At 42.0% G+C, this 144089-nt stretch overlaps 4 protein-coding genes and 4 long non-coding RNA genes across 12 annotated transcripts; 4 read left to right on the plus strand and 4 right to left on the minus strand.

The window, feature by feature from the left end:
* The first annotated feature begins 4349 nt into the window (after positions 1-4349).
* SP9 (Sp9 transcription factor) lies at positions 4350-8904 on the plus strand. 2 transcript variants are annotated; one of them, XM_043525289.1, is made up of 2 exons: positions 4350-4615; positions 6804-8904. In XM_043525289.1, the coding sequence occupies exon 2, from the start codon at positions 6837-6839 to the stop codon at positions 8154-8156; it is 1320 nt and encodes a 439-aa protein (XP_043381224.1). In that variant the 5' UTR covers positions 4350-4615; positions 6804-6836; the 3' UTR covers positions 8157-8904. The 2 variants fall into 2 exon arrangements, with proteins under 2 accessions (XP_043381224.1, XP_037769179.1); XM_037913251.2 differs by lacking the exon at positions 4350-4615 and adding an exon at positions 5812-6001.
* Positions 8905-12061: 3157 nt separating this feature from the next.
* LOC122462381 lies at positions 12062-14839 on the plus strand. The gene is made up of 2 exons (XR_006284889.1): positions 12062-12182; positions 13292-14839. It is a non-coding gene; the product is annotated as an uncharacterized LOC122462381 (long non-coding RNA).
* A 197-nt stretch (positions 14840-15036) lies between these two features.
* LOC119567432 lies at positions 15037-17111 on the plus strand. Its single transcript, XR_005227461.2, has 2 exons — positions 15037-15384; positions 15670-17111. It is a non-coding gene; the product is annotated as an uncharacterized LOC119567432 (long non-coding RNA).
* CIR1 (corepressor interacting with RBPJ, CIR1) lies at positions 16935-60147 on the minus strand. 2 transcript variants are annotated; one of them, XM_037913253.2, is made up of 10 exons: positions 60003-60147; positions 53226-53320; positions 52504-52577; positions 49629-49639; positions 49470-49525; positions 48771-48819; positions 48463-48580; positions 21819-21925; positions 20198-20283; positions 16935-18489 (listed from the first exon to the last, which is right to left on the minus strand). In XM_037913253.2, exons 1-10 carry the CDS (start codon positions 60072-60074, stop codon positions 17805-17807), a joined length of 1353 nt encoding a protein of 450 aa, XP_037769181.1. In that variant the 5' UTR covers positions 60075-60147; the 3' UTR covers positions 16935-17804. The 2 variants fall into 2 exon arrangements, with proteins under 2 accessions (XP_037769181.1, XP_037769180.1); XM_037913252.2 differs by having other exon boundaries at positions 49629-49642.
* A 2-nt stretch (positions 60148-60149) lies between these two features.
* On the plus strand, positions 60150-71255 carry SCRN3 (secernin 3). The gene is made up of 8 exons (XM_037913254.2): positions 60150-60234; positions 60753-60924; positions 61812-61993; positions 62872-63071; positions 63849-64061; positions 67676-67838; positions 68213-68393; positions 70802-71255. Exons 2-8 carry the CDS (start codon positions 60754-60756, stop codon positions 70955-70957), a joined length of 1266 nt encoding a protein of 421 aa, XP_037769182.1. The 5' UTR covers positions 60150-60234; position 60753; the 3' UTR covers positions 70958-71255.
* Positions 71256-77877: 6622 nt separating this feature from the next.
* GPR155 (G protein-coupled receptor 155) lies at positions 77878-122752 on the minus strand. Of its 3 annotated transcripts, none has more exons than XM_007060528.4 (16): positions 122201-122752; positions 112961-113472; positions 101474-101873; positions 98427-98592; positions 96301-96456; positions 94372-94455; positions 92356-92476; positions 90042-90126; positions 89865-89955; positions 87897-88110; positions 86950-87057; positions 85219-85352; positions 83228-83323; positions 82540-82604; positions 81624-81761; positions 77878-78321 (listed from the first exon to the last, which is right to left on the minus strand). In XM_007060528.4, exons 2-16 carry the CDS (start codon positions 113424-113426, stop codon positions 78099-78101), a joined length of 2547 nt encoding a protein of 848 aa, XP_007060590.2. In that variant the 5' UTR covers positions 113427-113472; positions 122201-122752; the 3' UTR covers positions 77878-78098. The 3 variants fall into 3 exon arrangements, with proteins under 3 accessions (XP_007060590.2, XP_037767882.1, XP_043381222.1); XM_037911954.2 differs by having other exon boundaries at positions 77878-78374; XM_043525287.1 differs by having other exon boundaries at positions 118059-122709.
* LOC122462380 lies at positions 110475-111910 on the minus strand. Its single transcript, XR_006284888.1, has 2 exons — positions 111864-111910; positions 110475-110557 (listed from the first exon to the last, which is right to left on the minus strand). It is a non-coding gene; the product is annotated as an uncharacterized LOC122462380 (long non-coding RNA).
* Positions 122753-124587: 1835 nt separating the features above from the next.
* Positions 124588-132023, minus strand: LOC119567422. The gene is made up of 2 exons (XR_005227436.1): positions 127711-132023; positions 124588-125320 (listed from the first exon to the last, which is right to left on the minus strand). It is a non-coding gene; the product is annotated as an uncharacterized LOC119567422 (long non-coding RNA).
* Positions 132024-144089: the final 12066 nt, after the last annotated feature.

The raw sequence follows: 144089 nt of genomic DNA on the forward strand, positions 1-144089 counted from the left end.
CTTCCTTCACGAGATTGGGTTTCAGCTTCTTTGCCGTTTTATAACTTTAATGGCTAATGGGTCTGTGTCCCCGATGTAATTAAAAGGCTACAAAGCTACTCAAACACTTCGTTAAACAAACATGTAACCCAGTGCTTTTCTCGTTGCATTGCCTCTACACAGCAGATTAGGGGATTGTTTAGGAAACAGTCTCTTTGTTTCCTTCTTTCAGGTACAAGGTGAATTAATCCGTTTGGAACCCAGCAAATCTCTTCCGCCCCCTTTCCTCCCCCCGAATTCTTCTAGCCTACGTCTCTTTAACAATAAAGAGAAAAACAGACAATGCTCGAATACCTCTCAAGACGAACGAATCGAGCCTGTCTCTTTGCATGTAAGTTTTCTAAATAAATAGCTTTTCTTGTTTAAAGCTGTGATGGATGGACTCACAGGGCCAGGTTGGTCTCTGGAACAGTACAATGGATGTAAGAAGGTTTTTTCTTCGCCATATAAATCATTCACATTGTTTAAGGTACATTGATCAATCTAATGGCTTGTAATAGGCTCCTAATTGCCACTAGGAAAGTACTGCAAGCTTGCATTTGAACGTGAAATGGTTCATGATCTGAGCTGAAATTCACCTTAAGCTTGAGATCCAATAATTATAGCACAATGAACGGCTCTCCGTCTTTCCTAGTCCTAATACCAGGACAAGGGGAAAGGAGAAGAGGGGAACATAGAGATGGGAGAGAATCAGTGTATTTTTCCTGATTGAAATCAGCAATTCATTAATGGGCAAAACCTACAGTAGGATTTATTGGTTACAGCTAGTTTTCTTAGTCACAAACCAACATACTGAGTCATACCTTGCAATAGATGTTGATAAAAAACTAGGCCAATATCAGAAGTACTGTACAGGAAAAGAGAGATTTAAAAAAAATAATCTTCCCTTTTCAGGTGCACCGTTTGAGCAAACGTGTCTAATGTCGCGTTTATCTTATACAATGCAAATGCTTACCCTCACATCTAATAAGCCCTACTAAAGGAAGGAGCGGAAGTTAGGCAATCTGAAAGTAATGATACCGCTGGTATTTTGGCTTGTATATCTAGAAAGCAAAACTAATAAACATGGCCAATGTTTCTCTACTTAAAACGCTACCAAATTTCCGAAGAGATCAGAGCTTCTTCTTTAACCGACGTATATGCAAAAGGTAGCTTTAGGCTCTGTAAATATGGGTCCAATCGTTTGCTAATTCAATTCCCTTTACTTAGAAACCCATTAATTTTAATACAGATAGCTCTAAAAACGCTAGCATTGGCTGAGTTTCAAACCTGCTGCGGTTTGATCTTGTCATGTCTAATCTATATACCATAACAGTGTTGTAAGGAATGTGAACCAAGATGATAAAATCCTCATAAAATGTTCCTGAGGCTTTTCCTATCGATGCAGTAAACAAATCTATGAAGCTTGTTGAATAATCTTCCAATAATTGTAGTAATTAAAATCATCATACAGTCTACAGTCACCTTCCTTCCTTTGACACTGCAGTCTTCCCTTTAATTGTTAACGTGTCTTCGTTTGAGATAAATAGAACAAGGGGGGTTTAAAATATATGGGTCAAATAAATTTAGCGGAAGAAAATTAGTTTTATAGGCAAATGTTTGGAGAGCACTTAAGAGACAAGGATTTTTTCAATATATCCTGCAGATTTCACAACTGCGAGGAAATGTATCTCCCTGGTACCTCTAAATAGTGGCACCTTAAAGCTAGAGGAAAGATTAAAGCCTCGTCCATCAATTGCTCCATCTTTGGGTCTTTATTTATATGGGTAAGGGCGGGAGTGGGAGGGAGTGAGTTATGTAACAAATATAAAATGAAAGCTCAAGTACAAACTGTTGGAGAGTTCCATAATTTTCACTTAATTTCCATGATCTATTTGATCCCTGTGCTCATTCCCTTTTTATGAACTACAAAAGATTTTCTTCTAATCAAAAGCTGCACTTCATCTTTGCCCACAAATGAAAAACTCTACAGAGGAAATAATTCAGGGACTCAACAGGCACCATGGGCTGTATTTTAACACTCTCTCTATATAGCCTCCCCCTTTTTAATATAATGCAAAGAATGCATAGAATAGTGGGGAAGCCTTTTCTTAACTAAAGTTATTAATTTATCACCTGGTCCCCCTCGGCGCTGTTCTCATAATCCATAGTGGAGTCTGTATCATGTAAATGAAAAGCATAATTGAGAGAGAGAGAGAGAGAGAGAGAGAGAGAGATGTTCATATGGAAACCCTGATGCTAAAAGAATGGCAGGATGCAATTATTTGTATAAGCGATGGGCATTTTTGCGGGTTTCCCCCACACGTTTCTTGTTTGGCAGAGAATCTGATTGCTTCTCCTGAACTTGGAAAGGTTTACACCTCCCTCCCTCCCCCCGTGTAGCATCCGTGTGTAAATTCTGTGTCCGTCCTAGGATTCCCGGGAAATAGTACAGCAACCTCACATTTAACTGCTGTTAAATCGATGTATTTGGAAAATATTTGGCAATTCTTTTCCAGAGCCCCGTTTGAACAGAAGAACCATTTCGTCTGACGCTCTTGAATGTGAACCCATGAGCCTTCCAATCAGCTTTAATGAACGAATTGTTTCCCAGCTTTACCTCCTGAAGACAGCAACTTTAGTAGTTGCACGGATCAAAAGATCCATGTTAAAGGGAAGGTGGGAAACAATATTTGTTCAAAGGAAGTGAACCTGTTTCATTTAATTAGACCATTCTTCTTTATTAGTACTCACACTGAGACTTAAAAAAGATTTATGTTGATTTAGCCATAGTGTATTTATGATGTAAATATATTCCGAGATGAAAACGTCACGGATCAATTGTAAAGGACCCGGATACATAATTTAAAAAAATCAGTTTCAGTTTATATGAGGTTCTCACCCCACTTTCGCTTCCTAGTCAGATTTGTTTATGCAGAATCGACATTTAATAGTGCTAATTGCACTCCAGTTAAATTGCCCTGATTGCAGAAAGGGAAGCAATTTTCGTGCTCTCTGTCTGGGTTTGGAAGAAATTGTTTTATATTCACCTCTTTATAAAGAAGTGGAGATAAGGCACCGAGCCTTTGCACAAATTGCACTTATGGGCTGACTGGCAGCATTCAGGCGCTATAATAGAGCATTATTTGGCCGTTTTGAATAATGTAAAGCGTTTGCTGAAAGCTATTCTCTTGAAAATTGCTCTAACTTTTAAAAGGGTGGTGATTCACTCCAAACCAGGCCTTTGTTACATTGTCATTATCCCCCCAAATGTTTTAACAGTCAGCTCAACACTTTAGCATAACACATTGATCTTTGTTTAAAAACTAGATTTTTGGTGTTTGTTTGAAAAAAATCTGTCAGAAAATTCTTGACCCCCTAAAGATTTTTAGGAGCGTTTTCTATTTCGCTGCATATTCGTTTATTTCTTTAAATGTGTGCCTTCTTTTAGTAGATTTCAGTTACTTTTGTTATTATCAAATTGATTAATACTATATGTAACACCCCTACCCATGTGTGTTTAAAAACAGAAAAAAAATGTGATTGGATTTGGAAACAGACAATGTGAAAAGGCCAGTAGTAAGTAGGTGCCTTTATCCTCTGGGTTAAATGGCTGGGTTTTGAACATCACAATTTTTAACTCCCTTTGCAGATTATTTTATTCATTACTTTGTCAGCTTTCCGGGGGGGGGGGGGGGGAGCCTCACCAGTTCTCCTCCCTGTGCTGCCTCGGGGTTGGTCAGAAACGCCTCGCTGCCACTGAACAATCACCCCTATTAGTAAATCAACGGCAGATCCTCTAAACAAACAGGAGCGCTGGCTCCCCCCTGTAGGAAAGAGTCACCTGTTGGGCGATTGCTCCCGGGTGCCCCTGTCGGACTCCTAGTCTTTCCTGTGCTCTAGGCTCCCCCCCCGCCCAATCCCTTTTCAATCGCCTCCATCCGAGGAGCACTTCAGCCCTCCTGGGTAAAACTGCCGTTTATGATCTGCTCCAGGCAGACCTCTTGGAGAAAGGGATTGCAATTCACTCGCTGGCCCCCTGTGTTCAGCGTAAGTCAATGTGCAAAGTATTAGGGGCAGAACAGTATTTCCCCTGACTTTCACCATTTTAAATATTCACAGCGTCGAAAAGGCAAACACCCTTTGAAAATAGCCTTAAATGTTTAAATGAAAGAAAATCTCCACTGACACCCCTGCCCGTTGTGGTATAGTTATTGCAGACTGGGTCTTACTTACAATGTACAACAACGTGCTATCCTGTCTCGTTGGAACATTTAAAAATGAAATAAAGACAAGAGAAAAAGAACCTTAATCCATGGTTTTCTCCACCTCGTCCTTTAACAATGTGTATTTTTGCATCTAGTGCTGGGGTTTATGCTGGATTCCTGAAGCGGATTTGAGGAAAAGGAGAATATTTACTGCAATCCAGAACAAGTAGCTAGGGTTGCCTGAATGCACTCAGATTTCTGGTTCAGAACTGTAACTAGCTGCACCCGTGAAGAGAGAGAAAGAGGACACCGTCATAATCTCAGCTCTACAGATACAATCGCAATATTTAAAAAGTTGTCCGTCTACTGACTTTCGCGACACCGTGCGGGTGAGTTCAATGCAATTACTTAAGAAGCTTCTAATAATTACAATCAAAGGGACTAGCCTGCAATACATTTAGGAGCCAAGGTTTGGACTTACATTTCGCACATGCAGAGAGCAGGTAAAGTCTCTGTCGCTCACTGGGCGTGTGGAGTGTGTAGAGTGCAGAGGCCACAGGCGAGTGCTGGGGAGGCTTATTCCAGCGGCGCCCTAGCGCAGCTAGGAGGAAGCACGCTCGCTGCCATTAGCAAGCACAGTGGTTTTTCATGGCTTTCTGTAAGGCTTGAAAAACGTGCTCCAGGTTGCAGACTTGACATTCAAAGTCTTTAACCAGGGATTGTTATTTAAGATAAATCCCTTCCTCTCCAGCAAAAAATATCGCTCCTCGGGCTCCTTTGGGCAGTTATGAGAATATAAAAAGAAAGATACAGTACGTGTCGGTTTAATATCCTGTTTTGGGGGGATATGTAACTAAAAAGCCTCTTCATATTTTTCCCAAAGAAACTAGCAAATATATTATGCATCAACATGACGAATCACTTAGTACTTTGACAAAAATATAGAGGAGTAAAATACACTTTGGAATGTGGTTACTGCTCTAGCACAGAAATGTTTATAATCACTTTTGGGCACGTATGATGTGCATTGACTGTGCCCCACCTGCCCAATTTGTCTGATGGACCAGATTCTAGAATGGCAACGAAAGGAAGGGCCTGTTGAGCAAATAAACCTTCTTTTTACAAGAAACAGAAATACATATTTCCTGGATCCAGCTAGTATGTTGGATTGGGTAAGTAATTATGGAGAATATATAATACAGTCGAATAATTTTAATCTACGGTTAAACTGACAAAATTCAAAGTGAATGTTGACATTCAGCTCCTGCCCTTTGTGGCTTCCCCCCCTTTTCCCACAGACCGTTAGTTACGGAGGAAGTGTCAGCCCTAACTTTGAATTTCCTAGCTTTTGTTGGTTTATGTCACAACCTTAAGGATATTTAAACCCAGGGTTGTTGTTTTTTTAAAGTTAATTACAGTATAATTTCTTTAGTCCAAAGCACTGAGTTTTATCCCTGTGCCTTTGACTGGCACGCGCCCTGAGCCCTGGTTCTTGCACCTCCAAGTGTCTGATTGGCTGCAGGGCAGCTCCTGCCTGCTCTTTCTGCGCCCTCATTGGGTGAGAGACCCAGCCAGCGGTACTTCAAAGCAGGCGCTCCCCACACTTAGGCTGAGTTTAGCCCTCCAGAGCCAGGAGTGTACTTAGTGCAACTGGAATAAAGCGGGGAGCTAGGAGGAAATTGAGCAACCTCTCCGGGCTGAGCGCAAAGCAGAGCCCCCCCATTCGATCCCATCACCCAGCCAAGGGACGTGCTATGGCTACGTCTATACTTGGGGTAAGTCAGAGAAACATCTTTATTCCAACGGCACGTTTTTCGTTGTGGTTTCTCGGGGGCAGGTTTGTTACCCTGACAAAAAACTGTTGCTGTTGTATCGCAGTTTCTCGTTATATAAATGACGATGTGCTGCAATTGAAGGGCAAACTCGATTAATGTTTCGGGGGCGTTCGGGACTGATTTCCAGTCGTACCATTCACTTGCAAGACGACTTTAGTATCAAGTTTATTTTATTCTGAAAGAAATGAAGCTTTAAAAAAACAAAACTCGAGGCGGGTTATGCCAAATTGGAATGGATTTTCTCGAACCAGCCTGGTGCGTGATGCTTGCACCAAAGCCATGTAGCAATGTAATTATGTTTATGTTTCTGCTGGCTCTAAAGCCATAACCCTTGTGGCTTTAGAGCACGTCGTTTTTTCGTTTCCCTGGGGATTTTTGCCTTTACAATCGCACGTTGAAAGAGGAAAGCATTGCCATAAAGAGTCTCAAACCGCCACAAAACTCTTAAGAAATTACGTCTGTGCCATTTTAGAACATCACTGTCGGTCGTCCCCATTATGACTATGGAGAAGTGTATCATTAAATGAATTTGGTTTGTAGCGTTTATTCAAGCACTGTAGGTCCCTGAAAACAAGATAGACATTGCATCAAGTTGGGCAGGGTGGCGTTTTCATCCAAAACGAAAGGCTACTTTTGCAGTGTTACTTTTCGGGCAGAGAGTATTTAGCCACGTTGCTGTGTTTGCGTGTGCGCCTCTCCTGGGCTCTCCAACGCTCACGGGCTTGCTTTGTGTCTCCCTTAGGAAGAGCCAAGATTTGGAACAACTCCCCTGGCCATGCTGGCTGCGACCTGCAATAAGATCGGGAACACCAGCCCTCTGACCACTTTACCCGAGTCCAGCGCCTTCGCCAAGGGAGGCTTTCACCCCTGGAAACGCTCCACCTCCAGCTGTAACTTGGGCTCCAGTCTCTCGGGCTTCACGGTGGCCACTAGCCGGGGCTCCAGCGGGCTGGCCAGCGGCACGGGCACCGCCAACAGTGCCTTCTGCCTGGCCTCCACCTCGCCTACTTCCTCGGCCTTCAGCAGCGACTACAGCGGCCTCTTCTCCAACTCGGCAGCTGCGGGCGTGTCCCCGCAGGAGCCCGGCGGCCAGTCGGCCTTCATCTCCAAAGTGCACAGCTCAGCGGCCGAGAGCCTGTACCCGCGGGTGGGCATGGCGCACCCCTACGAATCGTGGTACAAGTCAGGCTTCCACTCCACCCTGGCAGCGGGAGAGGTGGCCAACGGGGCGGCCTCTTCGTGGTGGGACGTGCACACCAACCCGGGCTCCTGGCTGGAGGTGCAGAACCCCGCCGGGGGGCTCCAGAGCTCGCTGCACTCGGGCGCCCCCCAGGCCTCGCTGCACTCCCAGCTGGGCACCTACAACCCCGACTTCAGCTCGCTCACCCACTCCGCCTTCAGCTCCACGGGCCTGGGCTCCACGGCCGCCTCGCATCTGCTCTCCACCAGCCAGCACCTGCTGACCCAGGAGGGCTTCAAGCCCGTGCTGCCCTCCTACACAGACTCCAGCGCCGCGGTGGCCGCAGCCAGCGCCATGATCACGGGCGCCGCGGCCGCCGCGGCCGGGGGAGGCTCAGCCCGCTCCGCCCGCAGGTACTCGGGCCGGGCCACCTGCGACTGCCCCAACTGCCAGGAGGCGGAGAGGCTGGGGCCGGCCGGGGCGAGCCTGCGGCGCAAGGGGCTGCACAGCTGCCACATCCCGGGCTGCGGCAAGGTCTACGGCAAGACCTCGCACCTGAAGGCGCATCTGCGCTGGCACACGGGCGAGCGGCCCTTCGTCTGCAACTGGCTCTTCTGCGGCAAGCGCTTCACGCGCTCGGACGAGCTGCAGCGGCACCTGCGGACTCACACGGGCGAGAAGCGCTTCGCCTGCCCCGTGTGCAACAAGCGCTTCATGCGCAGCGACCACCTGAGCAAACACATTAAAACGCACAACGGGGGCGGCGGGGGCAAAAAGGGCAGCGACAGCGACACGGACGCCAGCAACCTGGAGACCCCCCGCTCTGAGTCCCCCGACCTCATCCTGCACGAGGGGGTGACCGCTGCCCGGGGAGGCGGTGGCAAGGAATCCACCGCGGGGCCAAACGACTCGTAGGGGGCCCGGACGGAACAGCCGCCCTCGTCCCCTGCAAAGCCCAGGCCGGGGAGAGGCGAAGGAGCCGCCCCCCAAACTGCGCTCAGACTGCAGGAGCGACTGGACTAAAGCGCAGGGTCCAGGGCCAAGCCCCAGAGACACAGCCCAACCCTCAGCCCCGCAGGACACTGACACAGCTTCCTGATGCAGAGCAATAGCGAGACCCAAGCCCGCACAGACTGAGCAGTGCGAAACCAACGGGACCGAAAACCGCCCTTGGTGTGGATTACTAGTCTCTAGCTACAGCAGGTCCTGCCTGACGAAATCTAGTTACAATGACACTTTTTTTGTTTGTTTTTTTAAAAAAGGAAAGCATCCTAAAAGAGGCTTAAGGTGAGAAATTAAAGTGGAAGTCTGAGACAGTTCCTCTGTATTCCATAAACATCTGTATAAATAGAGTTCAAAAAAGATTGTGTTATCTTATTTTTCTTGTAAGCGTTGATCCTGATAGGGGGTTTATTTTTGTCTCTCTTTTTTGTCTTTTTTGGTGAATTCCTGAAATTCAGGAAGTTTTTTTTTAAAAAAATTTCTGATGCACTTTGTGGAAGTCGGTATATATGTAAAAGCTATTTAAAATGTTGAGTTAACATTTCACTCAAACACACGTAAGTTAAGGTCATTTAAAGAAATTAAATGCGTTTATCTGTATGAAAAAAATCTTGACTTAATATTTTCATTTTGGTATTATTAAAGGATTCTGAACAATATACTTACGTTTTTTGTTCTTTTTTCTCAGCCCCTATACAGAGCAGCTTTTACGGCAAATCCTCTTTTTTCCTCTCCCAATGCTAGTACAGTAATACAAGCGAATGGGATTTAAAAACAAGAAATGCATTTGACGCCAAGGGTCCAAATTAATCAAGTATCTTAAGGCAAATTTCAATCGGGTTATGTCCTATAACTGTGTTTCCTCATTCAAAAGCTCATTCCCCCGCCCCTCAAGATCTGACCCCAAATAAAAAATGTTTAAAACCTATCCAAATTTGGAAACGCATTTTATGAAAATGCCCCCAAATAGATTTAACGTAAACTGTTCAAAGAAACTGTTTTTAAAAAAGTCTTTAGCCTCACAAGGCTTCCTAGGTTGGGAGATGATCTCAGGGGAATAAACCGCTAGAGTCACTACTCCGGAAAAGACATTTCATGCCTAAATGAAAATCTTGTTAAATGTTATTAATTTTGACTTAGAGCACATAGCAGCCCCCTGTGCCTTGTATTCCCTTATTAGGGATTCATGTCTTATCAAATATCTAATTAATCTCCTAGACATCATTTGTTCTGGCCAACTTTATCTCAGCTGGTCCACGGGGACAACTCCGAATATTCTCGGTGACAAAGCTCCCTTGAAGATCCTTTTAATTGTCTAAATTAACTGCACCAAATTTGCATGTCAAACGGTAAAGGGCAACCTGAGATAAAATGTAAACGTTTTAAAAGCCCCAAACTAAGCACTTGATTTGATAACTAGGCTTTTTAATGTTATGGAAGACAACTGCTCCTTTCCTTTTCAAAGACAGTTGATCTATGCAAATAGTGAATTGGAAATGCTTATGTCCCCATGCAGTCAAATGGTCCTTGCATGTTATTTGAATATCAGTGGCTCTGCTATTGAAAAGGTTCAAGGATGCTCTCTGACTTCTTTGTGATTACTCAGTGCAGCGTCTTATTCTGAAGAAAAAAAACCTCAGGAATAATTAAAGGCTGGGCTAAGGCCTGGGAACACATTTGGGACAGGAATCTCATTTAGACAGGCTCTTTCAAAATAAGGCACAGTTAAATTGACCAGAAGGCAATTATTGAAATGAAAATTATTTTCACTCCCTTTGTCTCCTGACCACCAACTTAACAGCCACAGTATTTTTTTTTTAAAAAAAAAAGGTTAAATGAGATAATTGCGCTATTTAAAAAGAAAAAAAGTTAATTTTGTGCAGAGTGGAGGAATAACATTTTAAGCCAGTACAAGCTAGAGAATGCAAATAAAATCAGAAAAAGGATTGTGCTGTCAGTCACAAATCAAAGATTTTGAAATAAAAAATTCAGCTGTGACTATTAATAGAAGGTATTTCACTTTCCCCAACCCTGTCACAAGACACTAACAGAGCGTGTGCCTAAATCGTTTGTTTTAAATGCACACAAGTGTGGCTCCGCGGCGATGCTGCGGGACTGCCAAAAGGAATCTTAGCAAGAGTGCAGTTTCAAAACCATCTTCTGAGTTCATTTTTTTCTCGGCCTAAATTATTCAAAAGCATCGATTATCTCCACTCTCTTTTCTCCTTTCCTGATCTATTTTTGTCTTTCTTATCCCCCTTTTTAAACTTAGACCGCTCTGTAAGATGAAGGGAAATCCTCTTGCTTTTCCACACCACTCTTTCCCCGGAGTGCCTAGAGGATCTGTATTAGATGTATTTTATTCCAGGGCAGGCGGGGAGAGAGACAATAGGAGTTGGCGAGGATGACACTGGCGGGCAGATGTAAAATAAACAGTGCGCTTGCTGAGCTGCAGGACATGACTCCCCTCCTTGTCAGTTGTTGGGGTTTCCGAGGAATGCATTCTCACTGGGTGTTGGGCAGAAGTCAGCTTTGTTTTCAATCCATAATAAAACAGATCAAAGGAAGCCATCCAGGTCCAGTTTCTGCCAGGCCAGGGTTACAATTCTCAGCTCAATGATCAAGGACCTCTTTGCATTGCCTTTGCCCCTTGGGGTCAGAAAACGTCCATCATTTACAGACTCCCCAGAAATGAAGAAGGGAGCAACTCTGGGCCGCAGAGCCGGTTCGTTTAACCAAGAAAATAGAAAGCATGTAACCTTTTAAAAAATAAATGGCACCATTCTTTAGTACTTGTTGGTGATAATTATATGGTCTGGGGACTACAGAACTTTTGTACGACAGGATAAAGAACAGACAGTGTGAGAACCGAAAAATAATTCTGATTCACTCTTTTCAATTACAGTTAAATGGCATTTCTACAGTGGGAGCCTGCAAACCCGGGGGCAAAACATAACCTTGGGACATAGAGAAACGTTTTTTTACATGTGTCACCCTCTAATGGGAAGGGAGCCAGAGAAGTCGAAAGAGGATTTAGATTTTTTTTTCACCCTTCGTTGCTGTTTCTCTGCAGTTGTGGCCCCGTTCAAACGCGACTTTTATGACTACTAGTAATTTACATTTTGCCTGCATGGTTACTTCCAACCAGTACACGTTGTGGGACTTAGCTTCCATACTCGACCCTGTAGCTAACCCCATTAAACAAGATTTACAGACGACGAAAGACAAAATATCAGAGGAATCTATTGGTAAATGTCGCTCTACTCCTGATTCACCGGAGATGTGGCTCCTGCCCCCTAGGGTGTATTATAGTCCTTTAAATAATAATAATATAAGTAGTAAAGGTAGCATGAATATGTTTGTTTAAGGAGATAATATAGAACTCCATCTTTGTGTATGAACAGTTATTTTTTAACCTTTGTTTAAAATTTTCAATTGAGAGGGAAACTTTATTTATTGAAGCTCTAATTTATTTGCAGCCATTAGTTGATTTAAGAAGATTTTCTGCCACACTCCCAAAATGCAGATGAAGGAAATCTTACAGAAATCCCGCCCATTTGGGTAATTGGTACACTAAGTGTTTATTTTAAGTGAGAATAATTTAGCTACAAATTTTCTTAAGGAATAACATTCTTAACACATTAACAACAAAAAAAGGAAAACTGATTTGCTTTTATGTTTGACAGTCGGTCTTGATGCCTTTGAGGAACGCTTATAACTGTGGCTCTTTGGCGCCATCTAGAGCTTCAGGAGCACAGGGCGGCACTTGCTTCGCTCCCTACGGCATAAGCTCCGAACCGCTAAGACTTTTGTGCTGGTGCAAGAAAGATCCCTGCTCATTTCGTTTGGCAGAAGGAATCAGCCCCTCGCTACGTGGCGTGGGGGTGGGCCTGGCTGGAGTCAGTGTTTTACCTGGGCAAGGCTGGAAATGTTGGACAGGTAAAGCTAAAACAAGAGACCCTCCGCCGACTGGCAGAGCCTTGGATTTCAAATGTATTCGAACTCCCTACAAGGCAGATGGAGGTACCGCAGCAATCCTCCTGGCCCTCCATTCCCGAGAGCAAGGGTGAACCACCCCCAGCCGCGGGCACAGGACCCTCAAGCCACACGCAGAGCCTTTAGCAGCCGGGGGGAAGTTAGTGTTCAAGTTAGTACTAGAAACTATTGTTTCATGAGCAAACTTACCAGACCGGGGGGGGGGGGGGGGGGGAATCGAGCCAGGCTGGAGAGATCACCCACCTGAAGAAGGGACCTGGCTCGGGTCTGGGCCACCGCTCCCTTGCCCTTCCACCCCTGAGCTGGCCCGGCGCCCAGGCTAGGCAACCAACCGGCTAGGGAACACAACGGAGCCGCTTGCTCTGATCTGTAGCGGTCCCTAATTCAGTGCAATCACTTTGTGGGCAGGAGCGGCCCTTTCCAATTTGTTCTATCCTCAAGCCCAAACGTGTATGGTTTTTAAAAGTCCACCTAATGTCCGGGTTTGGGTCTTAATCCCCAATGGGATCTGCACCTCGGTGCCACTCCGCCTTTGACTCGTGTGCAGAGCTAGGCTGGAGTTAGTATTTGGGAACTCGGTCATCCGTGACCATGCGAGGAGTAAAATAATATGTTTCTCAGTAGAATGCAGCTACCTTTGCACGGGGTAATGCGGCTGAATTTGTGTTGGTGTTTTAATACAAATCCCCAGCCCTGCCTGTTTCAGAGATGTGCTAATTACTACTTGGATAGCAGGGCGCAAAGTCCTTGTCCATTTCCTAGTACAAAGTAGGTTGCTAGAAAATTTGAAATTGCCTTTCAGCCTAAAGCTGCCTTACCTGAATGTCATAATTACAGTAATTATGTACATCCAAATTACATGCTAATTAAATTAGAATCAAATCGTTCTAAATCGAAATCAAATGAGGTAGCGAGAATTAATCAATGACAACATAAATAGAGAGCTTCCTTCAGGGATATTTATTGTAACGATCCAAGCAGGAATTTGATCTGAGTCACCTGTTTATTTACTTTCAAATTAGTAATTTATTTTCGTTCGCCACAAATTTCAGCGATCAGTTTTCCAAGCGCCAAGAGCTACAGGGAAAATGGAGCAGCGTGAAAAATATGATCCAGATGTCGGTACTCCGAGTTCCTCGAACACCAACAATGCTAACTCGATCGTCATCTTAAAATTACAAGAAAAATCGACCCATATTTGGAGAGTGCGGAGCAGCACCCTTGCACTTGCGGTTACTTCACCGGGGCAAGGGCCAGGGCTTCATTTTGACCATAATGTGCACTTCTGGCTAATGGGAGCACAATGGAAAACGCCCTGTTTTCCTGCTGATCACTGTCATTCCACACCTAATTAACACGTTTCCATGACAAGTTAAGCCTCTCCATTGTTACAGCACAAACAGGAGGAGACTTGCCGAAATTAAAGCGGAAGCCGCCTTTCACCTGTGGAATCCGCCTCCCCGTGAGCAGCTGGGGAGCTGAAAACAGGCCGGGCCACTCACCTGTTCGCTACGCCCTGCATGTGGGGCTACGCAGCCAGAATGAGGGCGCGCCACAACCCCCCCGGGCTAACTCCCCTCCCAGGAGCAAAGACTGTCCAGGGGCTTCAACCTTGGGGGCGGGTTTCTGCCCCCCGGCCCAGCAGCCCTAGGAGCCGGGGGTGGGGAGCTGGAGGGGAGCTGCAGCCCTGCGAGCTGACAGGACTGCAGCCTGGGGGCCTATGAGGAGGAGACTAATATTCTCTTCGTGGGGCACTTTATTCCCCAACACCTTGGCTTGGCTCGGCTCCCGCGGGAAGCACAGAGGTGGCCCGAGAAGCTCCAGCCTTGGCCGAGGCCGTTCCCAGCAGCACAGGGCCATGAGAGCACGGCCCCTTGTCCTGGGGGCCGGGCGCGGGGCTGAGGTCTGACACCCCTCCGCCCCCAGTCTCTGGAGCGGCGGCCCCTCCTCTGGCAGCACTGGGGCTGCCCCGCAGGGTCACAGCGGCCCGGGCTCCCACGAGGCAGCGGGCTCCCGCTCCGGCTGATGACAAAGGGGCTCCTGCCTGACCACTGCAGCTCCCATTAACACCGCGCCCTCTGGGGACCTTCCACTGCACGGTGCCCTGCTGCCTGGCCTCGCTGCAAGCAGAGGGGTCCCCTCCCCGCACGAACTCGCCTGTTTACAGCAACGCCTTGCGGCCCCGAACTTCCCACAACTTTCCCTGAGGCGGGGCAAGGCGCGGTCTGCTCGCATCCTGCAGGGTCGGGCCCCGTCTAGCACCCCACCCCAGGGCGGGGCGGGGACTCCCAGACATGACGGGCCCCAGCCCACACCCCTCCCCGGTGGGGGGGCTGCAGAACTCGGGGCGGGGAGCCAGCGGGAGACTCGGCCTTTGGCCCAGCAGCGCCAGTGCCACAGGCATTGTTCATTCCCCCTCCTCCATGCGGTCCGCTCTCGAGCGGGCGATGACCTCGGGGCTGGCGAGTCCCCAGGCCCCCTGCTCCCAGCACGGAGCCGAGTTACTCCCAGCCCAGAGTTCACGTAGCGAGAGCGCCTCCGCAGCCTGCAGAGCCCCTGCCTCGCAGGGGAGCTGCCTTTAACGTTGCGGGTTAAGCAAATCCGCTGCCGGTTTGTGCACGAGTGGCTCCCGAGGGCTGGGGACTTACCGACCAGCCATTCATCCTGCGCCCGGCGTCAGGGTTAATCCCGTCCCGCTGCAAACGGGAGACGACGTCCCCGGCCATTCGTGAGCCAACAGCACCTCCTCCCGGAGCTAACTCGCTAGTGTCAAATGGCGCCGTTTCCACCATCCCCTGCGCGCGCAGTAGCCGTGGGGCGACGCTTCCCGGGGCGCGCAGGCCGGCTCGGCGGCCTCGGGCGGGCTGCGCGGAAGAGCCAGTGCGCGGCGTCAGGGGCCCTCGGGCGCTGCGTGTGTCTGGGGCGGGAGTAGAAGGTGCCGTGGACGCCAAGGGCCGGCGCACCAGCGCGCTCCCTCCCTCTGAGCAGGAACAATGAAGGTCTCCTCCTGCCCCGCAGGGGTTGGAGGCCAAGCTCAAGCTGCTCCCTCGAGGCTTTTGACAACAGGCCGCTCTGGAATCCTGGCCCCTTTGCGCTAGGTTTGAGGCACCCTGGCTGCCCTCCTTTAAAAGCTCTATAGCCTCAGGTAAGCAAATCAGGCCCTTCTCAAGAGCAGCCTTGCCAAACAGGGAGCTGGGGCTGCTCCCAGCCCCTCCCTTGGGTTGTCAGTTTGAACTGAGCTAAAGAAAATGTTAAGGGCAACAAGGCTCTTCGCCTGACCCAGTGTGAATCCTTTCCCAAAGCTGCCTCTGGTGCTGCTGAAGGCAGAAGAGCAGGTAACTAACAAAAATACCGGATTTATCAGCCTGCCCTATGTTGCCTCTTACCCAGATATTTCCAAGATTACATTGCTTATTTCTGTCTTTTCCAGGTTGCAGACACGGAACAGCCAGCCAGCAGAACAGATACACACCACTTAACCACAGACTAATACCTGCTCCTTGCAGGCACAAAGGCAGTGTCAGATGCTCCGGATACACTTTACGAACTGCCTGCAAACAGAAATCAAACACACACAGCATACACAAATGCCTACTACAAACAGAGGGGCTCAGCCCTTCCTCCTTCCGTCTGCACCAGAAAGTTAGTAGCTGTATTACAGACAAGCTGCAAGGCTGGCAAGCCACTAGTGCAGATCCAAGGCCCTGTGTCTGTCATGTGCAACAAAATACACTGCACATTCATGGAGAGACAGACTGAGCTCTTCAGAGAGAAGAGCATCACATCCTGCTGGTTGTTATTCCTTGTGCCCTTTCAAACTGGGTTCAAAACACACAGTTTAAAATGAATCCATGGGATACCAAAACAGGCCATTTCCCCAACTACCCAAACATTGGAGAGAGCAACCCTGGCTTCTACCTTGTATCCAGGCTGCTGTGTGTTTTTTTCCAGACTGGTGCTCAGTGTTTTACAGACCTTTTGAAACAAAGTAAATGCCACTTGGTAGCAAAGGTGCCTGATTCTGTTGGTGCCTCACCCCCAATATTTAGGTGGATATGCCTGAGAGTACTTTGTTAATATTCTGTGAGTCAAATGGAATGTGCTTTAAAAGGTTACATCTTACCATTGGGCAGTCGGAGTGAGTCCCAACAGTTTGGTTTATTTGTTAAAGATTCCCCCCAAGTTTATCAAATTTGCCTCTTGTCCCTTTTAAATGACAGCTTTTACAAGCAAATACTATGGATCAATTTAGGGCCCAATCCTTCCAAGTGCTGAGTGCCCTCAATTCCCATTTATATCAGCACTGCCAAGGGCCTAAGGGGCAAACTGGTGCAAGTATTTAAAGAAGAAAAGCCTGACATGTTTGAAAGGGTGAAAACTTTCAAACGTGTTTAAAAGGTCAAATCATTTCTACAGCATTTTAACTCCATATGATATTTAAAAACTTTTGCCTGGCCGTTTTAAGATGTGCAGGTGGGACAGAACTACAAAGAACTACAACCCTCCATTTGTAGTGAAGAGGGGAAAAACTTGCTTGCCTGAGCCTGATTGCACCATTTTACTGCTAACTCAACCATTTTCCATGTTCTTAAAAACCGTAAAGACATTCTCTTCGCAGCAGAAAAGCATGTGGTTTTCCTGCCTGTGCCTTTGAAATGACTTAGGGACTCTGGAAAATTAGGCGATTCATACTGCTTATAGAAAGTAACAGTTTATTAAGGTAGTTCATCCTCATGACATATGGGGGGGAGGGGGGAGAAATCCCACAACTGTTAAGTAAACTGCTGCATGACAACACAAGAATGAGCATTTGCCTTAACTTTCTGTTGCACGCAATGAGATACCTTGGAAACAGCTGAAAGGGTGAATATTCTTTTCATGTCTTGAGAAATTCTTGAACAATAACTCAACACTGTACTAGCATCTACCAACAGGGGTTAAAGATGTTTAGATAGCCCTGATTAAGTTAGATACTGCAGGAGGTCAAAAAATTTTGGCTATACACTTATGTGGAAATATGTCTGTCTGTTGTTTTAACTGGTGAAATTGCCCTCTTATGTGAAACCTCTGAAAAAGTTTCAGTACAAAAATAATCTAGTCTGAAGTCTGAAGCAGTGATTTTTGTCCTGAATTATGTCAAATAATGTTTGGCATCGTTATACAAATCCTGGGACTCTTCCAAAATTACCCCCTGCCCCTCCAAAAGTGTTACATCTCAGAAGCAAGAAGAAATAATACTCTACAGAATGTTAACACATCATGTACTGGTATTTTAAAAATATTTCTGAACAAAGGAAGTATAATTTACAAAAAGTCTAGGGCTTGTTACACAAATACAAGAAACATTCACCAACAAAAATATATCTACAAAAATACCATAATATTTATATCTAACTTACAAATATCCCCAAATCATTAATGGATTTGATGCTGTTTTGTAGGACATGACAATTTACAAGAATTGGAAAATGAAAAGTAACTTCTTAAAAAGAAAGCAATGCCTGACTGAGCCCTGGTTAAAGGTACTCAACCAAAAGGAAGATGTGTTTGCACCAGTCACCCACCCTATCTATATTTTCTCTCTCTGCTTCTACTTCTGCTGTTTCTGCCTCTTTCCTTATGGTCCACTTTACTGCACCTTTCTCCACCGCTCTCTCTACATTTTTTCTCTCTGTACGCATCTGTGCTGTGGCTTCTGGTTTCATTTTTCCTGTGCCGCTCTTCACTGGGGCTTCGACTTGGTCGTCTTCTTATCTGCCTTTGCTTGTAATTGCTGTGACTTGTGCAAGAGCTTCTCCCGCTCCTCTCATCCTTGCTTTGGCTTCTGCTATCCCTCTCATTTCTTTCAGTTTCTCTCTTGGACTTTCTTTCACTCTCACAGGAGCTCCATTTGTTCTTCTCCCCAGAACTATCTTGCTTTAAAAGTCTACACTTCTCCCTATCTTTGGCCTTGTTACCGTGACTACTGGAGGGTTCTTCATAAAGTTTTTCCTTCTTAGTCTTTGTCTTCCCTTCTGAATCACTGCTGTTAGCCCCTGAAAACTTGTCTTTTTTTCTTTTCTTAGAATACATCTTCTTTTGTATGGCTTTGCTGTCAGTCTCACTATCACTGCTGCTTACTGAAGTCTCACTGGAGGAGGAGGAAGAGGAGCTGATCTTATGTTTCTTGTGTTTACGTTTGCTTTTCTTCTTTTGCTGCTTTTTCTTCTTTCTGTCTTTCTTCTTTTTCTTCTCCAGACGATCCAATTTCCTTTTATTTTGAAAATAAAAAAGATCAATCAAGCATTTAAAGATAGGTAAAATGTAGCACCACTGCCTTCTTGTGCAGTCAATACTTAAGACGATAGTACGCAGTAAACACGCAACATTTTTTTACGAAGCGTGTTGAACTTTTGGGTTTAATAAAGTATTTTTAAATTTCTGATCTCAAACTAAACTGAAGTATTTAAAATGTAGCTCCCATTTAGCCATCCCTCAGAACTACAAAGAAGTAATTTTTAATGGACCACATTTAGGAAGGTGAGGGTAAGAAATGTGAACCTGGGCCTTACAACTGGTAGTGCAACCAGTTGATGTTTTTGAGCTGGCTCTGTTGGTTTGACTCTGTAATATAACAAGGAAAATTTTCAAAGGCACAAATAGCAGTTAGGTGCTCAACTCCCAATGGCCCTTAGTGGAAGGTAGGAGCCTATCTGCTACATGTGCCTTTCAGAATCTCCCCCCGATGTTAACAGCTTTCTGGAGAACTCTATCATCTATTCAGTCATAAACAGAGGTGTAAAATGTCTAGTCAACAGTACACTGTTCTATCAGGCAAGCAAACACATTCATTTTCATTTCAACTGCTTTTGCCCAGTTTTGTAATTTTAAGCCCTTGGTCACTCTTATTTTGTTAATTCTTATCAATGAGTCAGCCACTACATTTGACATGCTACCTAGACTGCCTTCATTGGATTTAAAACAAATTAAGAAGCTTAAAATCACTGAGGACCTAAACACTTAGCTAAACTGAAGCATTTAAAAATATACAGTAATTTAAACAGTGTGTTTGGGACATTAGAAATCCAAACAAAATTATTAAAGGTTAAATTACTGAAACCACATGCATATATATATATAGATATATATATATATAGTGTGTGTGTGTGTGTAATATATATATTACACACACACACAATTATCCTTCATAAATAGTGTAAACTGTTTTCCTTCTTTGAAGTTAATTACACTTTTGGACCCCACAATGCTCACAGAGTGCTCTTTTAACTTTTCTTTAAGTTATTATATTTAAATAAATAAGAGTGATGTCTGTGTGGTCTATCAGCCAGTGATTCAAAATTGGTTAGTAAGGATACACAAAATTAGAGAAGAAATGTAAAACCTCCTTTTCCCTTCAGCATATGAAAGCAACAAGGCAGCAGCAGAGAAAAAACAAACTTTGTTCGGAAACCACAAAAATATCCTGCACTCCCTCTGCTGGCTAATCCTAATCCTAGGGCTATGGTAAACTGTAACACCACTGCTGATACACAGAAGAAAGGTTAAGTTTAGCTCCCTTAGGAACAAAGGAAGTACGTCAAGCTTTGCCAAGTGCAAAATCAATAAGGAAAGAAATGTAATTTTCAATCTTGGAAGAGGGCATGGTAAACAATGGAGTGTAAAATATTTTAAAATAGCAATTGACATTGTCCTCTGTGAGCCGATGCATATACAAAGTTAGTGTGTGTGTCACAGCATTCAAAGTTAAATATGAAGTGAAAATAAAGCCATTAAAACTGCATTACAATTGGATTACAAAATGATGAATAAGCATGCTGCATAATACGAAGTCTGGTAGTCAAGTGTAGATTAATTTAAATTGATTTTTTTTCAGTAGATGGAAAACTGTAGTTAAAAGCTATTGGCTATATATTGCTAAACTCATAGGAATAAGTGCCATGCAACTGCGATAAAATTACCTCAGAAGTTTCTGTTTTTGTTTAGTTGACAGCGATTTTAAAAATTCAACTTCTGGGTCATCTTCTCCTTCACTTGCAACAAATTCCTATAAAGAGAAAAAGTAATAAGATACCATATCCTTAAATAAAAATAAGGTGGCATTTCAAATTCATGATTCCTGTATTAAAATATTATGAACATTAAAAGGTGTGTGAGAATTTGATTTTATGTATATGAACACACACACATACACCCCTATATAGCAACCTTGAGAAAATAAGCAGTTAGCTTGCTACAAAGAGGGAATCTATACTGGGTTTAAAAGGAGTTGGGTGCCAGAGTACAGGAACCATATAGCACCATAATGTGAACACTATAATGTTTCCACAGGCTAAGTCATTTAGGGAAAGCTTTCCTGAGTTCTGTCTAGTGTAAGAGATGGAAGCATTGGTTGGTGGATGGGAAACTGCAAGTCCCACTGAACCACAAAGAAATTTAGGCAAATCACTTAACCTTTTTCTACATGAGCTTACTTATTGAAAAATGGGTGTTATACCCATCCACCTCACAAGTGTGCCATAATGCTTAAATTATTGTCTGTAAAGTGCTATACAAATACAATGTGTTGCAACTGTATTTTCTACCCACAACAACAAAACAGTACTAAAAATCAGGTCAGATTTAAATTTAGGAATTCTTAAGACCCCCTTCCTTTCAAATTACATGCATCTGTAACACCCAATTTCTTACTCTTCACATTTTTAATTTTAACTCATGAGCAATAACAGGGCAGAAACTAGGACATAAGTTCTCCATATGCGACTTTTCTAAAAAACTGGTGAGAACTTTGCAACACATTTAACACTAATCTCATAAACTAGATTGTCTCCTGAGTACATAATTTCCTGTAAAGGCAAAGAGTGCTGCTTATGTGAATAAAAAGGGACATAAGCAGTTGTCTGTTTACTCAGGCTTTTTAGGAAGGGTTGCAAGGTACGGTCCCGTCCCTGATTCGCAAGTCATCCCGCCCCCCCGTACTTGGTTGCCTAGTAGTTCAGTTATCTTGCTATATGACTGAGGTGGCTTTATGGTGGGCTTGCTATTTTGGATAGTGTATATAAATTATGTATTTCACATTTTTGTTAAGGCACCTACAAGTCTGAAATAGGCACTATGTGAAAGTCTAAAGAAGTACAATTACATATTTAAAGTCTTGTAAATAAAAATTATATAATAAAAATAAATTAACATAAAAAGCTTTAAATAGAGACAGTTATTTTTTGCATGCTTTCCTCTGGTTTCATCCAAAGCCAGTTCAGGGGTAAGCCTGCAGGCAGCAAGTATCACATCAGATGTATGTTGCAGGAGCCCCAATCATCCCTTCTGGGACATATTCAGTTTCTAGTCATCCAGAAGAGACACTTAATTTATTAAACTGTGGCCTTAAAAAAATCATTTCAGATTTGTCACTTTGGCTAAAACTAAGCAGCAAAACACAATATATTTCAAGGTACTTTCCACTGCTAGATCTATCCAGCTTTCCTATGGATATGCATATTGGAAAAATGTTAAGTCGCAATTCACAAGCAATCACATTTAGATTTACAGACATTTTCAGCTTACTGATAAAAAGATCATTACCTGTGATGGATCATTTGCAGTCAAGTTTCTCCCCAGTACATTTTGTTTCAGTGCAAACCCACTGTTTCTCATCTCCGCTATTAGCTCTGAGGGGTGCATTGATGGCCCTGTTCACAAAAATCACAGTTTGAATGTATCATTTATATCTCTACCTTTTTTGGACTCCACAGTAGGAATTCAGTTGAAATTTTGTTAAGTAAAATCACAGCTAAATCAACTCAATAATCTTCTGCTGAGCAAATAATCAGATACGATTTTTTAAAACAGCAGTCTGGAGATTCAGAATAGAAAATAATTGCATTTTTCTTTAAGTGCAAGGGGATTCTCTTCTTATGTAACTTTGTCATGTTGAAAACAATATATTTAGGTATTGTCTGGTTGTATGCTTTTGACTGTAGTACAAAAAAATATAGGAAGCCTAGAACAGACATATTAACTTAAAGACTTTTTAATACTTCCTCTCTCCAAAAGCAATAAGAAACCACACTTTTAAGAGAATATTATAGCATTTTTCATAATCATACTATACACATTTTAAAACTTTCCCATACATTTTTATGATTTTGTAATTGGACTTCTCTGAAATGATTTTTAAAGAACGAATTATATACCAAAGACTGTTTTTCTTCTAAAATATAATTGAGACCAGAGGTACATAATATGCATGTACTGATCACCTTGTTTACATTTTCTTTCAGTTTTGTTTTTTTGTTTTAAATACTGACTGAGGAGAGACGGGAAACATCAACATGAGTTCTAACTCCTCAACATTTCTGTACATGCTTGTCACTGTACAGATCAGAGCCATGGTGAGTACGCAATACCAAAAAGGCTATGTACATCTGCAAACAAAACATGTAACTATTGCCTGTGAAAGAGCTGTTATGATTTATTAGGTAAAAGATAGATTAATCATACTGATATAAGCCATTCACCAGAAATTCAACATACGTAGCATCTCAGTATGCCATCAAACCTTAAAGAAACTTACTAATATTGTAATAGATTTTAATTACACAACCTGTAATGCCACATTAATAATTGGATGCAAAGGGGAAAGATTTTACTCTTCAATTTTGTCTGAAACGGTGTCTATGCTGGATACCTTTTGACTGGCATTTTCAGAGAGATGTAATAACTGAAATGGCAGACATACTCTGCAGCATAATTAGGTGCCAGTGAGATAAACAGGCCAGCAGATAATGACCTCAGAGCCAGCCCTAGGAGGGGTAGGTGTGAGCAGACCAGAGAGAGCATAATCTGGTCAAGATTCTGAAGGGATTTATAGGTCAAGAGCAGCACCTTGAGTCTGATTCTGAATGCGACAGGCAGAGAGAGTGTAACCGAGTCAGAACTGCTGCTGTAACCTTGCTCTGCTTATCCATATCTGCTCCTGATGCATAATCTTGGTACCTGCTTACACTAGATGGAAACCTAGCAACAGAATTTGGTACCAGCTGAAGTTTTAATGATGCATACAGGGAAACAAACAAAAAGGGCATTACAGTAGCCTAAACAGGGCAAAACAATGACCTCAGAATGGGTGAGAGAAAGGCACACACACTAGCGCAACAGACATGAAAAGGCAGATGGCAGATTTCACCATAGCAGAGAAGTCAAAATGTTTAATCAGACCAAAGCCCAGAAGGACACTTCTAAGCTAGCAAACATGAAATGTGGCTATGGAAGAGATACACCAACTGACAGAATAAAATAGTAATTCTAGAACTCCTGCCCTCTTCAGAATCTCACAGCATTTTACACACATTAATTAATTAAAACAAGTTATCCCCAGTCAGCAGATAGGAGAAAGCGGGGGGGAGGGAGAGAGAATAAATGCATGCGCTAATTTGTTTTTTATTATATAAAAAAGTCTGAAAGATTCTTAAGATTTTTTCCTTGTTTTCCTTCTTTTGCTGTAAAAATATCAGCAATTTCAAATCTTTGTCTTTCCTATTTTTGCTGGAGAACTAATGAGCTAGAGTGGGAGCTCTCTGAGCCCTCCATTCATGGGCTACATAGGGTATTCAGCCTTTTGCAAAGAGATCTCTTCTCCCAATTGCTCACCTGGTATTTGAAGTTAAATAGGTGTTAAGGGAAAAAAGAAAAAAGGCAAAAAAAAAATCCAGTTTTGAACAATCTGACTAAATCACTGTATTTCTCTTGGTACTTGTGATATCATGATTTTGTTAGTTACCTAGCCATCCATAAAGCAGCCTGCTATAGCTCTGTTTTTGTTGGCTCAGCTGCTGTAAAGTGGCCAAATAACTGGTTTATCTGACCCCACCAAGGAATATCCTCTTAAGGGGCTTTTCTGGCAGCACTGACCTGGTGGCATGATGCCTGTGGCACAGGGGCATGTCAGAGATGGGGGGCAGGGGAATGTGGCTGAGCTCAAAGCACTCCAACTATTCTCTAGACTGGCAGAGTGGCCCATAGGAGGTTGTTCAAAATTGCCATTAATCAGAGCAGCCTTTGGGGGGTAGCTGTCTTAGGCTACAGGTATGCTCAGGATCTGAGAGGTGCAACAGAGAATTACAGCCCCCTTTCCCTCTCATCTCCTTGATCTCTTTGTTTAGGCTGTGCCTTCTAAGAGGTACCCCTGAGGGACCTCTGCACCACTGAACATGTGCAGAATTCACGTCTGGTGCAAAAAAAATTTTTCAAGCAAAATATACATTCTGCCCAAGAAGTGCTGAAGTTCTACCTTTCACCCACCACAGGCCGCTGTGGCCCCAGAACAGCCAGCAGCCAGCTGCATTCATCACAGCACCCTGCCCGCAGAGCCAGCTTAGGACAGAGAGTGGGGCACACAGGGCTGCTGGGGTTCAGAAGGGCTAGTGGCGGGGAAACAAATGGGGAGTGCACTCATGAGCTAGTGGGGTGACAGCATTGAGCCAGGGGCTGAATGGGAGGGGTGCTGAAGGGCCACATGGGGGTGGGGTGGGGTGCAGGGACATGGGCAGATGTGCCTGACTGAATGGGAGAGGCTCAGGATGTGGGGAGGCTCACCAACTACCTAATAATTCCTCCCTTCCCCTGCAAAAAATCCTGTTCCATACTTTTCCCACTCACACCCAGCAATCCTCCAGGTTCACTCCCACAATCCTTTCCTCTCCCTCAGGTTCTCCATTACCCCCAACTCCCACAAGCCTTTGCACTGCTTCTGAGGAGTGCAGGAAATATGTTTCTGTATTGTAGTTCAAATGAATTACTCAAAGTTCTGTATTAATATGCCTAGTAAGGAATCTATTTGTCAAAAACACATTACTTGCACCTTTTTTTTACTTTACTTGCACTGTTACAGACATACTTGCTGACAGGTATTTTGAAATAAATTACCAAAATAATTGAAACTGGTGTGATTATATTGTGTTATTCTGACAAATAAAATAGGCAGAATTTTATAGAGTTTTTCAAATTTTGTGTGCAGAATTTTGAATTTTTTGGTGCAGAATTCCCCAAGGAGTAAAGAGGTACAGTTCAGAACTGGGGCCAGAGTCTTCCAGGATTAAACTTGTTTAGTTTTAAAAGATCTCTCTGGCCTTCTTTGCATATAATAATTTTTAAAAAATTACACTGTTTTCTTCTTCTGTCTAGTTGGCAGCCGGTATCAAGTGGAGTGCCCCAAGGGTCGGTCCTGGGGCCGGTTTTGTTCAATATCTTCATAAATGATCTGGAGGATGCTGTGGATTGCACCCTCAGCAAGTTTGCAGATGACACTAAACTGGGAGGAGAGGTAGATACGCTGGAGGGTAGGGATAGGATACAGAGGGACCTAGACAAATTAGAGGATTGGGCCAAAAGAAATCTGATGAGGCTCAACAAGGACAAGTGCAGAGTCCTGCACTTAGGACGGAAGAATCCAATGCACCGCTACAGACTAGGGACCGAACGGCTCGGCAGCAGTTCTGCAGAAAAGGACCTAGGGGTTACAGTGGACGAGAAGCTGGATATGAGTCAACAGTGTGCCCTTGTTGCCAAGAAGGCCAATGGCATTTGGGGATGTATAAGTAGGGGCACTGCCAGCAGATCGAGGGACATGATCTTCCCCCTCTATTCGACACTGGTGAGGCCTCATCTGGAGTACTGTGTCCAGTTTTGGGCCCCACGCTACAAGAAGGATGTGGAAAAATTGGAAAGAGTCCAGCGGAGGGCAACAAAAATGATTAGGGGACTGGAACACGAGTTATGAGGAGAGGCTGAGGGAACTGGGGATGTTTAGTCTACGGAAGAGAAGAATGAGGGGGGATTTGATAGCTTCTTTCAACTACCTGAAAGAGGGTTCCAAAGAGGATGGCTCTAGACTGTTCTCAGTTGTAGCAGATGACAGAACAAGGAGTAATGGTCTCAAGTTGCAGTGGGGGAGATTTAGATTGGATATTAGGAAAAACTTTTTCACTAGGAGGGTGGTGAAACACTGGAATGCGTTACCTAGGGAGGTGGTGGAATCTCCTTCCTTAGAAGTTTTTAAGGTCAGGCTTGACAAAGCCCTGGCTGGGATGATTTAATTGGGGATCGGTCCTGCTTTGAGCAGGGGGTTGGACTAGATGACCTCCTGAAGTCCCTTCCAACCCTGATATTCTATGATTCTTCTTTGCATAAAAAGCTTATGGGAATATATCCTTATACTGATTTTTGTACAAAGCTCCAATTGACTTTGGTTGGAATTTAAGGCCAGAGTTGTTACTTGAGTGACTGCTCAGAATCAGATAAACCCAAAAGTGTATTTAAACATCTCTGTTCTCTAAGATCATAAGAAAACTAACAGTATTCAGCAAGTTATTAACTTTGCTGGGAAAAATAAGAACCCGTGGAAGGTAAACTGAAAAGAAAATGAATTAGACTAGTATGAGATTCTACTTTTTTTAAAAGAAACTATGGAGCCATGCTCATAGCTCCACCAATCTGTAATACTTTAGATTGGAATCAGGATCTACTATAATTATCAGCGCTTAAAGGAGGTAAGCAACATTAGATCTATAGGTATGTTACACTGAAGTTATATCAAAGGTGCCTACAATATATGGAAAGGTTCCCTTTTTTAGTCTGTGTAAATTGAAACATATAAAATAAACATAATCCTTATTTTGCGATTCTACATAATTCTGGTTAGTGAAACTAGTTTGACCTGAAATTGACAGGTTTGCTCTGAAGACAAAGGAGAATTTTCTGCAAACTTTGAAGAAAACTGGTCAAACTAGTTATAAGTCTGTAAAAAATTATTCATTTGGAATTCTGACAAGTGTAACTGTGTTCTAGATTCCATTAGCTCAGAAATGTCTGGTTAGTACCCCTTGAAATTTCCCATATATTTAAATCTACTGCAAACTTGTGCTCAGGCTACATTTGAAGAAACTGCTCTGAAATTACAAAAACATCACTAATGATGGTTATATTTCTGATGAAAGGTTATGGCATGTGTATGACAGATAGCGTGAAACAGGATGCCGGATGTTATGACCCTGGATGGAAATGCAGAACTATTTTGCTGATTTTGCTTGTAGCTAGATGAGGTGAATTTCATTAGAATCAACTAAGGAAGAAAAAAAAGCTGAGATTCTTTAAAATGATAGAGCTAAGAGGAGGACAGGAAATCTTGTAGGGGGAAGCCCTAGGGATAAAACAGTGAAAAGAAGTTTGAGTGAGGGTTACTGGAAAACTGTAAATAGACTCCTGCCTTGAAGTTTTCTTACACACGTTACATTTCTAAAATTGCAAAATAAAAGCACACCCCAGGAACAGGAGTAAATTCTCAACAAGCCCCTGCTGTGCAAGTGTACTGTGTTGTGGGGGGACAGTGTAGGAACCTCACCCATTCACAGTATGTTACCTAATAATGGCTGGTTGCAGTGTGTGTAAGAATCCTCACTGTAGTTGCCAGATAATGGAGAGATTTTTCTGTCTTAAAAAGATAGAGGCCAATGATTTTTGGATCTGTAGACTTGGTTCTAGTTCAGGTGTTGGTGGTGTATTTATTTAGTAATTGTAGCTGTGAGAACCAAAGACTAATTAAGTGGAGCTTGTCAGGCTTTTGGGTTGACTGGCAGGTATCCAGCCAGGTCCTCAAAGATTCTGGACACAGGTTGCTAACTGAAAGAAATGTGATTCAGTATCAGTTTTATAAATTTTATTAAAACACAAAAATAAAATGTAACCAAAACTAAACTATTATGAATAATATTAAATGAACTAGGATATATGTTTGCACAGTGCCAAGCACAATGGAGTCCTGGTCCATAACTAGGGTTCATGGTAGCTACAGTAATACATAAAAAAATAATAAAGCAATACAACTATCAAATCAATATCAAAATCAACAAACTGGCCTCAATATTGGACTGCAGTTAAATCATCCATCCTTACAAATTCTAAGACAGAGTCCGAGAAGGTGGCTGTTTGGTTATAAATCTCAACTAAAGAATCTAACCAATGTCTATCAGGTTTATAATTTGAGTGGTTAAGAAGCTTAATACTGAAAGCAAATTGTTCTCTAGCGTCTGGAACAGTCAGAGTCAATTAAAAAGCTTCCTCCTTAGATTTTAAATTTCTGTGTGCTGGCTCACCCTTTCTGCCCTTCTCCCCTCCACTCCTGCCTGGAGATATTAGAATACAGACTTTAACAACACACTCTTGATAAGGAAAAGTTTGAAACTACCAGAAGTTACAGGTGACAATCGCAAGTCTCAGGATTTTTAAACATCAACCACACTCTAATGACTAATTTAATGAGACAAAAGTTAGGGCTGTTGCCAGACACCTTCCCCAGGTGGACTTTATGGGCTATCTGACTCTCTGAAAAAGAGCCGAATCTACAGTTAAGTAGCCAAGCAGTGATATTTTGCTAGCACAGTGCTTCTCGCTAGCAGACCTTCTTTGGGTGCAGGGAGACTGATCAAAGGCCGGAGTGGCCTCTTTGTTGGTGCTTGTGACTTCATCTCATCAAAGTCACTGGCCTTATAGGATCTGCGACGTCACTCTTATCCCTCAAGTAGCTTGTTGACCTGAAAGACTAGGGGTGTCAGCTTTACCCTTGATTCTTATGGTTGGCAAGCTTTGCTCACTCCTCCTTGCAACATCTTCCCCCAAGGACTTTGGACAAGTCCAGTGTAAAAGCTATTTTGAAGCCCTGCAACTTGATCCAATTACATTTGAATTTGGCCATCCTTAGTGATAATCAACTTGGAAAAGTTCCACTTAAATCAGCAATTTAAAATATATTTGATGTTTGCAAACCAGAGACTGACATCAGCAACTCCTCAAACTATATCAAAAATCTGGATACAAATGACCACTTTGGAGGAAGTTGGCATGGAAGTTGGGTGAAAAGGTCCTGTGTGTCACCAGTTTATGGAAAGTTAGACATAAAAATCCTATAAAAAGAGCTGATTGCTAAGACCCTTTTTCAATAGTCACTCAACGTTCATCTATCAGCAAAATTGAAAATAATATCTAACAATGATCTGTTTCATCATTGCCATTTTTTATTCTTCTTAAAACAAAGCAATTACAGTACCTCAACTATTATTGAACTGGGCAAACAGCTTGTTTTCTGGAATCTACATCTTAACAGAGATAAGTTACATAAAAACTTTTGAAGACACCCATTTAAGAAATAAAAATTGTAAATTTCTATAAAGGTCTGTATTGCCATAAAAGCGATTGTCCTCATATAGCAAGCAGGTCATTGCAGAACGGTACCAGACTTTTTTCCTCTATATGATGACAATTGGCTAAACAGTTCTGCTTTATGCATAATTAAAATTACATTATGGAGTCACACAGAAGAAGCTCCATAGTTTAAGACGCATCCAGAGATCCAACACAAGACCCTTATTTTCATGGTCCTAATAACTGCAAGGAGAAACTATTTCTAGCTAAGTCTCCTGTGATGTGTCAGAGTAACCCTCCCATGGAAAGGGCGAGGTAAAGGGTTACTGAGTGCAGGGGAACGTAGGTTGTGAGCATGTCCTAAGATGGGGTCCAAAGCTACACTGACCCCGATAGCTCTGCTTTGCTCTCTGCCCCCTCCAGCCTACCTTAGAATACCTCCATGGTTGCTCAGCCGGCCTAACTGGTGAGTCATGGAGGCAGGCCAGCAGCATCAAAGAATGGAAATAGCTGGGCGAACTTGACAGTTCTATCAGCTTTTCTTTGTAGGGCTCAAGCAGCCGGTTATGGCAAATAAGAGAAATAACTCAAACATTTTAAAATAAAACATACAGTGTGGCCTACATCTGAGCTGTCATGTGAATGAATGTGTGAAGTTTGGGGCAACTGTGATAAAGCTAGTGCAGCCTGAAAACATTTCAGGTGCAATTTCAAAATGGGCTTATTTCTGAAATGTTTCTTCTGCTAAAGTTACTATTTGAGAAAAAAAATACAGACAATTCAGTTGGCCCAGAAAAGGTTAGAGTATTAAATGTGGAAACTGAAATCATTTAATAAAGTGTGAAATGAGAGATTTTAGTCCCATTTAATTCAGTTAAATTGATCTCAATTAAATATCAGGAGAAATCTGAATGCTCTGTTATGGTTGCACTCAGATTGTACTTCAATCTGATGATCTCTATTAAACAACAAAGGTAAAAAAAAAAATCCTATATTTCACTTGCTACAGGTCTAAATGACAAGTTCTCTCATTCCCCATTTAGGCTTCTCCCCTTCCATACACAAGAAGACTGGAAGTTACGTCTGAAACTATTTCCTTTTAGGTCCTGTCCACACTATGGCTGAAGTCACACAGCCAACAACTATATTTAGTACATAGTAGTTGCTTTCATGGTTTCCACTAACAAATGTGGGCAGGGATTTCTTTTTTATTAGAATAATGCTGGCTAAAGTGTAGGCCTACATTTAAGTGGTCTAAAGCATGGTTTTCAAATTCTCCCCAATGGTGGTGGAAAATTAAATAAAATATAGCGGTTGCTAGAATAGTCCAAACTGTAGCATGGACAAAATCAATCTTCTGGTCACTAGTGACTACCAAAACAGCACTTTGTTATTTCTCCTATCTGCTCCTGATGCACTGTCTTGATAATACCTGCTTAGTTTACTGACAAAAGCTTTCATTTCTGCCAGCACTGCAGAAGACCAAGCTGAATTGTTCTGCTACATGCAATCAATTAAGTTACCAACTAAGTTTTGATTCTAGACTACCTATTGAAAGTGTTGAGGTAAGAGGCAGTGAAAGCATAACTCATTCCCATCAGAGGCAGGGGCAGAATACAGTAACTGATTTTCAGACATCATGTTATGCTTGCATAGTAGTGGCATTTACTGAATCTTGTTTTGATTCAGAACAGACAATTTGATAGGGAAGTCACTGATCATAGGCTAGCAGGTGTCATTTTTACAGTCACTTTTCTAACATTAGCCACATTTTAGTGCACCCTAGTTGTTTGCATATAATGCAGGTTTTACCAAAGCACAGATTGTTTAGATTAGACCATGAAATTCAGATCCAAACCCTTCCTCAAGTTTGGGAGTGGAAGTTGTACAGATCCAGAGTGCCGAACTAGAAACAGACTAGTGTGGCAATGCTGACTTCACACAGGTGAAGGGAGCTGGAATGGGGGTTCTGGTTTGGGACAGTTTCTAGTTTAAATGTGTGTTCTTTTTACTCTAAAAGGAACAACCCTAAGATCCATCATTATAGAGCCTCCACAGATATATGCTGATGGATCTACGAGATGGTATCGTTTGAATAATGCATTATTTTTGGAATAACGTTTGGCAAAAAGCAAACTGTCTACTCTCTCCTATCCAAAGAGGACCTGAGATTACATGCTACTGTAATATTTCCAAAATTGTATTTTTCAGATGGAATAAACCTACAGCACTGTTCTACTTTGCTTCCTATGCAGCAGTCATTCTAAGAACATGCTCTTATATTTCACCGAGGGAAACTGATAACTATCATCAATCAAGCTTTAGACCTGGTCCCTCTAGCAACTTCTAAAGAAAAGACAAGGGATTTACTGGATTACCTATTCAATGGAAACTCTGCAACCTATGTTTACAAACCAGACAATCCTACTGGTCAAAAACTACATAGTGAAGCGGAGTCCCTGGACTGGATTGCAATGGGAAGAAGTCTTTAGTTGTGCAGGTCCCCAGGATGAGCTGATCATATTATTTTCAGATCTGAAGTCACAAAGTCTTGCTGTTCTGGGTGACTTAATTGACTATAAGAAAAGGAGTACTTGTGGCACCTTAGAGACTAACAAATTGATTTGAGCATAAGCTTTCATGAGCTACAGCTCACTTCTTTGGATGCAACTGTAGCTCACGAAAGCTTATGCTCAAATAAATTTGTTAGACTCTAAGGTGCCACAAGTACTCCTTTTCTTTTTGCAGATAGAGACTAACATGGCTGCTACTCTGAAACCTTAATCGACTATGAAGACAAGCTCTTCTAGATTGACTCAAGAGCTCTTAACAACCAAGGGCTATCTCTTTGGTGGGCTTTCACTGAATATACCTAGTTGGCCCCACAGTGGATTTATTTTGGAGTTTGAATTAGAGATCCAGAACACTGCTTCCTATGGTTGGCGGTCAGGGCTCACAGTTTGAGGTGGAAGACCTGTTTTAATTGGTCTGTCCTTGGAGATGAAAGAAAATTAGCTAGATTTTAAAATTCTTGGAGGAAGTATACTGTAAAAACCAATGAATTATTCTACCCAACAGGTTTTTGGAACACACTTTTTCAGTCTCTACCATTAAATACACTCAAATGTCCCCCTCCCTTTGTGTCACTGGAGAAAGAAGAAAGTTGAGCACCAGTGGTGGAAATCAGAAACTGAGCTTGATCACAGGACAGAATTTTTGAATTTAGTCATGGCTGTGATTGAGAAAAAAGCAGAGCTCTTTTTCACTCCACCACAAGGACAATGAAGTCCCAGTCAGCGGAAACATTCCATGTCAAGACAACCTAATGTATCTCGGCTACTTCCACTAATACAGAGTTGAGCATTTCTCACTCAACTTTTCTACTACTTCACAGAGAAGACTGATTGAGTTCAGATGAGACATGCACTTTGATGGAGTAATTTTCATACCCACTGTGGGGGAAAATAGTAAGTGCAACATCTTCTATCCTTGACTTTAAATTAGTTTTATCCTTTGCAGTCCTGAAAGTGCTTCATGAACTTCAGATTAGGGCCTCTATTTGGGTCAGTGTCTCTCATGGGTGGTTAAACGGAGTGGGATGATACTGACACTATTATTGGTGGAGCTAGTCAGTGCTTCTTTGGGGGAGAGCAGAATGGCAAAATTTCTTCAATAAGCAGTTATTAAGGGGCTATTGTTTAAGAAACTGTCTCTTGATGCAGATAATCTTGACAATAATTGCCCTGTCTCACCTTCCTTTTTTGGGGAAAATTACTGTGAAGGTTTTGGCCAAACAGATTTGCCAATACCTGGAGTATTCTGATACCATGGAATCCTTTCAAAGTGGTTTCAGATGTGGCTAAGTTACGGAGGCAACTCTGAGGATTTTCCTCCTGGCAATAGACAAAGATGAAATATCTGTGGAGATTGTGGAGTCAGGTAGAGACAAGTCAATGGGACATATATTTTTAACTCACTTTTGAAAATCCCATCCTCTATTCCAGGGGTGGGCAAATGATTTGGCCTGATGGCCACATCTGGGTATGGAAGTTGTATGGCGGGCCATGAATGCTCATGAAATTGGGGGTTGGGGTGTGGGAGGGGGTGCGGACTCTGGCTAGGGGTGCGGGCTCTGGGGTGGAACCAGAAATGAGGAGTTCAGGGTGCAGGAGGGGGCTCCGGGCTGAGGCAGGGGTGCGGGTGGGGGGGTGAGGGCTCCAGCTGGGGGTGCAGGAGGGTGGGATGAGGGGTTCAGAGAGCAGGAGGGGGATCAGAGCTAGGGCAGAAGGGTCGGGGCACTGGAAGGGGTCAGGAGTGTAGGCTCTGGGCAGCGCTTACCTCAAGCAGCTCCGGGAAGCAGCAGCATGTCCCCCCTATGGCTCCTACGTGGAGGTGTGGCCAGGAGGCTCTGCGAGTTGCCCCATCTGCAGGCGCTGCCCCTGCAGCTCCCATTGGCTGTGGTTGCCGGCCAATGAGAGCTGCGGGGGCGGTGCTTGGGGAGGGGGCAGTGTGTGGAGCCCCCTGGCTGTCCCTATACGTAGGAGCCGAAGGAGGGACATGCTGCTGCTGCCATGAGCAGCGCGGAGCCACGACACATGTGGAGTGGAGCAAGCCCTGGACCCTGCTCCCCGGCAGGAGCTCGAGGGCCGGATTTAAATGTCTGAAGGGCTGCATCTAGCCCCCGGGCCGTAGTTTGCCCACCACTGCTCTATTCCCTTCTCTCAGAGAAGGCCCAGATAATACACTGGGCAATTGTTCCTCTGTCCCAAGCATTCTCTTGCATGGGGTGCTGAAGATTCTAGCCTGTTAGGTTTCCTGTTCAATGTACAAGTAAAATCACTCCTATAGCAAGAAGGTTTGGGCTGCAATGACACCAAACTGCTAATTACACTCAGTCCCTCTTTTTAATATCAGACCTCAACAGGGCAGTGGCTCAGCTCTCTCAGCGTATGTCTGAGATTGGGTCCTTGATGAGGCTCAATTCACAGAAGAGGGTGGCTGACAGGAGGAAACATCCAGGAGATGACAGAGTTGATTTCTTGAAAGAGAGGGGATTTGCTCACCTTTTGTCATAAAGACACAAACTGGGTGGGTGAAGCCCCGTTGGATCTCTGACTGCTTTTATAAGGCCAGGTAACAGTTTGGTCAGAAGTGCTAATTGTCATCTACTTTCTGAGACAGTTTTTTCCATTCTGATGCAGACCTTGCCATGATGATCCGTGTGTATGTCATCTCTAGAATCGATTATTTATCAACAAAGCTTCCCTTAACTCTTTCTCTCAGATTTCATCCAATATGGAACGTGGCTGCCCACTTAGTGGTGCTTCTCACTGGCTTCAAATTTGCTTCTGGATGCAATTGACAGCAATGGTTTGGTTGTTTTCAAACTGTGATCAGTGTAACGCCAGTTATCCGGGGTGAGGGGACACCTGACAAATGAAACATTAACAGAACCAAGCAGTAGAGAACTGTTGGGCTTGGGGAGAGAGGATATTTGCTATCTTACAAAACAGTAACCAAGATAATGAGGAGGTTAAACCAGTGGTCTGCATGGCTTGGGTTGGAGTCCTGGTTACCTGAGTGACTACCCATCCTTACATTATATTATGGCAACTGAGATCAGCTGAGGCACTTGAGCTAACAATCCCCTTGATTTAAAGACTAAAGGCTAAAGACGTGGTATTTTCAATGAGGGAACCTCTACACTGCTCACTTCTCCCCCAGGTTGGTTTGACAAGAGTACAAGGCCAATATAATCAGCCGTGCTTTTACCAAACACTATATTTGGGAGGACATTCAAGGTTTCTCTTTTTTGAGGGGCAAGGAAATGGTCTTATTGACATAAAGTTCTGTTATTGTATTTAACAATAAACATGCCTTCAGTGAATTCACCCATGCTTTTATAAAAGCAAAGTATATTTAATACCCATAAACCATAATATTGAGAATTTTGAAGCATGAATTTGGGATTAATCTAAAATCTGATTGGTGCCCAGGCTAAGTGAAAATTTTGGTGGGATCCTACTGTTTACAATCAAAGTGCTCTCAGCTGCAGATCTTTAAGGAGGGTTTTATTTGCTATGCATTTTCTGATGGTACCTAAATACAGATGACTATTTACACGAATTTTCGTGATAGTCACATTAAACAACTTTTTCTTAATAAAACGCTATCCTAGATTAAGTAGAGCACAGAATTAAGTTCTGCTTTCCTATTGCATGCTAACTGATTTTTATCTGGTAGGAAACAAAAATTGGGTATTAAAAGCACCGTGTTGTTCACTGCTTTCTGGAGCACTCAGTTTCACTTCTCTAATGATGCTTCTACATTTTTTGAAGAAATTGAGCCAGTCGTGATTCTTCCTACTATCTCTAACCATTTTCATTCCAAAACTTATTATTACCCTATCGCAGGTGTGTGAAGGCACCCATTTTTTCCAATGAAATTAAATGCTAATTTATATTACATGCCATGACCACAGCCTTGGAGTCATCCAAATATGAAACTAACTCTGGTGTTTTATTATAACCTCTTGTTCCTCTAAAAGTAAATTCCATTACCGAATTTATATGGCATATTTTAAATCTGTGTGTACCACTTTCTGTAAGTGACATTTTGGAATGAACAAATATTAAAACATTATGAAATAGTTCCAGGATTGTGAACAGACCACTGATGTATTCAGAAATTAAAAGCTGCTGTTTGAACTCCATAAAGCATCAAAAGAACAAATAATTGACAGATGCTGGTAGCTAATTAGAAAAATAAGGGTTGTATAAAATCAAGCAAACTTTTGGCGGCTAGCTGTACTTTTGTGTATAATTATTAAATACAAATACATATACACACAGAATACCAATTTGTAATCACAACTCATATATATTATATTGCATATAATTTTTACCTTATCTTGATTATGAACCTTAGAAGTTATGCTTGTATCAGTAAAAAACATTCTAAACCAGACTAGCCTGAAGAAGCATTTTGATTGCCTAATTTAACTTTGTAAAGGAGTAGTAAATCTTATAGTTGGTCTCTGTAAACCTCACAGCTGGAACATTCTAACACTACCTAGCAGTTTCCAGTGATCAAAGTAAGTTACTTTATATATCAAACTAAGAATTTCATAATGGAAATAATGCAACATCAGGGGGTGCAGTTACCATGAAATAATTACACTCCTGGGAGATTACAGATAAGGCTGTACCCCAGGGGTGTGATTATCCCATGATAACCACATCCACTGAAATTGCCTTATTGCAAAAATAATCTCTATTCACTGGTGAAATATTATTCAATAGGTGATTTTTTTTTAAGTTTTTTTTTTTTTTTAATCTTGAATCACCAACTGAGTATGTACAATGGTCTGTATACAAAGAAAAATAAAATGAAACTAACTCAGTACTGGGTTATTGTTTTCTTGTGTGCTGCAATGTAGCCCTACATTTTGGATCTTGAGAAACAGCTGTCTCCCCTCACAGAACAGGACTCTGATTAGCAGTAGACATGTGCTTTAATCTGTATAGGCCCAATCCTGCAGCAATTCCACATGTGAAATCCTCACTCAAGTCAATGGGAAGTCCGTACATGGAGCAGATACGGTATCCAGTCCGAAAGAGCAATGCAAGTCTGTTTGTATGTAAAGAGCAAGATAAGTCCAATAAGTGGTATGTTCCTTAACATACCACTACCAAAGGCCCAAATGCTTTTTTGTTAACTATTAAAACAATTTCAGTTTTTGCAAGAGCGATAGTTATTGTTGTTGAATTGCAACTTAATACGTCACACTTGCATAGTGCTTTTTAAGTACAAAATGTTTTCCAAACATTATTGAATCAGTCCTCACAACACCACTATGAGCTAGATAAATAGGATCCCAGTTCTATATCGATGGGGAAACTGAAGCAAAGATTTTAAATGACTTGACCACACAGTCATAATCTCCTTTTCATTCACTTGCAACTCGAAAATTCTCTTTGAGGCTGAAAATAGTCTCAGCCTAGAGGAGAAGCTTTTTGGGGTTTCACTGTGAAGGGGCAGCTGGGGTGGAGGACTGGGGATGAGATGTGAAATTCCCTTTCACCTATTTTGGGGATGGGGCAGAGGAAACAATTAAAAAAAAAAAAAAAAAGGAAAAGTTAACACTGTACAAAATACCTAAAACGAAAACCAGAAATTTCTCATGAGCCTGTTTAGACATAAGAATATAAGAATGGCCATACAGGGTCAGACCAATGGTCCATCTAGCTCAATGTCCTGTCTTCTGACAGTGGCCGGCACCGGACGCTTCAGAGGGAATGAACAGAACATGGCAATTATCGAGTGATCCATCCCACCACACAGTCCCACCTAAACTAATTAATGGTAAAACCATTTTGTTGCGTGCTCAACAAAAAGCAACATTCTAGAAAAGTTATTTATACACACACACACACAAAATTCAGTACAGGCAATTAAAAGTTACATGCACTGTCCTTAAACATCTAAAGAACAAAGTGAGTAGGATTTTAAAAAGAAACTTCTAGCAGCAGACTACCCTAAAACTGTCAACAAGACATCAGAAATATCTGAAATGTGAGAAATTATGCTTGACAGCAGATCATCATGAAGTATAGCATTTATAGTTCTGCTCATCTCCTTGCCTCAGTCTCTTCAACAAGATCCACCCAGCACCGCCTGAATGAAAACTTTTGCAGTATTTAAATTGTAAATAAATAATTTTGACTTTCAGTGAGATTTAGGAGCACTAGACACTTTTCAAAATTTTACCCTTAGACTTTATCAGACATAGAACTAACATTTCAAAGAACATGATATTTGAAACAAAAACAGACAGTCCTCCATTAAAGCTGAGGGGCATCTTAACATGATAGTCTAGTCATCAAATATTCCTCTCTACTTGGTTTCCCAATAAGGACAAACCTTTGAGCAAGTGCAGTGTTCAAAATTTCTCTTAAATAAGGCAAGCACCATCACTATGTCCATCCAGTAAAAAGTTTGGTAGTGATATATTGCTACCACTTTATTTGACACAGTTGTTCTGGAGAGGAAATATTTGTCCTGTGTTTAAGAGCCCTTATACTTTGCAGAACTTTAAAGACTTTAGGACTAGGTTATAACAGGATTGATTTCATACACAGCAACATGATTATCACATGGTTGCTAATCATGTGGTTGTAGTATATTTCAACCCTTCTTCTGAGCAGGCTGTAAACAGATTAACACCACTGATCTACTTGATAGACAGGACAAGGCAGGGCATCGCTTATCTTCCCATGAACCCAAGGTACGTCTACATTTGAGGTGGGAGGTGCATTTCCCAGCTCATGTAGATTTACACGATCTAGCTCTGCTCAAACTGGTGGAGAGGGGACTTAAACTGGGAGTCTCCTGCCTCCCATGTGAGTGCTAACCCACCAGGCTACAGAGTCACTCTAGTATTTTCTCTCTTTGGCCCAATGATTCTTTCATTATTTATTCAGAGTGGAAGAGCTTCAACATGGGGCCAGAGACCAAGCATGACAGTAACTCTAGCCGGTGGTTAGAGCACTCAGCTGGGAGGCAGGGGACACAGAATCCACTTTGCCTGCTCCAAATACTTATTTTATGTTTTTAATTATTTACCCAGAGGGGAACAGCTTCAACAGAAGAGACTGAGAACTGAGTAAGGGTCTCAAGTTGCAGTGGGGGAGGTTTAGGTTGGATATTAGGAAAAACTTTTTCACTAGGAGGGTGGTGAAGCACTGGAATGCGTTACCTAGGGTGGTGGTGGAATCTCCTTCCTTTGAGATTTTTAAGGTCAGGCTTGACAAAGCCTTGGCTGGGATAATTTAGTTGGGGATTGGTCCTGCTTTGAGCAGGGGGTTGGACTAGATGACCTCCTGAGGTCCCTTCCAACCCTGATATTCTATGATCTTATACAGTGGCTAGGACACTGACCCAAGAGGTGGCATATCCTCATTCAAAACCCTTCTCTCCTTCAGATGGAGGGCAAACTTGCACCAAGAGTCTCCCCATTCCAAGTGGCACCTTAGAGACTAACAAATTTATTTGAGCATAAGCTTTCGTGAGCTACAGCCCACTTCATCGGATGCATTCAGTGGAAAATACAGTGGGAAGATTTATATACACATATATAAATATAAATGTGTATATAAATCTCCCCACTGTATTTTCCACTGAATGCATCCGATGAAGTGAGCTGTAGCTCACGAAAGCATATGCTCAAATAAATTTTTTAGTCTCTAAGGTGCCCAAGTCCTCCTTTTCTTTTTGCGGATACAGACTAACATGGCTGCTACTCTGAAACCCATTCCAAGTGCGTACCCTAACCACTGAGCTAAAAGTTATGAAAGAGGTCCTCCGCCTCTTCCTTCCCTGGCATTTTGTATAAGCTTCTCTGTAGGATCCAATCAGATAGACAAGGGCTGAGCACATTTACTGGATCAGGAATTGCAGGCACATTAGGAAAAGCAATGCGTATCTTCCCCTGGTTCACGCATCACTCTGAATCTTAGGCGCCTGGCATGGGGCTGCAGTGTGCACGCTCAGAGGCAGATGCACAGGCACTTAGGGAACTTTTACTGCAAAAATTTGGGCACCAGGTGAGTTTGCAGAATTTGAAGGTAGGTAAGTGGAGGCTTTGCGAATCCCAGCGGGGCCTGATTCTGCGATTTAGGAGCCTAAAGCAGCAGTTAGGTGTTTAAGTCCTTCTGTGAATCTAGTCCCTCGTGTCTAGAACAGTGGTCCGCACATGCAGCTCTCTCTGTGTTATTTGGGCTGCTTCCACACAATCAATTTTATATATACACACACACACACACCCTGTATGGCGCTGAGGATGTCACATGGGCCGCAGCTGTGTGCTGACTGGGCCGCAAGCAGCCCATGTGTTGAGAACAACTGGTCTAGAACTTTACAAAATCTCGGTATTAACACTCCCCACCCCCAAAATCCCATCCCACATCACAATTCTCATTTAGGGCTGGGGTTAACAGCCAAAACAAATGGAAGTGCTTTGGATTATTTGTGTTTTATATGGATTTCTGCCAGCTTTCTAAAATTATACAGAGAGAACATTTATTTGCTGTGTACTGAAAAGTCACAAGCACTTGGGTTTTTAACTAATGCTCTCTTCATTAATTTTTCAGATATTATAAAGAAAGTAGTGACAGGAAGTATTGAGCACCTGCATTTGGGGGAAGAAAGAGGAGTCAAAGATGACACCGAAATTACGTGCCTGGGCAGCAGGAAAGACAGTACAATTGTCAACAGATGGGCAAGGACTAGCAGAGGAAAAAAAGTAAGCAAACCAATGGGGAAAAACAGCAACTGTCATGGATTCCAGTTTAGCCCATGTACGTACACTAGTAATTAACCATTTAGAGTCTGTATTAAAGCTACAGAGCATATAACTAGTGATATCAAATACAAAGACTCAAGAATTCAAGAATCAGGAAATTCATTGATGGTCACTCATCGCAACTAACTTAAGCGCCATTTGCATATGTAGGTGTAAAGCATTCCTTCTCTATTATGGACAAGGAAAGCCCAGAATGCAGTAGAAACCAGGTGTATTCATCTGTGGATGGGAGATGGACAAATGTTTGGGGCACAGGGAAAAATGCAGGGAATCAATCAGGGGATCTGCAACCTGTGTGTTGCAAATAATTAGGGCTGTCGATTAATCGCAGTTTTAATCACACTGTTAAACAATAGAATACCAATTGAAATTTATTAAATATTTTGGATGTTTTTTCTACATTTTCATATATATTGTATTCTGTGTTGTAATTGAAATCAAAGTGTATGTTATTTTTGATTAAATATTTGCGCTGTAAAAATGACAAATAAAAGAAATAGTATTTTTCAATTCACCTCATACAAGTACTGTAGTGCAATCTCTGTTGTGAAAGTGCAACTTACAAATGTAGATTTTTTTTGGTTACCTAACTGCACTCAAAAACAAAACAATGTAAAACTTCAGAGCCTACAAATCCACCCAGTCCTACTTCTTGTTCAGCCAATTGTGAAGACAAACAAGTTTGTTTACATTTACGGGAGATAATGCTGCCCACTTCTTATTAACAATGTCACCAGAAAGCGAGAACAGGTATTTGCATGCCAGATATGTTAAACATTCATATGCTCCCCTTCATGCTTAGGCCACCATTCCAAAGGACCTGCTTCCTTGTTGTAGCATGTGCAGATACAGGAAGCAATCCATGATAAAATTATCTGGGCCAAAACTGGAAGGCCTTTCATCTTATCTGCAATGGCTAGACACAGCTGACTAAATATTCGAAAAGTCCTTTCTATGTAAAAGGCTAATTCATGCCTACCATCCAGACAGTAGAGTCTCTGTCCCTCCCTGTTAGCATGTGGTTTTGGATAGATCACCGGTAGGAAGATACCCTGATTACCAGGAAATTGCAAGACCACCTTTGGCAGGAAGGCCAGGTGTGGTCACAGTTGAAACTTGTCCTTGAAGGAGACCGTGTAAGGTGGCTCCAAAGTAAGGGCTCAAATCTCTGAGATCCTTCTGGCAGAAGTAATGGCCACTAAGAAGGCCACTTTCCATGACAGGTAGAGCAGTGAGCACATTGCCAGCAGTTCAAATGGTGATCCTGTTAGACTTGCAAGCAGCAAGCTGAGGTCACAATGAGGGAGTGGCTGAGTACCTGGGGGTATAATCGCTCCAAGGCCCTTAAGAAAATGACCACAGATTGATTTTGAGAAGACAGACCGGCTGCTCACCCATGAGTGAAAAGCCGAGACTGGACCCTAATAGATGAAACTGTTAGCTGTTTCAAGTGTACTAAATAATCTAGAATGAAAGGTAGCATTGACTGTGTAGGCAAAACCCCTTTCTGTGCAGACCAGATTGAGAATACTTTGCCAGGAAAGTGGCTCTAGTGGATGGTTTTCTGCTCCCTAACAGCACCTCGCGAACAGGCCTGGAGCATGCTAGTTGTGCAAGGTTCAGCCATGGAGTTTCCAAGTTGTTAGTGAAAGGGACTCTAGATTCAGATGACACAGGCAGCTGTAGTCCTGGGAGATCAGTTCTGGAAACAGAGACAGGCAGATTGGCGGTTCCACCGAGAGGTCCAGGAAGGTGGTGAACCAGTGCTGACAGGGCCAGACCAGGCCAATCAGGTTAAGAGGCAACCCATCCCTTCTGACCTTCAGCAGTACCTTGTGTATGAAGGGAAAGGGAGGGAATGCAAAGAAGAGATGGCCCATCCAAGGGAGGAGAAAGACATCTGCGAGCGAGCCCAGGCTGTGACCGAGGCAGGAGCAGAACTGAAGACACTCCTTGTTGTGCTTCGTCACAAACAGATCTATCTGGGGAGTCCCCCACTTCTGGAAAATGCCTTTCACAACATCTGGATGGATGGACCATTCATGGTGGTTGGAGAAGGATCTGCTAGATGATCTGTTAGCTTGTTCTTCAACCCTGGGAGATAGGAGGCTTCGAGGTGGAGTGAGTGGGCTTTGCAGAATTCCCACAGTCAAAGAGCTTCCTGGCATAGGAGAGAGGAGTGCGTGCCACCCTGCCTGTTTATATAAAACATTGCTGTTGTGTTGTCTGTAAGGACTGATACACACTTGCCCTGCAAGTGGGGTTGAAACATCTGGCAGGCTAGGCATAATGATCTGATTTTCCTCATGTTGATATGTTGAGGGAGCTCTTCTGGAGACCGGAGGACCTGAGGGACCCCAAGTGAGTCCCCCATCCCATCGCCCACACGTCTGTAATGAGATACATTGATGGTTGGCGGCTCAAGAATGGGACTCCTGTACATACTGCCCACAGGTCCAGCCAGCAAAGAAGGGTGGTGATCCTGAAGGGGGAAGTGAGACCACCATGTCCAAATGGTTTCAGCCTGGCGCATATACCGATGCCAGCCAAGTCTGAAGAGATCTGAGCCGTAATCTTGCATGTTGCATTACATAGGAACACGATGCCACAGGCCCCAGAGCATCAGGCAGTTTCTTCCCGTGGTAATGGGGTGATTTTCAGGCTCTCTCTGAGCACCCCTAAGAGCTTGGGATCAGGTTTCTGGGAGGAAGGCTCTGGCCTGGACCGAGTTGAGGATCGACCCGATGAATTCTATCCTTTGAACCAGGGAGAAGGTACACTTCGCATATTTATCAACAGCCCCGGGTCCTGGAAAGTTGATTAACTTTACATTTGCCTCCACTTAGGCCTTAGTCTGACCTCTGAACAGTCAGTCATTGAGGTAAAGGTAGACCTGAACCCCCGCCTCCTCTGGAAGGCTGCGATGACTGCCATTCACTTTCTGAACATACGAGGGACCGCTGACAAGCCGAATGGGAGCACAGAAAATTGATCGTGCACGTGGTTCACGATGAATCACAGGAACCGTCTGTGAACCTGAAAAATTGAAACGTTAGAATAAGTGTCCTTCAAATCAAGGGTGGAGTACAAGTTCCCTGGATCCAGAAAAGGGATAATGGAGGCCAAGGAGACCATGCAAAACTTCAACTTCTTCATGAAGCTGTTGAGGTTCTGCGTGTCCAGGTTCAGTCTGAGATCGCCATTGGCTTTCAGGATTAGGAAATAACGGAAGCAGAACCCCATGCCCCTTAACTCCAGTGGAACCTTCTCCACTGCTCCCGCCCTTAGGAGTGACTGTACCTTCTGGGCTAGACATTGCTCTTGAGAAGGATGCCTAAAGAGGGAGAGAGAGGGAAGGTGGAAAGGAGGGGAACAACTGAGTTGAAGGGTGTATCCCAGTGCTATTGTGCATAGCACCGAGCAATCTGAGGTAATGCAAGCCCTTGCCTGATAGAAGTGGGACAGCTGGTCCACACAAATTAGAGAAATTGGATCCAAATGTCCTGGTACATCACCAAACATCCCATCAAAAGGCCTGCTTAGACCCTGCCAATTACCCTAGGGGGTGCAGGCATGGAGGCTGACATGGACTGGGATGGAGGCCTCCTTTTATAGCCTCTACTTTCTCTTATTGTAGTCTTGTCTTGACTGTGGCAGGTAGAAACAAGCCGCCAGTTGGGGCTTATAATGTTCCTAGAAGGAGCTGGAGTATGTAACAATAGGGATTTCAGGGTGGCTTGAGTCTTCAGATTATGCAGCTTGGCATCTGTTTGCTCCGAGAAGAGTGATGTGCCTTCAAAGGGAAGGTCCGGCAATGTCTGCTGCACCTCATCGGGTAACAGAGGATTGAAGCCATGAGTTTTTCCTCATAACTACAGCTGAAGCCATGGATCAGGCTGCAGAGTCAGCTGTGTCCAAGGCTGCCTGAAGGGACGCCCTTGCCACCAATTTTCCTTTCTCAACTAGGGCCGAGAATTCACCCCTGGACTCCTGTGGTAATAGTTCCTTAAATTTTGCCATTGCGTTTCAGGAAATAAAATCATAATGGGTCAGGAGCACTTGCTAGTTCACGATCCTGAGCTGGAGACCAACAGTTGAGTAGACCCTTCCTGCCAAAAAGATCTAGATTTCTGCATCTTTGGTGTTGGGAGTTGGCCCTTGCTGCTCCCGCTCATTAGCTGCTGAAACCACCAGCAAATCCAGTGAAGGATGAGTGTTGAGAAATTCACACCCTTGAGTGGGAACAAAGTACTATACTTTTTCTCCATCCTCTTCGCTGTTGGTTGCAGGGATCTGCCGTAAGGCTTTGATGGGGTCCAAAATGGCTTCATTGAAGGGCAAATGCCACTAGAATGTCCACGAGGGCATGGGAGGATTCTGTGATCTCCTCCACCTGGATCCCCAGGTTTTGAGCTCCCCTCTTGAGGAACTCCTGATGCGCCCTATAATCATCTTGGGAGGGCACTACACTTGTTCCTGAAACCGCCTCATCAGGAGAGGAGGAAGAAGCAGCCTACACAGACAAGGGGCATTGTTCCTCGCCCTCTGCACCGGATGCGTCTTCAGTGCCAGGACTTCAAATTTGGCATCAGGCTTGGCACTGGGGCCTGGTCCCTGTTCTAAGGGAGATGGTGGGGGAGCTCTAGACTCTGATAAAACAGAGTAGAACCTTCTGGACTGTGATCCCTGGACTGGTGGAAAAGTCCAGGGGGTTCCAAAACAGCCACTGTAGTGGCATCTGCCACTGCATTGGTGGCCAGGCCACCAGTGGAATGCTTTGGCACATGTCGACCACTGGGAAATGCCTCTGCCTCCGAGTCTGACTCCGAAGAGTCACTTCTTGGCAACCAGGGTGGAGTGGCACTGACCGGTGCTGGCGAGCAGTGCCAGGCGGGAGGAGATCGGTGCTGTGTCATCATAGGAGGTTTCCCTTTTGATGGCGCCTGGGGTCTTGGTGCTGCGTGGCTCTTATCTCTGGTGCCGCCCCTGATAGCTCCAGAATGGCGGGGGATGGCGGTACTGGGAGTGACAGTAATTCCCTCGCTGACTCAAATGCCTCTGGTGTGAATGGTAATGCCAGAGTATTTGCACTGCGATGGCTCTCTCTTGGTGGAGAGTCCAAAGGTGCTGAACTCAATGGCACCCTTCCAGGGGCCAGAGTCAATGGTACTGTCCACACAGCTAGTATCTCTGAGTGGCCCGGCATAGGTCGCACTCTGCCTAGAATCTCTGTGTCCAACAGACCTTGGGGTGGGGATCGCCCGCAGTCAGTTTTCCTCTGCTTGTTTCTCGAGAAGTGTGCTGAGAATCCATGTAGGAGTGGTTTTCTTTGGCACCAGGGTGACTGTTGGTGCTAGGAGTCTTGGGAAACAGAAGAGTCCTTCCTCGGCACGGGAGAAGCAGAACTGTGCTCAGTCTCTTTTAGAGCTGCTGGGGTGCTTCTTACTGAAGCCAAAGTACTGCGGTGCCGAGTTGGCCTGGCTTGGCCCCGAGGAGCCTCCATGAGGAAGAACTTGAGTCTGATGTCCCTGTCCTTCTTAGTACAGGGCCTGAACCCCTTGCAGATCCTGCAATACTCCTGCATGTGGGCCTCCCCCAGACAGTGACCCCCATTCCAGCTGCCTCAACTAACAGGCATTGGCTTATGGCATGACACACACAGCTTAAACCCCAGAGACTGTGGCATGCCCTGGTGCTGTGGAAGGGCTAACCCCGCAAAGCGGGGTCCGCTAACTGACTAAAACTTAACCACTACAAATAACTATATACAGTAATAGAAACAAAGTCCACTGAGAGATGTACTTGCGGGAAAACGCAAGGACGAGCTCAAGTTCCAACAACTGTTATGGGCAGTAAGAAGGAATTTAGGAGGGGGCGGCGAGTCAGCAGGGCCCTTTATACCATCCCTGTGAGAGCACAACTCCAGGGGGCACCAGAGACAACCTGATGGATACAACTAAGGGAAAAATCTTTCTGGGACGAGCACATACCTACATTGGAATGGACATGAGCAAGCACTCAAAGAAGGTTAAATCTGCTACTGCATAGATTCATGAACCAAACTCACTTTCTTCTTAGGGAGGTTCAGCAGCAAGGGCTACTGCAGCTCTGAGGCTATCGTAATAGCTGGATGGTAGCTCTACAGTGGTGGCTCTGCTACTATGGGGAAAAGCAATTACTTCCTCCCAGATCTCACTTATTTGGGCTGTTCCCTGAGTTCAGGATTTGGCTCGTATTATCCTGTTTCTCTTGTATACAGCATTAGCTTTAATACACTGGTACATGTGCAATGTGGCTGAATTATGGCTGCTGTGGGACTAGATGAATTTCTTAACTTCTGTAATTTATCTTTCCAGATTAAATATTGCATTTACATAGAGGGAATTTTCAAAAATGCCCCAGAAAGGCCTAACTCTCCCCCATTAAATGAATGGGAACAGAATTAAACCAATGCTGAGAGCCTCTGAAAATCCCAACTATAGTGCTTTGCATTTAATTTCCTTTAAAAAAAAAAAAAAAAGTAAAATACCACTGTGTCTTATATTTAATTCAAGAGATCACACATGCAAACAAATTTAAAATATGCACTCTAGATTTGCCCCAAACCTGACCAGTCATCCCTCTATACTCACTCCTATTTTAAAAAGGCATCAGGAGTTGCTCAGGGTCACACACTTTCTTTTAGGGTGTAAAGCTGAAAATTTCAAGAAGTGATTGTACTAGGAGGTGCTTAGCTTCAGAGCACACAAACTGTGGAATTTATAGTGCTTATGTTCAAACAGAAGGTATGTCAGATGTACTAAATCCCTTTCACTATGCTCTTAGCAGTTGCTTGGGAAGATGCCCTGGGGACCGGTACCTGACTAGGAAAAGGCCTGGCACACTCAGAGATTACTTAGGGTTGATGAAAAACTAATTAGGTTTTCAACAAACAGACACTGAAAAGTGGCTTTGGTGCAGTTATGAATGGGAAGACGAATAAGCACAATACGATGTGTGAGAACGCTTATTTACAAGTGTTTTTAAATTTCACAAGAGAGTATTTGAGGATTATATGTGTCAGGATTGATTTCAGCACAAATTGAATTTTCTGAGTATAAAAGCATGTCTCACTAGTAATAGCTGTAAAAGTATATTTCCCCACCCCCCTACACCAGTAAAAGACTTTCCAATCAAAATTTCTTCTAAGCTGTAAACAACATTATAAGCCATTGAATACAGAGGCTCAGAAAGACTGCCATCTCATCTACAACTATACAGTTGCTATTATGATGGTATGATCTTCTGACAATGCTTAAAAGCAAAGCAACATGATATACTGTTTCTTGAAGTAAAGCTTTATGGCACTTCCCTTCAATAAAGGAACACCAAATAACTTTTTGAATTAGTCCCTTTAGATAAGGCAGATTGTCAATGGGCGGATTATGCAAAAAGAATTAATAGTTATTACATGAAAGTGACATAGTTTAGCTTCTATCCTTGGCCTCTCTGCTCAGAAAGTTAACCAGGGTTACCAATTGTAATGGCGTTCCTGAAGAAATGACTTGAGGATACATTTCATTCTCAGACTATAAAATTCTCTATAATCTGCAGTGGAATGTGCCACAGCATGAAGACTCCTTTCTGAGATAGACAATTACAAATCATTTTAAATACATTTCTAATGCCTACCTGATCCATCATTGGAAACTGAACTTGCATTAATTCCAGAAAGACCAAACAAAGGGCATTCTCGGTCAGTATTTACATGACCCCACTTGTGGCACTTAATACACCTCACATTCCGCACCTGACGAATAAACAGCACAGACATAATTGAGTTAGCAACAGAATTTCATGTCTTCTAGTAATTTGTTATGTCCTTAAGTCTAAGGAGCTGTTTTAACTTACTGAATAAGATACGATTAATGTGAAAGTCATGTAGTTAGACAAATATTTGAAATACACCAAAGACTCTCACAAAGGTAAATATAACTTGCCTGGATACCAAATGGCTGATCTCTGATGTTCATGTCATCCTTAGCATATCTGTTACATGCAAAAAGAAACAGATTAAAGTCTTAAGATTAATACAATAAAATAAACAGAAAAGTTTTTCAAACTATCATATACAAAACTACTACAGAACATCTCATTGTTAGATGTAGAGAATGCATATCTATTCCAAAATCAAAGTAACTCAAACAAAACACACAAGTCGGAGGAACTGCAAATAACTTAAAGATGTACTTAAGTATTCATTCTAAAATAGGTGTTTTCAAATATGCACCCAGAACAAAAACCAAGAGAAAAATAGCTGATTAGAACACACAAACTCCTCTGTTTTAAAAGCTTGACTAACCAGCCATGAGGCCATGACAGAATAAGAGAAACCACCTGCCTGAAAGGTAACAGAAGGAAAGAAAGCACAACAAAATGACAGGTTTCAGAGTAACAGCCGTGTTAGTCTGTATTCGCAAAAAGAAAAGGAGTACTTGTGGCACCTTAGAGACTAACCAATTTATTTGAGCATGAGCTTTCGTGAGCTTGATGAAGTGAGCTGTAGCTCACGAAAGCTCATGCTCAAATAAATTGGTTAGTCTCTAAGGTGCCACAAGTACTCCTTTTCTTTTCACAACAAAATGGAAACTAGCTCCAAAAAGAGTGGATTTCTATCCAGATAAATAAATAGTTCTTACTTTTCTCGTGGGGCTACTTTCTGCCATTCAAATTTGTACTCAGTCTCTCCCTCTTGCTGTAAAACATAAAATACAAGAATGTTGAAAATCTCACATCAAGTTTGAAAGTTATATTAAGTAACTGTAAAGAAACTGTTAAGAATTGATGTGTTGGATTACCTCTTTGGTTTCTTCTTTGAAGAATAGAAAAGCATGAAAAAAAATAAGACAAGACATTAATCACAGATATAGACTGTTGTGGATATCTACATTGAAGGCAGAACATTTTAATGGTTTATAATATTATACCTATGTTTCAAGGCACTATTACAACATTTCCTCCCCTCAGACTTTTCAAACTAACACAACAAAGGAGCAGGAGGACATAGCTGAAGTTATATAGCCCTTTTGCAACTTGGTGTTGAGCTCTGCATTCATTAGTAGTAAATACAAGTGAAGTTCAGAGTAACAAAACAACCTAATGTGCCAGTATCTAGGGCCTTGATCCTCCTAACACTTATGCATAAGCTTAACTTCACTACTGTGAGTAGTCTCACAGATTTCCACAGGGCTAAGTATTCTAGTAAAGTCAGGCACGTGCTTATGTGTTTACAGGATTGGGGCCTACATTTTCAATTCTTGAGAAAATACTTAAAAGAAGATTTCATAGTGAATCATTATTACACAAAATGAAATTCATGTTTATCATACAAAGATTTTGACTTAAGGAAAACTCCTCTGATACATTACAGTGAGTTAGATACAACAGTTATATAGGCACAGATCCTTTAAGATTTAAAGTTTAAGTCAGAGACTCTCAATCTTTCCAGACTACTGTACCCCTTTCAGGAGTCTAATTTGTCTTGTGTACCCACAAGTATCCCAAGTTTCAACTCACTTAAAAAGTGCTTGCTTACAAAATCAGACATAAAAATACAAAAGCGTCATAGCATACTATTACTGAAACATTGCTTACTTTCTCATTTTTACCATATAATTATAAAATAAATCAAATCGAATATAAATATTGTACTTACATTTCAGTGTACAGTATATAGAGCATCTATATGAACTTTTAGTTTGTATTGACTTTGCTAGTGCTTTTTGTGTAGCCTGTTGTAAAACTAGTCAAAATCTACATCAGTTGATATACCCCCTGAAGACCTTTGTGTACCCCCAGGGTATGCATACCCCTGGTTGAGAACCACTGCTTTAAGTAACTATCTGCAAATGCTATAACATTAAGGATTTCTTAGATTTTTCTAAATACGTCTTTATTCCTGGATAACTATTCAGCGTCTCTCTGCAGGGGTTGCTCTCTCAATGATACAGCAGAACCTCACTAATCCTCACTTAGCTAACCACAAATCTGATTATTCTTACATAAACTCTATCAGCCTCACTCAACTTTCTAGTAATTGAACAATAGTGCTGTAGTGAGATCTCATATTACTGGTTATCATTACTTTTACAAATATACTCACCTACATTTACTACTAGACTATGAAATAAAATAAATAATTAAACCTAAACTGTACTTGTCAAGATAAATGAACACATTTTGTGACAAAGGACTATTCTTACTTGTTTATTTACAAAATGTGGTAATTCACAATCAGTGTCATTAGTAAGATTCTGCTGTACTTCCTAGCAGGGGCACAGGTTGCTGACACGAAGAGGAACTGAATCAAACAGTTTTCTCTTTAGAACCACTGGAAATCAGTTTCATTGTTATTGTAAGGCAAGTTCTAGTTATATTAATTTATTTGGTTAAAAGTACCATAAAAACCAACTAGAAATGTAGTCATTAAAACAAAACAAAATGTTATTTCAGGTACTATGCCTGTCCCTTAGTCCCTTGCTTATTTTTGTAGTTTTGCAATAATTGTAACTTAAAAGAAATGTTTCTCACTACAGGGGAAATTAGAAAACAGGGGAAACCTATTGACTATACCGGGGAGAGAGACAATCCAACTATACACAAAATGCTGTCAGACACACAAAGTAAACTAAAACAAAAACTAAAGGAAAACAAAATGTCCTGTATTTCAGAGGTAGTCATTTTAAGGGTTACGTAACAATAGTAAAGCTATAAGATTACATTTGTGTCTAAGATTGTTTAACTTGACAGTCTTTTTAAAAAACCGGTTTAAGAGCTTTTAAGTTAAATTATAGAACGTACTTTACAACAAGGAAGCTGTCTCATTCCAAGGGCTTCTAATGTGGATTCAGATTCCCTCTGTTCATACTGACAAGATGTGGGCTGTTTATTCTGATTAAATGTTATATGCTTTTTAGCGATGTACTCTCTTGTAATCAGAAGAAAATCTTAGCATGTTACGTTAGACTTGTTAAAGTACTACCTTATTCATACTAGACACTCACTTTTAACAACAAAGAAAAAAAACTGCTATTGTTCTATATATCTACCAAACACTATTATAGGCAGATCCTATGAGAAAGGTTGCCTGACACTTCTCATTATAAGACCCTGTTTCAGTCACTTACAACAACTTTCCCAAACTTCAATCATTTGGGTTGAAATTTCCCATGCCAGGTTTCTGCCTCAGGCTGAGATGCTTTTTAAGTTTCAGCAAAAAGCTTAAGGCATTTCTGAGAACACTATTAGGGTAAAATATGTTGTTTTGCCCAGGATAAAATAAATAAATAAATAAATCTTTACAACCATTTCAGTGAGACGCTCTAGTACCACCAGGCTTTGGAGCAAAGGCTTGAAATTTGGCAGGGGAAACAGGGATCATCTTTGTCAGATGTACCTTCTGCTGATCTTGTAAAAATATTTTTACTTTAAAAAAAAGTTTCTCATTCCAGAGAACATTGGGAAACAGTTTTCCTGTAGAAACAATAGTCATGTCATAAAAGACTGCATAACTCTTACTGCAAGAGCACAAAAGTTGCCTGGCCAACATCAAGTATGACATTTCCTAACTTTTGAGCTTGACTTTGCAACCTTAAGGTTAACAACAGTTTTTTATGCGAGTGCACAATATATTTAAATCAAATTTCCCACAAGATGTTAAGAAATCAGAAGTACCTTTCTTTGCTCCTGGTGGGGCCTCATACATAAAATTAAGACCATTCTTGACACGCTCATCACCCATAAGCAATCTAAATTAAAAGAACAGAGTTTAGGACATATCACGGGAAATACAAATTTACATTATTTACTAAAAGAGTTATTTTAAAATAGACATGAAAAGCACACAAGGGAATTGTGACAATAATTCACAATTCCCATTTGTTCGTGTTAATATTACAGATTAAATATTAAAAGAATATAGAGATTGGTCAATGGTTTTGCAGGCACTGCTACATAACACAATACATGAATGTTTCAGAAGATACCTGTCTCACTTCTGTGCTAGCAGCATTATGAAAAACAGACCCTGGCTGGTACATTAGCACCACACACATTTGCAGCAATCTCTGGTAACTTGCTGCTCCAAGCAGAGATTGTAGTATTGCATTTATATGAATCAGATGAATACTCAAAACTTTTGGAGTATTAGTAGAGCAAGCAGAAAAATGATGGTCCAAAACAAAAAGGAAGGACCAAAATCCACATGACCCCTGCTTAAGTAGACTCAAATTTATGAATCACTGTTCAAAATTATGAGAAACTTTCAGGACTATAGGACTTATGGAAACCAGGTGGTGATGCAACTTCAAGTACTTGAATGTGGGCTATTTCTTGATACCATAGAATATAGAGAGGGAGGAAAATTTAGCTTTCGTTAATACTACAGAAGTTCTCACCTATTATCATAAGATTCCTGTTCTTTAAGGTATTGTTGCATTAGTTCTTCTTGTTTCTTCTTATCATACGATATTTTCTGTTCTGCCATCCATACCTATTTAAAACACATACTAGTTAAAAATTAATCTTAAATGTTAATTACCAGTAAGTAAAATCCTATTATAGCATAGATGCACATAAAACAATATAGTCTCACAGTCTACTTATATATTAACTAGGACTGTCAAGCGATTAAAAAAGTAATCGCACTGTTGAACAATAGAATACTATTCATTTAAATATTTTTGGATGTTTTCTACATTTTCAAATATATTGATTTCAATTACAACACAGAATACAAAATATATACTGCTCACTTTATATTTATTTTTATTACAAATATTTGCACTGTAAAAAACAAAAGAAAACATTTTTCAATTGACCTACTACAAGTACTGTAGTGCAATCTCTTTATCATGAAAGTTGAACTTACAAATGTAGAATTATGTACCATAAAAACCTGCATTCAAAAATAAAACAATGTAAAACTTTAGAGCCTACAAGTCCTTGTTCAGCCAATTGCTCAGACAAACAGGTTTGTTTACATTTGCAGAAGATAATGCTGCCTGCTTCTTGTTTTCAATGTCACTTGAAAGTGAGCACAGGCGTTTGCATGGCACTGTTGTAGCCAGCATCACAAGATATTTACGTGCCAGATGCACTAAAGATTCATATGTCCCTTGATGCTTCAACCACTATTCCAGAGGACATGCGTCCATGCTGACGGCGGTTTCTGCTCGATAACTATCCAAAGCAGTGCAGACTGTAATGTTCATTTTCATCATCTGAGACAGACTGCACCAACAGAAGGTTGATTTTCTTTTTTTGGTGGTTTGGGTTCTGTAGTTTCTGCATCAGAGTGTTATTCTTTTAAGACTTCGGAAAGCACGCTCCACGCCTCGTCCCTCTCAGATTTTAGAAGACACTTCAGATTCTTAAACCTTGGGTTGAGAGCTGTAGCTATCTTTAGAAATTTCACATTGGTATCATCTTTGCATTTTGTCAAATTTGCAGTGAAAGTGTTCTTAAAACGAACGTGTGCTGGGTCATCATTCAAGACTGCTGGCAGAATGCGGGTAAAACGGAGCAGGAGACAAACAATTCTCTCCCAAGGAGTTCATTCACTAATTTAATTAATGCATTATTTTTTTAAGGAGCGTCATCAGCATGGGAAGCATGTCCTCTGGAACGATGGCCAAAGCATGAAGAAACATATGAATCTTTAGCGCATTTGGCATGTAAATATCTTGCGACGCCTGCTACAACAGTGCCATGCAAATGCCTGTTCTCACTTTCAGGAGTGGGCAGCATTATCTCCTGTAAATGTAAACAAACTTGTTTTTCTGAGCAATTGGTTGAACAAAAGTAGGACTGAGTGGACTTGTAGGCTCTAAAGTTTTACATTGTTTTGTTTGAGTGCAATTATGTAACAAAACTCCCCTACATTTGTAAGTTGCACTTTCATGATAAAGAAACTGCACAACAGTATTTGTATGAGGCGAACTGAAAAATACCATTTCTTATCATTTTTACAGTGCAAATATTTGTAATCAAAAATAATATGAAGTGAGCACTGTACATTTTGTATTCTGTGTTATAACTGATATATTCGAAAATGAAGAAAAACCATTCAAAAATATTTAATAAATTTCAATTGGTATTCTATTGTTTAACAGCGTGATTAATAGCAATTAATTTTTTAATCACAATTAATTTTTTTGAGTTAACTGCGATTAATCGACAGCCCTAATATTAACATGATTAGAATTGTGATTTGCTGCTTATGATCAAACAACATCTACAAATGTTCATATAAACAAAATAGAATAAAAGGATGCCTGTACAAAATTATATGCTATAAAATAATGTCCAACTATGTCTGTATATGCAGCAAACCATCATATTGCAAACTGATGTAGATAAGTGAGGTATCATTCCGAGGTCATTTTTCTACAGATGTGCACATCATCAAGAATAGCTAAAATCAAAAGTTGGACTGTAATAAGATAAGACTTAAGGCATTTTAACCCACAGAAATGAAGCAAATAAGATTAAATGAACTGTAAAAGAGGATAATAAGATGAAGCAATACTACCATCATCCAACTTTAGGTTATTTTCCTCTATGGAGATGCCATAGAAATTATAAAAAATGAACTGTCAAATTATAGCTTTATCTCACATGTGGCAGGAGGAGGAAGGTCACCTGGATTGGGATGGGCTGCTGGAAATAAACATCTCAGCAGGGCAGGAAAAACAGTCAGTCCAGAGCTCGCTGCAGTGCTACAACAGCTCTGTGCAGGAGCACTAGAATAGGGGAAGCCAGGGGCCCACTGCTCCTCCCCTTTTTACCAGCCACAAGTGCAAGTGATGGGGGAGGTGTCAGAGAGGGGCAGCCCAAGGGGGCAGGGCCTCGGGGAAAAAGGGCAAAGCGAGGGAGCACAGCCGCGGTTCAGGTGCCCATAGCCCTGTCAATTTTAGGGACCTTCCATCGCCCCTGGCTCTGTGGATCAAGACTGCAGCCTAAATGTAGGTTTCTGAACAGCAGAATAAATCACACCCACCCTGGATAAGGATAATGATGCAATAATCACCTAGCAGCACTTTGATCCTTTACAAACTATTAAGTCATTTAATAACAAAAACTGCACATATGCATTTACATGTACAGATTTGCACAATGGTGAGCTCAAAGCAGTTACAAAATATACCAGTCATTGCCTGAGCTCAGTGTTACACTTTCAATGGACACTACCGAGAAAACACATCAACGCTACAGTGATGAGGGCAGTATAAAAACCTATATAGACTAGAACAAAGCCAAAGTACCCCCCTCTGCACCATTCTGGCCTCAAGGAAGGTCAGATAGCGTTTCTTCCCTTTCCCAGGACTTCTGCCAGTCAGGTGGTGGGGCAACTCTGACTAAAGCTGATTAAGGGATATAATGAAGGCACATATCGTCCAACTGCTCTGGCCATACACACTCTCTCCAGCCAGCACTGCCCACCACTGGGACCGGAGGTCAGGGCTCCCTTGTACTGCCCTGATCCCCTAAACAAACTTTTTCCTGAAGAGGCACCTTCTGTCAGGGTCTATGCTCACTTCTGTCAATGAATCTGTTCCAGGACCCTCATTTGTTATTGGTGCAATTTTCTATCTTGTGGCTGTAAGCTTGAGTATACAATTGTCTCATCTTTATGACTTACATTGTATATTAGAGGCAAAGTAAAAGGTCACACTTCAGATGGGCTGTGAAATCCAGTTATTTTATACTCCTCATACATTGATATTTAGGTGCAGATTAATCAATCTCACAGCAAAATCTTAAATACGGTCCTTCTTTCAATGAAGCAGTAATTAGCTACCAATAATTTGTTAACTGAAAATGCAGTTAAGTCACAATCTCATGTTTAAAAATGCAGAAAACAAGAACATATTTCCAGCTTCTATATGTCAATGCAGGTGGCTCTTAAAATAAGGGACCTGATCATGCAAATATATGTACTAATAAAAAGAACAGGAGTACTTGTAGCACCTTAGAGACTAACAAATTTATTAGAGCATAAGCTTTCGTGGGCTATAGCCCACTTCATCAGATGCCTAGAATGGAACATATAGTAAGAAGAAATATATATACATACAGATAAGTTGGAAGTTGCCATACAATACAGACTGCCACGGCTGCTACTCTGAAATATGTACTAATGTGGCCACACCATATCTGTTTCCAAATTAGAGCCAAGATTAGGACCTTATGTGCTATAACCAGCCCCCACTCCCCCTTTGTCTACCCTAGAGATTTCCCTCCCTCCTGATTAACTGAAGGTACTTAACATACTTGTAAAGGTTAGTCTGGATGCTCCCCAAATGTTTGCTACAAATACAGATGTCTAGAATAGCCTTTACAAACCCCTTAACTGCCTGGAGTTAATTGGCAAACAAGGTAAGGGTTTGTCTACACATGGATTTATTCTGGAATAGCTAGCTATGGCCATGTGTGATAACTCTTATGGGTTGCCTACACTTAAAACACAACTGCAGCTGCATCATTGTAGTTCTACAGTGAAGACACTACCTATGCTGACTGGAGAGGTTCTCTCATTGGTGTAGATAATTGACCTCCCCAAGAGGCAGTAGCTAGGTTGACAGAAATCTCCTGTTGACCTAGCACTGACTACATCAAAGGTTAGGTTGGATTAACTGCATTGTTCAGAGGTGTCGATTTTTCACATCCCTGAGCGATTTAGTTATGTCAACCTAATTTCCTAGTGTACACCAGACTTTATTGTGGATTAAGCTAAATCAGGAAAAGGCATTCTTATTCCAGAACACAAGTGGCCACACCTGGAGTTATTCTGCAATATTCTGCTTTAAATTCAAACCCTACCTCAACCCAGAGTAATTTTCATGTATAGAGAAGCCCTAAAAAGCTCTAGCCTAGACAAACCTGGGAAAGGTCTACACTCCAGACCTCTGCCAGCACAACCAGGTCAGTGAGCGGTGTATAGTGTAGATACAGCTATATAGTGTATATGTAGTATAGTGTAGACACACCGGCAAAGCTGTTTTTAGCAGTGTAGTTTGTTTCAGTCATAGAGGGTGGTTTTACTAAACAGATACAAAGCACAGCTTTGTCAGTATAAGCTGCATCCACCCTAGGAGCACTTTGCCAGTTTAGTATACCGGTATCCTCCACAGGTAAAGTGTGCCTACTGTTGACATAGCTCCAGTGTGAAAATCTATCCTGGGCAGCTGCTTGATGTATTGTACCTGCCTCTGACAGCCAGGATGGCTCTCGCCTCTTTTTTTATTTTTATTTATTTATTTTTTAAATACTTTGACAATACACTCACTTCTCATGACAATCAAATAATGTGAATCTGGAAAATTTGAGCAAGAAATTTCCCACTTCCTGTCTTTTTACAGGCCAGCCGGAGGGAAAATGGTATCCTGGGCGAGCTTGTATTTTGGCACCCCTGTCCTCCCTGGGCGTGACACCTCCCCCATTGCCCTGGCTCCTGTGGGCTCCCCAACCCCTGCACCCACATATGGAAACTGACCTGGATGCATGGAGCAGCTGATATTGCTACTCACTCCCCTCTCCAATGCTGCTCCTCCAACACACCCCTAGGAGGTTGCCAGAGGAGGAGAGAGGTCAGGGCTCCCTGCATCCTGGTCACTTCTGCCACCGGGGACTGCAAGGGGAAGGCAGCAGAGCAGCAGCTCCTGATGCTCACCTCACAGCACAGCACAGGTGGGGGAAGTGATCTGGACACACAGGACACTTGGTGTTGCTCCTCACTCCCCCACAGTTCCCTGGGGTCATGGAGGAATGTTGTGGGGTGAGCAGCATCTGTGCATCACTGCTCACCCCCCAATGTTCCTCCACCGAGAGGAAGCAGTGAGAAATCTGGGCACCCCACCACCCAGCACTCCCCTGCCAGCCGGGAGAAGCTTCTGACTCTATAGCGACAAGGTGCACCTCTGCGCTGCCTCCCGGTGCCCTCTTGACCATGGTGCCCATGGGCAGTTGACTGGGTGACCCACCCCTAAGGCCAGCTCTCTTTAATCTTTTACTGTGCCGAAAGTGTGGTTTGCACCTCACAATACAGATTGAAACCCATTTCTGCCAGTGAATCCCTGAATCCAGCAATTGGATCTGCATGGAGTCACATTCAAATACAGGGCCCGAGCTCCAAAATGTTTACAATTTAATTTCAGAATCGATGCAAAGCAAAACAAAACAGTGGACAAGGTATATATGGAGGAATGGCAGAGGTGACATCAGTAAGATTACATGGTTACTTACGGCAAGCGCAAGGAAGGTTTAATAAAACTTCCCCCGGGGTCATGCAGCAGCCCGACTATTCCCCAAACTCTCCTGAATGCTGTCTCACCACTCTCTACAAGTTATAGCATCTAGGAGAGCCAGTTTCAGACATTTTGTTTTCTAGAACAAAGTTGTTGCACTCTAAAACTGTCAAACTCAAAGTTGCTTCAGGTCAATAACCAGCATGATCTAGCCAAACCCCATCAAAATTAGGACTCCTTCTGGAGAAAAAATATATAGCCCAAAGTTACCAGAAGGGTTCGGGGCGGGGGGGAGGGGGAAGAGATGTATTGGGGTCAGTGTCTCTGGCCAGAGCGATACCAGGGGGTTGTACGGGAATCAGTGACTCCAGGCGGGGCAATATAGGGAAGGGGGAGCTGTACCAGGCAGTGGCTGTGGCGGTATCGGGGCGCTGTGCCGGGGCTCAGTGGCTCCGGCCGGGGCGGTACCGGGGGTGGGGGCGCTATGCCGGGGCTCAGGGGCCCCGGCCGGGGCGGTACCGGGGGTGGGGGGGGCGCTGTGCCGGGGCTCAGGGGCTCCGGCCGGAGCGGTACCGGGGGGGGGGGGGGGCGCTGTGCCGGGGCTCAGTGGCTCCGGCCGTGGCGGTACCGGGGGTGGGGGCGCTGTGCCGGGGCTCAGTGGCTCCGGCCGTGGCGGTACCGGGGGTGGGGGCGCTGTGCCGGGGCTCAGTGGCTCCGGCCGGGGCGGTACCGGGGGTGGGGGCGCTATGCCGGGGCTCAGGGGCCCCGGCCGGGGCGGTACCGGGGGTGGGGGGGGCGCTGTGCCGGGGCTCAGTGGCCCCGGCTGGGGCGGTACCGGGGGTGGGGGGGGCGCTGTACCGGGGCTCAGTGGCTCCGGCCGGGGCGGTACCGGGGCGTTGTACTGGGGGCCCGGCCCCGCTCGCTCACCTTTTTGATGTTGGATTTGGAGGCGGGGTGAAAGTCTTTCTTGCACATGAAGTTGGCGAAGGATTTCCCCATGGCGGCGGCGGCGCGGCCTCCTCAGGCTGCTCTCCCCAGTCTCTCCGCTGCGCCAGGCCGGGCCCGAGCTTCCGGGGCAGGGGGCGGGGCTTCCTGCGGGCGGCGGGGCGGGGTGACACCTGCCCCCACACGGCCTCGGGCGGCGGCCCGCGTGCGCCAGGTGAGACCTGCGCGGAGCCCGCCCGGGCCTGACAGCCCGTAGCCCCGCCCCGGGGGATCCCCGCACCCTCCCCCGGCCCTGGTACCCTTCGGGATCCCTGTATTGCCCCCCCCCCCCCTGCCCGCTGGGCGCGCCTGGGCCCTACGGGATCCCGGTTCCCCGCCCCCTCTTGAGGGAAACAGCGAGACCGGCTGGGGCTGCAGTAACGTCCCGCGCTGCCGTCGCGATGGGGGGGCTGCTGCCAGCCCCGGGGCAGGGACCGCGGCCTCACGTCCCGGTACCGCAAGAGAGCGGCTCCCTAGTTACCATTCTGCACGTCAGCTCTTGCCCAGGGGGTGGTTTCTAAGTCTGTGTTTCGGGGACCTATTCCAGAAAAAAGTAATCGTTCCGCTACCTGTGTGACAGCCTCCACGCCTCGGTGAAATGCCGTCATTGCGCTCGGGCTCCTGTTCCTGTCTGGGAAGCACCCCCAGCTCTGAATTTTAAGTGCATTCCTGTACGTTATTATTTATTTCAAGGATGGCTTCAAGAACCACTGCACCTCGCTCCTGTGACACATTTGTGGCGCTGCCTCCAGCAACAGTTGGCAGCCGGGTTGTTTTTGGAAAAAATTCAGATAGACCCTCTGATGAAGTGCAAGAAGTAGTCTATTTCCCTGCTGCTTCTCATAAGGCAGGAGACAAGCTTGAGGTAAGAGCAAAGTGTTCTTGAACAGAAACTAAGGGTGCTTGCCCACCATACAATAAAAATAGTAAAGAATTAAACATTAGTTTTAAAAAATCTCCTATGTTTGGCCAAGCACAAGACGTAAAATAGTGTAAGTTTTGTATTGCTGTGTACTAGCACAGCAGGATCATAACCCTCCATCAGAAATACTGACTGATGTAGTGCAGTGAGTGTCAGCTCAGTGCACCCCTTCAGATTCTGCTTTTGAGGACCCTCTTTTATTTGACTCACTGTAAACCCACTTTTTGTGGGTCCCATTGTAAGTAATGCTTGGCCTTTTGTGATGAAGGTTGCTGGTAATAGCACATTAGTTTATTTTATAGATACCCAACATCTCCTACAGCAGAGAATCTAGACCCTTATCTACCTGCAGCATAGAAGTTAGTTTGCGGGCCTTTTGAAATTGTAGCTAAACTGCCTCCCTCGCTATGTTTAACAACCCTGTGACCTTGATTGGAGAGCTATTTTAAAATAGATAGAGTTTGGGGATCCAGAGTATGTGCAGGTATCCCTTTAATCACTTGAATAGGAAACCAGATATTTTGTTTTCCAATGCAAATTAGGAATGGAGAACCCTTAAAGAGAGCTTGTTTCTATTAATTATACTACTTCACTTACATAGTATATACATGTATTTCTATTGAATTTGGGGGTTTTAATGATAGTCTACTAGTCTATGGTTTTGTGGGATAAGGAGAAGAGGGGGGATTTAGAGATATGATTTTGTTAGTTATTGTTGGAAGCTCCTGTCACAAAGGAAATCTAGCAGAATGAGAACTTTCAGGCCCTGCATTCATTAAGTAGCTTTTTGATTTTTTATTACACTTCCCATGCCATGGTTTATGTTGCAGTGCACTTATATAGAAATTGAGCAAGCAGAAAAAACATATGCAGTTGTTTTGAGTCGTCCATCCTGGATATGGGGTGCTGAAATGGGAGCCAATGAACATGGAGTTTGCATTGGAAATGAAGCGGTGTGGGGACGAGAAGAAGTCTGTGATAATGAAGCACTCCTAGGCATGGACCTTCTCAGGTTGGCACATACTCTAGTTGTATTTAGATAGATATACTATGTTGAATTTGGTTTCAGGTTATAACCCAGATAAATTTTTTTATATAGAAATGAACATATCTCTGAAGGCAAGGACCCTGCCTTCTCTGCTGTTCTGTTCTTGGTTAAAATATGAACACTTCTAGGAAGAAAGGCCTGCTCCAACTTCTGTTAAAGTCATTGTGAATCTTTGAGGTGGATGAAGCATTAACATGGACCATGCAAACGAAGATATTAGAAATTGTTTTATCAGTACTACTAGAATTATTTTAAAGAATAATTATGAATTGAAATTCTCACAAGCACACAATTGCAGTTTGAGGGGTTGGGGTCATACCTTGTAATTATTCTTCCCCAAATCTTTTTCTGTCACAGTTTTGGCCACAGATCCTCAAATAAAACAAATGTACAAAAACAAAGAAAGGCGAGCTTCTTTTTTTGCCAATTTCCAGTTGGCCAGAAACAAGCAATTAAGAACAAAACTTAGTATGGTAGAAGTCTCTGCCAATAGTTTAACCCTTCTTTCTTAGTTCAGAGCAGGCAGTTAATTCCCACCTGGGAATGGGGGGTGAATGAGGACACCTCCTAGGACCCTTCTTCCTCCCTTGCACACTTCCATTTTATTGCATCCTCTCCCATGAAGGAGGCACAGCCAATCAGATATACAGTCCAGCAGCTTAACAAGGAGCTCAGGTAGGTTCCTCCTTTCTTCCAAGTGAAGGGGTCTGATCCCTTTCTGGTTTAGACAGGGACACATCCCACCACATTTTTCACTGTTCAGATTGAACTTTAATATTGATGTTTAAGAATTCTTCTAAAACAAGATAAGTACAAAAGGTAACATCTTAATTTTGTTTTAGACTTGGACTCGAAAGAGCGGATACAGCTGAAAATGCCCTCACTGTCATGGTTGACTTGCTAGAAAAATATGGACAAGGAGGAAACTGTATGGAGAGTCACATGGCATTTACCTACCATAACAGTTTTCTGATAGCTGATAGAAAGGAGGCTTGGGTACTAGAGACTTCAGGAAAATACTGGGCAGCAGAGAAAATAGAAGGTAGGGTAACATTCTTCATTAGGATTTTAAATCTTCCCACTGCAACAGATTAGTAATTCCCTGCTTTTCATATACTAACTGCTTCATTAGGATGTGGGGGATCCAGCTAGCTTCTGGGTACGTGTGTGCCACGCTGCTTTCATGTCAATAGCAGAAATCGGTCTTTAGAAGGGACTTAATTATAGGCAGAGTAGGGGCTTACGGATGAACTCAGGGAGGTTGTACTATATATGCGGGCCACAGTGGTGAACGTGCAAGCAAACACTGATGGAGGAGAGAACATGGGCAATGTAAAGCATGACAAGAGAATGGCCAAATTATGCAGAGCTTTAAGGGTGGTGAAAAGATGTTTAAAAACTGATGTGATAATAGACGTGGAGCCACGGGAAGGATTCAAAGAGGAGTGAGCGGATCAAATTGATGGGCAGAAAGATGATTGTTTGGGAGGCCGGTATAGTAGTTGAGCTGGAATATAACAAGGACCTGAACAAAACACTTGGCTGTGGGAATGGAAATAAAAATGAATATCAGAGCTGCAGAGAATGAAGCAGCAGCAGAATTTGGATATGGCCTGGATGTGTGTGATGTAGGGGAGAGAGAGAGAGAAGCCAAAAATATTCCCAGGTCTGCAGGGGAACTCAGCAGGTTACATGAGAACTTCAAAAAAGCTGTAAAATATAAAACACATTTCAGTAAGCTAAATGTAAACAAATAAAATACTGGATAAATCACTGCATAAAAGACACTAAATGATCTCTTTCCCCACTTTACAAACAGAGGGTGTGCGGAATATCTCCAACCAGCTCTCCATAACAACCAAGATTGATCGGGAACATCCTGAAATGAGAGATTACGCTAAGAGCAAAGGCTGGTGGGATGGTGAAAAAGAATTTGATTTTGCTGCCATATATTCCTACGTAAATACTGCCAGAATGACAACTTCAAGGGGCAGATACTCTGAAGGCTATAAGCTACTGAATAAACACAAAGGTACCCATTATTATTTGACTATAGCAAATCAAACAAAGTATTTAGTATGCAGTGTGAATTTAATTCAAGCGATTAAAATGTCTGCTGTGGTACATACACTGGGTTAATTCAATAATAATTCAATTGAAGACAATATTAGAGTGATTGGATTTTTAAGGGCTGTTCACTATTTTTAAGTTTTCTAATATTTTTTGCATTTTTCTCAATTGGGTGGGGAGAAATCATAAACAAATTTTATATATTAAACATTTAATACTGCAGCCATACCTATAGGCCAGGGGTGGGCAAACTTTTTTGCCCGAGGGCCACATCTGGGTATGGAAATTATATGGGAGGCCAGGAATCCTCGTGAAATTGGGGTTAGGGTGCAGGAGAGGGTGAGGGCTCTTGCTGGGGGTGCAGGCTCTGGGGTGGAGCCAGAAATGAGGAGTTCAGGGTATGGGAAGGGGCTCCGGGCTTGGGCAGGTGGTTGGGGGGCTTCAGCTGGCAGGGTGGGCTCTGGGGTGGGGCTGGGGATGAGGGGTTTGGAGTGTACTTCGGGCTGGGACCGAGGGGTTTGGATGGCGGGAGGGGGATCAGGGTTGGGGCAGAAGGTTGGGGCACGGGAGGAGGTAAGGGGTGCAGGCTCCGGGTGGCGCTTACCTCAGGCAGCTCCCGGAAGCAGCGGCATGTCTCCCCCTCTGGCTCCTATGTGGAGGCGAGGCCAGGTGGCTCTGCGTGCCACCCCTGCAGCTTCCATTGGCTGCGGTTCCCGGCCAATGGGAGCTTATGGGGTGGCATTTGGGGCGGGGCCAGCGTGCAGAGCCCCCTGGCTGCCCCTACACCTAAGAGCCGGAGGGAGGACATGCCACTGCTTCCGGGAGCCGCCTGGAGCCCTGACCCCACTTCTCAGCTGGAGTGGTGCAAGCCCCAGACCCTGCTCCCCTGCAGGAGCTCAAGGGCCAGATTAAAACATCTGACAGACCTGACGTGGCCCGTGGGCTGTAGTTTGCCCACCCCTGCTATAGGCTTACCAAGCGAGGGCCATCTTGTTCTGTGCTCAGCAAGGACTGATGACTGACTAGTTCCAGAATATTTGATGGGTTATTTTCCATCCACCTACTTGGCAGAAAAAAAGCAGACTTCCAAAAATTCACTGCCATTTATACAAGCCTGGGAGAGCTTTGAGGAAGGCCTATATTAGTACAAGTGCCTAACTGAACCCACGTCTGAACACTGTTGTCATATGAATATGAAGTCATTCTGCCTAATTTAACCTTTTTTTGGTTGGACTTGAAGATACTCATATTAAAAACATAGATTTAAAAAATGTTATTGTTAAAATTATATAGTCCAGTAAAATACCCTATCTGAAAGCAGGATAAAGGAATTTACAGCATTATCAGAAGAAATTCTTAATTACCAACTTATTCACATGACTTTTTTTCACATTTATGCAGAGAGAAACTACTACTTCTTTTCCAGCTGCTTCTATTTGGCAGCTTTTAACTGTGTTGCATATATCTCAAAATAGCATCTGGATTCACTGTTGCATTTGAAATGATTAATCTAAACGGAAATCAAATTGCATCCCTGGGTGCTTTTTGTTTTTTTGAGCTCAGTCACCCCAGCTTTAGCACTTATTCCCTGCGTGCTAGTGAATTATCTATAGATATCTTACTCTGGTGATCATGTTAATCCTGCATCCATTTTGGGAATTGCAGGTTCTGAATACTTAATACCTGTATTATAGAAGTTTTAAGGTTCTATCAGCATTTTCACCGAAATCCCCATTTTCAGGCATTCACCTCAGCCATTTTTAAATCACCCTTGGTTTTCAAATTATCAGCCTGGTATAGTTTCATTTCCTTTAGATTTTTTAAAAGTCCATGCCTTAAAAGCTATTTAATTTAGAGCAGAAACAAAGGCATAGTTATCATACTCTACCCTTCCAAGCTTTTTCTCCCAATAGCTTAAAAAAAAAAAAAGTCTTCCAGTCTACTGATCTTCGGTGTGTGAAGAAACTTTACAAATATAAATATCGTAGCTATTTTAAAAGTAGCTACTGAGAGACTATATGGGGAACCCAGGAGAATCAAAAACCTGATCTAGCCAAGAAAAATTTAATACATTGTGCCTGCTGGACAAGCTGCTGACCTGCACTTAATCTTGGTTTGCAATGACTGACCTTGACCAAATATGAAAACTGCCTCCTCTCTTTCGTTTCCTTCATTTACTGTGATGAATTCCTCCTGCTGGCTTCCTTCAGCCTGTTGTGCCCATACAGAATTATTAATTAACCATGTGCAATACTTGAAGCGCAACATGGGTTGCAACTTGCATCATTTACAGGGAAACTTAGACAAGTCAGCTTAAGTTTTCTCACTGAGCAGCAGTCTTCATGATTTTCTTAGTTCAACTAGAAATGGCAAGGCCATTTAAACTAGAAATCCTAATCCACTGAGAGATGGTATGAGGGAAACATAGCAAGAGTAGGAGGTTTCAAGTTGCCAATATCCCTTTAAAATGGAAAAAACAATTAATAGATTAGCTGTTTCTCTCTTTTATATTAGCACTTGCTCACCTGTTATACTGGATTTGGAGGAAAAATGTCTGTAGGTGCCCTTGTTAAAATATTGGCAGTACATCACTAGGCATTCACATAAACCACTACAGTATATAAAAAACAGAGACAGCATTTGAACATTAACTACTTTAAAATAATTTACTTTCAGAATTTTCACAAGAACAGCCAATACCAATGAAGGGGTTCCATTCACCCTGTCTCAGAAAGAAAATTATTTTCACAAGGATGCTGAACTCAAGTTTGCCTTATTTAGTTTGGTGCTTGCTGATCAGTATTACATAGCCCTTCACAAGTGGCTATGTTAGTGTGGTTCCATTCCATTCAAGATATAAAACTGATTGTTCTCTAGTGCATCATTTCAGCTGGTCATCTTGAAATATAAATTACCTGGGAAGTAAAATAGTAAGGAACAGTTTAATCTCTTCGAGTTGCATTTTCAAAGCAGTGCACAGGAAATCCACATACAGTTATCATTAGTTTTACATTTTCAAAGCAGTCTAGTGGGATTTGTACATAGATAATACCAGTAAGCAATACTATGATTTGTCTGCTTAACTCCCACACAGCATTTAGGAAGTTTAGTCTTTAATCTTGAACTATGAATTTTCATCTGAAAAGTTATTTTATCTGAACTGTTTGCTAGGCTTATTATTTGTCATACACTTTGGAAGTCCAAAATACATTTGTTATAGCACTTGAGTCATAAATGCAATATCTCATTGTCATTTACTTATCAGAAAAGATAAAAATAAAGCAGTAATCTTATTTGCTATTTTAAACATGTGGCTTATTCCACTATGTATGTGGGCTGAAGGATTGATTGCTTTCATGACAGAGCTAAAGTGTCTCTCTCATGTTTTTAACTACCGTGTAAGAAGCTAGTCTGATATCCCTTGTTTTGCACCAGTTGGTCTTTTTGCCAACATAGCATATTAACACGAACATTACCTTTGAAAAATGTGAGGAGTAAAGCGTGCGGTTCTAGAGTAGCTGGTATTTAGTCACTACTAGTCTTGTTTGTAAATTCATTGTTTTGTATCTTAAACAGGCAGTATAACTTCTGAAACAATGATGGAAATTCTTCGGGATAAAGAGAGTGGCATTAATATGGAAGGAGGATTTATGACAACTGGAAGTATGGTCTCCATTCTACCTCAGGAGCCTAATTTCCCTTGTATTCATTTCTTTACAGGAACTCCAGACCCTGACAGGTGATACAATAACTAATTAAAATGAAAAGTTAGCGAATGTTTTCTAAGTTATAAGATGGTGTCATTTACTTGCTTATTAGTTTCATTTTATTATTTTAAAACAAGTCCCAAAATGTAGTGAGAGCCAAATGCATGTCATAATTTAGGGGTTCATTACTCCTTTACGTACATACATAACATGGATGAAAATGTGGGGAGACTTCATACACATTTTATCTGAGTAATTAAAACAAGGTTAAGAGTTATTTGAAGCCTTTTTCCAGTGGAAGTAGAGGGGATAAATGGAAGGAAAATACAATGATGCATTGACTTCTGCTTGTACCTTTAATAAAACTATATCAATAAAGAATCTGTGTTCTGTTTCCTCTCCCTAGATCTGTTTTTAAGCCTTTTATTTTTGTGCCAAATATTACTCAGTTACTAAAAACCAGCTCACCAACATTTGGTCATGATGATCCAGTGAAGAAGAAACCACGGTTTCTGACTAAGCCAGATCGAAGACATGAACTCTATAAGCAACATGAAAGTGCTGCTGTGGTTATGGAAACCTTCAAGGTATGTTCAATTTCAGTGCAAGGTGGTGATTTGGGTTATTCACTCCACTCATGGTTTGCAGATGTGATACTATTTAAGGCTCCAGTTTGTTCGATGGTAAAGTATATTTATGTAGTGCACCAGTGGGCAATCTGTTCAGCCTCTCGTATGCACATGTTTCAGAAATGCCAAAGAGCCACCATCAATCCCTCAACTATTTCCCTAGGCTCAGGCACAGCCAGTCAAACTTCTGTCCTGCTAAGCCTAGAGTTCTCAAAGCCTGGAATGGAGCAGGCCAGACTACTCTTTTTTCATCTCCTATAATTGCACCAGCCAGACCTTGGGGGTACTACTGAACAGCCCCAGCATGGAAGGAATGGCCCCTGGTCAGAGCACTCCCAGCAATCACAAGTGCTGCTCTTGGGTCTGAAGGGAGGGGTTGGGGTGCCTGTTACCACTTCCTTGTAGTGACAGGATTGATTCAAACACTTCAGTTTAAAAGTCACAGTATCCTTGGAATGCCCCACGTTGGACACCAGTGATTAAGTGCATCAATGTGCTCAGCACTGTTTTGAGTTAATATCATAATAGCTTGTGATGGTACTGCCTGAGCTCCAGATTGCATGTTGAATGATGAGGATTTTAGTTTAAATTAGCTAGTGGTACCATGCACTTGCTGTAATAAATATTAGTGTATTTTTCATAAATGGCTGTGACCAATGGTATATGTAGGCCAATATGAGGCTCACCAGTTACCAAAAGGCTGAGGTTTGGAGTCTGCTTAGACTCACCAGAAGGATTTCAGTATAAAGCCCTGTAACCGATAGAACCAGCTCTAAAGTACATTGGGTTGGTGCACTCCTTGGAGCAATGTATATGGGAGCAGCAACAGGTAGATGGGTGGGAAGGAGGCTTTAAAATTGCAGCTACCGAGCAGGCACATGATGAGCAGCTGCAGCAATGCAGGCCAGATTATGGGAGAAGCTGTAGCTAGGTACCACAGTGGACATGGCAGGGGGGTGGAGAGGAGCTGCAGGGAGGCCAGTTTTGTGTAAATACAGAGTTAGGAAGCACTACATTCCTCTGACCACTGCTCTGCTTCTAATATCCCACTCAAACTGAAAGCAGGGTAAGTGGGAGAGAGAACATGATTTTAGAGGTTATAGGTGGTTGATGAGTTAGTCCAGCCCCCTCTGTGGGAAGACACTGCAGGTGTTGCTACCTTAGCTAATTCAGACTAAAATGATGAGGGGGGGTGTGAATATTAGGGGATGTTTTGATTCTGAGGGAGATGAAGACCTCTGGTTTTCACCAAGTATTATTGGAAAATAGATGCTAAATATAGAAATCCTGGAGTATTTATTACCAAGAGTAGTGTGATTGGCTTCTCTCTGGGTGGGCCCTCCCTATCACTCCTGCCAGCTCCTTTGGTCTAACTCCCAAGGATGTGACATCAGGCCAAGCATTTTTCTGAATTTCCGGACTCTTCTGTTTCCTCTCTTTGGTGTTTTTAACTCTTAAGTCCAGTTGTCTTCCCTTCCTTTTCACACCATCTCTAGTCAGGCTCCAGTTGTAGCTCCTGGAGACCGTGTCCCACTAATGCATCCTCAGAAGAAACTTGAAGCAGCGGAGCAGTACAGCACACCAACCACCGATGAGGATTTCAAAGCATGCTTACTGCATTAGTACAACATACAGCTCTGCCACACTGTGGCTGTGTTTACAGTAGGAATAGTGGGAGCCCTAATTTCCATCAGCACAGATAAGCTGATGACAGCAATGGGCAAGACAGTAGCCTAGACAGGGCTCAGGCTTTTATCACTGTTTTATTTAAGGCTGCTCAGAGCGGGTCAAGACTATGATGTGAAAACGCAATCCTCGTTTACATTACAGCTTTCCTTTTTGGAACTATCTTCGAGGATTACAGGCCCTAGTTTTCCTCATCAGCAGAATTGCCTATTTTTTGTGGAGCAAGGAGCTAGTTGCTGACTTCTAAAAGGTCACTGGTTTTGTTGAAGTAGAGCCTAGAATGTATTTAAACTTTTTGATCCAAAAATGGATGCCATCCAAAGACAGGGCTATTCAGAATCTACACACACACACCCATTTGTAAAAAGGCACTTCTGCACAAATACCTTTTGCTGCTGAAAGCACTGAAGAACTTTTCATTACCACCATTCAAGCCCCTCACACAAAAGGTTTGCAACTTGTAGGTAGATGAGACAACTACTGTATAAGGGACAGAGCATCTGAGCAAGAACACCTACACAAACTGGACAGCACTGATTCCCACTACTATCACAAATTGTTGTTATGGGCACAGGTATAAGAGCTTAAGTAGAAAGATGATTGACTATAGCAAGACTTTGTTTTAAACTGTACAGTGCCGTTAGAGTTTCATTCGAAAATGTATTCTTTTGTTTTTGTAGGAAAAAGGTAAAGAGATGCTGGAACAGATACGGAAGTTGGAGAAAGAGAAAATTAGCAAGATGGAATCAATCCTGCAAAATGGATGTCTTGATGTTAACCAAGCTGTTAACCTTTTTTCACAGTGTGTGGAAGAGGAAATCAACACATATGCCTAAGAGTATAAATCAAATGCAGTGGAATTTGGTCCTGGTGATCATGATCCCTTGTAGCTGTATGGCTCTAGCGATCAAATCTTATTTTGGACAAGTCATTTTCCATTGATGATTAGGTGTTTAGCATCTTATATATGCTGGCCTACGGGCTTTTGATAATGATCAAACAAGTAATGTTTTCAAAGGTAGGGAATAGTTTTGCCTTTAAATGACACTTGGCTGTAGATAAAGAATATGACAACTAGGTGAAATGCCAGTAAGAACCAACTTGATTAACAAATAAATATTAAAATGCCTAGTAGGTATTGAAATGCTTGGTTATTTTATGATTAAGATTTTCATTCGGTGCATCTTAGATTTGAACAACTCACTCTATGAATATGCATGTAGATTTTATACTCAAGAAGTGTTACTCAAGTTGATTATCACAGCATAATTTCACTGCCTGAATTAAAATGGACAAGTGAGGACTCTCTAAAATGGAGAAGCCACTATTATGCATCATTATCCTTTGAGATTAATTTATTCCTGTAAAACAAATATCGCAGCACCAATACTTATTTTAACGCTCTGCTAATAATCCTCCAGTTGTACAATTGCCACACTAAGAAAAATATTTTACGTGTCAGCAGTAAGAGTTTTCATGACAGTTGTACGCTAGGATAGACTATAGCTCAATCTAGTATTACTTTAATAGGATATATGTACTTTACACTTAATTGTGCAAGTGGCAATGCATGAATGACAAGTTAACCTTCAAATTAACACATTGAGTAGGAGTGTGCCTAAAGTAATCTGCCATTTTAAAACCAAATTAAAGATTCAACTTTACAATAAGTAAGTTGGACTGAAATGTGTTAAAATGGCTTTGACTTTCAAGTTCCATTAAGATAATGAGTGTTTGGTATCTTAGCAATACAAAATGTCCTGCCAGTTACCACAAAACATTTAAGATTTAACATCCTTATACGTTTGCTAACCTTTATTTAGAAAGAAGTGTTTTGGTTTTATGTACTACTCTATGATTACTTTGAAATTAATTCTGCCAGTGCACTTTTCAAGACAGCACTGGACTGTTTTTCGTAACAATCATTTTATTGAATCATCTGTTTAAAACACACAAGTACAATGAATAATAGATCTGAGTATTTAAAGATCTGAAGTGTGCATACTCTTACAGCATGACAGTTTTAAAAAGAGAGACTAAACTTTTCTTCTTTAGATGAACACCTTGTTATTCATAACTTGTCTTGCCAAAGCTGCTAATTTATTAAAGATTGATTTAAGCAAAGCTAAATCCTTGATCCTGTATTAAAGTCATGATCAATTTGTAACATTACCTTCGTATTCATGGCAAGAGACTGGAAGGATAGATGCAGGATTCTGACTTCATTCATACAGAATCAAGCAAAAGGTAAGGAAGACTTGTAAAAGAGAAAGTACTTAAAAGTATCTGAAGTATAGAATGTATAAAATAACTGGTGATACTACTGGCATACTAAAAATCAGTTTAAATTTTCTGTAACTGGTTAGTAACGGCAGATAACAACACATTAGATACATCAGGCAATCCGTATTAGCACAGAGATCGATTTATACAAGTTTTTTTTTTTAAAAAAAAAACCAAACACTTTTCCTGGGTAAATTTGAAGAACTTTACCCATTTGTATATTTTCTCCGTTTAAAACTGTTGCTTTTCTGTGCCTATAACTAAGTCTGTGTAATAGAAATAGAGTGCAGGCCACACTTTCAATTGCAATTCTTCATCTATATTAAAATTGTATAGAGATAGACTAACATCTAATTATTTAGCAACAAACACCTACTTTAGTGAGCAAAATACTGTGAGAAAACATTCTTGTAATATTTCCCTGTGTTAGGAGGAAAACCCACTAGCAGTGGCATGAAAAATCCAAGCAGAGGAAACCCTCTTATCCTACAACCACCTGCCAAGTGTTTGTGTGTTGGGGGGGACTTGAGCCTTCCCCCACAATGTGAAGTATTTGAAATAACACCACTTCCATGGCAAGAAGCTGTTGAAAGTGATCACCACACTTTTTATAATCCTAGAAATTAAACAGAGGGTCTAAAATTGTGATCAGGATTCTGGCTATGACAGACCCTCCAGAAAGCCTTACAATAGTTTTGTATCAGAATGGTAGCCGTGTTAGTCTGTATCAGCAAAAAGAACGAGGAGTACCTGTGACACCTTAAAGACTAACAAATTTATTTGGGCATAAGCTTTCGTTGGCTAAAACCCACTTCATCAGACGCATGGAGTGGAAAATACAGTATGTATACACACACACACACACACACAGAGAACATGAAGAGATGGGGGTTGCCATACTAACTGTAACGAGACAAATCCATTAAGGTGGGCTGTTATCAGCAGGAGAAATTTGTGAGAATATCCAGTTTTGAGAGCTCATTCTTAATCTTTCTTGTTTGCTGTATAGGATGTTGATCAGGTGATTACACAGTTTCTTTGAGAGTGTAGGGGCTACATCTGATGTACAATGCATACCGGTCCCGAGAGTAGGTCACCTCTCCCTCCAATGGCTCTATACTGGTTTGTTTTATCACACACTATTAATGTCAACAGAATGAAGTACTGGGTGCATCATGTTACCCTTGTTCCTTCTTTGGTCTCTACATATGTCTACTCAAGGCCTTCTAAGTTGCCTTTTGTCAAAAAAAAACTTGGCATTGTAGACAAGGCCTTAGAGTCCTCACCTTTTTGTATGAAATCAAGAATCCAGTATGTAGTAGTTATACAAAGAGCTATAGAACTCTAGCAACTTTGTATCACCTCTGCCTCCATCAAAGTGATCATCTTTATGTAGTCAATTTCAAGAACTAAGTTATTTCAGATACTCCACCTGCCAGACACCTTGATTTGTAGTTTTACAAATCTAGTGTTGCTCTTTTGTAAACTATATCCTTTCCATCATCGTGTGAAAGAGCCCACAAACAAAAGTTGAAATTGAAACTGAGTGGAGTGCTGCCAAGTATACAAAGCAAACTGAAAAGATAAGTTTTACATGCAGACTTTTAGGTTTAGCAATCACAGACGTTAAGAGTAATGCCAGTAGGTAAAACATTTTCTACAGAAGTTTGATTAAGGTGACAGTGACTCTTCTATGTCTGTGCTAGCAAACACAAGATTTCCTGAAGGTTCAGTAATACAAAGAATGTTCATAAACTGTCAGAGGATATTTTTTAATAAAGTGATTTGCTGTGTTCCACCTCAGCTCCTACTGAATGTCTGTTTTCGACAGCGAGCCATTTGGCAGCTGTACCACTTTGGGCTGTGATCTTGTCACACCTCCCAGAAGGGCACTCGAATGGTCAGCTTAATGATAAAACTCAGGTGCTGAAAAAAGCTGTTGGGTCAGAACTTAGCTCAAGCCTAAGTCACCAAGACTGTGGTGGGTAGGATTGTGAAGTAAGAACTGTACTTTTTCACATTAGAGTGCTTGATTCACCACTACATTACACCAAGTCATAAATTGGATTACTTTCCTACTTGATCATAATGAGTGGAGATGTCCTGTTATGTGTGCAGCTGAGAGTCCAACATGGCAGTGACATTTCAGCTATTCCCCTGTATTTTCTAACACGCTTTCCCTTTCCTGGCCTAAAGTGATATATAGTGTAGATGGTGTGCTAGATTCTGGAGGTGGGTGAAGTAATGAATATTATTATATTTTGCTGTCATGGACCCTGGGATTTAGTTCTTTCAGACAAGATTCTGGCCAAAATATAAGGGAAGGAGAAAAGGAACTATATTCAACTGAAAGCTAGAGTGTCCGCTAGAGGGCAACCTCTGCACATATTTGGTTTAGAGACACCCCCCCACACACACACACACTCACTTTCATTTTCAAACTTTAGGGGCAGAAGATTATTTACAAACAATTCACTGAAAAACATTATCTAATATTTTTCTATTGTGAAACCTAGTACAAATGCCCCATTTCTCCACTGCTTCCTTTGGTAAGGGCTACAAACATACAAGAAAAAGTTAGAGCTCAGGGCTTCGTTCTACGGAATATTTGAATTATCCTTCTGCAATTTGGTCCAACTTCTGCCAAATTATGTATGGATACTGCCAAAACGGATGTTCACCCACAATTAACTAACCTTAAATACAAAAGAGTCTAACAGACGCCATGTTATTAAGCTGATAATGGGCATATTCAGTACTTTAACAGGCCAATTTCTTGAATGGAGAACTCACCAAATCTAGGAAGCCAATAAACGGGAGTTGAGTCACTTAAAATATTTCACAGCTAGACTGGCCACCTCATTAACTCAGGTAGGAGAACAGAACAATAGTCTCCACTTGAAAGAAATCAATTAACAGTCACCAGCAAACCCTCCAGCCAATTAAAGAGCAGCATTGGTGGAATTAAAAGATGGCAAAAATTAGGATTCCCAAGTCTCTAGTGTTAGGAAGAGAAGCCCCTCACAAAGAGATAAAAGTATTCCCTACAGAGTTTGGCCTCTTGAGGTAACCCATGAAATTACAATAAATAAAAATTCAGAACCACAAGATAAAATAACTATAGATTTATTGAGAAGTAGCAACATTCAGAAGCCAGAGATATTAATTGCTTCTACTCTTAACATACACACATCTATAATTCATCCAAAATAGCTTGACACAGCTGTTTTCAGCTGTTGCAGTGTAACAAAAGTATGCCATCCACTTCACTCATGGATAATGCTAATCCACTGCCTGCTACAAATGTCAGTTTCTTTGTTGTGGAAAAAGAAAACATCAGTTTGTATAGCATACAGTAGGACACTGTCTGCATCAATGCACACAGCAGACTAACGTGCAATAAGACTACTGTATATATTTGACAGCAAAAAGGAATTGCTTTCTCAGCGTCAGTCTTGCATGCATTTGGTGCAACATCCAAATTGTAGCTACTGTAAAGCCACTTCCTCAAGTATTGTGGTTTATGCTGTTAAAACAACTTTATTCTTATTACTAGCAGATAATGGCCACATAAAAAGGTAAAGTAAAATCTGTGTCTTTAAAAATAAAAGGGCTGAGGAAAATTGATGTATACATGTAGCTACTCCAGATGAGGAAACAAAGCAGATTTTGCTCCTGTTTTTTCAATTACACTAATGATTAGAAATTTTATGGCAACTTAGCGCTCTTGTTGCAGTTTTAAAAGGGCACTAAAACGGGCTGTTCCATACTCCAGGTTCTGCTTTAGCCATTTCAAACTATTACAGATAACACGGACTCAAACTCTCCTTTTGGTACATTCAAGTTAGATATGAATATAACATACAGTACTTGAGTAACTATTTGAACATTTTAGGGAGGTTACTGGGGTTTACTAGAATTTGATTATCTTGTATCCATGAGATAAAGCTTTGATAAAGACAATGTAATTTTAAAATCCTTAGATATTCTAAAACCAAATTCAGAAATTCAACAAGGATTCTTTGGATCATTCTTTGGATCAAAGTCATTACACCTAGTTTAAAGGTTTTATGCTTTGTTCAAAGTTTTGGGTTTGATTTGGAGAGGTACTAAATATCTGCCACCCCACCAAGAGTTGCAGTTGCTTCTAGGATTTGAAGATGAAGGTATAATTTGCTAATTACTGTGTGCAGAGTTACTAATGCAGGGGTGGGCAAACTACAGCCCGCGGGCCAGATCCGGCCCCTCAGGGCTTTGGATCTGGCCCATGGGATTGCCACCACCGTGGTGCCATGGGCCCCATGCCTCTCCCAGAAGCGGCCGGCAGCAAGTCCTGTGGCCCTGGGGGGCGGGTGGGGGAGTGGCTCTGTGTGCTGCCCTCGCCTGCGGGTACCTCCCCCTGCAGCTCCCATTCGCTGGGAATGGGGAACCACGGCCATTGGGAGCTTTGGGGGAGGTACCCACAGGTGAGGGCAGCGCACAGAGGGAGCCTGCCCTGGCCCCAGTGCATGCCACTGCCCCCCTGGAGCTGCTCCAGGTAAGCGGTGCTGGGCCGGAGCCCAAACCCCGAACCCCTCCTGCACCCCAACCCCCTGCCCTGATCCCCCTGCTGCACCTCGCACCCCAACCCCCTGCCCTGGGCCCCCTCCCGCACTCCTCCCTGCAGCCCTGCCCTGGGCCCCCTCCCGCAGACCACATCCCAGCCCTGAGCCCCCTCCCGCAGACCGCATCCCAACTTACACCCCAACCCTCTTCCCTGAGCCCCCTCATACACCCCGCACCCCTCCTCTGCCCCAACCCCTTGCCCTGAGCCCCTTCCTGCGCACTGCACTCCCTCCTGCACTCCAACCCCCTACATTCATGGTCCTGCATGCAATTTCCCCACCCAGATGTGGCCCTGGGGCCAGAAAGTTTGCCCACCCCTGTACTAACACCTAAGAGAAAATCTTTGGAAAACAAACTACTTAGAATTCATTATATTCTGTGATGTTTCTAGGGTTTTGTTTGGTTTGGTTTGGTTGATTTTTTAAAAAACATCTCTTTAAGGCTTGGTAAACTTGTATAAAACCAGGATCTTTGTTAATTGTTCATCTGCTCATGCCTCAGTTCTAATTCCTTGACATCATGATCATCTTCACTGCAATTAACGTCATTACAAACAGAGGATTTTCTCTTCAAGGGAGGAGTAAGCAGCATAAACTGAGAAGTTAAAATTTGAACACAGAGTTCCTGGTTTTACGCAAGGGTCCTAAGTAACAGGGGCGAATCCTGGTCCCATTAAGTCAAAGGAAAAAACTCCCATTAACTTAAATGGGAGCTCAGGATTTCACCAGGAGAAGGAAATATTCTTAACATAGAATGCTTTAAAGTTTTGTATGCGTCATCAGCAGCTAAGTGCAGTTTTAATGGGTGTGGGGAATCATTTTATATTGCTTATGTTCAAACTGGAAAAATAACTGAACTGTGAGCGTCCTACTTCAGAGATTTTTTCATTAGTGAGCATTCAAAGCAGGCCATTTGCTACACATTTTCTTTTGGTGGAACAAGAACCACCAAATTTCATCAGCATTACAAGGGAGAACACCCAATTCGATAAGTGTCATAAGAAAGAAAATGCTTTAGATTTCAGTGGTGAGGGCAGGTGAGAAGGACAAACTTGCCCTTTGTTGCCTACCCTCTGAATACATGCCCAGTTCAGTGGCTTTCAGTCACTGTGGATCTCTTATGAATAAAACGGTAGTACAAGTACTCATCCTGAAATTCAAATTCATTGGTAATATGCTGGATGACTCCTCCTTTTGCCAGTCTGTCTCCATACATCAGAGCTTCACCACGGTCAGAAGCAAGGCCAACTTGGATAAGCCAGTTCACCAGCTCACAGCCAAAGAAGATGCCAGTCGAGGTCTTTGCACCACACCTGTATGTCAAAGGAATGATTCACCCATATGTTCTGTAAATCTGCTATCACCACTGCATGATGGGGGAAGGCAAGGAAAAATATGGGGAAAACAAGGAAAGACAGCATGAAAGTTAAAAGTATGTTAGAAGAGAACCTATTAATTCTGTATGTTAAGGGCATGCACAATTCATTACCTTTTCCTAAATGCCTCCATGAAAAGCAAAATGCATGCAAAGTTCTGTTATGCCTGTAAAATAAACTTTATAGAACCTACACAGCAATCCGACTACAACACACGTACACATACAAATTATTGGATACTTACTTCAAATGTATTCATTAGCATGACCACTTCTGTAACAAAATACCTGATTTAATGAAATGTAAAATGCCAGAAGCATTAGGTACTCGGGCTGCACTTTAATGCTCACCTTTTCTTCAAGTTTGAATAGTTGTGTATATTGTAGATAAGTCATTTAATGTGCTTATCTTACTGAATCTTTATTTACTAGAGGGAACAATTGAGAACAATCTGACACTGATGCAAGATGGAAGTGTTTTGTTTTGGTTTGTTTGACTTAGTGATGAGGCAATACTGCTACCTTCTAGTCAGTAGCAGGAAACTATCACTCAGAAATGTACTTGTGGTAATGAATATTTCTGGTTATCTAAAATCTGCTCCATGGAACCTAACTGCAGGGTTTCCGAAGTTGGAGCAAACAAAGATGATTAACAGCTACACAAGACAGCAACCACCAAGGAGCTTCTTTATATTTTAATTAAAACAAGCAGTAAAAATGAGAGCAAATGTTAGCTTATATTAGTGGAGTAACAAAACAAAGAACCAAAATCATATCAGACACAGTATTATTAAATTAAGGAGAAATTAGATGAATATTTAAATAAGGGATAAAGGGATTGCACACATTTTCTCACAAATGGAAATAAGGTGGGAAAGAAATGCTGCACAGTACATAATATTCAAATATAAAATACAAATATTTGAGATCAGAAATTGATATTTTTTAAATACAGAGACCCAAAATATATGTACAAGCTTATGTTTCACTCTTTAAGTCTGATTAATTCTCAAAGGAAACAGAAACAATAAAAGCAAAGAAACAGTAGGGGGAATAAAATGCCATGCATCACAAGCCCCGACCTTCCATTGTGCCGAGGGTGCTCAACCCCCGGCTCTGCCCCAGGCCCGGCCCCCACTCCACTCCACTCCTTCCCTCAAGGCCACCCCTGCTTTCCATCCCTGCCCTGCACCTTCCAGCCCTGTTCCACCCCCTCCCCCGAGTGTGCTGCGTCCTTGCTCCTCTTCTCTCCCCCCAGAGCCTCCTGCACAACGCAAAACAGCTGATCGCGATGGGCGGGAAGCATGGGTGCTGATCGACAGGGCCCACTGGTGGGCAGAAGGCACCGGGGGGAGGGGGAAAACGCTGATGGAGGCTGCCAGTGAGTGCTCAGTACCCACCATTTTTTCCCCCATGAGTGCTCCAGCCCCGGAGCACCCACAGAGTCGGTGCCTATACCATGCAGGTACAAAGTGCACCCGTCTACTTAGTAAAAATACTTCCTGATGTGCCATGCTTGCTTATGTGGTAGGAAGCCTGCTATGTGAACTGTGTGATGTCTGTACCCTATGTTCACTCCTTTTGCAAGATTATGATAAATTTTGTACAAAATATGCCTTGTGAGGTATCATTTGAAAACTCAATTTGCTGACATTGTCCTGGTAAAATGTGTGTGGCAACATTGTGTGTAAAGTTCTAAGATTCTACTATATGATATTATTAAAACATGTTCCAAATCTGGGGAGCAGTCACAAACCAGTTTCCCAGAGACAAAAAGCTAGCCAATGCCTCAACCAGGTGTCTGCAACCAGGTGTCTTTGGCAGGAAAAAAGGTGAGAGTGAAAAGTCTACATCTTGACAAAGAAACAGCTTGGAGTTCCTGTACACACAGACTTTCTGTCTTCTGAACCTCATCTGGAAATGATTCTCAAAGAAGAGAAAAAACTACAAGAAGGGAGAGCAGACACCCCAAATGATCTCTCCTTTCTCTTTATCCACGGCATCAACAACACATGAAGAACAAAGAAAGCAGCACTGGACTGGGGGAGGGATCCTGACTGAAAGGAATTCAGCCAGTAAGACTGCTGAACCATGTGGTGAGACAGACCTTTGCTTTGAATTTACTTTAGCTTAAGGTAAGCATTGTGTTATACTTTTATTTTCTTGTAACCAATTCTGACACTTATGCCTCATTACTTGTAGTCACTGAAAATCTATCTGTAGTTAATAAATTTGTTTCACCTAAACCAGTGTGTTTGGATTGAGTTATTTGGGAAACTCCATTTGGGATAACAGGATTTGGGCATATCATTTTCTATTAATAAAATAACGAACTTTCTATGAGCTTGTATTGTCCAGCAGAGAGCTGGGCAGTACAGGACGTACATTTCTGGGAAACTTTGGGACTGGGAATTTGCTGGTGTTGCGGTGTAATTCACAAGTGGCTGGCTATAGCACTCATACAATATAGTTGATAATAAGTTACATGCTGGAGGCTGTGTGGGAGCAGACCAGGAGTGGTAGCTCTCACAGCAAAGCTGTGTAAAAAGCACTCCACGTTGGAGAACTGAGGGGACAGAGCTGTTCCTTAGTCCAGATTATACCCTGTGTAATGTCACAGATTGCCTTACTTCATCCTTCTTTAAAGAATTACTGAATCTGAAGCATTCTGATTAGAAAAATCATTGCTGCCTTTTCTTTATACCATGGGTATTTGCAAAACAAGCAGAAGGTTTTTTAAGTTATTCTGCTCCTGCTGCTCTTTCTCCCCCACCTCCCACCTCAAACACAAACTTGAAACCATAATCTTCAGTTTAGGGCGTTGATTTGTTTCTGAAAGCTTGTGTGACACCACAAGATGATTATAACTTCAAATGAAGAAGCAACAAGAATGAACTTGTAAGGGACAAGGACCTACAATCCAGAATCACACGAGCAGTCTTTACAGATGTAGCCATAGCAAATGCATGTAAGTATAAGATGCAGGATTAGGCCCCCAGAACTTTTTCTCATGCAAATACTTTTAGTCACAAAAAAATGAGGTTTGATGTTTCCACTGAAGACAAGTTACCTAAACAAGCTGCTAAATACTCATCTTTCACACTGATGTATACTGCAATTAGAAGACATTTGCCATGGCTGTAAACACTAATGGAAGTGCTATATTTTTATTCCCAGCCTGTGATCTCTGAACAGCTTACTGCAGTTTAAATGAACCTCTGTAAAGGAACGGAGCCCCACCTTCTGTCTTTGACAATGCTTCTGACACAGGCATCTCTGTGATAATGAACAAATTGTTGACATGTCATCCTGATTTCCTCAGGTACAGAAGACTCTGCACGTTCTGCTGCTTCTCTACTACCCCAGAGGAATTCAAACCTGAAAAATAATTAACCAAGAAATCAACAAAGAAACTGGCAATTTAAAAGGAAAGCTGGAAAAAATATTACAGAACTCGGGGGAAAATTCTGCATCATTTCTGTCACCAATTCTGTTATAATATAGTGCATACACTAGCTACTCATGATAGAACTTCCTAGCCCATATATCACTGTTTGCCTTTGAACACTCAAAAGCTTGATTCTAGCTAACACAGAGTGGAGGCAAGGAACTAGGTGTGCCTCCTTGATTCAGAACTGCCTGGACCCTGTGCAATTTAAGATTGACCGTGGGTGGCAGTCCTCTCCCAAGCTCCAGCCACAACCTAAGTTCTTCCCACAGCTTGGGGCAGTGTGGGACTTGGGAGTCTCAACTCCCCCACATAAGTGACATATTCAGCTTCCCTAGGTTTGGGGAAGCAGCAGTAGCTTTGGCAGTTTCACTTGTACCAACAGCAATTGCTCATTTGCAAGCTAAGGTTTAAATGCAGTTTCAGCTGAACTTTTATGTCCCACCAGATTTTCAGTTTGGCACCCACTGACTCTGATTAGCCAGCAGCAGTGACATTAAGGCATGGCCAAAAGAGTGCAGCTCACTGCATGTGTCCGTACCAATCTAATACCAAAGAGGCATTCAGGAGCGGCACCCTGGGACGAGTATAGGCAGGAGAGGAGGTAGGAGCAGCGATGGAAGTAGAGGTTTAAAAGACCAATAACATTATTAATAGCTATCCTTAGCATTAAACCTGCCTAGGTAAGTGTTGAAAGATTAGATTTACCTTCTTTTGAATGGCAGAATGATTAAATGTTTATCCAAACCAAATATACCAAAGGATATGAAGCCCTGGGGAAAAAAACCCACAACACAGAAATATCAGTATTATAAACCTAGAAAAGACAGTATTTCAGACCCAGGAAAGAAAAGAGAATTAAAATAATCCACTGAATTTAGTGCCATCAGGACTGAATTTTGTGGCCTGGACACTATTTCAAAGAATAAATAGGATTAAGGATCCTTTAAATTTTGGACCCTAAAGAGACAGACAGAGACAGGTATGCAACAGGCTGTCAAATAACTTCTCCAGAAAGGGGTTTGGTAAATTTATTCACGTAGAGATCGACATCTCATCTGATTTAACAAACACAATGACATCCTTCCAGAACTATTTGCATGGTAAGACCAGATAAAATAAAGAGGAGAATAAGTTGATAGCAATTTACTTATGGAACACTTGCCCATCATACAAAACTTGCAAACAGGAGGCAGAGCATGAACAACCTGTGAAGCAGAAAATGGATGAGCGACCTGTTTAAATGAATCACTGCCCCTTTCTAGAAAACTTGATACACCTCACATTTGATTAACCCTCCACTGAAAGTCTCAGCATGTTCTTTCCTATCACTGCTGATTACCAGCGTCAGCAGCCAAGAGAAATACGCAATATCAAAGGAAACATTGTGAAGTACCTGACCAAAATTAAATACAGCACAAAAGAACTGCAATTCCACGTAGAGCCTTCCAGGTTCTTGGTTGAACAACCACCACAAACAGCTGGACAGATTCTGTTAAAAATATAAATTGTGTTAGAAAATTCTCTCTTCTTCACAGAAGATAACAAAAAACTCATTTATTCTCTTTATGCAATAAGTCACCTAGAACAAAAACAGTCACTGAAAAGTAACCTGCTACATTCCTTGTGAGGTTCAGTAGCTGTAAATGGGACCCTATAGTGTGATCGATTTTAAGGGTGAAATGTACCATCAGTGCTGAGGGCCTGATCCTCTAATACCCTAAACAAAGAAGGACCTTGTTCTTCTATGTTAAACTCTATGCATACTTAGGTAATCAATAAGTAGCAAACCTGTCTGAGCCAATATTTCACAAGGCAAACAGCAAACATTCCTACTGAGCTCCACACCAGCATTTTCTACATGGTTTCTTGCTTTTATGGAAGCTCAGCAGCAGCTGAAATGGTGCTGGTATGCACTTCAGCTGAACATAATCTGGAAAAAAATGCTAGCTCATGTGGGCATAAAGGTGAAACCATTTTTGAGTAGCAAGGGGCTCATAGTTCATTTAATAGTTTCTGCAACTAAAAATCTGATAACTGACATAGATAAAACTGGGGCCAAAATTTCAGGTACCTTTTTATCTTGTGGGCCACCACAAAAATGTATTTATAATTATTTGAAATGTCTGATATATGATATTTAGAAAAAAAGGAAAACTTGCTTCCAATGACCTAGTTCAGCAGTTCTCAAACTGTGGGTCAGGACCCCAAAGTGGGTTGCGGCCCCATTTTAATGGGGTGCCAGGGCTGGTGTTAGACTTGCTGAGGCTCGGGGCTGAAGCCTGAGCCCTACTGCCCAGGGCCAAAGCCAAAGCCAAAGCATGAGCCCCACTGCCTGGGGCAGTGGGGCTCAAGTTGTAGGCCCCCCTGAAGCCCAGGGCAGCACGGTTTGGGCCGGCTCAGGCTTCGGTCCCTCCCTCCTGGGGTCGTGCAGTAATTTTTGTTGTCAGAAGGGAGTCACAGTGCAATGAAGTTTGAGAACCACTGACCTAGTTAAAAAGCAGTTTTGCTCTGACTAATAATGGCACTGTGGGGTTCACCGAGTCCTCTTGGTTTCTATATCAATTATACATTTTTTACTAGTAAAAATGTATGTTTTTTTGTCAGCCTTACAAACTCTACTTGGGCTCTGAAAGTCAGACTGGGTTGTTTCCTTCTTCTGCACCACCACCAGCAATAGAGTTTCTGCAGGTCAAATCTTGACTTAGTTACACTCCAGCAAGCAGACTGGAGTCTTCAACAGTATCTCACTGGAGTCACTGATTGGCTCTAACTGGAAGGTAGTAAATAAATCTGTTAATGATGCAGCAAAGGAATAGAGTCCAGCCTACTGCATGGCTGTGTGGAGTCCACAGTGCTAATATAAATAGCACAAATAGATTTGTCTGCTTTATTTATATAGGTTCTTATACCATGCTCATCACTATTGTATTTGTCATCACTAAAAGAACTTGGATTCTGAATCCACACAGATCTGTTCGATAAGAAGGAGCCATTTTTAGGTAGTCCCTCTTCAAAGAACTACTGCACTTTTTAAAAACTGACTATCGTGTAGTGAAGAAAGATATCCCTGAAAAAAGTCTGATGAACCAGCAGACCAATGAGAATTCAAATTTTGGCCCTCCCCATACTGTTGTCAGCCCTGACTTGTTCATTGCCATCAGCAGTGTTAACGGTACAGTTAGCACATTTAATTTTGTGACGTACTCTTCTAATGAGGGACAGAACTGAGATACACACAATTCATTTAATATAGCGCAGACTGAACTGACATTGACTCAGAAAAATGGGGAACTACAAGCTTTTTACTGGTCTGCCGATACAGATTTCCTGAAAAAGTGTCATAAACCACTGATCTAATCAATGTCAGAAATAGGAAATATTTACAGCAAACAGGCCCACAATGAGAAGTAAACACAGCAACACGTGTCTAGCCAGTTGTTTGTCTCCACTCTGCAGACGTTGTTCTTCCTGTGCCAATATGCAGTTTTCAGAACTGCAATGACTCTCACACTGATTTGCTGCAAAACATTAACCAGAATTTATAATTAGGCTTTTTAACTTACAGAGTCTGATGATTCTGACCCTGCTAGACAGCTTGTACAACACCCAGTCAAAAGCCACAATCTTACAACAATCCTTTAGAAACAATGAGGAAGAGGAAGTATTGGGGAGAGATGGGAGGAGGAAGTGAACAACAGGAATGTCCACACACAGAGCTTTCTTCATGTTTGGGACCTACACAGTGCAGTGTCTCTTCCCCATTATTCAGTGCTGAAATGACTGATTTAATCATTGCTGACACACACTGCAGTCTTGAACAACTCAGGAGTTCCTGGCTCCAAGTCCATGCACAAACTACCCTATTACTACTTCTGAAATCTGCACGTATAATATCAATTTTAATTTCTGTGCTGAGGATGTATGCACAAAAAGGGAAATTTTAATGTTAGCTTTAACTATAAATTTTTCAGACATCTGTCCCAAAGGAGACTGGTTGATTTCTGGTGGAGATGGTTGCTCTCTCTCTAACCAGGAAAACTTTACACAACAAAACCTTTTGCTGCCTAAATTACAGCTCTATACTAGTGCAAAGTTTAGTAGTGGTTATTTAAAAGTTCTCCATACCTGCCACTAGATGGCAAGAAAAGAACTGCACGAAGTAATATGTACTACACACAAAATAGGGTATGTGTCACTGCAGTTCGGTGTAACAGTGGGAAGCATGATCAACTGCTATAGTAAAGGTTACATGAGCTTCCATTGTAACCCCATTTTCAATTGCTTATAACTTCCTGTGTGGAAATAGCCCTCACTGAGGAGACCCGATTAAGTGTTGCAGTGAGAAATGGCTTGGGTTCCAAAGAGTTCGGACCTGTTGAAAGTTACATGTTGTGCATGCAGTACATATGGAATGGAGCTGCCTGTAAAGTGTGCAGCTAAGGAAGGCTGCAGTGTGCACGATCACTTTGCTGGCTACTGAGAAGTAAACATCTGCATGGGCTGGACCAAGGGTTCTTGCAGGGTGCAGAAAGTTCACTGTGAACTATTCTTCAATTTCCATGGCTCTTTGGGCCCCCTCAAACACTTACTTTCCCAAAATCCAAATACACTTGGAAGGGAACATTCCATATGAGGGCAAAATACAATCTACAGGGTTAGATCCAGAGCCCATTGAAATCAATAGAAAGACTTCTATAGACCTTGGATCAGGCCCTTGATGCAAACTCCAACAGTTTAGGACCAGGAATTTATGAACAGATAGAGGTGCCCTATACCTTGAAAGTCCCATCCCCTGTGTGAAGACTAGTGCTGAAAGTTCTGAGGACAAATCCCCTTAAAAGGGTTGCATTCTGTGCAGCTTTCTAAATGGTCTGTTACAAATTAATAGTTCTGGACAATAAAAAAAATACTACAACTGTCTCTGATGGCAGAGTGTAAACTATAAGAAGTTACATGATGGCAAAAGCTTTCTATTTTAATTAGAAGTTCAGGATGTCCAAGTAGAACAGTTAAAGTGATGACATCTCCCAATTTAATTTTTACTGCTATTGTAGCAAAACTAAATTAGTCAGTGCAATAGATGGAATATTATATGGGAATACATTATTCTCGTACCTGTCTCGGTGGGAGGAGTACAGCTATCATTAGAGGTGGCATTTGACACTGGCTCTCCCTCTCCAGAGCGGCATAACTCACCATTTATTGTTTGACATGAACAGCAACCTATTAAAAATATTAAGTATTAAAGGGATAGTTATAGTTTCCCTGATTTACAGTAATGTGATGGGAAAACAAAATTATTCTATAATATTCTAAAAGATCATCATTTACTGTACATCTGAAAATATACAAATTAGTGTCAAGTATCAGGGGGTAGCCATGTTAGTCTGTATCCACAAAAACAACAAGGAGTCTGGTGGCACCTTAAAGACTAACAGATTTATTTGGGCATAAGCTTTCGTGGGTAAAACACCACTTCTTCAGATGCACCAGACTCCTTGTTGTTTTTATTCAAATTACTGACTGCCTAAAGGAGAAGGGTGTGACAACTCTCTTCCAGCTTCCATTCAGAGAGGGTCTTTTTCAGACACCTAGTATACTAAAAAGTTTTCAAAACACAGCATTACACTATGGGAGCAATGTAGGTGCTCTTGGCTACATAAACAATGTAAGGGAGCACTGGCATAACTAAGCACACTAAATCCAAATGAGGACAAGGAATAGTTTGACTGTCCTGAAAGAGCTGGGTTAGTGGGCAGGGTGCAGATGAAACAGTCAGAGATGCCTGATTAATGAGATCTTTCACATACCCCCACAGTACTAGGTATAGTGATAACTAAGAAACCTCCCTTAAATCATCATATTAAAATAACTGAGAGAAAGTGCGCTATTAAGGTTATATTTTCACGCATCACCATAGCAGCTTAGCATTTCTCAAGAACTGACAAAGACAAGCTTTTCCCCTCCTCCCGCTCCCCTTTCCAGCAAGTAGAGGTTAAACTCATGCACAGAATTATGGTTTATCTCCAGCTCCCAGTTTTTTGCACAGCCAGGCACTGTACCTCTTTCTGCAGAGGATTCTGCGAAAGGTGGAGAGCCACTCCTTGACGTCGGATTCTCCTCATTCCCTTCCCTTTCAGAGTTCTCCCTCTGGCCATTATGTGAATATGGGTTCAATATCTCATAGTCAGTCTCCTGTTCATTTCTGTTCATACACAGAAGTGAGATACCTGATATCAGAATGCTGATGAATAGGGTCACTGCTGTGGTAACCATCTGTCAGAGGAAATCAAGAGAAAAAAATATGCCACCTTAACATAAGAAAATGTAAAAGCTTGTTTTTTGGCACATTGAATACCAGTACTTTCTAGAATCCAACCCTCGAGGAGCACCTAAATCTGAACAAACCAAAATGTATCTCTATATGTATGCCACAAGACATAGCAGCAGCTAAAAGTCCACTCAGCATGCTTGGCTGAGCTGATCTTCCCAGCCTGGATAACCCACACAGGGTTCTTTTTCTTTGGATTTTGTTCTGTAGGAACCCTTCTCTCCAGGCAATGAGAGCTCTCACCTACTTCCTGTCCTTTCCCCCCATTTCTCCTTCTTCTGTGATTCTTATTCCAAGGACAAGTGCACTCTCTTTTCCTCCTTTTGCAGGGCTCCATTTTCCACCCCCCCTCCTTCTGCAAGTCCAATTAGCTTGTCTGACAGATCTGCCATCAACACACAGTATCAATTTGGAGATTGTTAGTACTTGTGACAGGTACCAGATTGACAACCCTGCAGACTCACGTCCTCTCTATCCACTGGGAAAGTAAAACCATAAGGGGAGCTCACATTGCCCCAGCTGTGTATGTCATGCCAGAGATGAATGAACAATTTATCAGTAAGAGTGTAGTTCAGACTCCAGGCGCTTTCAGTCCTTGGTTTCTCTGCCAAGACTCCCAACGAGGATGCTAGTTATTGCCACTTGGTGTAATGTTCTAGTAGCATGGACACCTGTCTATAGGACCTTGATCAAGACCACTGATCAGCCATTAGATGGTAACAATTTTAGCTAACTACCAGCTAAAACTGGATTCGAACTGGTAACCTAGAACAGTGTTTCCCAAGTGGTGGGTCACAACCCACCAGAGGGTTGTAGGAAAACTGTAGATAGGTTGCAGACCCAATGCGGAGGGGAAGCCTCAGGATCAGGGATTTAGAAAGCAAACCTGCCCTGCACCCACTGTGCAGTGGCAGCTCCTGTCCCTTGAGTCAGAGCCAGTTCCCCCACGCCAAGCATTGAGACGTGCCACATGGGGCACACACTCAAATTTGGCTTGGCCGCCTTTCCCTCATGAAAGAAGGATGGCTGGGCCAAACTTGAGGGATGCTGCAACCCTGTGCAACAGGCAGCAATGCCTGAAGTGGGGAGCCAAGTCCAGTCTCATGGGACAGGAGAAATTGCTACAGGGGGACTAAAAGGTGGGCGTGGCTCATTCTATAATTTTACCCCCCTTCTGCATCGGGCTAGGATTAGGGTTGCAGCATTGGGGCAGAGGGTGCCACTGCCCCTTGGCAGGGCAAGGCAGCAGGGGAGGAGAAAGAAGGACGCTGGCCTATGATTTTGCCCCCCCCACAAATTTGGACTCCAGGTGGGTTAAAAAGTAAATAAATCAAAATGCAGTTGGTGGGTTGCCTTAGTAAAAAGTTTGGGAACCACTGACCTAGAGGATGAGGGATTTACTGCCCATCATCACTCCCAGGCTATTCAGTCCCTGCTTTCTTTTTGTCAGTGTTGCCAAAAAGGCTCCCTGTTCAAACAGTCTTTCATAACTGTTAGTTACAGAAAAACATTTTAATACCACAGCCTCCAAGCTGAGTAGTGGCTATTTGATCCCTAGTATTTGCATTGCTAGTACTGTAAACTGTACTTGGAAGAAAGATCTTTAGTTATATGTAAAGCAAAGAGAGAAAACAAACAGTTTCTCAGTAACGTACTGTGAAAGGCAGGCGTCAAAAGGGGTGAAGAGAAACATTCATACCTGATATTTTCCATAAAAAAATGCTGAGTCAATGCTGTCAGGGTTATGTTCACCAGTTATTAGTAAGATTCCCACTAGAAGTGTTGGGATGCTGCAACAGCAAAATACAAAGTGTGTCAAGAAAATAATTATTTTGCATTTTCCCACTTATTCTGCAGGAAACTTTTGCCAACTTACCCCCATCCAGCTACGATGATAAAGCCAACAGGGATCTTTATTACGTCTCTTTTCTTTAACAGCAGTAAAGTCAGAGAGAGGAAACCTAAGAAAACAATAGAAATGTCTGCTTTATTACTTTTCATTAAAAAAAAGGTAACAGTTGAAGAGTCTAGATACACTACAACTGGTATCCAATATCACACAGCTGGTAAGATTTTTTTCTTTCTAGCGCCTCAATATATTAAGTCAAAAGCTACAAGCTACCATGTTTTTTTCCTAGTTTTTCTATGACAAAATTATACAAAAACTATTACCTTCAAAAGTTACATTCTAAATAGGTATTTAAAATGTTAAATAAACTTGGGCTCACTGTACAGTAAGGTTCCATTTACAAATGGTTTCTAATGGATTAATAAACATTTAGTAGATGTTATATAAGAATGTTAGACATGAGCAGTCTGTTTTTATAGTTGCTCATTAGTAGCAGGTTTTATATCAACATATTGACCAGCTGAACACTATAACAATTATAGATTCATTATTGATCTATTTTAGATAGCTAAATATGAACATAATCAGAAACTCTGTACTTTTTTACATATGCACAACAGTGTCTTTGAACTGGACTTCCAAATTCTATTATCAGTCCTTCACAACTCAGGAAGTTAGCAAACTACATACTTCCATATTTATGAGAAAAACTGGATAAGATTTTTAAAAATGGTCAACCAAAGCTTGGGTCCTAAGTCCATAATTCGGTGTCTAAATAAGGAGCCTGATTTTCAACCAGCTACTCCCATTGGGAAATGCGTTGCCTTTATGGGGCTAACTGTACGTGGGTATGAGTGAATGAAATGCAAGTGCAAAGAGGCTGCCCACTTAAAACTGGTCCTGAGACACATGTGTGACTGAGTAGTACAGGAGGAGCGGGAGGCCTTTTCAAGCCGGGCTAAAGTTTCCTCACAAGAAACCTTGTCTGTGCCTGTTCATGTTTCCTCAATAAAGGCCAATAAAAAGCTAAAAACCCATAATCTACATGATGTAGGAAAACTCAAATAACTACATGGTCACCCTCACTGTCACGGGGGATCTTGTGTGTTGAGTGGGGCCGTCCCCATTGACCCAATGTGGGGTTGGTACATCCCATCACAAGGTCATTGGGACTCCCTGTGGGATCAGGTAATTACAACAAGGAGGGCTCGGGACCCCTGGCGGGGCCAAGCAGACAACAGACTATGGCCCATGGGCCTCCTGGCTGAGGCAGGTAATAGCAGGCTGACAAACAGTCAGTCTGTAGCACCTGGGCAGGGCAGAGCAAACAAGCAGTAGCCACACCTACTGGCAAGCAGGGGGGTGGGGGGAAGGAAAGGACGGAACCCAGGCAAATTCCCTGTTAAGAGTTTAAGCATCAGCTTCTATCAACATTCCCTGAGTCCTTTCTACCGCAAGGTGCATCTCAGGCCTCTCCCCAGCTGGCAGCAGGCTCGACGTGCCAGTCAGGCTCCGCAGTTGGCTGGTCATCCACAGCGTAGTCCGGGTCCACAGTTCCCACCGTTTGCAGAGTCATAGGCGTCTCTGCAGGAGCCTGCAGCACACATCCTTCTTCCTCCTCAGCCAGCCCAGACTGAGCTGGGCTGCCTCCTTTTATCTGTCCCTTCCACCTTGAGCATACGCAGCAGGGGCGAGGCCTCTTGGACCCACAGTGATTGGGCAAGCCCTTTTGGCCCCGTGCAGGTTTGGTACATCCCGTCACACTCACATTAGGCTACCCAAGTGTCCTGCCTCATTTCCTTCCACCTCTTTTGGTCTGTTTCGTACACTTCCATGCCCCCCCATATGCCTAGCATAACTTCCCCAAAGCTCTGCTATTATACAGCAATCTACCACTGTCTCCATCCCTAAGAACCTACAGAAAACCCCCACACAATTTATGACATGTTAAAAGGCTACACCCCACTGTTCACTCTGTGTTTGCTTTTGCCTTTAAGGCACATTCCTGCAATTTGTTCAGTACAAGCAGGCTGCTGCATCTATGCAGAACTGCACTCAAGTCAATGGAGCTCTGCATAGGCACAGCAGTGTAACCACAAGCTACCAATTGCAGGATCAGGGCCTTAGACTGTAAGCTCCCCAGTGCAGGCAGTGTTTCTGTTTGGCAATGACCTACCACTGTACAGAACTGTGCAATTTATAGTATTAAATAAACGATTAACATACAATGTGAGGAAAGATGACTCTCCAGAGTACAATCAATTACTCTAGAACATTAATTGCACACTACAATACTTATTTTTACCACATGAAAGCAGAAGTTATTCACATTCCAACTTACCTGTCCACAAATAAGTACTATAAAGCGAGCTGTATAACAAGATGAACACCAGAATCTGCAGAGTGATGTTTCTCTCTCTAATAATGAAATTCCACATCACCATTCCAATGCAGGCAACAACCTGTGAAAGGAGAGTGAAGCTGCAATCATTTGAATATTGAAATTAAAATATGAGGGGAAAAATAAATAGTGTAGCACAGATACAACAGTTATCAAAAATCCACCATCTGCAGCCAGACAACTGAATTTTGTTTGAATTTATGAATTCTCAGATATTTAAAAATGAGTTTTCACAGCATTAAAGCAGTGCAATAGTGCTCTCAAAGTTAAGGCTACGTCACTGACATAAGCATTAGTTTTTCAGGAATTTTCTATTTTTGACAACAAACATACTCTAGAGTTAGAGAAACCTGAAGTAAGAGGGTTCAGAAAACAAATTTTATAAAATGCATTACACACCCTTTTTGTCTGAAGTGTTTTAGGGGCACTGAAAAAAACCTGAGGCTGATCGAGGTTTGGATATCTGGGAGAATTATCAGGTAAATAATTCACACTTGGGGACACAACCTGTCCAAGGATAATCTTAGTAGTGAAGAGGCCCAGATAAATTACTATAATACAAATTTAAGAAAAATAACCTTTACAGTTGAAGTTAACTTGCAGTTATAAAAAAGAAGTGTCTAATTTAAACAAATCATATTTGAAAAGGATGACTCCATAATAGTCAACGGAGCCTCGCTGGTTTTAATATTGTGTACTATATATTTCTATCAATATTATACTTAAGAAAAAGGTCTGCTGCATATGCACACAACAGGCGCCATCATCCTCACACTGAACTCCATGGGAGTTTTGCAGTTGACTTCCAGGGAAGAAGGTCTTATGTGGTCTTTTCTCCCAATGCTAGGCAATGTAACTCACTCCTACTAGTATCAATGGGAATTACAGATGTGTATTGAGAGAACAGTCCCGCAACTACTGTATGAATTTATGCTGCGTGTTTATGATCCTATCTATATGATAGGCAAGAGTAACATTTGCAAAGCATAGGGAAAAAGAAGCACACACACAGATTCCAGTGAGCAAAGGGTGGTTCAGTCTTTTCTTTTCTCTCAGTACACGTGGCATTCTCATGCAATTTACTCCATTTACGCAAGTCTTGCAGCAGAGAACTTATAAATCCAAATCTTTTCTGTCAAGTCTGGACCTTAAAGCTTCCATGGCTCTTTTCTCAAATACAGGGTTTTGCTTCAGTGTCCTTGGCCAACATTTCCCTCTCACTGTTGGGCCATCTGCTGTGTACCAGATGTCCTCAAGTGGCTGACAGCAACCAAAATGAAGATGGCTTCATGTATATGTATATGTGCTTAATGTATATGTAGATTGGGAAGCATTTTGGGATGAAAAGATATATGCTATTTTTAGAGATATGATTATCACCACTTAGAATTACACATATAAAATTGAGAAAAGAATGTATTCCAAATCTGAGCTTTCCCTCTGAATTTCCTCTATTTCTCAGTTTGAGACACAGTTCTATCAGAAAGAAAAGGAGTACTTGTGGCACCTTAGAGACTAACAAATTTATTTGAGCATAAGCTTTCGTGAGCTACAGCTCACTTCATCGGATGCATTCCGATGAAGTGAGCTGTAGCTCACGAAAGCTTATGCTCAAATAAATTGGTTAGTCTCTAAGGTGCCACAAGTACTCCTTTTCTTTTTGCGAATACAGACTAACACGTCTGCTACTCTAAAAACAGTTCTATAGGAGAGAATTTAATGTTATAATCATTTATTCCAACAAAATCACAAATGATTGTTCTGTACAGTAAATACTATACAGTCTACTACACAAAATCTGAGGCACAGTAACACTGAAGCTATTTAGAAAGTAATGTGTTAGATCTTTTTTCCCTTCATCATATATCTATAAAATAAGCTTTCCACACAGCGATTTCTCAGGAAAAAAAAAAAAAGTTTGTATGTAAAGATTTTTATATTCTACATGGTACTGACCTGAGCAATGAGTAAGTTTGTCGTCAGCATATGAGGAAGCTGTTTATATTTCTTACTCAAAAGAATAACAGTAAGAGACCAGATCTGAAATACACAAAGGAAATAAGAGTTCAATTTAGGACTTTTAAAAATTAAGATAAGCACTCAGGCTTAACATACAGGAATTAAACATCCAACAAGCCATTTCCTTTTGTTTTTAGATAACAAAGCTGGAAGCATCAACTCTATGCCACCAGCTCCCAGTCCCTTTGCCATAGGAGGCATAGCCACAGTGCAGTTCTTCTGTGTGCTTGGGATGGTGTGACTTCTAGGGGACTGTTGTTGCTGGGGCAAGTTAAAGCTGCTCTATCATGTCATATCAAGCTGGAGGCTGCTTGCCCCTCACAAACAAAGGGGTGGAAAAAATGCTGAAGAGCCACCCATGCCTCCTTAGGGGTGCTCAGGCTAGGAGGATCTGGTGCACGCCCTCTCTCGCTCTCTCTCTCTTTTTTTAGTTTAAGACACAGCTTCTACCCATTCCTCTCTTACAATCCCCACAAAAGGCTTGCTGATTGCCAAGATGCAAGTCCTAGTTGTGGCTGTCCTTCCATTTCTCCTCAATGTCACAGTCAGTGCCCCACTCTATATTCTTCTGTTTTGTCAACTCTTTCAAGATTTTGTTGAGATATTTAATGATCCAGGTTAACAATATTCACACTTCTTCAAAAGGTACCCATGAGCTACATTGAGAAGTCTATCTTCCTATACAAAATTGATAATCAGTAAGGAGAAAAATTTTGCTTATTATGAAGGACTAATTTACATGCATTTTATTTTTAATTCTATTTTTAAACTGCGTGACATTTATCCTTTCCTTTAAATTAATAAAACTTTACGAAGTATTCAGCTGCTTACAACACAAGAATTTAACCAGTTAATCACACCAGTTTCTTTACATTTATCATCACATATTTCATATCTCAACATAAAACTTCCCTGCCTTTTATTAGAAATATCAAAAAGAAGCACTCTGACACACAGAGGCAAAAGGCATAAAATGCAAATGTAAGTCTGAGATAGCTTCTGGAAAGATGAACTCCAAAGCTAAAAATGGAGTGAAACTCGGAAACTGTGCTGAATGGCCCAGCTTATCAGGCTGTGGGAACCATTCAGCATGGATATTTTAACTTACATTAAAAAAAAACAAACAAACCTACCCATGGCATTGTAATGATGGCAAATGATGCATTCTGGGATGTCACAACCTATTTTATGAACCAGGCAACCAGAGGTTGTTGCCAGGAAAAGAATTTCCCAAACATTTTAATGCTAAATAACTTCCATGCTAACTGCTCTCACTAGCCAAGACTGTGGAGGCATTCAGCTCAGAGAGATGCCTCGGCTTTAACTTCTATCTTTGCTACTTCAATAGCCCCTGCCAGCACCTTTTTTGGATGTAAGAGTGGGGGCCAGTGGGCAAAAATATCCTCACAGATGTGTATAGGCCTAGTATTTAAGCATCTCACAATTTGTAATGTATTTGTCCTCAGAACCCCCCGTCAGGAAGGGAAGTGCGATTATCCTCATTTTTACTGATAGGAACTGAAGCACAGAGTACCCAAATGGCTTGCCCCAACTCAACACAGGCAGTCTGTGCAAGAGCAGGGAACTGAACCTGGGTCTCCAAAGTCCTTTGCTTAATACCCTTACCACTGGACCATTCCTTTTTTACAACTACTTCGTGTTCATGTTAGCTTTACGGTGGACCATTTACCCTACATCGGAGAGCCTCTCTCTCTCTCTTCTCTCCTCCCCTCTCCTACAACAGGGTAAGAGCGATGAAAGGACAATTTTGTCTTTCAATTACCTGGCTTGTTGTTTGTCACTACCTTACTGCCCCTTAATGTGGTTTGGGTATTTCCTTCACCTTACTGTATTATCAATACTTACCAGGGAGACGAGACTGACAATACTTATATCAAAGCTAACATTTTGGATTGCAGATGCCAATGGGTTTGGATCCATAGATGGAATGGTCAATAGCCAAGCAGAAACATACAAGATAGGAGCAGACACAAATGTGCTTATCACCATTCCTGAGGTAATCTGCAAACGAAATCAAGAGGAGAAAGCAGAGAAGATATCAAATTTCTAGTTAAATTATCTGTTTTTAGGAAATATACTATGGGCAAAATTCTACCCTGGTCTTAAATACCATATGGAATTCTACTGAAGTCAATGTATTGCATGGTTAGAAGATCAACCAGAATTTGGGCTATGAATTGTAGGAAATACATCCATTTTTTGCAGACAGATAAGAATAAGATGAACATCTTGTAATGAGCGTAATCAAAAACAACATCCGTCTGGGAGCCCTCTCTGCAAATTCTCTTACATTAACAGTGCTTTCTCACATGAGTAATCCCGATGACCCCAGTACAGGACTGGGCGAACATACTACAATGCGGAGTGTCACAGCTTAGTCTCTTCCTCCAATGCACAGCTTTATATTTTACATTAAACAAATAAAATTTGTTTGTGCAGATGTGCATTTTCTGTCACACAAATTCAAGGAGGAAAAAAAGCCTGGATGTGTTTACGTGTTACTTATATTTTGGTTTTCCCTGGCTTCCTCGGTTTCGGAATTCAACAGCAGCCGCAGCGGAGATTCTACACACACCAGCCCTCTGACTAATAAAGGGACATTGCCAAGGTTGGTTAGACACAAAATTAAGCCTACAATGCTTCATTATTGTATCTTTCTTGTATATTTTTGCAAAAAATCTGTGTAATTCTTCTAAAAAAATTATGACAAATGTTTTATTATTTTGCCTAGAAGGAATATTGAAAAAAAATCAAACAGTTACAGATGCACATGTATATAGGGCCAGATTCTGGAACTTTGTGAAATATCACTTCAAAATGCTGCTAAAAAACCAGCATCAATGTGTGCCCATATTCAAGGCAGCAGCAGCTCCACATATTGTCTATTCCCCAGAGTCTCTGTCTCGCAGCATCTCGAATAATTTATATGGGAAGCTGTGGATAGGAGCCACTTGCTGGGTCCGGTAATAAACATGATGCACCCTGGATACTTGGACTTTCCACCCTGAAGTGTATGCAGAATGCCTGTAAGAATTTGGCTCACTTCATAAAACATCTCTTCTGTTTAAGAGTTATTTGTAATAAAGCCAATAGTGAAGTTGGAGCAGTGTCCTCTGGATAAGAAACAAGAACTACATGTTTTTTTATCATAAGGTTTAACCAAAGGGGAGCATAGGCGCCGACTCTGTGGGTGCTCGGGGCTGGAGCACCCGCGGGGAAAAATTAGTGGGTGCTCTGCACCCACCGATAGTCAAGCTCCCCGCCGCGCCTCACCTCCTCCTCCGCCTCCTCCCCTTAGCGCGCTGTGTCCCTACTCCTTTGCCTACCTCCCAGTGCTTGCCGCCACCAAACAGCTGTAGCAAGCTCCAAGAGGGAGCGGGGAGAAGCGGGAACATGGCGCCCTCAGGGGAGGAGGCGGAGAAGAGGTGGGGCTGCGGCAGGGATTTGAGGAAGGGGTTGGAATGGGGGCAGGGCAGGGGTGGAGTCGGGATGGGGCCAGGGGTAGAGGGGGGTCAAGCACCCACCTGAGCCAGAAGAAGTCGGCACCTGTAAAGGGGAGAGAGTCACTCAAGGAGGGATTTTCAAAGGCTCATAGCAGTGACCTAATTCAGCTCCCACTGAAGCAAGTGATAAAACTTTCATTGGCTTCAACAGGAGCATATAGAATTTTCCTTCTGCTTTAAGTTATTTGAGTCCACATATTTTTCTTAATCTAGGCTCTAGGAATAGGACCTTAGGTTTAAAAAAAATCTGTGTTATGTGAACACTTGAAACAGAAAGCAGAAAAAAAATTGCATGGTTTAATTGTTAATTTGAATTGTAATTCATATTTTGATCCCTAGAGAGCATAAGAGACCCAGATGTGTCTATATTATGAAAAGCTAACTTTCTCAAAAGTTTGTATTAAAAATATTTGATCAATAAAATTAAAATCAAAATTAGTGCTGAGTTTGCTATTGTCAGGCACATACAATCTCTACTTCCATATTGAACTGGTTTGCAAAGATAGCCACGCCAGGTGCTGCTGGAAAGACTCCATAGAGAAATGCATAGTTTGATAAACTGGTGTGGTTGACTAAGCTGTCATTCTTGTCCAACAATTCCACCATCTCTCTACAGAAAAGTGGCATCATCAGTCTGAAAAGGAAAGAAAAAATGAATACATATTACTCTCTTAAGTGACATTTCCCTGCATTGCTTTCACCTTAAAAGGCGAAATTTCAGGCTTCTCTGAACAACAGTATTAAATATACAAAGAAAAGAGGAACCTCACTTTCAGTAACTGCTTCCCTAGGTACAGTGGTATGTATACACAAAATCATGTTCAAATAAATATATAACAGAACTCCAACAGTAAGTTTAGATACCTGCTAACTACTGCAACATGAACTAACACAGACAGAAGTAGATTCCAATCACCATATAAATCCTTTAAAACAATTTACTCTGGTTTTCAGGCCAGTCAATTCAAGTTTTATACCAGCACAACCGAGATCAGAATCTGGTCCAGAATCTTGTTTGAGATAACCAAGTCAGAAAAAAAAAAAAAAAGAAAACTTTCCACATGTCAGGCAGCCAGATGGAGCATCTGAAAAACAATCTAGCTCCTGGCATTATTTTGGAGATACTGTGTCACAGAGGCAAGATATAGTGGGAGTTCTGCTATATTTAGCATCTTTGTCATCTCCCAAACAGTCCATAGATCAGCAAAATTGCAGTAGGCTCTGAGAAAGCCTACATATACTTTGCTCTGCTACCTGAAGGAAAGATACCATATCGTGACAGCTGCTCCTGGGGGCAATCTGTATTAGAACTGGGGAAACTCCACAGGCTGCAGAATAAAGAATGTAAACAATTTAGGGTATCCTGTCCCTTCTTAAAAAGAACAAGCCAAACAGCAAGCATCTACTGTAAGTGGGAAAATCTTTTATGTGGTGAGGCGAGCAGAGAATCTTAGCAGAGTTCTTCTTGCAAAACTGAAACAGCATTCATGGACTACACAGTAAACCTTCCTACTTAGTCACCAAACGTCAGAGACAATTTAAAACTGACAAACTCTCAGATAAGTTTTTTTATAAGTTGCACTGAGAACTAGAACCTCTTTAGGACAGTGACTCTTTAGGACGATCGCGAATATCTCCCAGTCGATCGTGATCTCCAGCAGCAGTGCAATGTGGCTGCAGCTAAGGCAGACTCTCTGCCTACCCCAGACTCACACCGCTCCCGGAAGTGGCCACTGCAGCCCCGCAGGTGGGGCAGGGGTCTCCCTCTGCTCACTGCTCCTGCCTGCAAGCACCACCCCCACAGCTGTCATTGGCCGAGAGAGCTGTGGGGATGGTGCTTGCAGAGAGGGGCAGCATGCGGAGCCATGTGCCCCCTCCCCCCGCCCCAGGGACTGCAGGGGCGCGTTGGCTCCTTCCGGGAGCAGCATGGGGCCGGGGTAGGCAGGGAGCCTGCCATAGCCTTGCTGCACCCATGGCCGACCGAAAGCCACCACACATAAGTGCACCCCAAACCCCCTCCGGCACCTGAACCCCCTCCCAGAGCCAGAACACTGTACCCCCTCCTGCACCCCAACACTGTGCCCCAGCCCAGAGCCTCCTCCTGCACCCAAACTCCCTCTCAGTCTGCACCCTGCACCCCCTCCTGCACACCAACACTCTGACCCGACCCGGAGCCCCCTCCTGCACCCCAAACCCTGCCCCAGGCTCAGCCCAGAGCCCCCTCTCAGACTGCGAACCCCTCTGCCCCAGCCCAGAGCCCGCATGCCTTCCTGAACCCCAACCTCCTGCCCCAGCCCGGTAAAACCGAGTGAGGGTGGGGGAGGGGAGCCCTCGGGGAAGGGGCGGGGTAGATCCTGAATTGCCCTTAGATTCAAAAAGTGATTTGGCCGTAAAAAGTTTGGAGACCACTGATTTAGGATATAAGCCTATTTTGTCATAATATGCTGAGCTGTTTTTTGTGCAAAGTCAAAGACCAAAGGTGGTTGCCTCAAGTTAGTCTCCTAACTCCTTGTTAAGGTATGTAAATAAAATTTACTTGATTTTCAGAGGTGATGAGCATCCACAAATGCCACCTGAAGTCATTGGTAGTTGCAGGTGCTCACTCACCACCTTTGAAAGTTAGGCAAGTCCCTATCTTTAGGCATCTAGGTTGGGAAATATTAGACACGATTTCCAAGCAAGGGGAAGAAAAAAAAAAAAAGGTTTCCCTTAACAATGCTGTGTCAAGACAGCATCATTTTTGGAGGGGGGTGAGGGGTGAGGGAAGGGAACGGGAGCAAAAAATCCACACAGATGTATATAGGCCTAGTATTAAACAAAAAATAGCATGAACAATCAATTAGTTTTCTTTCATATTCTCTTCATGTGTCCAATTCACAACTTCACTATCACTATCTGGGTTATGCATGTTAATGATTTTTACTCTGCCAACATCTAAGCTCCTCTTCATATAAGGTTTATATTTCGACTATATCAGAGCAGTAATACTGTGATGTGAATTGTAGCTTCACAGCAAGAAAGAGTACACAGTTCATCAATAAGAACATTTATCTTTATTTAGTCCGAGCAATGCGATGGCAAAAGTTACTTCATTGGCAAATTGGCTGAACTTTAAAGGGAAACTATCATCTACTGATACTCAAAATTTAGATTTAAATAAATCATTTTACAGTCTAATGTGAACAGAAGTGGGTTTTAAAAATAATCCAAAATTATTTGGGGAATCTAAACATTGCAGCACAAGAAGTTAAAATGACTCAAAAACAAATAGGAACAAATAAAACTCACCAGTTTAGTTTCATTGTCTAAGCTAAGCAAAATGCAAAAACTAACCAAGCAGTTTGGAATGAAAAGTAAACTTGTTAAAAATGAGATCTGTTTTAATAATACATTAGTTGTAAGAGATATGGATAAGTATTAGTAATACTGACTGTCTATTTAATGCTTTTCTAAACGTTGCAATAAACAAAAAATACTGAAACATGTAAATACAAAAGTAAACACATCAAACTTACAGTTTAGCTGTGATGAGAAGAATCAGTGCAACAAATGCATTCTTCGTCAGTTTTTTTATTTGTCCCACCATGCTGAGTCCAAGGTAAAAGAGTGCTGAGCCAGAAAATGAACTGGCTAGTCCATCAAGGAAGTTTTCAAGATAGACTGGTATCTTCTGTCCCAGAATAAAATTTGAGGCAATTCCTATGAAGACCATGAATACTATTGGGTTCTGCAACACTCGAAGAAGCCCGAGTCCCACTATTTTCATTTTGTTGTGCGACATACTGCGATTATCTCGCCCTTTCTGGATTTCACAGAAGATAAACCCAAGAGGGTTTAGCATCATAAGAGATATTGGAGCCACTAAGTAAATGTACTGGAGATATTCTGGGTAAGTGGTTTGATATAAAGCTTCAACTAGAAAACAGGAAATGGAAAGTGATTATTGACAATACTTTAACAAAAATATATGATTTAATATTAAAATGAATGATTGTCTCTCAAATATACAAAAAGATGTTCTTCATACTAACCATATTAGCCTAATTAACAGTTGAATACTTACAACTAGCGCAAGATGACAGTGAAAATATAAAGAAATGCATGGTTAATTGTCATTAGACCATAGATATGCACTGAAAATAATAAAAATGATAGAAGATTAACTAACCCATGTTGCTTTACTATACTATGAATACCCCAAGGGCCAGCTGATAGAACCCTGTTTCAAAATGAATCATTCTAATATTGCTGTACAACACCAAAATAATAATACCATATGCCCTCTATTGTAGATTGTTCAGCATTTCAGATAAAGGAAATTGTTTTTGCTGCACATTCCACAATCATGGGAGAGTCACTGCACATTAATAGCACAGTTTGTGTAAGAGTCCAATTTGCAAATTGTTTTTCTTCTTACAAGTCTTTTAGATCTCTTTGAAATATAACCAGTGTGTATGACAGGTGTAATTCATCATCCTGTATTTATGATCCCTTTATGGCACTCTATATAATAAATTAAAAGATAAATTAGTGCAAAACAAATAAGCAGTGTTCATGTTCTCGGACTACTCAGGTCAGGAGCTGGGATTTAGGCATTTTAGGTTGTTTCCACTGACAACAATTTGGTTTTGTGGCCTTGAGTAAACCACTTAGGGCTCCCACTTCAAAGGTACTGAGCACACATAGCTGTCATTGAATTCTAAAGATCAGGCCATTAGCCACTTTGTGACTCACTTTACACATCAATAAAAAGGGTGTATGATATATATCCTCACAGGACTGCTGCTAAATTAGTTAAAGGTTCACAAACACTGTAGCTTTAATAATCCTTCCCACCCCTTTTATTATGTCACGTCTTCAGGGCAGCGTCTGTAGCTTCTATATGTTCTGCAGATGCCTAGCGCACTTCTGGGCACAGTAAAATAACCAGTAAAATACTTTCAGAACCTTGGATGAAAGTAGCGAAATAAGTGCAAGTTATTGGGATATACTGCGCTACCACTGTAGCCATAGTGTAGACACTTCCTACATTGATGTAAGGGTTGTTTCCATCTATGTAGTTACTCCACCTCTCCAAGAGGTGGTAGCTACACTGACAGAAGGATTCTTCTGACAACCTAGCTCTGTCTACAACAGGGGTTAAGTGAACCTAATTTTGACACACAGGGTGTGAAATTTTTCACATCCCTGAGCAATGCAGGTAGGTCAAACTAATTAAGTGTAGACCAGGCCTTAGTAAGCCAAAGCAGGGATAAATTAGAGGTTGGTGCAAACTGACACTTAACTAGGGCCAGGTCTACCCTACAAACTTTTGCTGGCACAGCTATGTCAGCCACAGTGTGATGGGGTATGATTTGTGATGAACATAGCTGTGCCAGTCGAAGTCTATAGTATAGTATAGCAGTATAGCTATCGCAGCAAAGCGCTCCTAATATAGACCTGGCCTAGGACTTGAAAAACCTTTTAGACATCTGCTAATGGAAGGATTAGACCTGCTAGCCAGAAGGAGGGTTGGGAGCTCCAAAAATGAGATCCAGGGACACATCCCCAGTGAGAAGCCCAACCCTGCAATTAAGTGGGAGAGGGCTGTCTTTGGCGCCATCTTGTACACCAGCCTGCATCATATTTGAAATGCCAGCGCCTCCCTGCAGTAGCCAGAAGCTTGCTCTCTCTCTCCCCTCCCTGCAGGCCCTCAGAACTTCTTAGCTGCTGTGAAAGGCAAGAGGGGAGAGGCTCCACTACTTTACATTTCCACCAACCTCCTGCCTGGTTCAAAGACTGTGAGAAAAAAAAAAAGCCAGGTACTCTTATCTGCCCTCCCCCCTCAGCCTCCCTTGTGAATAGCTCCCTGAGAGTGCCTCCACGGCTGTTCATAAATTTTACCAAGAAGCAGCTGCATAAATTGACAACTCTTGACAATTTCACTACTACCTGCAGCAGCAATGAAAACAATTAGAGGTTTTCTTAATTTGTTCTACTTCTGTTTGGCAAACCTATAAGTTATGGGAGCTCTCGGAACAAAGACATTATGTCCTTTTAATCCATTCACATTTGGGAAGTTACCGGCACAACTCTAGCCCTTATATATTTTAAGTAAATTACAATTCCACTTTGCAGACATTAAAGGAATTGGCCCCTCAACTTGCTTGGTAAAGCTTCCCATTTCTAAGAAGCAAGTGGATTTTTTTTTTTTTTTTTTTTTAAAAGGCCTGTACTACACTCCACAGTTGACAACAGCCATACCAACAACATTTTGTTTCCCAAGTTATAAAACCATGATGATCCAGTGGTCAGTAATGAACATTCACGGATACTGTGATATAACTTATTCTTATATCTTACCCCTTTCCTAGTGCCTCCCAACAAGTCCAGGAAAGTTACACCTTCTGAAATAAACATTAATCCTTGTTTCTGTTGGCAGCCTTTTTACCTGTGTCCCACCTGAAAAGGCCAACAAAAGACACCCAGCAATTAGCTAGTACTATTTAATGTGCTAGCCAGAAAGGAGTGCTGAGAGAAGCTGAATTAGTACCAAATATGATAGATTAAAATCTATTTGCACATTTCATATTTGATATAAAGCAGAATTAGTTTTGCAAGAAATCTACAAATTACATGAACCCCATCTCTTTAGCCTCAAGGGCACATCAGACAACTAGCTGTCTGCTAGGCTATCCCTTTGGTTAGGGAAAGCAAATATTATAATATAGGTCAATTAGTATCTCTAAAAGGAACCTCTTCTAATAACAAGAACCAATCCAGAAGGCAGGGGATTGCAAATGTAGGCTGAAAGCTCCCACTTGTGTGGATCTACCTTCAAAGTAGTATTTGGAGAAATTAAGGTACAGAGGAGGGAAGAGTGGGAGCCCCAACCTGACTGCTCAATAGTATTGATTATAATAGTAAAAGACTTTAAAATATGCAAAGGGAATTTCATAAGGGATAGTGACAACCTCCTGTACAGAGAGGCTGAGTCAGGGGAGGGAGATGTCTGATTTTTATGGACAGACTAGCACCTTCAAGGTCAAAGGATCAGACTATTGCTGAGGAGGGGGGTGAGGCAATATAAAAAAATAGGACTTTCTGGCTCTAAATGAACACACACCTATAAGACTCATTGTTCAGTCATTGGTAAAACACTTTATTTCTGTTTACAGCTTATTAACTCAGCATACTTAGCATTACTCACAGTACTTATGTAATCAGTAGTGTTAAAAGGGCAAGTTATAAGGACTCCGTTATGCCCTATTTCTATATTTTAATAATGGAAGCCAGAAACCATCTGGATTTGCTAAGTCAACATATTATTAGACTGCAACACCTTTAGAGATTCTTAGTTTACCTGTCCCAGTTGAATACTGAAAATACCAAAGGCCAGTCTAACAAGGATTTGCTTTCCTGCATCTGCAGTAGAGGGTGCCAATATCACTGCATCAAAGAACATATTCTTACTTGAAAAAAGAAAAGGAGTACTAGTGGCATCCGATGAAGTGAGCTGTAGCTCACGAAAGCTCATGCTCAAATAAATTGGTTAGTCTCTAATGTGCCACAAGTACTCCTTTTCTTTTTCCGAATACAGACTAACACGGCTGCTACTCTGAAACCTGTCATATTCTTACTTGATTTGCAAGCATTTTAATTGTACGTTCTATTATTAATTCTTCCATATTCATGCAACTTGAAGTTTTAAGGTTTGGTGACGAGGGAAGCGAGAAGTAGGTTCACTAAGACTGTGTGTATGTACTCATTTTGTATGTGTGTGAGTGAACGAACGAACGAACGAACGAACGAACGAACGAACGAACGAATATGAGATGGAGATTCCACAATCTCCCTTGGAAGCCTATTCCTGAGTTAACTATCCTTATAGCTAGAAATGTTTTCCTAATATCTAACCTAAATCTTTCTGGCTGAAGATTAAGCCCATTACTTCTTGTTATACCTGCTGTGGACATAAAGTGATCAATTGTTCTCCATAACAGACAGCCCTTAACATATTTGAAGACTTACCAGGTTCCCCCTCAATCTTCTTTTCTCATGAACATGCCCAGTTTTTTAAGCCTTTCCTCACAGGTCAGATTTTCTTAACCTTTTCTCATTTTTGTTGCTCTGCTCTGGACTCTCCAATTGGTTCAGCCCTAAAATGTAGTGTCTAGAAATGGACATAGTACTCCAGCTGAGGCCTTACAGTACCAAGTAGAGTGGGACAATTACCTTTCATGTCTAGCCAGTTATTCCCCATTTTTAGTGGTGCATTTGATTTGTCCTTCCTAAGTGAATTACTTTGCACTTGACCTTTATTGAATTTCATTTTGTTGATTTCAGATCAACTCTCCAATTTGTCAAAGTCGTCTGTCCATTTGTCAAATTCTAATGCTGTCATCCAAAGTGCTTGCAACTCCTCCCAGCTAGGTGTCATCCACAAATTTCATAAGCACACACACTACTCCATTATCAAAGTTACTAATGACAATATTGAATAGTTCCAGACCCAGGACTGACTCTGAGACACCCCACTAGATATGTTCTCTCAATTTGACAGCAAACCATTGATAGCTATTCTTTGAGTATGGTCTTTCAACCAGTTGTGCACCCACCTTACAGTAATTTCATCTAGCCCACATTTCCCTAATTTGCTCATGAGAATGTCATGTGGAACTATGCCAAAAGCCTCACTAAAAATCAAGATATTTTTATATTTTATATATACACACACACACACTTCCAACACATTACTTGCTCTAGATGCCCAAGTCTGACATTCTGTCAGACAGATTCTCCAATTGTGTGCACGCTTGCAAACTGCTCTGTTGTACTCTTGAACCTACTGATATGAAGAATATCTTTTCCTGTGCAAGGAACGTAGACATTTGGTATCTTTGGCTTCTAAGTAAATAGTGGCAAGACGGATTTCATTTTTAATTTCAAGCTTATTGTAGAGCACCTCAAGGTATCATAAAAAGGCTCTATGAAAATGTAAGTAGTTACCATTAACTTAAAAACATACATTACGCTCACATTTAACAGTAAGTTTAAAAAAAATCAAAAGAAAGCAACATCTACCATATTATAAATGAGAGTTTAGGTGGCAAAAATAAGTATGTTTGCATGGTGCATTTTGAAAGCACTTTGTATCTAGTCAGCTTCACTGTTTCTTCTGTACAGTCTGTCACTTTTTCCTGTTTGTGTGTGTCTTTCGTACAAAAGCAAGGGAGAAAAAAACATTTACAAAATAGGAAAATGTGAATTTCCACATTTTTTTAATTTTTATAACCACAGGTAGCTTTTGATTCATTTTTAAAACTGACCAGAGCTCATGTTGAATGGGTTCTTTTAAGTAGTTGCTATTGTAAAGTGCAGACATACCAACTCCTCAAAAAAAAAACAAAATAAAAAAACAACTTCAGCTGTAAGTGCATGGTTTTTAAATTGTGCTTTTTACCTTTTAAGTAAGTGCTGTTTAAATGGCCACAGTTTTTCCTGTTAATTTTAACACCACATTACAGGTCACTAATTAAACACACACCACACACACAGTATTATTTGTACAATCCAGTTTTCCAGGTATGCTTGGGCTGCTATACACAGTAAATAGTTTTGTAAGTGACTAAATACACATTAGCAAACCAACAACAAAAACAATTATAAAAAGCCTGTCTACCAAAAATTGAGGAGAAGGAGTGGGCTATGTTTTTATATTGTTTGAAATTAAAAATAGGGATGCAATAACAAAAAAGTTGACAGAATAAAAGTTTTATTCTTCAAGGAAATAGGATTTTTTTTTTTTTAGATCCCTACCAGAAAAGAGATTTCTTGTTACACTCTATGCTGAAGGCATAGAAAAAGTCCCAAGAAGCTCAGATTTGAAATATATGGTCACACACTACCATGGGCTATGCAAAATCCTGTGTACATACAAAGCGATATTTCCCCCACAGAACATATGACAATGCATGCTTGATGATCACATATTAGAACTGAGTCCAAAAGATGCCACTTTCCTCCATCACCTGCTACAGAAATTAAGATGCCAGCATGCAAACAAATAGATAGTTAAATTCTGTTTTGAGCACATTTAAATCTTCTTGAACAAACTCCCCAATAGATGGAAACATGCACATTAGATGGTTTCCTTATGTTTGGTCAAGAGCTAAAGCCAAGAAGGTACAAGGCAACTCATCCATTGCAGCTCCTGAAATGTCATAAAAATGTACAATTAAGCTGCAACCTCAGAATTTTAAAGTTTGGGGAGACTTGAGTAGCCCGGATTGGAAATCAGCATGTTTGCCAGGCGAGCAGTAAACCCCTAATTAGCCACTCATAGTAAGAATTTTATTCTGAATTGCAATTTCTGGAAGCACTAAACAGTTCTGAAACAAAAAGAAAACTAACATTATAAATGATGAGTTTTGCAGTCACGCATAACTCTGTGACAACAGTGCAACAAGCAACACAACTACAGGACAGCGACATCTTATTTTAGTCAAGTCTTCTAGAATTCAGAGTAGCAGCTGTGTTAGTCTGTATCCGCAAAAAGAAAAGGAGTACTTGTGGCACCTTAGAGACTAGCAAATTTATTTGAGCATAAGCTTTCATGAGCTACAGCGCACTTCATCTCGAATTGTGTGTGAAGTCTGTTGGTTTTCGGGGCAGGGGAGGTGGAAGGGATGTCAGATCTTTGTAGGGGTTCTGTACTGCAATGTATACTGCTTTACAAATCTTCCACACACAGTAAATACTTCTAGTTTTAGGACAGTTTTGCAAGTTTTCACACAAAGCTAAAAATTTTGATTTAAAAAAAAAATATTTTAGGGGCATTTATTGCTCACAACTGTCATCAGATTGATATCTCTGGAGAATTAAGTACTCTCTTTATGTACAGAAGGAGTACAGCACAAGCAGCAGCAGCAACAAAAAATTCCTCTAACGTGCCTCAACACAGACTTAGCGGACTCACTCATGTGCGTGACATGGTAGTCCAGTCTATTTATTTCTTGGTTTCTCTGCAGACACTGCCACCATGGATGTGGACATCAGTCCACTGAAAACCAAACTAAGCTCATTATATGTAGGCCACTGAATAGCTAACAGATGGTAGCAACTTCTTGTCCCCATATACCTGGTGTAGATGCACAGTGACAAATTGCAGCTGAAAGACTCTGTATCCTATTCTCTGTTCCCAGCAGGGTGGATAAAAATCAATGCTTTTAAAAAAAAAAAAAAAAAAAAAAAATCAGATTTTTTAAATTTAAATCAGATTTTTTTGATAAAATGCTTTTTGAGAAAAAAAACCATCTAAGGATAGTTTTAATTAAGATACATTATAGCTCAAAGAGATCTCATCATGGAATAGGGATTATAAATTCAAATTCTATAGTATCAGATAATGTATTCACATAATGATTAAGAAAAGTTTTGTAAATGAGTTCTAATAATTCATGGATTATGGACTCAATCTTATGGGGTTCCAGGGTCTTCTGTATAGATTTAGGTTAATCTTTCTATCTACCCAATGGGACTCAGTGCTCAGTCTAAAAGATGCCATCAGAGATGCTTAGTTTTGCGAGTCTCAAACTGTGGATTTGTGTCATCCGAGATAACATGCTTGTTAACAGCAAAAATGTTTTTAAATAAATAAATAAATATATAGCGGTGAGAAATAACAGACTTCAACCCTATTGTCCCTCCGCAAATTTGTGTACAAAGAGTCAATCCCTTACCTCTCTCTAAAAGCGCAAAGTTTCAAAAAGTTCAATGAACAGAAGATTGTTGGGTGAGGAATAGATCTGGACAAGAAGAAGTCTGGAGATAAATGTGAGAAGGGAGGGACAGGCAGTAGAAACAAAAGTGAAACTGTTTGAGCAGCATATTCCAGAAGTCTTGAGGTCTTTCTGAGCGCAGCCTTCGTTGATTTGAGATCTACCAGACCATTCTCTCACTAGAAGGGAAAACCTATAATGGCAGCAGGCTGTAAGAGAGACCCAGTTTGGGAATATTTTAATGAAGTTCCTCTACCTGTGGGTAAGACAGGCATGCGTGCAAAATGCAACAGTGCAACAAATAAATGCAAGGCCCGGTTGCCCAAATGAAACAACATCGTGAAAAGTGTTCCTTTTCAGGAGGAAGCTGCATTGAAGATGATGAAAGGAACATATTTGAACATGCAGGATCGTCAGGTTGGTAAACTTTTTTATTTCATACTTCTTTCTTAAGGACTGTCTGTCTTCCTTCTGGACTATTCTTGAATTCTCATATTTGAGCAAAAAATATAGTTGTTACTCTGTGGTACTATCATTTTCGATGCAGTTGTGATAAAAAAATAAATAGCTGAAATAGGCAGATATTCCTTTTACAATTTCACCTTTTAAAGTAGTACTGAGTGTCAGTGAATGCAATGAGAAAAACTAAATGCGCAGTATGGTAATAATAATTAAATAACTGCATTGACTGATTTTGTTTAGGAGAATCCATCCTCAACATACAGGATTCTGAAGACTATCCACCTTCAAGATCACCATCATTTTCTATAGTGTCAGAGTTCTCTGCCAATGACAGTGTGTCAGTCACATCATGTATGTCACATAGCCACAGTATATCACCTGTAGCAAAAAGAAAAAAAAATCTCCATCATCCAGAAACAATCATATATAAGTTTGTGATAAGAACCAGCAGATTACAAAAAGAGGTAATTGATGGAAAAATTGCCCCGTTTGTTTATGCAACAAACTCCTTTCCATATGATTGAGAACCCACACTTCATTAACATGGTTCAGTCATTAAGACCAGGATACAGTCCACCCAACAGAGCAGATGTCATAGGCAAATTGTTGGATAAACTGTATGAAAGAGAAATTGAGCACTGTGCAAAAGGTCTAGAGGGTAAAATTGTTAACCTGAGTCTTGATGGGCAGAGCAATGTTCACAATGATCCTATTGTATGTGCTTGTGACACAACAGAAGAAGAGAATGTCTTCAGAAACAATTGATACATCAGGAAATGCACACACAACAGAATACTTACAAGACGTAGCAGTAAAAGCTATAACAAACTGTGAAAAAAAATTAAAATGTCTAGTACGCAGCTTGGTCACAGACACTGCTGCAAATGTACCCAAGATGAGAAGAAATTTAGAAGTGAGTCCCAAGCTAATACCATAAGGTTGCAGTGCTTATTTGATGCACCTCCTAGCCAAAGACTTCAGTGTTCCAGAAATAAAGGCTAATGTTGTTGAAATTGCAAGATACTTCCGTAACAACCATTTTGCAGCAGCTGCTCTGAAAAAAGTGGGAGGAACCAAGCTAACTCTCCCACAAGACGTGCGATGGAACTCAGTAGTGTACTATTTTCAGCACGATATCAAGAACTGGCCTAATCTGATGACAGTTTGTGAACAAAATCGTGAAAAAATAGATGGCCCTGTCACAGCCAAAGTTCTCACCATTGGGCTTCAGAGAAACGTTGAACACACACCGAGTCCCCTGAAGCCTATTTCTGCAGCCTTGAATAAAATGCAGGGAAAATAGCTGTTTTATTACTGATGCTGTTGAAATTTGGAAGGAACTGAGTGAGGTCTTAAAAAAAGAACTATGCAATGACAGAGTTAAATTACAAGAATTAAAAAAACAAATGGGACAAGCACTATCTCCAGCTCATTTTTTTGCAAATATTCTCAATACTCGGTACCAGGGTCAAACCTTAACTATTGAAGAAGAGGAGTTGGCTATGACATGGACATCCAGCAATCATCCCTCCATAATGCCAACTATAATGAAGTTCAGAGCTAAGGGTGAAATCATTCAAGAAATATATGTTTGCTGATGATGTTTTAAAGAAAGTCACACCAGCGACCTAGTGGAAGTCACTTAAGCACTTGGATTCGGAGACTGTTGAAGTGATAATCTCACTTTTAACAGCAGTAGCTTCTTCTGCCGGTGCAGAAAGAATAGTTTCTTCCTTCGGACTAATTCATTCCAAATTGAGAAATTGTTTGGGACCTGAAAAAGCAGGAAAGCTTGTTTTTCTTTTCAGATTACGAACAAACAGGAAAATGAAGGTGAAGACGACTGAGTTAGCTGCAGAAGCCTATATTTTAAGTTTCTCATGTTGACCTGGCTGACACAGTCGATTCAATTTTTGTTTTTTTTATAAAAAGTATTTTATTTAACTATTTTAGTTAAATACAATTTTAACAAAAACAAACCCGATTTTAAAAAGTTGAATGTTTAACTAAATTCAAAAATTCATATACTTGTTTTGTTAAAATATCATATGTTTGCTGTTGAAGAAAAAAATCCAGAATACATAATGTTGGTGTTTTAGTTAAATAAAAAAATTTAAAATGTCTGTCTGGTGATGCGCTCCTCCTAATACAGCATGGCAAGAAAATCCTCTAAATATTAATGATTAACCTGTTGAATTGGAGATAGTTCACCTCCCAATGACCTCATAAATATCTGCTTTAATTACCTTTGGTAAATGAAATAACCAAACAATCATTCATTTTCTGATATAGCTGTAAAACTAATCTGAAAAGTTTTCAAAACAAATCACTTTAAAAATGTATAGTGTGAACCTTCTAAAAATGAAACCTACATCTATTTCTGAATTGTGAAGAATATGTATTAAGGTTGTAACAACCAACAAGAATGCACTTTTATGTACAAATCCATGATTAAATTCAGTCTTCCTGACTAGTGATTTATATTACAATTTCAATCAATCAATTTGATTTAAATCAAATCCACCCTGATTCCCAGAGCCATCCAGTCAACACATCTGAAGTCATAAACATGTCTCTGTACAAGTAAACGTATGTTTGTTTGTTGACAACTGTTTTATACAGCCTAAGATTTCAATTCAGCAGAATGTAAAACAATTCTAAATTAGAAGCACAAGAACACAAGACTGTATAATCACAGCATACAGTAAATGCCTAGGACAAGGAAAAATAATGTTAAACACAGAAGTTAACAAAAACAAGAGAGCATAAGTGGTTTCTTACCTATAGGATATCCCAGTGCAAAGTCATTGCTTTGTGTAGCAAAAATAGGGAACAGTCCTGCTTTGCCAAATCGACTTTCAGGACTGGCTACCAATAATGTTAAAATGCAGACTAAGAAAAATACAGAAGCTTTGGCAACCAGGATGCTGCAAAGGAAGGACCAGTTCACATTGGAAAAATTAAGTACCACCATGTTTTTGAATAGCAAAGCTGGAAGCGCAAAACAGGAGACAAAATTTCCCAGTCCTTTGGCCTGAGTTGATGTGATGATGTTGGCTCTTCCAGCTATATATCCACAGAGGATGATGCCAAAGCATTGTAGCAGTGCTGGGAAAAGCCTGCTTATTGACATGGAAGGAGAACGGCTGGTAACATTGAATTGGTAGTCCAACTTGCTGGGCAGGGAATGCGACATATTGGCTGAAGAGGAGAGGTTCTTTGCGGTAAAGTCTGAGAAAGTATCCATCTTCTCTCACTGCTCGTTTTAAAAGCGGAGCATGTGATGTTCTGATCTGTAAAAATAAAAGAACGAAACAGTGTTATTCAACTTCTGAGTGGGAGTGTCCCTCTCTGATTATTTTAAAATGCAGTTCCAAATCCCTCCCACAAACACTTCTGTCCATCACCCAGCCAGATAATGGCAGCTACTGAGAGGGGGAGAGAGAAAGAAACAAAACTGATAAAATAGAAAACTGTAAAATCATTTGGGTGGATCCCAAATACACATTCTTCCCTCCTTAGCTATTTCTCTCTTCTGCTGATAGTGGCAAGTGCACACAATTCACCAATAGCACAGCTTTACAATTAGTACAAATACTAAAATCCACTTGGGTTTCAACTTTAATTCTAGTATATATGTCAAGTGAAAATTAAAGCTAAATGTAACTCAAGAGCTGAAACAATGAAATCTGCTGGCATGGAAAGTGACATGACTTGAGGATTTTCTGCTGTAGACTCTGGAATCTAAACATTTATTTAAAATAAATAAAGGCACTTTCAGCTCTTCTGATTTAATGAAAAATAAATCAATCACAAAGTAAAGCTAAGGCATTTGTCTTGTTGGGCCAGGTCTGAAAACTGGTTTCACTTAACAGGGCCATATCCATAGCCAGTGTACACAACATTGTTTTTAAAAACAAACTTTTAAGTAAGTTATGTTTCATGTACACCAACTGGCAGCATCATTTTAGCTGAAATCATATTTAAGAGCTTTCTTTAAGAAACTGTTTCCTAACGTCATGAAAAGTAAATGTGAGCAGGGCCAGAAAGATGGAAGTTCCATACATACTAAAACTCTAATCAAGTCAGGAGATCCCGTTACAACACCATTAGAAGCTGTAGAGTAAAAAAGAAGCTCACTGTTACAATCCGTGCAGTTAGGTCCTATATATGTTACAACTTGTAATGGTGCTGTAACGAGGCTTGGGGAAAAAGGTGCCGTATTTGGGTATGTCACAAGTGGGACTGTTTGGGCGGTACTCCAGGCGTCCCCCGGCTTAGTCCACAAGTTTTGGCTACCTGCTTGCAGGAGGGTAGTCTGTGCCACAAGCTTGACTTCAGTATCTAAACAGTTAAATAAAAATAAACTCAGAATTTGGCTGTCTGCACCTTTAAATAAATGAACCTCAAAGACAAGCACTTAGTTGCAATGCTTGAAAGCAAGACCCTGAGGTTCTGGGCAAGCAGAGCTCCTGATCTGTCCCACTCTCATCCAGAAGCGCTGCCCTGAGAAAAAGGGGACAAGCCTTTTTAACTGGCATGCTGGGTCCTGATTGGTCAAAGTCTCCTCCTAGCCATTCTAGGCCACTGGAGGACTAAGTCTTTTTTGTAGCCTGGTCTGGTCATTGAACAGGGGATGTCAGGGCTGCAATGCCTCCAGCAACGAACAGAGAAGGACTGATAGATCCTGTCACATGGTCTCATTACTAAATTACAGTTGTAATGTAGATGGGGGAGGGAGTCTGCTTAAAAAAAAACAAAACAGTGAGCTTTCCCCATGCATGATACCCTCCTGTCAAATCTGAAATCTAAACTATTTCAAACGAGGAGTTACAAGCAGTTTCAGATCCCATGCCTGCTCCGAAGTTCCTCGGTCAATTTTTATTGTTATACAATCATATTTATATAATTTTAAAAGATTCCCCTCCCCCCATCTCTGATGATGCTGCATAAGACACCAATCCAAATGGGCAAATGACTGACTCTGCAGAGGAAACAGTTTAACTGACTCAACACAGAATGCTGTCAAATGCAGAGTGAACAATCTGATTCAGTCTAATCTTATTTGGTTACACCGTTGCTTCTGAATGGTGGGGAGTAACACTGTCAGACAAAATTGTGATTTTTAAGTTGATGTGCTTCTTTCATAAGACATCAAATGCCCCCTCTGTGAACCATCTGATTGCTGACTGCATGACCAGAAAAACATGTGGGTGTATGTACCCATCACACACCTTGATGTTCTGTTCATTTGAAAGAACAAATGACATCATTTGATAAGAAGAATGCAAGTTCTGAATGTAAAAGAGGGGAAATATTCTTTCAGTTATTCAGATAGTTAAAATGTTTTCCACAACCTTTAAAAACTGGCTAATGGTAACGTGGTTTTTAATCCTATCAAGTGCTGGGCCTCCTGTCCAAGAGCAGGGAAAGCACACTTCAGTTTAATATATTAATACATATTTTGGAGTGAGCTGCTTTCTCTTGTACATTTATGGCATTAAAATGAAGAGTAGCGCCAAGCAGACTAGAAAATAAGAAACTAGCCTCCTCCCTTTTCCCACTGACTCTATTCTCTGCCTGACCTCTGGGATATTTTGGAGTGGACGGGGCATCTTACCAACTTGCTAATTTAAAACTAAATAAAGAGAGCTCTCTGTATTTCATCACTATTGCCTAAAGATACTCAATAAGATGCTACAATAGAGGAGAATTCCTATTCTAATTAAGAATAAATTCCAGTGGCCACAGAAGAAATCATGTCCACTGCTACCACACCAAGCAAAAAAAAAGATCAGATCACCATTCTAAGCCAATTATCCTTTCTAACCAACCAGACTTTCTGCATCATTCATCTGGTTAAGAACTTAAGACAAAGTCTTATTTTTATGCTGAGAGGTGATGGTGGCTGCAGGGATGACAGATCTGGTAAGTACCTATGAGGGAGCCATTAAAAAAATGGAACTTTGTTTAGTACTAAAAAACAACGGAAACCACCATTCAAGGAATAGACCAGCATGGTAAGCCTGGGCCACACTGGCCAAGGGGCTTCCCTGAAGAGTGATAATCACAGAGGCTGGCCAGGAACTGGGGAAGGGCAGCTGTGTGTGAGAGAGACACAGAATGGAAGCACCAGAACAGAGACCAAAGTAGCCAAGAGCATAGCCTACGCAAACCCTGGGACCATGGCCCTGAGGGAAAAACAACAACCTAGAGAGGGAACATTCTGGGCTGAGTGGTGGCCGAAAGGGGCGTGGAACTCTGAGCAAAGAAACACTCTCTTGTTGTTGGATTCCTCCTATGTTCAAGAAAACAGGACTTTGTACATTCTTGGTAAGCAAACAGGTTTGTATGAAAGACATGCCTGCCTTCATCATCAATTTCTCCTTCCAACTGAAATCACCCATAGGACTCTGAATTTCGTCTAAAGGAGCAGGTAAAAGAGGGTAACATCCCCCCCCGTCCCACCGCGATAGAAAAACCGCAGCAGAAAGTGCATTAACACAACACAGGCATTCTTTAATTTAGGTACACAACACAGTGGTAAAGATACCAATTGGTGGTCTACACTAACATTCCCACTGTTACAAGCAATAGTGATGCTGCATTGATGCTGGATTCAGAGTTGGAGATTTTAAGAAAAATGCTAATGTAGACATGGTCACAGAGATTCTGCTTTTTTCCTGTGCCCCATTTCAGACTGAGATGGAGATGACCTTTCTAATTTCTGCAGTTGCTACGGAAACATGGACAACAGAAAGTCACAAATGTGTTACGTACTTTAAAAAAAACAAAAAACAATATACAGTTTGTTTCTCCCCTGGTTATAAAGACAGGTTTCAGAGTAGCAGACATGTTAGTCTGTATTCGCAAAAAAGAAAAGGAGGACTTGTGGCACCTTAGCGACTAACAAGTTTATTTGAGCATAAGCTTTCGTGAGCTACAGCTCACTTCATCGGATGCATTCAGTGGAAAATACAGTGGGGAGATTTATATACATAAAGAACATGAAGACAACCTTCACATCTTGATTACTTTGTGGCAAGTGTGACATATGCACTAGTATCAACAGTGATAGGAACTCTTCTCCAATTTAACTGCACATTAAAGAGTCAGCCTATTAAATGATTCAAACAAAGCTTTGAAGTTTTTAAAGAAAGTTTTCCTAACCCAATTGAATTATAAAACATTACACCATTAATCCAGAGCACCAATGTACACAAGTGTTCTTAGAGAGAGCTCCTTCCCTGCCCACAGTTGTTATATTTTATATCGTACATGCATTTAGAATGCAAGTTCTTTGGGACACAGACTAAATATTTGACAACCTTACCCACCTTGCAGCATTGTGTACATTTACCACATTTGATCAACTGGGATGAAAATAGCCTATTTTAGGTCAACCAGTCCATCCTTATCCCATACAGTACATTTTCCAATGTTGTGTCCACTCTACACTGTAAATCTCCCAAACAACATGGATTCAGCAGTTCTCTTGAGAGAATGCAACACACTTCACTATCAGTTAGTTTTTCCTGATGATCTAACTAAATTTTACCCCATTACTCCAAGTTATGCCCTTGTAATCAGGTCTACAAACCCCACACTGAGCATAGACAGAGGGGGGGAGAACCACCTCTTCAGCTTGATCACACTCCCACACAGCTGCCAGAGCTGCCAATCATGGAGACAGATGCCCACAGCTGCAACTAATAGAGGAAACAAGGCCTCCAGGTAGCGAAGACAGATGGAAGAGGAGGCAAAAAGGCATGGGACAGCAAAGGGCAGACACCAGACTGCTTTCAGGAAAGTAATCAAGAGAGTGAAGCAGACTGTAAGTCTGATAGCCTTAATTAGAGGTAAAGGTCCAGGAACTCACCTGATTGAAGACAAGCTAAAGGAGAGTCAGCCAGGAGAAACTGGGGCCCCTCGAAAGACCACACCAAGAGACTGCTGACACAGGCCTCCATGTATCAACTTCTTGAATTTCTCTTCCTCCCTAGTGTTTTCACCTTTCAACTATTTGGATGGAGAGTATGTCCCCTCCTCAGTTTAACTGATGTTTAGCTCAGCCATACACATTTAGTTCTCAAACTTTCTTCCAGCCCACAGGTTATTTTTCTTGCTCACTCAAAGCTTTCAATATTCTTCTGATGAGAAGGTACCCAGAACTGAACACAATATCTCAGGTATGGTTGCACCAGACCCACATAGAAATTATTACCTCCCTAATACATAGCACAGCTAGTTGTAGCCCAAAGTTACATTGGCTTTTTCACTCCGATATCACATTGCAAAACTCTGGTCTAATTTACTGCTCATTCTCACCCCTAAGGCTCTTTCAGCATCGCTGCTTCCCAGGTTTTCCTTTCCAATGAACATCTGTATTTGACTATTTCCCACTAATTTATTAGTGGACAGCACTTTTCCAACTAGTTTTTTAGGTCCCTTTTGCATAGTATAGATTGCAGCACAGAATCAGCGCAATAATAAACTCTCAGCCCTTCCTTCTGCACTCAAACAGCCCCAAGCAGGATACAATTGTATAACCACACCTGAGAAGAGTGTATATTTTGGCTTCTGCAGGTAGTAAACCCTAAATGAACATGAGGCAGAGTTACAGAGGCCAGGCTCTCAGGAGCACTAAAAACTTGGCCTTTTCCCTGGCCTACCCTGGGGCCTTCCTAGCAATAACCTCAGTGTCTGGCTCCTTCGCCCAAAGGCTTTGCTCCGATCCACAGCAGCAGCCTGTGTCCCGTGCCTTCCTATCTAAGACCCCATCTACACTAGAACGCTTTCAACAGTAAACCAATTGGTTAGGGGTGCGATTCCTGCCCCCGCCAAAAAAAAAAACCCAAAAAAACACTTCGATGCCAGCAAAAGCCCTAATGTAGATGTAGTTATACCAGCATAAAAGTGCTCTCGCTGGTGTAGCTTATTTTCCTCAGAGAATTGGTATAAACGATACTGTTGCCAGTATAAGCTGCATCTACAGCTGGGAGGTGGTGGCGGGGGGGTGCCATTATAGTTACACCAGCAAACCTCTTCTAGTGTAGACCTGGCCTAATATACTTATATGGCCCTCTAGTGACATAGATCTGACCGCCTCACAATCTTGAATATATTTATCCTCACAACATCCTTGTGAGGTAGAGAAATATTACTATCCCCATCTTACAGATCAGGAACTGAGGCCAGGCCTACACTTATAAAGCCTTGCTGGCATAGCTATATAGCTACAAGGGTGTATTGTGCTGGCAAAGCACTCCTACTGTGGACCCAGCTTATACCAGCAAAACTGTGTTTTTGCTCATGTAGCTTAGTCTAGGACCTCCCTCCTCCACTACAGCCACTCAGATGACATAAGCTATCTGTGCAAAAGCACAGTTTTACCAGTAGGTAAGTGCAGCTACTCTTTGAGCTTCTCCTAGCACAGCTGTCAGTCACAAATCAAGCCCGACTGGCGTTAACTACACCATCTAAAAAGTTTGTAGTGTAGACCTGGCCTCCCACTTTTTTCCCTTATTCCAGAGAAGGGAGAGGGAGAAGTTAGTCACAGATGCATTTATTCTGGGGGGACTGCTGACTAATTCATGACTTTTAGAGACAGTGCTGCCTAGGCTGCCATTTGTGCTAAGGACAGCTGCTGACCTAGCTCCTCTGCCAGGCAAACATTGTAGCTACTGGTCTCAAGGAGGGATAGCTCAACAAACAAGAGGAAGTCTGGTCTAGTAGTAGACTAAAAAGCGCCAGAGTATAAGGACCTACTGCATTCTATAACCCCAACTCCAACACTAACTTAGTACCCTATCTGTAAAACTCAGACAATAATACTTACTTAGCTACTTACTTCACATGAGTGGTGGGTGTACTGATTAATATTTGTAAAGCACTAAAACACAAACCAAACTCTCCAGTTGCTAGGAGTTCGAGCAACTCCCAGATCCCTGCTTTGATCAGAGTACTATTTCTTGAACACTCTTCTAAATACTGGCAACTATGCGTAAACCTCAGCACAAGCAGCTGGGTTCCACCTCTCCTGCATGAAGACCCTCTTCACTCTCCCCTCCACTTTTAATGGAAGATAAACTAAGTTTGGAGTTCCACAAAAATTCTTCTTACTGACCCTCCCCAAAATTCTGAGGGGACTTTCTACCAGAAACATGCTGATTTTGTTGAAGAGATTCTGTAAATTGTTAATGGATCCTGAGATCACTTTCACAAAGCAGATCACCTCATTTACAACATAATGCAATATAACGGTATCCTGCTGGTGATAAACGCATTATAGTTCTGTTGGACAAACTCATTTAAGTGGAAACCTTGACAGAAGGGGCAACATCTCCCATGAAAGAGCTCTGCATCTCAGGTGCTCACATTAGAGGAAGAACATACTGAATGGGTTTGTCTGCTTTTAAAATTGTCTAGAGTAATAAAACCACCAAAAAGAGGAAGTTAATTGCATCACCTTAGTGCTTTAAATTAAAAGATACTGTAGTGGTGAGAAGTGATTGGTACAGATTCCACTCCTGTACATTGCCATTCGGTCTTCTAGCCTCTAGAGAGTAAATGAAGAGTAACGGTGTAACCTTAGGCAAATCACCGAAAAGGGACACCATTAGTCTGAACTCTAGTCAATTCCAAAAGTAGTTTCAGGTACCAAACCTTCTTCTTTGTTCCCCTCCACACCGTTTAGGGTTTTAAAATATTTCCTATTTTTTCCCCACACTTTTGCTGTGTGAAAGTGCCTAGATTCCACAGAAACAACAACAACAAAGAAAACTGACTACACAAAAGAAGCAGTGAAATGAAGGCCCTGGTCTACATACAAAGTGGCACTGATATAACTAAAAGGTGTGGCTTCCAACTAAGTAAGTTAAATGGGTGTAAATTCGGTGCGTAGAAAAGCCCTAACAATATGAGAAGTGTTGCCAATTGCACAAAGTAAACAAACTGAAAAAGAAAAATATTTCCCCTACTCTTTTAGTTATAGTAATTTTATGTTTTATTTGTAGATGTGATCTTTGATGCCACACAGTCAGTAAAATATTTTACACACTGAAGTGTGATTTTTAGATTCAACATCTCTTTAAAACAAACAGAAAACCCCTCAGTGCCTCAGTTTTCCCCATCTGTAAAATCAGCTGAGACCTAATCACTCACTCTTATTAAATTCTTTTAAACATACAGTGAAAAGTAAAGCCCTATGATTAGTACTTCATATTTATTTTCTATGAGTGCCTACTATGCTCCTTCTGTGCATGAGTAACCACATTCATGATTGGGAAATGTCTGTGTCTGACAAGTACAAAACTAATTGCAATGTGCTGCATAACAGAAGACTTGAGGGAAAAGCTGGAAGATGAAAAGGAAGGCTAGGTGGGTTTCCTGATGGTTTAGTTTGGTGGTGTGTTTAAACTAAATCTACTTGAATATATTATAACAGATATACACAGCAAATGCTTCACTTTGTCTAGTTTGACAAGTACGAAAATAACTGGTGCAAAAAAAAAAAAAAAAACACAAACAAGTCAATGCTAAGACTGATGAAACACAGATTTTTTCAGTCAGTGGCAAACTGTACCAGAGGTGTTTACAATCACACTGAAAACACGGTGTAACCAACACTATAGTTTTGGAATGAGATCATGTTTACCAGTAAATAAGATGTGTTGTTGGATAGCTTGAAGTGAGTATTAAAGGGTAAATTTATACACACACCTCTCTCTCTCTCACACTCACACACACCCGTGCTAAGCGCCTACTGCAGTCACAGTCGTTAGGGTATTGCAAACGGCAGGCAGCTAAAAATAAGTAAAAATTCCCCTTCCCGTGGGCAGGCTGAGCGCCTCCGAGGAGGAGACAGCCCGGGCATCTGCACAGAAGATCTCGCTGCAAACCAGCAGTGAGAGAAGAAACACCCACACCGTGTCCAGCGCAGCCTTACGTAAGGCACAGCCTGGAGCAGGGACCGGCTGACATCCCCCCGGCACACACGCCGTACCGCCCCCAATAACATACAGATTTCAGGAGATCTCCCCGCGACGGTCACAGCCCCAACGCGGGAGCGCACATGCCGGCTCCGGAGCCCCTGAGTGCTGGGGCCCCCTCAGTGCCCGGCCACCGGCCGCTCCCCCAGGCCTTCTCTGCTCTCCGAGGTGTCCTTCGCCGCCTCTGCCTGGCGCAGGACTTGGCCGCCGCAGGCTGGGGCCGGTCTCCAGCTCAGCCCCATGGAGCGGGAGGCGAGGCGCAGCGCTGCCGCCCTGGGTCCCTCGGCAGCTCCCACGCGCGGCAGGGCCCGGCCCCACAGAGGAGGCGCCCGAGTCTAAGTGCCCGCCCTGCGTCGTGGGCAGCCAGGCGCTAGCCCCAGCCGCGGGAGCAGGAGCGGGGCGCGCATCGCCGCTGCTGAGCCGGGAGCGTGGAGGGAGCCAGTCAGTCGCTCTCGCTCGCTGCCGCGGCAGGGAAGGGCAGGGGTGGGGAGGCCGGCCCTCAAGATGGCGGCGCTCGGTGGGCTAGTGCCCCTGGGACCCAAGTTCGTGCTAGATGCAGCCGCTTGACTCCGCCCTCTCTCAGGGAGTAGCTTGTGGGGGTGGAGAGCACCGCTCCTTACCCGGGGGCGCACAGAGCTGCCTCCAGCTCCGCTCTCAAATGGGGGTATGTGGCACACACTCACCCCTCCAGCTCCTTGGGGTGTGGGTCTATCCCCCTAGTATGCCTGTTGGAGGGAGGGGTTATAGACTTATTTCCCCTCTCTCCTTATGAAGGGGCTGCAGAGCTATCCCTTCATCTCCTTACTAATGGGGGGCTTTGGATGTGTCCCCAAGTTTCCTCAGGCTGGGGGTTTATGGGTTTATCATGCAGCCCTACTCCTCTTGGAGAGGGAAAGGGAGGCCTCAGACCTTAACCCCGCGTTTCCTTGGGGGGGAGGAGACTATAGATCTGATCCCAAGTCTTGTTCCTGATAAGGGCTATGACAGACCCCCCCACCCCTTCAGAAATCCTGTCTCGAGGAAGGGGAAAGGTGGTCACAGGACCTGCCCTCAGCCTTCCCTCCCCATTCCCTGTGACCTCACAGAGCAGAGAGATGACCTCCCCAAAATGAGCCAGAGTTGCTTTTCATTGTTAGTAGGAACAGAGCTGCTCCCAGTCTCACTCCTTGGGAGGAGAGAAGGGTTGTAGATTCTGGCCCTCTGTTCTCCCTATGCTGAGAAAGACTCCCATCTTTGGGGATTAGTTCTCAACAGCATTTGGAATCTCTTCTTGGGAGCCTGAAAGAGTAGGGCTTGGGCCTTTCTCTGAGAAACTTGCTGTATCACTCCCTTAATATTGTCACAGTTCTGCATGATCAGGTGAAGCATTTCACATCATGAACCGGATCTCAGGCCCACCAATGTTTGACTCTGTAAGCCCCCAGATCCTTGTCACAAAAGCTCAGGGGCTATATGCCTATAGAATCTGTGTATATACAGCCATGGATAGGGCCAGTGGGTGAATAAAATTTAGATGCAAGGAGCCTCATCTCTAAAGCTTTAAACACTAACAGCAGGACATAAAGGTGGAAGCTTTTAATTTGCTATTTTGTTTCTTTTCTAAGTAAACTAGAACTAAAACTAGAAATTAAACATTACCCATGTAATGCTCCACAATAACAGAAAGAGCAAATTATCATAGAATTAAGAGAGAGTAGTCAGGAGGTGATAGTTTTCTATATTTGTTGTAACTTGTTTAGCCTAGTAATTTAGTTGGAGGCTGAGTTTCCAAACTGTGTTAGTATATAACCTGCAAAGGCTGGCCTTATAATTAACTATGACTTACCTGATAACTTAAGTTGGGTATTTAGAATCAATAGTCATGATTCTCTTGCTGCTGCAAAGGAGAATCAGACTTTAAGTTGCCTCTTCTTAACCTACTATTGAAGGAAGCAAAAATCAGGTCATGACTTACCCATTTTCCATCAGTCTTGGTGGTGGCTGAGCAGGAAGGAACTAAGTCATGTGTTGCTTCTGCTCTGATCTCACTGCCGTCTGTCTGAAGGGGGGACAACTGTAAAATGCTTTCTTTGTATACCTTCCCTTTCAGTCTCTGTGTGTAGGACCTCCAAAAGCTCAAAGCCCAAAACAGCATGTTTTCCGTGTTCTGAACACTTGGAGCACACATACCTGTGCCAATAACCCCTCCTAACTGGGACAGTGGAACTTACAGGCAGGGGAATTTTCATAGTTTCTTCAGGAAGTCAATTAAAAAACCAAACCAAACCTGGGGCCTTCAACTAAATAAACAAGAATCCCACACACAAGAAAAAGACTTAATACAAGCTTTCAGCATGTAGATAAACTGGAAAGAAAAACAAACAAAAAAAAGAGACTGAGAACCAACAATTGCAGAGGAAAAAGGATGGACAGGTGACAGACAACTTAAAAAGAAACTTTATTTTTTGTCAAACATTCTCTCCCCAAAATGGGTCAATTTTGGCTCTTATACCCCTGAATCTATCAAATCCAAAGGGAAGTTGAAGGGAACAAATAGGATGTTATATTTTAAGAAGGGGTGGGGTGGGGGAGAGAAACAACATGAACAGGATACTTAGGGCAAGGATAATGAAAAGGTTTATATAAAAAAGAGATATAAAAGCCCTTAACCAAAACAGAAGGGGGCATTGAAGGAACAAAAATGTTTGGAAAAGGGATTGTAGGAAACTTTAAAGGAGCACCGTGTAATCTTTCCCACCTCACTAGTAGCTACCGTAAGGGATTGTCAGAGTGGTGGCGGTAGGGTGACCAGACAGCAAGTGTGAAAAATTGAGACAGGGGTTGGGGGGTAATAGGAGCCTATATAAGAAAAAGACCCAAAAATCAGGACTGTCCCTATAAAATCGAGACATCTGGTCACCCTAGGTGGGGTTGTTCCTTCTTGAGCATGGTAGTCAGATGCACATCCCTAGATCCAGAAAAGTGCTCCTATCCTGATACTTACACTTCTGGTTTTGGGGTATTGTGGGGAACACCATTAAGGGAAGAATGGAGGTAAAAACATTGATAGTAATATAATTTCAACTTTCATATTTTAAAGTTCATTAAGAGATCACAAGTTGGTAAAAAGGTTGAACACAATTCTTCTGGGATGTTCCAGTCTTAAGCACCACTGAAAGAAAAAAGAAAAAAAGATAATCAAGAGAGGAGAAAAGAATAAATGAAATGGGGGGGGGGGGAATAAAATTTCTACTTAGAATACAGAATGTTATGAAAACAAGTATTTTATTATTGTTACCCTTTGAATATCAACTACAGAAAGATAAAGAATAAGGACATACAAGAAATAATCATTTGCACTTATAAAACACCTTTCTTCCTGACTGGAATGAAAACTCTTTACAGACTAAGTGGTATAGTGACAAATGCACCACTTCTAGGATGAAACATGGTAGATATTCTGGGTCAGGAACACCACACAACAGAAAGTGAAAAGTAATTTCTCAATTTGAAACTATAGGGGAGTTTATGTAGAACATAAACCAGTGGACAGGACACCAGTCTTAGGACCCTTAGTCTTGTGTAAAGTGCTGTGAAATCTCCCATTAAGTACAATTTGTCCCAAAACAGCACCTTCAGCAATGTAGTGCTCCATTACACCATGCTAGGTGACTGGTTCAGTACTGATTTTGAGGACACTGCTTGTCTATCTTTCCTCTGTTCCCAACAGCAGATAATTGTATTGGCCTGTGTCATTGATGCTCCCACACACAGAGCATCTCCAACAGTAACAGCAGAGTGAAACAGCCTAGGATCACATCAATTTCATTCTGTTCCTTTTTCTAGACTAGTGCTATGTACATGACCAGCCTGGGGGAGAAAAAACAAAACAGAAAAGGGGAGAAACAGAAATGGAAAGAAGATAAAAAAAATGGAGAGGCAGGACAACAAAAAGGAGAAGCTAATGAGAGAACAATAAACTTAGAATAGATGCTCACAAATGGAAAAAAGTGGGAAGGGAATAACAAAACACACACAAAAAAAAACCCCAAAAAAGGTGGTGGGGGGGTGGTGAGTTAGCTGCACTAGTGGGAACATTGTTTAAGGACCATACTCAAACCCATGCTCCCTAGCCTAGAAACGCCTTGTCTAGACTAGGACTTGAAAGATGTTAGCTAAGCATATGTTAACAACCTCATGTAGACAAGGCAGCATGCCTTTAACATATTAAACTAGTTCTTTAACTCAACTAATTATAGAATACACATTGAGAAAAATAACCACACGGTCCTCAGTACAATACTAATTAAATACTGTACAGATGACCACCGTATCACTGATGTCAATAATGTAGAAGAAAGTACTACGGGACAGAGAATATTGTCATCCCCTTTTTTACTTGAGCTGTTAGCCAAAATTCAGGGTCTAGTGGGTTGCTTCAATCAGGTGGGAAAGTTGATTTGGAGTCAGCTATTTCTCTGATGCATTCCTCTTTATTTACAAAGTCCTGCTTTCCTGAACTCAGTAGGCAAACAGTTTTTTTGCTCACAGTTCCAGGTGCTTTTCCGGTTAGCATTTAGCCCAAAATCTCTCTAGGCTTTTCTCAGGTTCCTAGAGCTTGTTCTGGCTGTCCTTGGCTTTCTGTTGCTTCTTTGTCAGTTTCTCCTCCCCCTGACACATGTACACAACTCTATCAATGGATGCCCACACCCATGTGTTTGCTATATCAGGCCCCAGGGGAGCCCGCGTCAGACAACTTTTTATTACAGAAATTGGAGAAGGGGAGAGGCTGTTCTAGATTTAATTGACAAATAGGGCAGAACTAGTTGAGAATTTGAAGGTAGAAGGCACCTTCAGTGAAAGTGATCTTGCAATAATAAGTCCATCATCATGACTTGATCATATTTATAATGTGCAAACAGAATAAAGTCCAGACCAGAAAAATACATTGTATACACACACAGAAATTTAAGAGTACCATATTTCACAAAGGTGAAAACAATTGTGAGCCACATCAGCTCTCAGGAAGAATTTAATCAGGGAAATGTGAATAATTGGGAATTGTTTAAGAACACTTTACTAGATGCTCAAAAATCCACAATCAAGGAATTCTGCTATATTGGTTTAAAAATGAACCTGGTTTAGAGAGAAATTGAACGCATCTATAAAAAATAAACAAATTGAAGAAAGGGGAAGTTGATAGTAATGAATATAAAACAGAAGCTAGCAATTGTAGAAAACTGATAAGGGAAGCAAAGGGAAACAAGGAGGACTCTATGGCCAACAGAGATAAGGACAATACAAGTTTTTAAAAGATATTAGGGACAAAAAAAAAATCCTAACAATGGTTTTGTACCAGTACTGGATGAAAATGGTAGAATTATCAATAATAACACAGAAGAGGCGGAAGTATTCAATAAATATTTATGTTCTGTATTTGGGGGGAAAATAGATGTGGTCATATCATATGATGTGATAGCACTCTCTGTTCCACTACATTGGGACAATATTAAAAAACAGCTACAACACTTAAGCATGTTTAAAATCAGTAGGTCCAGATACCTTTCATCCAAGAGCTTTAGAAGAGTTGGCAGAAGAGCTTGCTGGGCCATTAATGTTGATTTTCAATATGTCTTGGAACACTTGGGAAGTTCCAGAAGACTGGAAGAAAGGTAATGTGCCCATATTTAAAAAGAGTAAATGAGATGACCTGGGTAACTATAGGTTTGTCAGTAAGACATTGGTCTTAGGCAAGATAATGGAGTAGCTGATACAGGGCTTGATGTGGAAACTAGATGCTGTCAAACTAATATCTTTTTTTAGATGAGATTACAAGTTTAATTGATAAATATAGTTGTGTTGAGGTAATAGACTTCTGTAAGGCATTTGACTTGGTAACAATTTGATTTAAAAACTAGAATGATATAAAATTAACATGGCACACATTAAATGGTTTAAACTCTGGCTAACTGACAGGTCTCAAAATGTAATCATCATTGAATGGGTGTGTTTCTAGTGGGGTCCAACAGGGATCTGTTCTTGGTCCTACATTAGGCATTGTCATCAATGACCTGGAATAATAATAATAAAAAAAAACACTGAAAGTTTTTGAATGACATAAAAATTGGGTGAGTGGTAAATAATGAAGAGGACAGGTCACTACTGGAATTGTTGTGGATACTAATACAGGGTCCTGCCAGACACTGATTTAACCATAAATTCCTTCATTAAATTCAAATATGTATGTAATTGCTCTAAACATGTTTAAAAGCCTAAATGATAAGCAGTTACTACAGCTATACAACAACAAACGTTTATAAGTAATGATCAAATACTTACAAAGGATGAGACCCATGGGTGGTCAAACCTATGCTGACTGACTCCAATTTGGTCAGCCAGGTACTAGTGATGAGCCATTTAAGAGCTCACCCTTTTCTACCCTTTAACAAGAAAGTTATGTCATTGCCAATTACTAACTTTAGCAGTTTAGGGCTAGACCCTGTTCTTAGGCCTGAAGTAGATAAGATTTCTGACTGGGCTCCCTTTTTCCAAGTCTTTTTTTATTTTATTTTTTAAATCTTTACCATACTTCTTCCTAGCTGCTGACCAATACTCCTTCAGCTGAAGCTTGTGTATAACCAGGTACAGCTCCAAGGTAACATTGGTATGTTAAAGTTACTACTGACTCAACATGCACAACCCTTCTTTATTGTTCAAACTAGTTGAAACCATCCGGGATAATTAGAGGCCCCTCTTTTCTTATCATCCACATTCTGAGCTCAGCATTTTTACAACTTCTCTCCAGTTACATTTTTTTTAAACTTTTAAGCACATTATTTCCAAGGTCTTCCCATGGCTGCTAAAACCCTTTTATTTACCTATCTAATCCTATGGTCACTGTGTGACACAGAGGCCCACTGGTATTTCACTACTCAGCAACTCCTATCAAGCTTGACAAACTCATTACATCTATCACATTGCTGTCATGATATCAATCTATAAAGAATGTTGTATGAGTACCAAATGAAAGCTGGTGACACATTGGCCATTAATATAATTGAAAAATGTATTTATTACACTGTATGAGGAATTACTGATATTATGCTTTAAGTCTGTAACCAAACTAAGGGAGAAACAAGTTGTCTTCCAGACAAGAGGGAATATAGTTATCCCCATGTCTCTAATGGGAATTGAGCAAGGTGATGCCAGAGACAGTAGGCAGTTCATTTGCATTGGAGATACACAGGGGCAACAAATTAACATGAGGATGTGAAATCAGCCTGGGAAGACACTGGAGTCTGAACCCCAGGGATTCATCCTGATTCTGATGTCAGAGACAATAAACTTTGGGGAATATAAGGGGCAGCAAAATGACCTTTGATTACCCATCACTTAGGGGACAAAGAGGCCAGTGCTCTTTGTATTTTTGCACAGTGGATCCCCTAACATGTGGGTGGGTGACACTGAAAGGCTGTTTTAGGTAAGAATCTTATTTTAGCCAAGGATTTTAGTTAGTTAAGTTTTAGTCACTTAGAAGCATGTTATCCTTTAGTTTAATTTTAACTATTTCTCTCTCTCTGTTACCATTGCTTAGTATCAGTTGAATTTCTGTTCTTTATTGATAAACTTATGTTTCCTTGCATTGTAAGTTCATCCCAATGCAGTGTGCTGAAATAAAGTGTGAATCCTCAGCTGAGCCAACAGGCGCCTGTGTATCCTGTCTCTTTGGAGACAGCAGACTTGGTCATTTCTGTGGGTGTCCAGTGACAGGGGCTGGATGCTGCAGGGAGATGCTTCTGGAGAGTCTGGGAGCTGAATGCACCAAGGATTAACCTGCAAGGCAAAGTTAGGACTGGTGGAGTCCTGAGGACTCTGTGGGGCTGACTAGCAAACTGGAGTGACAAAGAGTTGTGACTCAGTTTAGCTCCAGCAGTTCCCTTTTATGCTGAGGCAAATGGGTAACAGAGTGACTTACCGCTCTGCACACTGAGAAAGCGTCACACACTGATATAGAGCGATCTGAATTGCTTGGTAAGCTGTGCAAAGCTAACAGTGTATGTTTTAATACTGCTATAAGTAAATATACATCGCTAGGAACAAAGAACGTAGGCCATACTTACAGGATGGGGACCTCTATCCTGGGAAGCAGTGACTCTGAAAAAGATCTGGGGGCCGTGGTGGATAATCAGCTGAACATCAGCTCCCAGTACAATGCTGTGGCCAAAAGGACTACTGTGAACAGGGTATAAACAGGGGAAACTCGGTAGGATTAGAGCAGTTATTGTATCTCTGTATTTGGTACTGGTGCAACTGCTGCTGGAATTGTTTGTCCAGTTCTAGTATCCACGCTTCAAGAAGGATGTTAATAAATTGGAGAGGGTTCATAGAAGAGCCAAAAGAATTATTAGCCAACATGCCTTATAGTAAGATTCAAGGAAATTAATAATTTAGCTTAATAAAGAGAACGTTAGTCTGTAAGTACCTACATGGGGAACAAATAGTTGATGATGGGCTCTTCACTCTAGCAGAAAAAGGTATAACACAATCCAATCGCTGGAAGTTGAAGGTATGAAAATTAAGACTGGAAATAAAGTATGTTTTAAAGTGAGAGTAATTAGCGATTTGAACAATCTACCAAAGTTTTTGATGGATTCTCCATCACTTACAATTTTAAAATCAAGATTGGATGTTTGTCTAAAAAGATCTGCTCCGGGATCTATTTTTGGGAAGTTCTATGGCCTGTGTTACACAGGAGGTCAGACTAGATAATCACAATGGTCCCTTCAGGCCTTGGAATCGATGAACCCACTCTTGTGAGTGCCTCCTGTCAGCTGAGTGTGGTGCTGCAGTTTTCTTTTTCACCTGGTGCCCCCGGTAGGTTGATAACCTCATCAGGTGGATCTTAAGTGGCTCAGCCCTCCGGCTAAGTCACTCAGTCAACAACGGATGAACCCCTTCTAGGCTAACTGTTATAGAGTCCCTGCCCTGTTATAGAGCACTGCCCCCAGGGCTTTCTCCCTTGAAACTCTTTGTTTTCACCAGTTCTCATTGCCCCAGTTCTCCATCCAGGTCACCTCCCAAGTTTAGTGCCCTTTTGGGGTATCAAGGTTCAACACATGGTTGGCCTTCTCTGGGGTCTTCAGTCCTGTCTCTGGGCCCTTTTAAATCTAGCCTTTTTTGTTGGGCTTTTAAATTAGCCATGTCCCCTTTCCAGGGCTTTGGCCTTTCCAGCACTGGTGGCGGCGGTCTGCCCACTACTCCAGGCCTGCCCACTACTCCAGGTCTCAACTCAGGGATCCTGCACCAGTGGCCATGTACTGCTTCCCTGAATAGTTGCTGCTGCATTCCCTTTGCTGCTTCCCACTCGGTCCCACCACCCTCACATGTTACCTTAGGCTTATAATCCTTGGGTTGTCTCTGTCCTATCCCTGCTTGAGCACGGTCTCTCCCAGGCTTCCTTGCTTGGAGAGTTTTGCTGTCTCCTAGCCCATCTGGTCCCAGCCAGCAACTGAGCTGCTCAGGCCCTGCAACTCCTTTTATTTGAATCTGCTGCACGCTGATTGGCTGCTTCTCTGCAGTCTTTCTAGGTAGGCCCAGAGGACCCCCCTTACCTGGCACAGGATAAGGTAGCATCGCAAGGCCTCCAGCAGGGGGCCTCAAAGGGCCAGGTACACCCCGTCATATCACCCCATATAGAAAGAAAAGAAATAATATAACAGGTCATCATCCTGCTCTGAGGTATTGCCACACAGGGGCTCTTCCTGTACAGTGGATGAGAAGCTGGGTATGAGTCAACAGTGTGCCCTTGTTGCTAAGAAGGCTAATGGAATTTTGGGCTGTATAAGTAGGAGCATTGCCAGCAGATCAAGGGACGTGATCATTCCCCTCTATTCGGCATCAGTGAGGCCGCATCTGGAGTACTGTGTCCGGTTTTGGGCCCCACACTACAAGAAGGATGTGGAAAAATTAGAAAGAGTCCAGCGGAGGGCAACAAAAATGATTAGGGGGCTGGAGCACATGACTTATGAGGAGAGGCTGAGGGAGCTGGAATTATTTAGTCTGCAGAAGAGAAGAATGAGGGGGGATTTGATAGCTGCTTTCAACTACCTGAAAGGGGGTTCCAAAGAGGATGGATCTAGATTGTTCTCAGTGGTACCATATGACAGAACTAGGAATAATGGTATCAAGTTGCAGTGGGGGAGGTTTAGGTTGGATATTAGGGAAAAACTTTTTCACTAGGAGTGTGGTGAAGTACTGGAATGGGTTACCTAGGGAGGTGGTGGAATCTCCTTCCTTAGAGGTTTTTGAGGTCAGGCTTGACAAAGCCCTGGCTGGGATGATTTAGTTGGGTATTGGTCCTGCTAGAGCAGGGGGTTGGACTAGATGGCCTCCTGAGGTCCCTTCCAACCCTGATATTCTATGATTCAATTCTCCCCCAAGGAGTCCAGTCACAAATTTAATTAGCTCATTATTTTTTTTTAACAAGCATTATCAGCATGGAAGCATGTCCTCTGGAATGGTGGTCGAAGCATGAAGAGGCATATGAATGTTTAGCAGATCTGGCACATAAATACCTTGCAACGCTGGCTACAAAAGTGCCATGCGAACGCCTGTTCTCACTTTCAGGTGACATTATAATTAAGAAGCAGGCAGCAGTATCTTCCGTAAATGTAAACAAATTTGTTTGTCTTTGCAATTGGCTGAACAAGAAGTAGGACTGAGTGGACTTGTAGGCTCTAAAGTTTTACATTGTTTTGTTTTTGAGTGCAGTTCTGTAATAAAAAAAAAATCTACATTTGTAAGTTACACTGTCATGATAAAGAGATTGCACTATAGTACTTGTATGAAGTGAACTGAAAAATGCTATTTCTTTTGTTTTTTACAGTGCCAATATTTGTAATAAAAATAATAATATAAAGTAAGCACTGTACACTTTGTATTCTGTGTTGTAATAGAAATCAATATATTTGAAAATGTAGAAAAACTTCCAAAAATACTTAATAATTTCAATTGGTATTCTATTGTTTAACAGTGTGATTAATCGCGATTAATGTTTTTAATCACAGTTAATTTTTTTGAGTTAATCACATGAGTTAATTGCAATTAATTGACAGCCCTAGTTCTTTCACTTACAATTTTGTGTATGTGGATGGGTGGATAATATCCCAAGTTTTAAGAAAGCAAAGTGAACTCCCCTCCCCTCCCCTCCTCAAAATTCTATCATACAGCATCATAGTGAGACCCACCTGGTTCATCAGCAGATCTGAAACCTTTAGATCCACTATACAGACCTCTGCCACTTGAGCCAAAGGAATAACTGATCTGGAGGGGAGTGTGCTGTAATGGTCACAGATTTTTCTGCTCATGACACCAAACTTGACCCCCTCTACTTCATCCCCTCCAATCTGTCCTTGTCCAAATCCTGCTCTTTTCCCCCTCTCCTCCTGGCTCCTTGTCCCAGTCCCCTTCTCTTTGCCTACTGAGTCCCCCAGTCTCCACTACTCAGGCTTCTCATCCCAGATCCAGTCTCCTTACACAACCACTCCTAGTCTCCCTCTCCTGCCCCAAATCCTTTGCCTAGCTGTAAGTCGGGAGTTCCTCCCTCCTGGCTACGTCCAGATCTGTCTGATTTGTCTGATCTGTCTCTTCCCTTCATCCCACACTGGCTCTTAGTCATAGTCTCCCTCCCCAACTTCAGTTTCCCCTGCCCCCAGAGTTTTGTCTCAGTCTCTTTGCCCAGCCAGTCCCAGTCTACTCCTCTCACCCCAGTGCCTCATCCAATCTCAGTATTCCTCCCACAGCTAACTGTCTGCCAGCAACCCCCCTACCCAACTTCCCTCAGTGGTTCCCAGTTCCAGTCTCCCCCACAGCTCCCAGTCCCAGTTTCCTTGTCCAACCAGTCCCAGTCTTTCCTCTCCCGATCTGTTCCCAGTATCCCTGCAACTAGCTCCCCATCCCAGTCTCCTTGTCCAACCACTGTCAGCCTCTCCTACTCCACCTCCCAGGCACACTTCTTCTCTGCACCCTCCTACTCATCCCATTCTCACCAGAAGCCTTGTCCCAATCTTCTCCTTTTCCTCTCCTCACCCCAGGACTGGCTTTTGTCTCCTCTGCATCCAATCAGACAGCTTCCTCCACTCTGCCTGAGCCTGGGGGGGTAGGGACAAGAGTGTCATCAAGAGCAAAGGAGAGACAAGCTCTTTGTTGTCAGTTCCAGTGCCTGGGCCCACCCCAGCCTGGAGCAGCCATTACAGGGAAGCCCTTTTGAGTCCTGGTAGCTCAGAGCTGTAATGTGTTGAATCATTCTGTGATGAGGACGTAGCATTCATAAGAGAACATCAGAGTTATATTTACCTGCACCCTGTAAAAGTTTGGAGCCGTGCTGGAGCGGTCAAAGGCCTTAGAGCTTTTCAAAGAAAGTTTCAAAAACATTTTAATATTGGCAAAACAATGTGTTTTCCCCTGGCCTCATTCTCAGAACTTGCTCAACAGTTTTGGCTGAAATTTAAAAAATAAAAATAAAATTGCAGCCTGAGGCGGACACCCAGCACGGAAAACTCCAGACAAACAGCTAAAGTTTGAAGTTCTAAGTAGCTGAAAGCAGGGATCTCTAATCACAGGTGGAGGATGAAAATATTGTTTGTGGCGGGGTCCGTGCCCAGATCTATCCCAGCCTGGTGCAGAGGGGAGGCCTGGGGTATGGGCCCATCCAGCACTCACCCTGGGCAGTGGCAGCTCTGCTCCTGTCCCCTGGTGCTGGCCTAGGCCTGGCTCCCTGCTCTGGCCCACTGGCTTGCTAGGAGGCAGCTTGAGGAGCCCATCACAGCATCACATAATGCACATCTGGGTTTCACCAGTGGAGCTGGATTTAGGTTGACTGGAGCCACCTCTAGCCTTAGCTACCTGCTGCCGAATCTGATAGTAGTGTCAGGCAATCTTAATAATAGGCAGTGCTGCTACCCCTGCCTATAACACCACTGAACATCACAAAATAAGCTCCCAGTAGAATATGACAATGATTGACCTTTGCAGGAAGACAGGGGTATCACTACTTTTGGAAGGAGAGGAGCAGGCAGAGGTAATTATGGTACACGCAGATGAATCAGGATGAAATACACCTGGAGTTCTACCAATATAGTAGCAGTGTAATTTCCAGCCAGCTGTTCATTTATTTTAGAACAACATGGAACACTTAGAGACTTATGGATACAACCATTGTTAGCAATTGTAGACACAATTGAAAGAAGAGAACAGCACCTTTTATGTAATCTCCGTTCTCTCAGTTACTTACTCATGAAAAATACTTACTCAAGTGCTTCTTTGTTATTGACAGAACCCCAACGTTCTGTGAAAACTTGTTGAAGTCAATGGGTTTATGCTAGCAGAGAGTTGGGGCCTGTAACTTTAAATCAAAAAGAAGCACTACTATCACGCTGCTTGTTGCTTACAAGAAAAATATAGTGAACAAGACCGGGACCTGTATGCTGTCACTGCTAACTTTACAACGCTGACTGTGGAAATTCCTGTCCAGAAATATTAATGCATGTCACTCTCCAACTGCATGACAGAATAAGCTGGAGTAATTGTAGATAAAATTCTCTTGGATCCATTTTGTAATAGCAAATGGAATCTAGCAGGGATATGTTTTGATATTAAGTTTCTTTGGTTTCTCCTGTACAGCAACAGATTGATGATGCCACCTGAAATGTCATACCAGGCATTTGTATTAAACATTGAACAACATCTGGCAAGTGCTTTAAAATGAACAGATTGAAAGACTTCTTGAAATTTCTCTTCATCTCACCAAAATACTACCAATTGCAAAGGGGCACGTGGCAAAAATGGAACACACGTATCAAAAGTAAATGAAGATATTGCATAGGAACTTCTCTATGTGGATGACAATGCTCTTATTGCACATATGCCATATGACATCCAGTTTATCACCTATAGTTTTGCCAAGACAGCTATAAAACTATAGACTTACTACTCAGCTGAAAAAAACCAAAACATAACAGATAAACTGGAACAACATAACTCATAAGCTTATAAGACCTAGCATCACACCAATGACCTCAAACACAACAAAGTAAATTTGCATCTTCAATTACCTTCTCTTATCTTTGTCAAACATCGTCCTCATTGATCAAGTTACCCATCTGCTTGTCAAGCATTTTACAACAGTACCAGTCATTGTGGTGTCTAAATTGGGTACCAGAACCAAATTGGTATTTTCTGTAGGGAAGATTGGAACATTAAATCTGGAACCATCACAGTATCACACAAAAGCTTGAAGTCCATGTTTACAGCCTATGATGACTTCCACCTTATTTTATATCTGAAACATGGACATATGTTGCTGGATGTAATCGGGTTGTTTGCCCTGGAGAGTCTGAGGCCAAGCCAAGGCTGATTGCAGAATGAGCCGCACCTGAGGGGAATGAAGCAATTTCCTATGAAGAGCAGAAGGAGCCCACAGTAAGGTGGTGGAGGGGCTGTAGTGAGACTACAGAGAGTGATAGAGGCTTCTCAAAGGAATACTCTGAGAGCAGAGAAATTGCTCCAGCAAGGAAGGGGCAAGAGAAGCCTGCTGAGGCAGGAAGGTCTCTGTCTGAACATGGGAAGTTTGGACTGTACCGGGCGTGGGGGTTGTTTACTTTTGAACTTTAAGGTAATAAATCAGACCCTAAAGAGGGCTGGTAAAACTCTGTGGAGTTTATTTGGGGATCCAAGAAGTGAAACTGAGGTGAGAGGCTATGTGCAGGACTACTCTGAGGTCGCCAGGGAGTTCTGTGAGGTGGCTGCTTATCAGCACTGGCATATCAAAGAGAAGAAAAATGTCATAGTTATAATCTTCAACCTTCCATGTCAAATGATAAGAGACAAATCTTTATGAAATTCTGCAAACCAGAATGGCAGCAATGCTTCTGCAAGGACAGCTTTACTGAAATGGAAACATCCTCTTCTTGTAAGGCACTAGGCACCAAAAGACAATGTTATACAGGGTGAAATTCACCCCCCTTGCAGAGTATAATGTATAAGGATCACAGAGAGGTCTCAGTGAAGCCAGTAGCAAAACTCCCAATGATTTCAGTAGGACCAGGATTTGGTCTAAAAGTTTATGAGGGAGACAGACAAAGTGATGCAAAGATATTGTGAAAAAAGCAGCGTGATCATTGGCACAGAGATGACAGCTTCTGGAAAGCTAGCACAGCAAACAAATCAGTCTGACAAGTCAAAGTACAAACCCTAGACTGCCCCTCAATACTGTGTGAACGTGTCAAACTGCAGGGTAAAAAAGTGCCAAAAGAAATAGTGGCCCTATCAAGTAGAATTCTAAACTTCACTGTTCTAACATACTGCTTTATGAGTGGTTAATCTAGGGGATTTGTTATTTGAAGTTAAAAAGCTTTTGTCTTCCAGTTTTATGTTATGATTTAGAAATAGCTGTATATTTGAGTAGCATTAGTTTATACATTGTACAGTATATAGACATTGTAGTTATTATACATTGTATATGTTTGCTTTGAATTAGCTGAGGACCCACCATATGATGGAGTGAAATGTGAGTTGTGGCTAGTTTCCATGTGAAGCCACATTCATTCACTTGACTGTATAAAGACAGTTACTGGTATTGTGACTGTCATATCCTTCCATCATGTCTGCACTCATTTAAGAGTTGTTATCCATAGTCATTGTGAGAAAATTAAATTCATTTTGATTCTATCAAAAGAAAGAAATGGAATGAGATTAGCAGTTGTAACTCCAGTTGTCAAACACTGCTTGCAAGCCCTCTCTGACTTTGCTAAGGAAACTTGCACTCAGATAAGTTGCATAAAATAAACTGTCTTTTTGATAAGAAATCTGCAAGACTTGACTAGCATGCCAGCTGGTGACAAACTGATTCATTTGGAAAACCAAAACCACTTTTGACACCTACATATCATGAGTTTTTGAATGGTGTATGTTGAAACCTTTTCACTGTTGGCCAGACCTTAATCGAACGATCTGCCCTGCTTATCATGATTCTGTTTGTGAGCACAGTATATCCCTATGGAAACAACAGCAGCTTACAACGTTTCGGAAAGCACGTCTCTCATTTAATGAATTTGTACATGTGCAGTTAAACATTACATTGCAATTACTGTATCTTTTTTTGTGTTGTCTGTTTCAGGTAGAAAACCCCATCAGACCACTTCTTTTTGTTGTTCATTTCATCTCCCCCTCCTAATTCCAAATCTTTTGTTCCTCTGTTCCATACACATGCTACCATGTCCCTTGTTCTTCCTGCACTCCTCCGTACATGCTAGTGGTACATCCTTCTCCTGTGCTCTTGCACATGCCTTCATGCTTCGTCTTCTCCACTGCTCTGCACATGCTTCACGGTTCCTCTTCCTTCCTCTCTCCCACTGCTTCTCATATTTAATGATTTTGCATTTTATTTTAACCCTTCAAGTTTTTAGAATCATTTGATGTTGTGGGGTAAGTACCCCCATCAGAGGAGTGCTGGTTTGTGGGGGAATTAAAGTAGGGGGTTGGCAGCCCGAGTAACCTAATTGCCCACACCACAGCCCTGACTCCCAGGAGAGCACAGCCCAGTGGCCAGTGTCAGTAAGACTGCCCTCCTCTGTGGGACTGCAGGGCCCCATGGCCAGAGTAGAGTGGGCTGCCACTGGGGTGGGTAGCAGTCGGGCCCTCCCTACTCCACCAGGTCCCAACTCAGGGCCCTGTCTGCGGGAGTGGGTGGGGGAAAATCCACCATAGGCTCAGCCAGGGTCCTTCCAAAACACACAGAGTATAGCTCTGATTCCATAACCAGATCATTGTCTAGTTCCTCTGGGCTACTTCCTACCCTTTCTTCCGAGACTGGTAGTTTTGAGGCTTCTGTTGTCTCTCCTCTGTTGGTGGTGGTGGGCAGCTGGGGGTCGGCTGGGGACTTGGCTGGCTCCTGTGTTTTGGTGCTCTGGTAGGCTCTTCGCAGGAGACTGCAAACACATGTACTCCCTTCAGCAGCCAGTCCAGAGTGAGCTGAGCTACTCTCTTTTATACCTAGGCCTCCTCACCCACAGAGTGTGGTTTATCCTTGCTGAACCAGTGCGGGTGGGTACATACTGTCACATTTGGGTTGCAAGAGACCTCAAATGGATCACGTGTGCCAGATCTTTGGATCACAGAACTGATTTAATTATTCTTAAAGGTCCTTAAGAGATGGGTATCTGTTTCCAGATCTGAATATTTTCAGTGATGGCAGCCCTACCTTCTTCCTTTATTCTTTCTGAACAGTGTTTAAATTCTCACCTTCTGTTCTGCTTCTATCAGTTTAGCTATAATAATGGATGTGGGTTTTTTTATTTATATTTTAAAATGCTAATAGTAACCTGCCTTCCTGCTAATCCGTTCTTGTAACAAAATTATGGAGCTGATTCTCCACTTTGTTACACCAGGTTTAGGTTGGTTGATGGAGTTACACTGACATAAAACTTGTGTGACTGAGTGGAGAATCAGGCCCTGTCTAGATTATACTTGAGTCATTTTACAAGTTGCTGTACCAGCAGGCAAAAGATAGAAAGGTACTGTTGTCACTAACTTTAAATTTTCATAGCTATAGTTCTGCTCAAAGAGGTTAAAAACAAAATATTTTGTGAGTTGGGAATATACCTTAAAATATAAAAATACATTTTGTTCTCACATGAGATAAAATATTGATCAAAAGTAATTTATAAATGATATAATTTCATAATTTGACTATGACCTTATATATGTTGTAGTCCCTTATGATTGCAATGCAAAGGCTTATGTGAACAAATCATAAGCGCCACCTAGTGCTCTTTTGGAAAACACCATCTTTGCTTTCTTAAGTAAAGAACATTCTGGGGAAAAAATACAATTTTTGCAGTAATCTGAGATTTAATGCCAAAATTCAGAAAGTCAAGGTGTTGTCTACTGACAACAAGCTAGTAGACACTTTTTTTCTTTGCAAATTGGAATCCAAATTGTTACGGAGCCAACATAATTACAAATCACATTGTAAACCAAGAGGAAACATTTTGAAATGTACATAAGGAACAAAACCCACAATCCTATTAGTGATGCTGGGCGTGCAGACCCCTGAGCCACATGAAGCCTTGTCCCACTGAAGTCCATGGGCATTTTGCCAAGGACTTCAGTGTAGCAAGTATCTCACCAATTTATTTCAATAGGGCTCAGTAAATTGCAGGATTGTATGGCTTAGAAACTATCTTTTGTTTTTTAAAACTTAAGGGATTCTTAAAGGGTAACTTAATTCCACTGGAGGGAAAATATGAATCCACCTACCAAAAATAAAAAAGATGGAGAAAGAGAAAGGTCTCAAATATATATATTTAAGATAAAAATTGCAATGAGACATAAGCTATCAGTGAAACCAGACTGAGGGAATAGATTTTTTTTTTAAATGGGCCAATTTCTGTGCTGAGTTATACCAGTGTAAATCTAGAGTAACATTATGGAGATACCGCAGAATAATTTAATGCAAAAATTGGGCCACTATTTTTTTGAATGTCCTTTTTAGTGACTTACTGCTATAATATGCCATGCTATGTTATGCCGCTTGCACAATATACTGTGCAAATCTCTTTAATTGCTTGAAACACTGAATTTAGCTGTTTGGTGAATTGTCTCTCCGAGGGCCTTTTCAGATGCACACTACTTATTATCACTACTTGTGATTTCCATCAACTGGAAATTCATATGCAGCATGTACACAGTATGCTCCCAGGAAGGTGGCGGAGAGCATCCAGTCTGGGTAGATATGGCTTTTCCTGCTTATTAAACATGAAGCTATACCAAGGGTGGGCAAACTACTGCCTGTGGGCCGCATCTGGCCCACGAACTGTTTTACTCCAGCCCTCGAGCTCCTGCTGGAGGGTGGGGTCTGGGGCTTGCCCTGCTCTGGCGCTCCAGCTGGGGAGCAGGGTTGGGGGCCACTCCGCTTGGCTCCTGGAAGCAGTGGCATGCCCCCCCACCATCTCCTACACATAGGGGCAACCAGGGGGCTCTGCTCCGCATGCTGCCCCCACTCCAAGCGCTGCCCCCGCAGCTCATATTGGCTGGGAACCGCACCCAATGGGAGCATCAGGGGCGGCTCCTGTGGACAGGGCAGCGTGCAGAGCCACCTGGCTGCGCTGCCACGTAGGAGCTGGAGTGGGGACATGCCGCTGCTTCCGGGAGCTGCTTGAGGTAGGCACCATCTGGAGCCTGTACCCCTGAGCCACCTCCCCGTGCTCCCACCCCCTCCTGCCCTCCAAACCCCTCGGTCCGAGCCCAGAGCACCTTCCTGCACCCTAAATCCCTCATCCTCAGCCCCACCCCAGAGCCTGCACCTCCAGCCAGAGCCCTCACCCGCTCCCCTGCCCCAATCCCGTGCCCTAGCCTGGAGCCCCCTCCCACACCCTGAACTCCTCATTTCTGGCCCCCCCTGAGAGCCTACACTCCCAGCCAGAGCCCTCACCCCCCCCCCCCGCACCCCAGCCCCAACTTTGTGACCATTCATGGCCTGCCATACAATTTCTATACCCAGATGTGGCCCTCGGACCAAAACATTTGCTCACCTCTGAGGTATACGCAGGCCTTTCATGTCGTGTTATATGTACTTGTGTGTCCATACCTGTTCCATCAACTACAGACATTTTAAATAATTTTGAATGTTTTTATCAATAAAATTATTTTTATAGCCCCCTTTCCCCAAGTTTGTGGGACACTTTGCAGGACAAATAAAAAGAGATGGTCCCTACCCTGAAGAATTTACAGTCTTGTTCAAGATGCACAGGCAGGATGAGGGTCCCAGCAATAAAATGATGTGGTTATTTGGGCACTTGGGCATTATTTTATTTTTAAATATGTAATAATTCACTTGTGGGAGGTAGTATAGCAAAAATGAGTTTGAAGGAGGAATTTGAATGAAGAAAGGGGAGGGGTCAGGCAGGCAGACTCAGGGAAGGTGTTCCATGAAATCAGCCAGAAAGAAGAACAGGGCCACTAGAAAATCTAGGTCATTACAAAACCTAAACCTAATTTCCCCAATACTAATTTCCCCCTCACACCTTCTTGTCAACTGTCTGAAATGGGCCACTCTCATGAACACTTCAAAAGTTATTTTTCTTCCCTTGGAATCCTGCTGTTAAGTAAATTGTCTCATTAGACTGACCTCACACTTGGTAAGGCAACTCATATCTTTTCATGTATTTATACCTGCTCCTGTATTTTCCACTCCATGCATCCAATGAAGTGGGTTCTAGCCCATGAAAGCTTATGCCCAAATAAATTTGTTTGTCTCTAAGGTGCCACCAGGACTCCTCGGTTTTTTTAGCATCTTATAGATGCACTTGTGTATTCTCAAATAAAACATCTTCCTTGTCTCACTGCTTTCATAGTAATGCAAGTAACTTGCAAGATAGCAGAAGTGAAAGCTTCTGTTTTCAGTAAGGCTACAGAAAGATTTCACAAGACTCCAGCAATAAAGTGCTGGTTTATAGATAGTATAACAAAACAACACTTTCCACAACTGGCCCAGTGGAAATAAGACTGCACGCTAGACACTAATGTGTGCACTGCTTTCTCAGCTGCTGTATCTTACATGCAGAGCCACTTCCTTTTACGGAGCTCTTGTTGTAGTCTGAACACTTCAGCTACCTCTTCCTCATCCACATACACCCTTCCCTTCTTAGGAAATGGCTTACACATTGATTTTTAATTGCATGTGATGCCTTTGGCCCTCTGCTGTCCAAAGAGAAAAACCGCAACACATTAGAAAGTACAAGGAATGCATCATGTTTGCCAGATTAATGGTAACTGTTTTTGTGTTTATCAAAAGTTGCACTCTGCAATAAATGGCAAAATATTGGTGCAAACAGGGGTGGGGGTGGAACTTATCATTTGCACAGTGCTATGTATGTATAAAGGCTCACATTTTCAAATCAGAATGATGCATACAAAACCTTAGATTTCCATAAGAAAATCAGCTTGATCGCTAATTACCTGATGTGTGTATGTATGAGCTGGTATGCTTTGCACACAAATTTGATTTCTGTGCACACACACTTGATTTGACTAATTTCACGCATGAAAACATAGACTGACAGAGTTGTGCTTGTATTATTAGAGGCTGTTTTTGAAAACGGAGTCCCAACAGCTTAAAACATTTGTTCGTAAAAACTACTGCCATCAAATACCAGACGTTCCTATTTTTGAGCACAGGTTAGCCCTGAAAAGTGATGCTCCCTACTTAAAACATAATTCAGTTGCGTGCATGTTGGACCCCTTTCCCAAACCCTGTGTCTGTTTGTTTGTCTTTCTTTAGATTACAGGCTACTTGGGCAGGGACGATGCATTCTTTTCGCAGAGCACATTATGAGTGCTAACAGAACTAACTAATACAGGAGAAAGTAACAAGAAATAGTTTAAGATTCAAAATGAGGAAGGCACTCACAGGAACTAGTATCAGCACTTCTGGAATAAAAATGTTACTTGTTTCAGCTGAGGAAGAAAAAAAAATGAATGATGTAAAGATAGAGAGGGGCATTTAAAGGAAATTAAGTGGTTAAAAAAAAAAAGGCAATAATGAAACCAAAACAATATAAAAGCCCAGCAGGCTGAGTTCTGTAGAACTCACTCATGTTATCTTATACTCTGTATACATCATTTAGACAATCCACCACATACTGTGATTACAGACAATATTTACTATTCTTTATTGTTAAGTTGGCTTCTGCAGAAGAACTTAAAATAAAATAATAATAAAAAAAAATCATTCTCCCACCCTTTGTCTTCTCTCTTTAAATTATCCTCCTTGGGAAAAAGACTATGTTTTAGTTCATCGCATTGCACAATGGACCCCATCTCTCAGCTGGGGCCTCTAGGTGCTACTGGAATGCAACTAATATGGTAACCATTATTACAACCTT

The sequence above is a fragment of the Chelonia mydas genome, chromosome 11, assembly GCF_015237465.2.
Source record: "Chelonia mydas isolate rCheMyd1 chromosome 11, rCheMyd1.pri.v2, whole genome shotgun sequence".
NCBI lineage: Eukaryota > Metazoa > Chordata > Testudines > Cheloniidae > Chelonia > Chelonia mydas.

Bases quoted from the DNA above. Each gene is read 5' to 3' on its own strand.
- SCRN3 (XM_037913254.2), top strand. From the start codon at position 60,754: ATGGCTTCAAGAACCACTGCACCTCGCTCCTGTGACACATTTGTGGCG. The intron at 60,925-61,811 runs GTAAGAGCAAAG...TTTATGTTGCAG, and splicing joins AGGCAGGAGACAAGCTTGAG to TGCACTTATATAGAAATTGA. The intron at 67,839-68,212 runs GTGATACAATAA...TCCTCTCCCTAG, and splicing joins GGAACTCCAGACCCTGACAG to ATCTGTTTTTAAGCCTTTTA.
- GPR155 (XM_007060528.4), bottom strand. From the start codon at position 113,426: ATGGATACTTTCTCAGACTTTACCGCAAAGAACCTCTCCTCTTCAGCC. The intron at 96,457-98,426 runs GTATGTGCCTGA...TTTCGTTTGCAG, and splicing joins TCAATATGGAAGTAGAGATT to ATTACCTCAGGAATGGTGAT. The intron at 87,058-87,896 runs GTACAGTGCCTG...TATTTTTAATAG, and splicing joins AGAATCCTCTGCAGAAAGAG to GTTGCTGTTCATGTCAAACA.
- SP9 (XM_037913251.2), top strand. From the start codon at position 5,981: ATGGCTACGTCTATACTTGGG. The intron at 6,002-6,803 runs GTAAGTCAGAGA...TGTCTCCCTTAG, and splicing joins TGGCTACGTCTATACTTGGG to GAAGAGCCAAGATTTGGAAC.
- CIR1 (XM_037913252.2), bottom strand. From the start codon at position 60,074: ATGGGGAAATCCTTCGCCAACTTCATGTGCAAGAAAGACTTTCACCCC. The intron at 52,578-53,225 runs GTGAGAACTTCT...CTTTTAATTTAG, and splicing joins CAGGAATCTTATGATAATAG to ATTGCTTATGGGTGATGAGC. The intron at 48,820-49,469 runs GTAAGAACTATT...TGCATGTAACAG, and splicing joins AAAGTAGCCCCACGAGAAAA to ATATGCTAAGGATGACATGA.